Source organism: Mesocricetus auratus, unplaced genomic scaffold (assembly GCF_017639785.1).
Source record: "Mesocricetus auratus isolate SY011 unplaced genomic scaffold, BCM_Maur_2.0 Super-Scaffold_100007, whole genome shotgun sequence".
NCBI classification, from domain to species: Eukaryota; Metazoa; Chordata; class Mammalia; order Rodentia; family Cricetidae; genus Mesocricetus; species Mesocricetus auratus.
In genome coordinates this window covers 11,441,381-11,585,559 of record NW_024429191.1, presented here as the reverse complement: position 1 = coordinate 11,585,559, position 144,179 = coordinate 11,441,381, and the positions used below count along the sequence as shown (strand labels likewise).

Here is a 144,179-nt window from a genome sequence, read left to right as displayed (position 1 = left end):
GTACTCCATGCTCTTTGTGAATGTATTCCCCTTTTTATCCCACAGTCGTTTCTATGGGATTTAGGAAAGAAGCAGGTTTTAAATAGAAGTTCCCTACTGCCTTTGGAACAAGATTCTGTTTCTTACATCTTCAGACTCCCCTCTTTTATTTTCTGTATAAAGAGTAGGATCCATCTTCAAGCACGGTGGAACACTTCACAATGAGTGAGACCTTTGAGTTCATGTGTGTCCTGGGCTCCATTTCTCAGGATACAAAGGGCTGGGGCCCTGCAAGTTTTGTAGTCAAGAAAAATGCTTAAGCAAAATTTAGGAAAATTGAAATCAATTTTAAACATTTACATTTGCCAAACTCCTGCTTTCAATACTGAAAACAAAACACAAAGCAATATAATTGTGTGCTTTTCACAAGATAATTACAGGATTTATTAAATATATTAATTCATAATACATAGGCAGAGTGGTACAGTAATGAGATGCAAGCCTGAACCAATGTGAACCTATGTGATGGATGTGTTCTTCAAATTTCAACTCATTTAGACTCAGCACCAGCCTTCAGAGTCACGATTTCCATAGTGATGGTAGCCGTGCACATGTTCCATTTATGCTCATGTGCCTTGCCTCAGCCAGCACGCGCACCCTGTGATGAGCCAGCTCGACAGACAACAATAGCCCAGCTTCCCACAGGCAGCAAGAACTCAGTGCCTAGATGTGAGCAAATCACTGCAGTGTGCAAAGGGCCTGGTCTGCATCGTGCTTGCTCATAGCAGCTGCTTCCTGCAACACAGGCAAGCTTTGGAACTGTATGTCCTCTCTTGGCCCTGATAAGAAGACAGAAAGGGGATTAAATGACCAAAATGACTTATCTCCCTTTAAGACAGGCAGGGCTACTGGGAATCTCAGAAAGTCTTGAAGCCTAGCAGGATACCACTCTTTGCAGCATACTTTAACTTAGAAAAATACAAAAGAGAGGAATTTGCCCATTCACTCAAGAGAAAAGTATCAAGTTTTGTTTTGCCATATTTTCTCCTTCTCAGTCACAGGTGCACGCACGCACATGTACACACACATGGGGGGGCAGACAGATAGACAGATAGACAGGCAGACAGACAGATAAACAGAGGAGAGAGAGACAAAAAGAGCTTGAAATAAAGCAAATGAGATCCCATGGCCTCACTTCCCTTTAACAAGTGCATGAACTTAAATAACTTGGACCTTTGACAAATCCTCTGTGCTCCAGTTTTCATGTTTATGGGCAGAATAACAATAGTATCAATTGCATATATCACTTAAGAATAAAATAATGCTAGTCACACCCTGAATTCCTGCCATTGACACTTAAATTTAGCAAGTCTTTATTAAGTGCCAGGCAGCAGGGAACAGGCAGAGCCAGGTGTAGACATATCCACTACTGAGTTCTGTGTACTGAGGACTCCATCTCATGGGACCAGCAGCAGTGAGGCCTGAATGGGCCTGGACCACAAAGACAGGGAGGGAGGAGCAGATAGATGGGATCTGGCTGATGAAAGTCTAGAGGGTTTTCAAGAACTTGCAGAAAGTTAGGTTGGTACTCTCTGCCTTTTTAACTGAGCACCACATTCCAAGCATCTCTGATGCTTGCTACTCCCTAATTTTCTCATCACTTCTAATGATAGTATGACATCACCCAGCTTCCAGATGTTGCGTTCTCCTTTGCCCTTCCCTGTCATTTGACTTCTCGATTGCCAGTGTGGAGCTATTACAGGTATTGCTACAATAAACATGTACCTGACAGTTCTTCCTCTAGGGAATTATTTCCATATCATATACCCTGGATCAAGGACTATGGGCACTCTTTGCAACTCTTGTGACTCGGTACCAGGTTTTTGTCAGTGGTTTCAGACACCAGATGTTATAACTTTATGTAGTTTGTCAGAATAGGTAAAAGCTGAGCTTCACTGCTGTTTAACAACAACTTATTGTAATGTGTTATTTAATGGGGATAGCACCCAATCACTAGGCAGGAAAGGGTGGGAGTCTGGGGAGAAGGAACTTTACCTCCTGAGAAACAGTTACAGGGTGGCTTGAAGCAGAAATAGACATACAAGCTAATACTCAGTGTGGCTGTGATGTTGAGTTTGTCATCCATAGCTAGCTGGGCAGACATAACAGTCATCACCTACCATATGTGCAGGGAGAAATCATTGTTGTTTCCAGCTCTGACTGCTATGTTTGTTTGTTTGTTTTTAGGAAGATGGCAACTTCAAGCAGAGATCCTTTATTCTGCCCCAGGCACTGTAGAGGGCGACTGATGCCATACTATTTGTTGGTTTTCCATTTCAGAGTGGCCCCTGTTGGGTTTGTTGATTTGTTGTTGTTATTTGGCTATAATCTATTGTACTAGCACATTTCTCATTGGTGTGAGAAAATACCTGAGATTGGATCGTTTATAAAAAGAAAAACTTGTTCGTCTCATGCTTCTGTGGGTTACAGGTCTAGGAACCTGGCACCAGCACCCCTGTAACGTCTGGGAAGCCCTCCTAATGACGCAACATTGTGAGTCAGATAGGCGTGCCAACCCAGTGCCTTCCTGCACTTTGCCCTCAAGGGTCCACCCTCATGACTTCACCCAATCCTAGTTATCTCACACGGGTGACATCTTCACACACCATCTGTGTTGGGCATCACATTTCCAGCACACGAGTTTGTGGGAAAACACACATTCAGACCACAGCACTTGTTAAGCTCACCTGAGAAATTCAACCTGGAGGAAGTTCTGAGCTAGTGGAGGTGAGGGAGGAGACCCGATCCTCTGTGTGCCCCCACCCCTCACCTCATGTCTGCTCTGCAGAGAGGATGGCAACAGGAAGACAAGACCAACCGGCCACACAGGATCTGGCTTTTCCAGCTCTGGGGGTGGGGACCCTGGAAGGGGACAAGGCAGAAACATCAGGAAGGGGCGAAGATCATGGCACTGGGCAGGGCACAAAGGGAAGCTGGTGCCCAGCTTCCCAAGATCATGGTGCAGGGTCCACAATGCAGCCTTTACAGAAGGAAGCAGCCAGGCAAATAAGGGCTGTGGCACACACGGTGAGTGGTATCTGCAGTTTCCCTGGGTCCCAGGGTGGGACGTCAAGTGTTTTAGTAAGGCTAGTGTGGGCAGATTTACAAACTGTGGATTTCAGTGATGGGTAGTCACACTGCACCAAGCCAGATGAGACCAACCACCCTTGAGCAGACCCATTCTGGGCACCAGACTAGACCAGGCATTTCACACAGGAAGAATGTAGGAAGACCATGACCTCAGCTGCCATCCGTCTTGAACACCAGCTGCTACTGTATGCTTCCCAGGTCCATTTGCCATTACAATGCGGAAATCCCTGAATCTGGGTGGTTTATAAAGAAAAGAGGCTCATGTGGCTCACAGTTCAGGAGGCTGGAAGTCTGAATGGCATGGCTCTGTCATATCATTTCGACTACTATGAAACTCACATGACAGACAGAAAGACAGCACAGGGAGGGACAAGTTGTTCTCACAAGAACTATAAAAATAACACAAAACTACCCTGCTCCTTCCTGACAGTCCCCTCTTAATGTCTTCATTCTGGAGGCCAGGCGTCTAATGCAAGAACCCTTGGGGTACACTCTGATCACACCCAAACCATAGCAATGTTTGCTTCCCAGAATGGAAAGAATCTGAAGTCCCTGGGGAATTGGGAAGAAGGGAGGGAGCAGCGGAGATCGGAAAGAGATGACTTAAGAGGAAGGGAGATGGTGGAAGGGTGTATACAGGGAAGTGGTTCCTCCCCCTCTCTCCCCACCCCCACATAGTCAGTGATGAACTTGTTTTGTGGAAAATGAGGCTCAGATGGAGTCCTGAATGGCTGTGGAGTAGACAGGGGCAACCACACAGCAGCTGGGGATAGAGCCCTGTAGAAGCCACCAAGGGCTGTGCCACACAGTAACTTTTTCCTGGACATGCCCATCCCTCTGTGTTAGAAGCAGGAGTGGCAGGGCTTCATCAACATACAGCCTCTATCCACATCCCCTTTTTCCTACTTTGGAGCTAGTGTTATAGGTCATTTGACATCACAACCTCCTTCCTATGGTCTGAACAGCACAAGACAGCTAGAGTATTGAATATCTAGGACCATTCTGCTATGTAGACAAGGAACCACCATCGCAGTGTCCTGTGCCGGTGTGGGCTAGCTTGTGACAAAAATGGAGGGGGTGCTGGTGATTGTAATGCCCAGGGTTAGCTTCCAGCTGTTGTAACAGCTCCTGTTCCCTAGCAACAACAGAATCTGTGAGTTGGAGGTAACTGCCACCGACATTTCCTCCAGCATCTCTTAAGACAGTGTTTCTCAAGCTTGCTAATGCTGTGACCCTTTAGTACAGTTCCTCATGTTGTGCTGACCCCCAACCACAACATTATTTTTGTTGCTACTTCACGACTGTAATCTTGCTACTATTATAATCCATCATGTAAATATCTGTGTTCTCTGATGGTCTTAGAAAACCCCCATGATAGGAGGGTCATTCACCCCCAAGGAGCTCTTAATCCACAGGTTGAGAAACACTGCCTTAAGATGATGGGATACAGATTTGACTGACAGCACTTAAGAGAAGGTGTGCTGTGATGGTTTCTGGGAAAGCTTTTGTTTGCCCCATTAAAAAAAAATACCTGGCTCTGCTCTGGTAATACCTACCCCCTCACCCTGCCTGGAACAGGTACTATGAGGGCACTAAAGGATTCCTTGTTTGCCACAACCTTACAAACTCAGGCAAGTACTCTATCTCAGAGGGTCATGCCCAGCCCAGCACTTCTTACTTTTTATTTGCAGATAGGGTCTCACAAAACTGTTTGGGCTAGTCTTGCCCTCTGTAGCCCAGGCTGACCTTGAACACGCTATTCTCCAGGCTCACCCTTCTGAGTAGCAATGGTTACAGACCTGTGCCACCAGGCAGCCCTGGCTGGCATCATGTGACTCTGAGACATAAACATGAGGAAAGAGGCCAAGGTAATCTGAGTCACGGGCCTGGCATTTGGAAATCTCTGGACCTAGCCTACCAGCTGACTGCTCTGGGCTCTTATTATAAATGAGGAGACTAAGCTGCTAGGCGTATGCTTCAGTTACCTGCAGCCAAAGACAGTCCTAACAGGTTCAACACTGAGCTGCTCCAGAAAGCAAGAAGCCCAAGCAGATATTCTGGTTCCATGAGGGTAGGCCCTGCAAATTCCTGTGTCATCCATCTCTGTTCCCCCAAGCATCCTAATATCCTCATCCCTAAAAAATGACTCTGGGAATCACCCTACTGTGCCTATCAGAGCTCAACTGATAACAGAAAGAAAAAGAAACAGAGAGACCATGGTAGTATTCAAAAAAAGCGAAAGTGCAGCTTTCAGAGAAACCAACAATGAAGGAACAGCAAGGAAGGAAAGGGGGCAGTCGAACCACAATTGTTGCCGCTCTGGAAATCCCAACACTCCTGTAACCATTCACACTCACCTAGCTCCCCAGGATTTCAAGGTCCCCTGCTTACCAATCTAGTCTGTTCCTGTCTTGCTGCACCATTCCCTGAGGCCCAAGCTGACTATTCTGTGAGCTTCCTGCGAGTGACAATCAATTTTTAGTTATCTTTTTAGCTCCAGTGTCCAGCTAGGGGCTGGCATGGCTTAGGAGCTCAATCCGGAATGGGTAGGGATGCAGGAATCCTCCTGGAATCAGGAGTGGATCTGTGGGCTTTAAAGACAGAGCTGTCGACCTGTGGGAGAGCTGAAGATGAGACAGGACTGCGTGGGTGAGCAGTTGCCACCTGGGTTAGGAATCATACGATGGCCTTGGGTGTTTTTGAGGCAGTTCCCCAGATTTGTGGCTGGTCCCACATGGGTTTCTCTTCCAATGTGGGGTTAGCTGTGATGCTTTCACAGGGCCCGCTGTCATTATGGGGGCTGCTTCACATAAAGCATGAGGAATGGGAGTTGAGGTAGTCCTGTCTTTGTGCCTGGACACCACAGTATTCTCCCCTTCCACAAAGGCTTGTCACACTCACACTGCAGTCCTACCCCCAAGTGTTTGACTCAGTTAGTCTGGGATGGAGCCTGAGAACACTCATTCCTAGCAGGAGCACGAGCCACTTGGAACAGACTATACTTGGAAGAAGGTATTGAAGAGGAAAGAGAAAAGTCGCAAAACCTCTTGGGTCTTATGCCATAGATGGAGACACAAGTCCAGAATTGCCCCTTGTTCTTCAGCCTGAAAAGAGCCACCATCTAAAGCCGACCCCTGAAGGCCACTATCAAGCAGCTATCCTGCTTTAACTTCAGAAAATGAGACCAAACTTTTCCCCAAAATTGCCTTGATGAGGTTTCTGAACACCCAGTCCTTAGGGAAGTTTGGGGGAAGGATGGGAAATTGGGGTACCTATTCTTGATGAGGTTTCTGAACATCCAGTCCTTAGGGAAGTTTGGGGAAGGATGGGAAACTGGGGTACCTATTCTTGATGAGGTTTCTGAACATCCAGTCCTTAGGGAAGTTTGCCCTGCCTTCTACCACAGCTTGTGCGGCCACCCGGATTTGGAAAGGGTGTCCTGGGAGTCAGTCTCAGCCCAGCCCTAGCCCAGCCCTCAGAGAGGTGCCAACAATAGTTAGCTGGCTCTCTGTGCTGGGCGTGGCTCCCTATGCTGGGCGTGGCTTGGAGTCTGCTGAGCAAGCAGGCAGCATTTTCCTAGGAGGCCATCTGATCTCCTGAAGCTGGAGTTTTGTAACAGGCCAAATTCCAGGCTGGGGCAGAATAAACAGGAGTCTGTGGCTAATGATTGGTGAGTTAGCCTGGAAAGCAACTGACTGCACATTTCATCAGAGACTTTGAGACCCCACCTGACCCCATGCCAACTGTTTACAGCAAGTCCATGGAACAGCCGAGGAGCTTCCAGGTCCTCATGGTGTCTGATGGTAGCTTCCCTCCATCCTTTAAATAATAACAGAGACATACCTTTTATCAACTGGGAGCTCTCTGCCCTAACTGCTTAACAAATAAACAGTATCTTTCTGTTTAAAACCTTACACCCATCTAACATTTGCAGTCTCTGAAAACATTCCCAGTTCTACTCTGGTCTCAGTTTTGGGAGAGGAGGGTTGACAGTCAGAGCTCAGAGAGGACAATGACTTTCCTAAGGACACACAGCCCAAAGATGTCTGGGCCAGAAGTTGACATTTTTTCTACAGGTGTGTCAGGCAAAGACAGTGGTTATACTTGGTTCCAGCCGAGGAGATAACCCCTTGGATAGAGCTGCATGGCCTATGACTGGAGAAGACGGGAGGGTCCCAATTTCCACATTGGTGGTAGCTCAGAATATTGTCTCTGCCCTGTATTTATGTGTAGCCACAGCCCTCCCAATTACAGCATCTATTTCCCCTCTTTTAGGGGTTACCGGGACCAGACAAGGACCTTATGCTTCTTGAGCATATACTCACTACTGAGCTCCATGCCCAGTCCACTGGAAGATAGATGTCAGTGAGCAGTCAGCAGGTAGAGTTCAGTTTCTGGCCTGCCACCTAGATCCCAGCTTTTAAAGCCTTTTCCACTTGTGACTTCTTTGTACTTGAGAAACTTTAAAAAAAAATAATATGTATTTGTTTTATTTTATATGTGGTGTTCAGTACACATGTATGTATGTATACTGTGTGTGCACCTGATGCCCTCAGAAGCCAGAAGAAGGTTTCAGATCTGATGTAACTGGAGTTTTGAATACGTATGAGTCATCATGTGGATTCTGGGAATTGAACCTGGGTCCTCTGAAAGAGCAGCAAATGATCTTAACCATTGAGCCATCTCTTTAGCCCCTATACTTGGGAAATTTTTATATAACCCTAGGTATATAAATTAGGTTAAAAATCAATCATTTGCCTATAGCAAATCATAAATTTATTTAAAATAACTCTTACTATTTATACACAAATAATTTTCCATTTCTTGAAGATGTTCTTGTTTATTCTTACACAGAGCATCACTTCTCGGCTGGAGAGATGATACCAGGATGCATAGAACAGCTTTGGTATTTTTCAGAGTTGGCCAATATTTTGATTTTATAATCGTTAGTGCTAAGGATATCAGTCCACACAAGTAGGTAGTAAAACATGGCAGCAGAATGTTAGGGCCGTTCCAGAGCCTTTTGGGAATTCTGTCCTAACCCCAAAATTTACTGAATGATTTTTTTTATTATTTATTTATTTATTATAAAACTCAAGTCAGTAATTCAAACAGCAAATTTTATAATCACACTTTCTAACACATCATAAGTCAAAGCTTATGATTGACTACGTACATGCCGAGATATGACAGGTGGGAAGTTTCCAAAGCCTTTGTTTTATGTAATTAAACCATTCTGTTTCTGCAAGAGAAGAAAGCTTTGTCTGTACAGTAGAAACACTGCAGTTCAGAACACAGGGCAGTCTCAGATCTGAGCTGAGGTGTCTCAGGCACTGGGCAGTGGCATTGTGTGGAGTGAAAACATGCACGGTACAAAGTGCTCAGAACAAAGTGGGCAGTGAGATCACCAAAGCAGCACAGACTCATTACTCACTCGCTTTAATTCTGGTCCTTGTGTGCTTAGAAATCTTCTACCACAGACAGACTTTATTGTGACCCCACATTCAGCTGCCAGACTCTAAGTGGGGGTCCCGTCCTGTTTTTTTGAAGTGGTGGCTAGATGACAATGACCATCACTAGCCACTGTAGCTGGGCTGGATTAGTTTTCTAATCTGACAAGAGGGTGGAAAGCCCCAGTTAGTCCACAGAGCCCAGCCATGCTCTTGAAACTGCTATTGAGTGTAAACTTCCAGTTACCTGAATGCTACTTAGTTACTGAGGACCCAGGGACCAGCACCATACCCTTCCCGACACCCACTGCCTTGCCCTGCTGCCCCATCATGGGTCTCTCCAGGCCTCTGATGGGTGCCCCTGCTATCCTGTGTAGTACAATCAGGTACCTCATTAACCCCGCTCCCTGCAGGCTGCTGGCAAGACTCCAGTAGGCAGGCTCCCTTGGCTGCTTCTCTACACCTTTCTGGTTGCTTATTGTTTCTCCTGATTAATTCCCAGTTAGCACTGGGAAACCCAGTTTAGGTTGGATTCTGCCAGTTCTCCACTGGCAATTCCTAACTGCTTTTAACTCGATTAATTCTCAGGCCTTCCTACTACACAATGGTTGTCGCACATGCCTGCCTGTGTGCTGGTGTGCGTGCTTGCGTGCGTGCATGCATGTGTGTGTGTGTGTTTTGGGGGAAATGTCTTCCAGTCACCCATACATTACTACCTCCTGGCAACCAGGCAACATCATGTGACACTAGCCATGGGCTATGGTTTAGTTTTCCACGTGTAGAAACTGAGGTTGGATGAGGCATGTCCAGCTAGGAGAGGAGGGTGACAATGAAAGCCACCTCTCAGATGTGTGGCAGTCAGTGGCCTCCATTTTCTCCTCTATTGACCCCTACCTACTCACAGCCATGCCACTGCAGAACTGGAGTCACTTAGGAACAACAAGGCCACAAAAAACACTCCAGGACTTGCCTTCCCCGTTGGAAATCCAGATTCTATGGCATTTGAGCAATTTCTAAGCCAGGCCGGTAATCTCCTGGTCATGTCAGGAAAGCACAAAGCCATCTGGGCTTGAATAACTCGGTGAGCAAACAGAGTGACTTTAGAGACTCAGCTGCCCTGGAATGCATTTCCCAGCAGGAATTAGCTGACACAGGCAGTGTCCGCTGGAAAAACAAGGTCTGGGTTAGGTGGAACAGAGGTTCCCACTGACTCCGGGGTTTGGGTACACAGGCCAGCAGTCATTGCCCTCTTGGTAGCTGTACCATTAGAAACCATATAGCTGGTAGGGGGTTAACAGCTTGCTTAGCCCTTAGAGCTCCTGTTTTCATTTTTAGGAAGAAAATGACTGGTTTATCACTCTCTTTTAACTTGGGCAGTAATAATTAGCCAGGCCCCAGAGAGAGGCTGGTTACCCATGACCTTGGTTGCTCCAGTGAAGTGACCCATCTGAACCTATGCAATCCTTTAACCATGACCAGCAGGGGGGCTAATGTGGGAGGTATTTAACAGAAAAGGGTTACAGCACACATTAGTTCATTTCACAATTTTCCAAGCTTCAGGTGACCTTGAGGTCAAGCGCAAAGAACTCTCAGGTAAGGATCAACAAATCAGGGCCCACGAACAAAATCTGGCCTACCCATATTTTTATAAATAAAATTTTACTACAGCACAGCCAGGCCACCGGCTCATCTACACATTGTCCAAGGCTGTTTGCCTGTAATAAATAGTTTTAGGTTCAAACTCTAAAATATTCACTCCCAGACCCTTTACAGACAGAGGTCAATGGCTTCTGCCCTACTTCACAAAGTTTCAATTACTTAGTCATCATTTTTTGACCTTTGAACTTGGATTGGTGTGGCTCCATGACTTGCCTCGGTCTAGGAACTGCACAGGGAATGGTGTGCATCACTTCCAGACAGTACCTGTGGAAGTTGTTCCCTGATGTATGCTGTAGTTTAGATCTCAAGTGTCCCCAAAGGCCCATGCATCAAGCCTTTGCCCCCAGCTTGGCAACACTGGGGGCTATGAGGGCATGATAGGAGTCCTTAGGTCACTGGGCATGTGGTCAAAGGCTGTTGTGAACCCTAGTCTCTCCCTCCATTCCCAGCCAGAGGGTGGATGGGCTTCTTCTGACACATACTCCCACCATGATGCACTGCCTTGCTACAGCCCCAACGCAACTGTCCTGAATGTTGATGCAGCGTGAGATGGACCTTTGTGGCTGGGTCCAAACCACGGTGGGTGAGGGACAAATAAACCATGCAGACAGAGCTGTCATGTGAAATTGTATTGGGGGAAGGGAAGGGAGTGGGAGAAGGAAAGGGAGAGAGAGGAGAGAGAAAAAAAAGAGAGAGACAGAGAGAGATGGGCGAAGACCTGACTGCCTTTTCAGAGAAGCAGTAGGAAAGAGAGAGAGGGAGTGGGAGGAGCTTGTCTCTTAAAGGGGCCTGTTGTGCCTGCATACAGAGCCAGGGTACTGCCCGCTATGCTCACAGGGGCGACACACTCTGCCAGGTCCCCAAGGGAAGGGGCCAGGTGTGCCTGGATGCTAACACTGAGTACTCCAAAACTGTGAGACAAAATAAACCTTCTCTCTTTGTAAACTGATTAGCCCAGGGACTTTGTTACAGTCGTGGAAAGTTAACGGACACAGCACAGGCCTTGCATACTAGGAACCACCAGACGGTCAGCTTGGTTTACAGAGACTAGAGATCCCTTCAGATCACACAGGACATCGAGCATGAATTAAGCATGTTTAATTCCCTGAAATTTGATCACTGTTATGTCTGAAAACAGGTTTTGCTAAGTAATTGGCTTATTCATAAATTTTGTTTTGTTTTCTAGAGTTCAATACACGGTATGTAAGATGTTTAGAACAGTGGCTGGCATGGAGGAAGTACACAATAAATGGTAGTTAAAATGGTTCTTGTCAATTATTATAAGAAGATGCATTATTTTTAATCCATTATCTCATTTCCAACTTCCCAGTGACTATTGTGTCAATTTATTTAATGAAAGCACACGATGCCTACTCTGAGTGATCAAATACTAGACTCTAGGACCCAGATGGAAGTAGCAGGCACTTTCAGTCTATCAAGGGGAGCTGCATTTACTGGACACTTGGGAGCAAAGGTGACAGGGAGCTAAGTGACAGAAGCCAAATAGGGTTTGCCAGATGAAGAAGGGAAAGAGACCCTGCATGCAGAGGACCGGGTGTGGGGAACAGCCCAGAAGCCAGAAGTGATATTCTCCTTGGGAGGCATACTGAACACACTTAGGTGATAGAGAAAAGCACCCTAGACCTCCAAGGGGAAGAACTATCAGAGCTGGAAGTGGGGGAGTGCTATGAAATGCTGTCTGCTAGATACAACATGGTGGCTGCAGTTGTGAACTCACAATGGTTATGGCCCTGTACACATGAACTCATGAACTCTCTCTCTCTCTCTCTCTCTCTCTCTCTCTCTCTCTCTCTCTCTCTCTCTCTCTCTCTCTACACACACACACACACACACACACACACACATGCATGCATATGCACACACAGGAAGAAGGAGTCTGACCGAGGAGGAGGGAGATAAGAGAGAGCAATGGGTGTGCATTATCACAATAAAGAGGGCAAGTCACAATCCAGGATCTCACTGCTCGTGGTTGAGCTACATGTGCACAGTCTCTCTCCACTAGTGTACAGGGCCTCGGGAATCTTCAACAGAACTTCCCCCGTGGCTTATTTGGATCAAGTCACAATTTAGTGCTATTGGAAGATGGGAGAATCTTTAAGCAATGGGACCTGGTAGGAGATCTTCCGGACACTGAGGTACACCCGTCAAATGGTATTGTGGGACCGACCTGGGTATCCTCTGCTTTTATTTTCTTCAGTTTTCTCTGCCATGTTTTCCTGCCGTGCTTCACTATAACCCCAAATAGTGGGGCAATTGGCCATGGCCTGAAAGCTCTAAACCCATGAGCTGAAGTGAACCTTTTACATAATTAGCTGAAGCATCTATTACAGTAGCGAAAGGCTGGCTCCCGGGGGTCACTTCTAACCACATGCTAGAGAAATGAAGACTTGGATAAAGCTCTTTCCTGGTTTGCTGAGACCAACTCTATGAGTATTCTCACAAAGTAGATCTGAGGAGGCATGTGGAGAAGTGGGGGCAGGTGAAGCACTGTAGGGCTGAACTGCGCTCAGGAGAAGGGTTCCCAAGGACCTGGGCCACACAAGAAATCAGAGACAGCAAGGATGGGGCCAACCCCTCACCACGTCAATTTCAGAGTCATAGAAGGTGGCCTCCTCTCCTGTCCCTCGGTGGTGTGCACCTGTCACCCCCTTGGTCTCACAGGTAACTCTGAGACCCTAAACTCAGTCCTTGTCATCCATATCCTCCAGAAAGTTGCTCACAGTGTGACACAGAAAGGGTCACAGATTTACCCATTCTTCATTCTGAATTTCAAAAATCTGTGTGTATGATGTATGCATATGCATGTATTTGCATGTATGTTGCAATGTGAATTTAATGTTTTTGCCACAGCACACCTGGTAAAGTCAGACGATTACCTAGACTAGGTCTTCACTTTCTTAGCTGGAAAGTGTCTTGTTCTTTGCTGCTTAGGCCAGGCTAGTTGGCCTGTGAACTTCCTGATAGTCTTCTATAGCTCTGCCTCCCCTCTCACTGTAGGAGTGCTTGGACTTCAGATGCATGCTACCATGTCCAGCTTCACAAGGCTCTGGTGATATGAACTCGAGTCCTCATGTTTGTTCAGCAAGCACATTACCTACCAAGCCATACCCCCAGGCCCAAGTTATAGCATTCTTTTCTCATCCAGACATTTTAAGACAAACAGGTCCAGTCAGACATCAGTTCCCCTCTATAAAGAGCATTGATGACAAGCTGATCATGAGTCTAACTGAATAGTTCTGAGCACTAGATACCAGAACCACATTATCTAGCTCTGCTGGTAAGGCGATGCTGGGCAAATATTGTTAACACCTCCATTATTTTAGTTTTTTCACCTGGGGGAGAGTACCAGTTTCATATACTGTGAGAATGAAGTAAGGCAATGGGTGGAGGAGCCGCCTGATGCTGAGTGAAGTAGCTCAAAAGCCCAGAAGGCTGAGGCAGGTGCGTGGCAAATTCGAGGTACAGAGAGACTCTGTTTCTAAAACTAAAACAAAGAAGAGGAGGAGGCAGCACTCTCAGACTGTTGCGATTTGAAGAGTTTGGCTGGGGGATGTAATTTAAAGATTCATATGTGGAAACAGATCCTGAGAATGGTAAATCCGGAAAGTGAGGCCTAATGGGAAGTTATTGTCCTTGAGGGAGTTAGTGTAGTTCTCAAGAGACTCTTGTTAGTTCTCTCTCCCAGTGTGGTGCCACCCACCATGAACCCATGGGCCATGATGTTACTAAGGGCATCCTCTCCACAGACAGAACAAACGGGGCCACTCCACTGAACTCCTAGACCATAAATTTAAAAAATCAATTATAAAATATCTGACCTCTGGTATTTCATTATAGCAAGGAAAATGGACAAAGATATAACCGAGCATTTGATAAATGCTATTATTTTAATTCAGGACTCTGAACAGCACTCTGATGCCACTCTAGCACATGATGTCTGTAACACCCTTAGCTCAGAGACCTTACCAGCCATTTTACTGGTAACTGGTAACATCTATACCACCATCTCACCATCCTCCCACTTAGAAACTACATGCTTGCCCCCGGAGCTTGGACCTAGCATTCAGTCTCTTATAAGTCCTGACTGGTCATCCTTGCAGTCCCAAGGTCTCTACTGATCCAGGAGGAATCAGCTCCAATTTCCACATTGCCCAGTACCCTGTGGACCCAGGGCACTTAAGCAGCTTTCTTAGGCAGAGGTAGAGATGGGAGAGGGAGTGCATCCTAGTCAGACTGAGCCTGTGTATTTTCACCTTCAGGCTTCAGCTGATGTTGCCCCTGACTCATGGGTTAGTTGAGATACAAGACCACCACCCTTCCTTGTGACACCTCCTTACACAGCTTGTAAGTGGCCAGAGCATGGGTTTCATGAGGAGGTTCCATGGGAGGAGCTGAAGTCTATTTCTTCTGTGCTTCTGTTCTCCCTTTCTTATTCTTGTCTGAGCTACTCAAGGGCCAAAGCCCTATTCTTTCTTCCACTGTGTGTGTGTGTGTGTGAGAGCATGCATACATGTGTATATGTGCATGAGTATGAATGTGAGTGTGTGTTATTACTCACATGGGGAACTGTGAACTATCTGGCTGGCCAATCAGGAAGGTTATTATTTCCAAAAATATGGTGGAGTTCACACTACTGAGCACTACTGGAAAGCCATGCGTGCTGCTAAGCTCTTTATGGGCACTGATTTGCACTATGTTGGCAATCATCCTGGACATCAAATGCCTTGTTTTTTTTTTTGTTTGTTTTGTTTTGTTTTGGTTTTACGAGACAGGGTTTCTCTGTATTGTTTTGGAGGCTGTCGGTCCAGCCTGGCCTCGAACTCACAGAGATCCGCCTGCCTCTGCCTCCCGAGTGCTGGGATTAAAGGCGTACGCCACCACCACCCAGCTCATCAAATGCCTTTTAAAAATCATTATTTGACAGAAAAAGAGACCAGCTCACAGAATAACAATTTGCAGGCATCAAAGGCAAGATGTAACCCCTGCCCCCTTGACGCCCACACTGTGCTTTCTGGTGCTTTCCAACTACCCTGAGCAAAAAAGGCCTTCATAAGTGCACCCGCTGATTCAGGTTTGGGCTGAGGCCGAAACTTAACATTTCTAAACGAAACAAAACAAAAATCCTCCCAGGCTTTAAGTCATGTTTATCTAAATTATACTATGGCACCTCCTGACCTATTAAGATATTCAGGACAACTCTTTCCTTGAAGAATTTCCTGAAACATAATCAGGAAAAGATTTGAGGCTAAAGGCCTGGGTCTGAATCTTAGCAGGTACCTCGTTATCATGCCTGCAGTGAACTTTTACTCTCAGAGTTGGTTTCCTCATCTGCAGTGCGAGGATAATGGTGCTGCCAGTGAATGGCTGCCAAGGACCAGACATGATGATGCCTTGGGAAAGGGCTCTCTGCATGCACTAAAGTTGCTAGCATAACACAACATAGGGGCTAGAAATGGCTTCCAGTGGGATGGGGCATTGATGGAGTTCTGTGTTACTATCATCCTGCTTTCCATTCATTTTCTTGACTTTTTAACAAACCATTTCTCTAAGGAGAAAGTTTGTGAGGTGTGGTGGGGGGAACACCACAATTTGTCTTGCCCTTATTAGAGACCCTTAATATCTCAGAACTGGAGCCTCACAGAAAAACTCCAGATATTTTATGCTCACAGAGTGATTCTCCTAAGTCCCTTCCGGAGCAAACAGGTGATCTCAGACAGAAGCTTGGCTCACCTGCAAAAGGACAGGGATGCTGAGCAGAGCCAGTGCCTACCACTAAATCCTCAGCCATGATGGTCCTGAACAGGAAGTGACAGATGGCTTCAGTAGAGATTACTACCCTGGCCAAGTTGACATATTTTCCATCAGTCCCCTTGATTTGCCCTCTGTAACACACTAAACATGTGGGCTATAAACTATTTCTTCCTCTTACCAGTGGGTAGCAAATACTGCCCTCACCTAGTCTAAGCTTCCCTGAAAATTGGTTTTGACCAACAGAATGTGTCAAAGTGACATATTTAAAAAATATGGACAGTCCCTGCTTTCTACCACTTGAAAGGCAGCTTTGGGGGAGGACCTTGAAGGCCTGAGGCCATCTTGACCACTGCAGCTTCAGTTAGTTCCAGGATAAGACATTAACATGAGCACTCTCAGCTCTACCAAGTGGAGTCACAACCATCCCTCTGAGCCAGGCAGCCTACCCAAGAGTGAGAAGTCAAACATATATAGGGGTTGTTATTTTAGAGCCCTAAGGCCTAAAATATAGAATGCCTTCTTCCCAGACACTGAGAAACAAACCAGAAAACATTTCATGTATCCACAATTTTCTAATCTCCCCTTCCATTGTATACCCACTAAGTAGCTCCTGTGTCAGCTGATTTCTCCCAGAGGGATTCCTATCAACAGCACAAACATCACAGGGAAACTCAACAGAATACAAATTCTCAGCCCTGCTGCAGCTTAACTGAAGCAGAACTTCAGGGGTTGGGCCAGCAGTAAATCTGAACAAGCCAGGGCAAGCCTAATAAAGAGCTCAAGTCTAAGACCAACACAGTTTGACCAACAGTTGTCCTCACTGCTCTGCCTGTTAAATCACCTGTCATCTTTGAAGACACACATTGCTCTGGGCTTACCCCATCCTGACTGGATCTCATCAGGTCCTGGCACCCTTGTGATATCCAAAGCACCCAGTGCTAATTTTGCTGAGCAGTCATATGGCATGGAAGAACTGAAGATGGTCTCCACAATGTCGGGGTCAACTCAGAAAGTGCTTAGATCACAGAGAAAGGGCTCATCTGGGGATCCGGTCAGAGTGCAGGTTGATTCAGTGGATCTGGGGTAAGCCTAGCAGTAGGCTAGACTTACTTTATTAAAAAGTCGTCTATGATTACCCCAGGAGACTCACAGATTCCCGGATCTGAAGATACTCCAGTCATCCCTGTCAAACGATGTCGCATGGGCATATAACATACACATCCTCTTGCGTACTCTTTATCATCTCTAGATTACTTACAACACCCAAGACGGCATAAATGCCATATAATGGCTGTTGTGCTGCAATGTTTAGAGGATAATGACAAAAACTGCAAAGTCTGCACATGCTCAGGATAAACACACTTTTTTTTCTGAATAATTTCAATGCGTAGTTGGTTGAGTCAGCAAAACTGGAAATATGGAAGGTTGACTGTGTGCTCCCTGGGTGGTACTAAGTCTTGTAAACCTCTAGGGCGTCACAATCCTATCTGGAATGCTTTAAAAAGCAGTTGTAACTGACACATCAGCACTATAAATGCTTCGGCTAAGGGCCGCTACATAAGCTCTGCTAAAGTGACCTCAATGTCCCTCCTGCAGTCTTCAAGGGAGACTCTGTGTGGCAGATGCCATCTGAGATTTGCCCTAAAAGATGGAAAGAATTTTGCTCAATAGACACAGAGAATGGTGTTCTAAAGCAAAGGGATGGGCTTTTGTTAAGGAAGCCACCAAAACCCGCTCTGGGGGCCTGGGGCCTAGCTGCGGTGGAATAAAGAAAGGGAAAGTGGGTCAGAAATGTTTGTGGCTAGAGTGGGAACAGGTTTGAACATCAGACTAAAACATCCAGGTTTTCTCCATGGGTCAAAAGAGACATGGACACCTCTTTAGGATGCCTCGATGCAGACATAGCCTGGGTCCCACATGAGCATGATGGTTGCCACAACTACCCTCCTATTGTGACAAGATTTATATTACAAGACAGAGGGACCAGAGGTCAACTTGGGGACCTAGAATTAAACACAACACGCCAGTCTGTTGAAACTGGCCACTCCTCTTCCTTGCAAGAGGGTGTTTTCTGGTCTTTGGGGAGAATTGTCCCAAAGAGTAGGAATGACAAGATTTCTACTTCTAGAGAATACTGCTCAGCTCACGTGTCCCAGTCAGTAATGTTCCCTGTGCCACACTGAACACAGAAATATGTGTGATGGAATTAAAAGCTCTACTGCCTGGCTACCCGTGGGCAGCCTAGGTTACTATGGAAAATTCCTGATTAAAGTCAGCAGAAGAATTTCCTACCGAGAGACTGTTATCAGTAGGAGCCTCTGCCTCGTGCTAACTTTCAGTATTTGGTCCTTTAATATATCACTGCATAAGCAGGTGAATACCACCCCTTAAAAGTCAAAGAGAATACACCCACCTTTGCCAGGCTGTCTTTAATAACCCACAAAGTTCTGATCAGTTAGCATGAGAACAAAACAGCAAACATGAAATTATTTTAATAGGACCATAAAAAAATTGCTTGAGTCATGGGGGGAAGCACAACACTCTCACTAAACTAATTAAAGTCTATGATATGTCCCTGTGTCCTTCCTGGCATTTTTCTGGTTCACTCTGCTTGAATGGCTGCAGGAGGATTGGTGACAAGCTCTCAAAGGAATAACTCAAAACAAAAGCAGGGTTCCAGAGAATTCCTGACTGACTATCAAACTGAGAGCAAGTGACTTTCTTTGGGTTGGTCAGCACACATCACTTGTTGATGACACTCTGCCTCCAGGAGACAACGAAAACAGGGAGCCACTGTTTGAATTCCAACTTGAGCCAAATTGGGGTGAGCTAGGAAGTGGCATTGTCCTCACTATGACTACACACACACACACACACACACACACACACACACACACACACACACATACACACACACACAATCACACTGTTTCGATAAAGGCACCGACAGTGGCTTCCCATTTTCTATGCCTCTTCTGCTCCATCTCACGATAATTTATGTCTTTCCCGCTCACACTAGCTATTCCCGGAAGCCCCTGGCAGCTTCCTGAGACATCTTTACAGGCAAATGGTTTATTTTGGGCCTGGTAGGGACTAGACAATGATTAATGGATGGGAACTTAGATTTTCTGGCGAGAGAAGCTTCTTTAGGCTGAAGAGACCTTTGGGTATTGATCAGGCTCTCATCAAAGTCGAAATGGGAAACTGTGTGTATGTGTGTGTGTGTAAGCTCACAAGAGAGCATGCACATGGACATAGGCATGCCTTGTGTCTGAGCATGGCCTTATACTCTTTCAAACTAATGTTTCTGTTCCTTTGGATTTTCAAGGAAACCCTCCACTTTGCAGCTCTTTAACATTGATGAGGCCATCCTTTACATTTCAAAGAACTGTGGAGCACAGATAAAAACATACAATCCCACTCATTTCCATTTAAAGCACCTTGCAGAAGCACCTGCCATGTGTGAGATAGTGATGTCTTCACAAGCTTTGGGTGAGCAAGATGAAACTGATAGAGGTGCCTCCTGACTTCAAGGAAATTAGACTGTCCTAATTTAAGAGGGGAATCGGTGTGATGAATGGCAGCCTGCTCAAGGTGATAAGCCCTGACATTTCCATTACCAGCTACGATATGCAAAGTGCATGCATATGTGCCTGTGTGTACACGGTTAGAAGGCTATTCTTATCTCCTGCCAGTGGATGCTGGTGGTCTCAGATTGCTTTCCCACTGGTTCCTTCGTCCCACTCAGTGGAGAGGAAGGTAATCAGCTGGAGTCACAGTAAAGGAATAGTGAGCTGGGAGACTGACCAAGAAAGCCTGGGCTTTTGTAATAACATAGATCATGTCAAATGGAAAACAAAATGCCCATTTCTCAGAGTCACTGAGGGTAATCTCCAAGGTTTCTTTCTCCAGTGTCTTCATGGCCAGTTTACAATGCCTGTCACATCCCTTCCCATTTGTCTGATGCTTTATTTCTCAAACCCACGTGCCTTGGGCAAAGGTGGCAAGTCATGCTGTCATGTGCCTTTCGCCCCTGCCTAGAGCCCCTGCCCAAAATGTCTCCTGTCCTAGGGCTCTTTGCAGAACAGTTGACTTATCTGTGTGAAGGAGGGGTAGCAGGGAAGGGAGGTTACCAGGAAGAATAGCAATCCAAGTTGGTACTTCCTGTTTCGAAACCCAAGGACTAATTTGCAATCAAGGATGGGTGATAGAGGTTGGCAAGACAGTTTCCAGTGTGCCCTAGGGACTGTCTGTGGCACACAGTAAGCATGCCTGGCAGGGAATGCTTGAATTTGTTAATCAAATAACAGTATGCCCTCCGTCTATGGGGTTACATTGTCCTATATGCATGGCAACAATGGCAGCATGTGGCTGTCTGACCTGGTGTAGGAAAGGGGTCCTGCTGGTAGATGCTGCTTGACCTATGATCTTCCTTCCTCATCTCATGGAGAAGGAGCCATTAGAACTGAGAACTTTCTGCTTCCTGCAGCTCACCTGATGCAAGATTCTCAAACCTGAAACCACAATCACCACTTTCTCTTAAGGATGCCTATGGATTGGATGCCTACACGGGCACCTAATCTCTGCCTTCCCCGTTTACATCCAGGTCTTTCTGCAATGTCTAGTCCCACTGCAATCAGTTCAGAATGTAACTTTATGACCCAGGCCTGGTTGGCCAGACTATGACATCACCTGACCAATGTGACTGGTTCAGGGATGGGCTGTAAGCTAAGCTAGGGGATAATTATAACTCTATCCATTAAGCACTTACTGTGTGCCAGACACGTAACATTCAGCATTTCAGTTGACTCTCCCAGCGGCCTTGTGGGGTCAGCATTCTTATTGCTGGAGGGGCTAAATAGCTTGTCCAAGGAATTTGATAAGGTCACTGTCCGAACCTGACTCCGGGACTCCAAGTTGATCCTTAAGTGTGAGAGCAGACATAAATATTCTGTGTTTACTTCAAGGAGATTTTCAGTTTTCAGTATGTATCTCCCGTGAAGTAAGCATTATGGCAACAGAGGCCAACCAGGGCAAGGAGGAAACTGCTAGGCAGATGGTCAAATAGAACTTGGGGAGGCCCTTCTCTCCTGCTCTCCCCAGCAACATCAGGGCAGCTTACCTGCTCTTGATGCCCACATCCTTCCTTCTCTCCTCTCCTCTCCTCTCCTCTCCTCTCCTCTCCTCTATTCCCTCCCTCCCTTTCTTTCTCACTCTCCTCCACAGATGACCACCATGTTATACATCTTGATGTATTTGTCAGTTTTCCCTGCCAAAACTGATGTGGACTCTTCATTATTGTGCATTCATTATAGCATGAAACCTGCAAGCTTTGCTCCTTTGCATTCAGGGTGAATCATGACGAAGGGTCTCATCATTACTCATGCATGTGATGGTCTGACCTGAGTGAGGAAGAACCTGTTGTACCTGGGATCTGGGTCACAAGGGTCAATGGTAAGAGCTGCATAAGCTCTACAGGGCATAGAACTGGCTAAACCCACCCCGATGGGCCTGTTGGGCTTTGAACACGATTATCCCAAATGAAGCCTCAGAGCTTGTTTGGCCTTCTTTGCTCTTTGGCCTTCTGTCCCTCTTTGGCGCCCACCCTGTGCTGAAGAAGCCTTACATACCAGAACTTCTTCCACAAGGTCAGAACCTCTTCCCCCCAAAGTCAGTCAAGAAGTCTAAAACCACTACTCCAACTTTTCCCTTCCTTTTTATGTGACAGCAGGGTAGCAAACCAATCAAGACTCTCTTTGCAGAGGAGTCCTGCCCTCTACCAGAGAGGAAGAGATGGTACAACTGGGGGGCCCAGAAGGCTCTGAACAGACAGGGTTTCCCACTTGATCTGTTAGCAATAACTCAGATCCATTCACTTTGGTATCTTGCTGTCCTTACTTTATTGGGTCTAAGCATAAAAATGGACAGTTCACTCTCAAGCTTGGAGTCCTAGCACAACCCCTGTGCCTGCAAAACTTTGATCAGTGTGTTGGCCTTTCACTTATTAAACTGTAGTCTGTTGCAGGAGTGTCTACAGAGACTGATTGGCATCAAGTAACTGCCCACCCATCCCCTGCTGGGAGGATAATGCCAGTTCTCAGGTCTGTGATGGTGCACTTCTTGTAGTCCTGTGCTCAGTAAATTGTAGCTCATTTCCTTAAATTTCCTACTGAGATGAGTTGATATTAACACTCAGGACTATTGAATTCATTTGTCCTTCTAAATATGAGCATACACTGTTGTTACATCCACAGTACTGCCTGCCTTCCTCCACATGCTCCCTTTATCAATGGAGCAGTGCTATTCTAATAAAATGGACTGATTTCTGGTTTCTTTAAAAACTTGAACACACACACTGTGTGGTGTTTGATATGAAATCAGAAAAGCCCATAGCAAGTACTTAGAAGAAATCAGAATCATGAAGGCAGGAATATAGCTGAAGGCTGTGGTGATGGGAGCTACAGTTTAGGACATATAGCTTCAGCGCGTTACACAAAATGAGTCATGAAGATGGATGGTGGTGATGTTTCAGCACGTTATGAATGTATTTAATGTCACTTGAAATACATATTGGACAATATTGACTATGAATTTTCAAATTGCTTGAATCAATTTGGATTTCAGCAAATGAAAATAAGTGGGACAAAAAAATATAAAAACTTCCAGTGTAGAAGTGTCTATATACTAGCATATAATAGGAATTCAAGAAAAGTTCCTGACAATTAAGAAAAATACACAGTTTAAAACACTGAAAAATATTAATGATTTTTTAAAAAAGTAAAAGTCTTCATGCTGGTTATACTGGCTTGTGCCTGATGTCCCAGTGCCTGGGAGCTGAAAAAGGATTCAAGCTGGAGCTGCCCAGAAGGAATCTGCTGAAACCCAGATGATTTAAATTTGGTCTTCTGCTCTGACCGATGAGGAAGTGAACAGAAACCCTAACCCTTGCCTCTTCGCTCCCTGTTTCCCAGGGTTGGATTGATAATGACAAGCTTCTTACCCTTTCCTACTTGGCTGACAAAATTCACACAACCCTTTAATATTATTTCTATATCTAAGTACACTCAGTGTCCAGTGCTGGGCCTTCATCCTGTATTTTAGAATGTGATTAATGTCTCTTAAGAATCATTAAAATGATAAATTATATCATATTTGTACAAATATTTTATTATAATAAAATATTTTTAAAACAACCTGCTGGATTTTTCTGATCACAACTGTTCTCTGGATATAAATTTTACATCCATCCACTCTGGAGAACTTAGGTGAGCATTAGAAGCTCAAGTCACTAATGTTGCCATTTTGCCACACAGAGAATTATGATCAAAGATCTGGTTTATTTCCATTAAATTTTTTTTCAAAACAGAGTCTCATTTTGTAGGCCAGGCTGACCTTGAAGTCCCAATATTCTCCTGTCTCAGCCCCTCTATTCCTTCACAATTTATGTACATGTATATTTGTTTCCTTAAATAAATAGTATTATTTCATGTTAAATACATGGGACCTTTATTCATCTTTTGTTCCAATTTCTCCTGAGAAATTAGTGTTTCCTTATGTGATATGTAAAAATAATATACATACATATATGTTACAGTATCATACTCTTTTACATCTCAAGCACTATCATGTTCTGGCTACTAGGAGGCTCAGAAACCGTGTGTACAGTTTTGATAAGCACTGGATTCAGCAGATGGCTTGTTTACGTCCTAACTATCCTCTTGGTCTTAGCATATTCAATCTGTCTTTCCCTAACCCTACTTTGTTCTCTGCAATTCTCTAGCTTATTATAGTATTATCGTGTATATTGTTCTGAGAGTGCAATTTTGTATCTATTATTATTATTGTAAGTGATACATGGATATAAGTTAATTATATACAACAAGGATGATTGACCAAAATATGAAAACTTTTTAAAGTGTCCTGTCTAATCTAGTGCAGATGACAGCGGAGTAGAAGGGGATCAGTGTCAGAGACAGACAGAGACACAGACTGAGAGGAAGTTGCTCCAACCATCACACCTAGGGCTCTGTCTGTCACTGAGAGTGTGGAAGTTTATCTGCTGTCTTCTGATAAGTCTGGATGACTCATTTCTCTTTAGCCTCCAGACCACTCCCTGGACTCCAGAGTTGGGTCTTTTACAGGGGCTTTCTTTTTGTTTACAGTGCAAATACCCGCATATGACTCTGTTGCCTTTACTCTCCAGGGTTCTTTCTCCCAGAGGACACCTGGTCACTTTCTAAGTTGGTGCCACCCCTCAGTGTGGAAAGAGAACGATCTCCAGAGATGGGGACTAAGGCTGTGACACCATCCAGAGCAGAGCTGAGGTCCCCTCCTCTGTCCATTTGTTCTCAACAACTGTTTCTGAGGGTTGACAGGTGTCAGACACACTGGAGGCTCTGGAGACACAGCAGTGACAAGGCTGACACGGGGCCCCATGACTTCAGACTCACATTCTATAGGGACAGGATGCAAAGAAACCGATCAACACAGAGATGGATGAGGTGACTTTAGATTATGCCAAGTGTTGTACAGACTAAACAGGGACATCATGCTGGGGAGGGAATGAGTCGGGATAGAGAGGTGGCAGGCAGGTCTCTGAGGGTGTGGTCTGAAGGGTCTTGCTGATGAGTATGCACAAGACACTGCTCTAGAGGAGAGTGCCTGCTTGGCTCCTTCTGGAGTGGGAAGAGATCTGGGGAGAGGTGTGGACAATGAGGTTAGAAAGAGGAGCAAGATTTCCTACTCTGTCACCTGAACTCTGGTTCCAGAAGCTTGTCCCACGGATGCAGATGTGTTTCCACACCAAAGACCTCAACGGGAAGGTCAAGGAGTCAGCAAGCTAGCCCGTTCCTCCTCTGCTCATCCCAAGCCTGTACTCTTTCTTGCAGGATCACATTTATACCTGGCCTTAATTTAGTTTCCAGCTAGCTTTCCATTGTTTTCAACACTCCCTTCATGAAAGAAGAGACACATTTATCTTTGTAGGGAAGACAGTGGCCAGTGAGAGACAGCATAGCAACAGGAAAGAGTAGGAAGTCAGTTGGAGCCTTAGCCAAGTCCTAAACTAGACTCCAAGTTCAGTCAGGAACAGCTGGCCATGGGATTAAAGGCAGCAATGGTACCTTTAATCCCAGCACTCAGGAGGCAACGGCAGGTGGGCTCTCTGTGAGTTCGAGGCCAGCCTGGTCTACAGAGTGAGTTCCAGGACAGCCACAGCTACACAGAGAAACCTGTTTTGTAAAAGCCAATGCAACAGCAACAACAACAACAACAAAACCCCACATCTTCCAGTTAGTTTTATGTTCCTTCCACCATTGTCTCACACCCTTAAAATCCATTCCCACACATATTCCCCAGACTTATGCTTAAATGAACCAAAAATTAAAAAATGTTAAGTGTGTAACATGCTACAAAAGTTTGTGTCTTAATATGTGACCCAGATCTGATCCACAGCCCTAAGCCTAGCCTCTGCCCACATCTTGGTCTGTTCTGGGATGACATGGGCCTTGTATGGGTTAGAACACCTGTGGGCATCCAGCCTCATTGTCCACGCCCCTCCCTACCAGTAAGCACTGCCTCATTCTACTTATAGACATACCAGACATTCAGACGCAGTAAAGCAGACACTTGATTTTGTGGATATAAGCAGTAGTAAATATTTAGTATGCACTAAAATTTGAAATGCAGGATATCAGCTGGTGATCTCTCTTCGGGGGTCATTTTTCCTGTTTTGTTTGGCAAGAGATTTTAAAAGCCTTTTTAAAATATTCATGTTCAATATTTAATAACAGAAGATTTGCCCAAAATTCCAACTTTTAAGTCCATTTGGGGAAAAGTAAGAAAGAGTTCCTGGCCACCCTGAACTGGAGTCTGTGGGTCCTGAGGGTGGCTATTTCCTTTTGCTTCTAATTTTCTCAAGCCCTGCCATTCTCCACAGTCTCACACAGGCCCAGTTCGTGGACTTTATCACCTGCTTCTCTCCAGCCTGCTCTGTGATAACAGTGGAGTCCAGCAGTGTTTACGCCTCCATCTGATCTTGGTCCCTTGGGTGGTGGCATTATTACTAGAAGTGGGACTGTTAGGAGTGGAAGATACTTTGGTTATGTGGGGGTAGGGCACCGTGTCCTTGAATGGCTTCTTCCCATCTTGTTTTCTGCCCATGCAGTAAACAGCCAATGCCAGGTGTATCCCAGCAGAGTCTCCTATCATCTCATCATGGACTGAGCCCTCAAAAACCATGAGCCAAAATGAGCCCTTTCTCTTTCTAAGTTGATTATCACAGGTATTTCATTATACTGATGGGAAGCTAACTGATACAATCTCTGAAAGTTGCCATCACCTTGCTCCTCCTCAAAGACACTTCTTGTAGGCTTAGGAGATGAACTCAACCCCACTATATTCCTGCCTCAGTCCCTCCAGCACTGGGGTCCTAGGCATGTGTCTCTAGGTCCAGCTTTTGAGGTTTTGAAAAGGCACAAGGCAGTCACTAAGCTTCCTTCCTAGTGTCTCCCCCTGGATCCGAGGGACGCATTGACATTTGTTTATTTGGCGCCTGCATCATGTGATAGTTGGACACAGAAGTTCCTTGCACTTTCACAGCCTCCGGGCCACATACCTCAGTGGTCCTACTTCTGTTTCCATTCAGTTAGTACCTAAAATCTATTCATTCTTTAGAAAGATTATATGATATCATGATATGGTACATACCAGGAGCCAATCAAGGAGAGGAGGAAAAGCTGGGGGGAAGAGTGGGTGAAAGGATGGAGGGAGGGGGAGAGGTAGGTAAAGGAAGACATGTTAATGCTTGTTGCTCTGTAGAATACCTTCAAAGCTTTTCTTTAGAGCCCTTCTCTGCTTGTCTCAAGATCTTCTGTTTCCCCTACCCCTGTACTCTCCTATTCTTGTACAGGGTACAGGCTGGTGCAGATCAATAAATGCCACTAAGAAAGACAAGAATGGGTGGGGCTTAAAAGTATCCCTGTGCACTCACAGGCCCTGAGTCCTATGAGAATGGTGATGTATCCAGACATCCATTTCTCTAAGTCTCTATCACCACCATTCCCATCACTCCTGACAGGGTCAACCTGCACAGGCATTGCTTTGCTCTGAAAACAATTTGTTGTGGTCTTCACAATAAATTAAAAAAGAGGATCCTGCCCTCAAATGTTTATTATAGCTCTAGATCCCCTTTTCTTAAACAATGTTCAGGGAAGTCAGATTCCCCTGACAGATGATTATCAGAATTTAGCAGTCACTCTTTTATAGGCTAAAATGTGTTTCCCAGAAACATCTGTTGAGGTCCTGGCCTTCAGCACCTCCAAGTATGACTTATTTGGTCATGGAACATAATTTGTTAAGATGAAGTCACACTGGAATAGGAGGACCCTTAATCCAATATGATTGGTGTGTTATAAGCCAAGAAGAGCCCTAGATAGTGGACACAAGGGGAGACTGCACTGTGACAACAGAAGCAGTGGGTAGATGGAGTTGCAGGCCCAGAAATCACAAAGGTTGGCTACCACCAGAAGCCAGCAAGAGGCAAGAATACACTTGACTGAGGTTTGGAGGGAGTGTGGTTCAGCTGACACCTTGACTGGAAACTTCTGGCTTCCAAAAGTGGAAGGGAATGTTTCTGTTGTCTTCAGGCACCTGTTTTGTGGTCCTTTGTCACAGCTACCTAATACAGCTTCACCTTTGGATCTACAGGGTACAAAAGTTTTTCAAAGGGAACCGAATAAACCAAATAACTGATTTCAACTGGTAGAGTCTGAATGGAGTATTAGAAGCAAATACACACTCTCAGTAGAGTCTAGAAAAGGTCTGATTTCTTCTAAGTTATCATTTTCTTATCTAAAACTAAACCAATACTAGTAGAGTCTCTGGGTGACAGGATGGGAGGGCAGATTGAATGGGCTATGGGCAGATAGGTCATGTGGCCCAGGCCCACCACATGATCAGTCTCATGGCCTCTCACAAGACTCCAGAGGAAGAAGTCCTACTGCACATGGTTTAGAGAAAGAAAACACGTCAGGAGCACAGTGAGGGTGAGGGGCAAACCAAGGATGGTAAGCTGGCAGTGAGTCTCTGAGCCACTGAGCCACTGAGGGACACACTGAGGGGCACACATGTGACACCAACCAGGCAGGAGGGAGGACAAACTTCAACCTCTGTCTTCTTGTGCCAGGGCCTCCCATTGGCCGAACTGGCAGGGAGCCCAGAGGACACAGAAGCCTGGAACAAAGAGAGAGCAAAGGGTGGGGAGAGGATCCAGGGACCAAATGGAGAATTTCCAGGGCAGCCAGGGATTCTTCATTCTCAGCTTAGCATTCTCATCCTCTCTCTGCTAATGGATGATGAGAATAGCAACCTGAGACAGGCTAGGGGGAGGGAAGGGACTAGCTTGGTAATGAGTTGTAACATCCAGAGGTGACCTCTTACAAACAAAGAGCAAATAAACAATTGACTGACTGAGCCAGCTTTCATAAGGCCACACGTTATTTTGTTTTCTCTTAAAGTCTCCAATGATAGACTTGGATAAATTATGCCTCTGCTCCATGTCATAAAAGGCACAGAGGGAATTGAACAGCATATTAGAGATAATTAACTCCAAGCCAAATCAGGGCTGCCAGAATTCAGGAAGGATTCGAGTCAATCTTATACTAAACAGGTACCAAGGCCCACATACAGGAAGGAAAATAGAAGGCAATTCTGTACAGGAAGGAAAATAGAAGGCAATTGATTCGAAACATTCTGTACCTTGCGGCCTCAGGAGGTTTGGATGGAGGCATTAGTGCCTGCAACTAAAATAGCAGGTTCATCTGGATCTGGTGGCATGTGACAGATGGGGGTTGGGAGGGTGTTCTCAACCCCTGTGTAGTCATCCAAAGTGGTGTCCATTATCTATGAACTGTTAACACAGAGGCAGCAAGATGGAGCTGGGTTCTGAAGGAGAGTTGGGACAAGACTGGCTTTTAGCATCTTGGGAGAGCTACATCTCAGTTTTCTTCTATCTGCAAGAGCTAAAGCATGGGATGATGGCACATCTGCCATGGTGGGCTGATAGTCGGAGGCCCCTGTGCTCCACTGTATTGCATCCTCAGCAGCAGCAGAGGCAGGAGAGGAAACAGATTCCAAGAGCTTTGCATGCTTTCTTGAATAGGAGCCAGAAATTCAAACTTAGACTGCAGCATCCCACCAAATGCATCAAACACACCTGCCAGGCTCGCAAGGCTTGGTCTTGATAAGCCTTAAAGAAATGGTGTTGTCATACTAGTACAAAGATGAACACCTTTGTAGTGGTTGGGGGCTGGGCTAGTGAGGGTGAGGAGCACTGCAGAAATCCACCCAGAAAAGGCACCAGAGACTTTCTTCTTTCCCTTTGACACAGGTCTCCATGTGCCTAACACCACAGGTACCAAGAGGGGACTCAGGCTTGTGATACTGCTAGAGTCAGGACAGCGGCACAGGAGGATCCTAGAGACTTGATGACAGGCCTGAACTGAGCTGTATCCTCCCGCTGTCCACCTTTCTACAGGAGCACTCCTAGCTTGGTAAGATAAAGGTGATCTTCTTATGGAAGCCATCTTGAGTTTGGCATTCTGCTCCTTTCAGTGGGGTGTCCCAGCTGGTACTCCATTTCAGAACTGCCTCACACTTTTCCTGCATGACTCCTACCAATCCCCTGGCATCCTTCAAGTCCAGCTCAGAATTCACTCCTCCCTGTTAACTATGCCCCTCCCTCTATCCCATCTTATCTGTTTCCTGCAGAGCCCCTGGGTCTTATTTCTGTCTCTTATTTGGAAACATCAACTCTTTCCCATACTACAGCATGGGCCTGGGGGCAGGGTTATGTCTGTCTTCTTCACTTCAGTACCTAGCATATAGTTGGCACTAAATAAGTCATTTACAAACCTTAGGGAGACAGCTGGGGTTCTAATCCAAGCTAGATGCATTTCAGATCTCTTTGTCTGACTCTGTTGGGATTCAGATTCCCTGGCTCATGGATGCAGCTTTCCTGGCATGGGCCCCCATCCATCAGCAAGCTTACTTTGCAGATGAACTCCTAAGAAATAGGCAAGCAGCACTTCTGCAGCTGCCTGTTCTTCATCTCATTTCTTGGCTCAGGATTGGTAACTATGTTCTCTAGGCTAAGATCTTGGACACAGACCTTGAAGGGCCTCATCATCTCCCTTGGTCATCTACCCTTCCCCACACATGTCCCTACCAAATCTGATGCTACAGGAGTAAATTGGTGTGGCAATGCCATCATAGTAGCCAAGAATTACCCAGAAAATAGAAACTGAGGCTCAGATGGAGAAGTGACCTTGCTATAGGCAGTAAGTGGACGATGGAAGAGAAACTGAGTTTCCTTTGTCTCCATATTCCAAGCTTTTTCCAGTATCCTATGAGGTGGGGACAGAGAACAATGCTAAACCAAATTTGTAAGTTTTCATTACTTCCGGGGAGATCCAGAGTCTATCAGGTTAGTTCTGTTGTCTCAGTTTTCCCATTAGCAGATTGGGGTGCTCAGCCAATTTCTATAGTGGGTTTATGTGTGTGTGTGTGTGTGTGTGTGTGTGTGTGTGTGTCTGCACATGTGTGCCAATGTGTATACAGGTTCACACTCCTTAGAAGACTGTGTGGAGGAAGCTGATGTAAGGGTAATAAAAGCACCTAAGAAGCTTTTCCTTGACATCCAGGTTCAAAGATCCACCTAAATTGGAAAGTTTGTAATTTGATCACTGTAAATACACAGATGTGCCCTTCACAAGATGCCTAGTGTGAAACACCCACTGTCCATTTGCTTCTCCACTGGGCCATCTATCTGTCCCAGCTCCAGGACATCTGGTGCCTGTGGCTGATCCATTAGCAGCCTTGACTGCCCCCAGAGAAGAGCAATCCAGGACACCATGAAATATTAAGCAGTCTTGACAGTAGATAGCGTCCTTTAACTGGATTCTGTTAGGGTCGAGGGTTAGGTTACAGATGTGAGGTCTGACCAACTAAGGCCTAGTGCAGGGTTGACCACAACCAGGGGATGTATACAGAGAAGCAAGCATCAGCTTAAGGTTATTGAAAAAGATGCAGAGTTGGGGAGCTCATACATCCTACAGACCCCTAATAGAGGGGCCAGGACTTGTGAATCCACTTCAGATCATAGAAAATCTCAGCCTCACCAATTTCTAACTCCTACAATGAATTACTACAGTATGCCAAGACTCAGTTTCTCAGTCTGTGAGTTGGGGAGAACTCACCCTACCTTCCAAGAACACCCTGAGATTTAACTGCTGTAAGGTGTTTGGAAGCATGTGGCAGGCACAAATGTTTATTATGTGTGTTCCCTCCTTCCTTGTGATCAGGGACTTCTTACCTAGCTCTGTGTTAGGCAGTCAGCCAGGCATGGCCTGGGAGATGGAAGATGACTGTGTTCAAGATCACCTGCACAGGAACCAAATCCATGCCACTGAGCATCAGATCATACTAAGTGTGCTATACGAAGAAAGAGCCAGAATAATAGTTAATGCTTACAGCTGTGGGTTGGGTACTGTGTTAAGTGCTTCATCCACATTACTTTTGTCAAGGACGAAACACCACACAGCATTCTGGCAACCAGACAGAAGCATATCTGCTAAGCGCTGATGGCTCTAGCTGGTTTTATAGGAGGCAGAGCAACCCTGACTTTAAGTTCACAGCTATAAAATAATTGTTTCAATGGGACTGGGGAAAACTTGTCGGGGAGTAAATGAGAGTGTTTTAAAGTCACAATAATGAAAATGATTTTTCCTGTAGGAATGCCAGCACTGAAAGTGTTTTTATAGCTGGGCGTTCACGGCCATAAAAATCCAAATTCTCCCAGCTCTTCCAGGGATCCATCACATCGCAGCATCCTCATCACCAGCAGCTCTGACACTGGAGAAGCATGTTGTGTGTCCTCTTTTCCTCTTGTCACCTTTCCTAGCATGCTATGATAAAGTCTCTGCAACGAGGCATATGTTCACAGTGGCAAAGTCTTTCAATCTGTAGCCCTTGTGGTTTGGTGACAGGGAGGGGGCCCTGTAAAGCCAATTGTATGGCATTTGTATAATGGCCATCAGAATGTAGAAGAAAGGCTTATAGTTAAGTGGCAATGATCTCTCTCTGAGCAACCTGACAGCCACTGACTACCCAAAGGAAAACTCTGAAGTCAGCAAACCCTCTGGGCATTAGTTTCATGTTAGTGCAAAGTAGGATGTTGACTGACCATGTTTGACTTAATGGTATACTTTTAACTCCCATGGGTGCACAAGGGGTCTTTTAGCCTCAGTGTGAAAAGCCAATGTATTTGGAGGCTCCTCCCCACAAGGGTGCCAGATCCACCTATTTATGGACTTTATCTCATGGAATCTGGATGACTCCTGTCTCCATTTAACAACCTAGGTAAAGGAGGTGAGAGCCTTCCCAAACTCGCACAGCAGGAAGCAGTGGGGTTTAGATATCCCTCAGAGATCTCAGAGCAGGACTGAAACCCAGTACACACCCTACTCTACCACAAAACCTGCTGGCTCCTGCCACATACAGGGAATTAGTGGGGATGCTGGGATATGGCTGTAAGTAAGAGCCCCTGTTCTCTTTGCAACAGAGAACTAGGGAGCAAGCAGGCAGGTTCTGCTTGAGATGAGTCTTAGGGTAAAAATATCCAGGTCTCCATCAGGCAGATGAGATGAAAGCATGCAGTAACTGTAGTGGAGGGGGATGGAGTTTCTCTGAAGTGATATTACCTGAAACAGTGTGATAAACAGGAGTCAGGCATGGCAAAGCCCAAAGGGACAGAGGCAGAAACAGGAGCAGCATGGCCAGAAGGTCACGAATGACTACCAGAAGAGCTTAGAATAATGGTGAACAGAGGTTAACCACAGGCCTTGAGGATAGAGTAGTGAGACTGAACATTTGAGAACAGGACAGACATCAAAGGATTCTGGCATTGAGGTGACAAATCAACTTTGCCTTTTAATTGATTCTTTGATGCCAATGTATACATATCTGCATGCATGTGCATCTGTGCATCTGTGTGGGTGTATGTGTTGTGTGTGTTGAAATGGAATATGCAAGAAGGTTACATGAAGATCAGGGAAGCAAAGTGATACTGCTTTAGCCACCAAGGCAAGTCTGGATGAGATCTGTTGTGATGAGATGGGGGAAGGTGTGGGATCCATTGAAAAACAAAGTCATCTGGATTTGAAGACTTGAGAATAAGCAGCAGGGGAGGCACTCAGAATACGGCCACACCAGTGACTCCAGGCTCATGCCTTGAGCACAACAGGTTAGGTACAGGACTGTCTATCTGCAGCTGCTGTAACAAGATGTGGGAGCACGGAAGAGCCCTGTTTCAAGGCAGGCATACCCCGCCTCTGCCCACATAGTAGGCAAGACACACTCAGATAACACTTCTCTCTGTCCAGTGTCTTCCCGGAACACCAGTCAGCCAGGCCTTGCAGAAGCCAGGACACTGCACTCTCTAGATTGGGTTCCTGGAAAAACTGTTACAATATTGATAAGGAGCCCTCCTGACATCATGACAAGATGAAGAGGCTTTTCCTTGCTGCCCTGCAGATCTGGGTTCTTTGGCTCAATAGCTGGAGTGTGGGTGAGACTGGGGAAAGAACATGCAACCATGACATATAGCCAGAAGAAAACATCACAGAGAGACATGGCATTGGAACAACTCACATTTGCTCAACACTTGTTCCACATCAGGCCCCTCCTTCCAAGGGACCACAGTCTTCCTAAGAACCCTAAGACAAAGGTCCAAGTTCTCCCCACCTCACAGAGGAGAACACTGAGGCAAAGGGAGGTAGATTGCTCCAGGTTACTCAGGATGCAATGGCAAGAGCCAGGTTTAAGCTCCCTATCCATCTGGCTCCAGTTTGTAGCACCCCACACTGCTGAATAGCCCCAGGTACTACACAGCTCAAGTCAGAAGGTGGGTCAGGAGCAGAAGGCATTCTTGCCCTTCCCAACTTAAAATGAATTAGTTAGAGCTGGGGTGTTACTCAGTGGAAGAGACTTCACATAGCATGTGCAAGGGCCAGGTTCCATTCCAACACCACATAAATGTGAACTAGTCAGATGAAATGATATGGGGAAAGACTAAGGCTGTCGGGCATCAATATTAAGTGCTTGCCTGTTTGCTCCATTCCTCTGAGTAACGATCTGGCAGCTAAGAAGCATTGGTGCTAAGATGTAGTCACAAGTAAATATAACCCAAGGGCAAACACTTCCCAACTCCACTGCACATACTCATGTATGCATATTGCATATAAAATGTACAAGTTCAGTGCACAGAATATTAGTGTCTCAGTGAAGAGCATGCGCTGCTTCTACACCTCATAACACCCAGCAGAAGAATCACTCTGTGACTAAGTGTCTCATCCTCTGACCTTGGGTGAGTGACTTTCTTCTTGTAACCTCAGAAGAGAGGAAATGAGACCCTAGATTCATTCCTTTAACCTTCTACCGGTTTGCTGCTTGGAAATGTTTGCTTGCTTCTTTTTAGTTTGCTGGATTCCACACTTACCAATCCTTTCTTCTCTGCATGGCTTCCCCTTTCTGTCTACTGACTTTGGCTGAGCATTTGCTGACCTGTGTGAGGCTGCAGAAAGATCATTAGAGAAGAGAGGGAGGCCCATGCTCAAGCCAGTATCCTCTCCTCTTGGGTCTACACCATCTAAACTGTCCCAGAGAGGAAGTAGTCACAGCTTTGAACATATGTGATATGCTAATTCCTCCCCAGCTAGCTCAGTAAATGTGTGGTGGACTTTGAGAATTTGGGCTTGGAAGGGAACAAAGAGGAATCAGATATAGACCTGCCATTAACTAGCTTCCTGCCTAGAAAAGAAGATAAGGGGTAGCCTGGGACAAGGGTCACACAAAAGGGCAGGGAGAGTGTCCTGAGGACTAATAATAAGAAGAAACACGTGTCATGGAAACGCTTTAAGTTATACAGACTAGCCTAGAAGTAGATTCTCCTCTCCCTGCCTCCTACTCCCAATCCTGCACCACCTACCAGAGGTCAGAAAAAATGTTTTTCTAGATCAGATCCAAACCTTCCCCAAATCCTCAGTAAAACAAGGCATAAGATGATGAACCTAGGTTTGTCCCACCTGAGGACAAGAGCCAGACATGCAGGTATGCCCTGTGGACCACTGCTATAATAACCCAAAGCCTCTGGCCCATTGTCTCCCAAATACAACTAACAATACTTCCCACCTTCAGAGCTTTTATGGAGGTTGAAGAAAGTATATGCAAATATAGGACATGTGAACTGTACACAATAAGGACCAGCTTTTAATATTTATTCTTTTAAAATTTTATATTATTAGTAGGGAGAGGCAATACAGGTATGTGCATGCCACCACTCCTGTGTAGAAGTCAAAGAACAATTGTTGGACTTGGTTCTTCCACTAAGGATCCAACTAAGATAATCAGGCTTACACAACAAACACTTTTACCTGCTCAACCATTTTACCTACCCTGTTCCCTCTCTCCTCTCCTCCCACCTCCATAGGTGTGTATGAGTGCATGTGTGTGTGTATGTGTGTGTGATTCTTCTAAGACAGGCAGATGCTATTGACCAGTATTCTGGCTGCTCCATTTCAGAACACTTAAATGGGAGGCACTTGACAATTATATTTCAACCATTCCACAGATGAAACTGCCAGCAATGTGTGTGTTCTGAATAAATGGGAGAAAGCCAGCTATGACAGAGCCATGCTCCTTGCATCTAATGTAGAGCCAGAATCCACCTTACTTGATCTCAAGCTCATGCTGAATAATGGGTTCCAGTTAGGCAGACACTATGAATGCTTGTGGGCAGTACACAACAGAGGAGATGAGAAGTTTGGGCATCAAAGACATTGAGACAGAAGGAATAAGTGCTAGCGTTGTGTAGCACAGGGGATGACTGTGCCTCACAATGATCCATTATCTATTTTATGAATAACTAGTGGAGAGGAGTTCAAAGGCTCCAAACAAAATAATGATGGAAAGGGAAACAGTAACTCCTTGATTTGATCAGTCTACATTGTATATTTGTTTTGAAATATCACGGCACAGCCCACAATCAAGTACAACTATGTCAACTGAAATTATTTTAACTGGTCTTTAGAAAGTAGGACTACAACTGCCAGCAGGCCAGCACACTGACAATAGGCTCGGAGATGCACAAAGCATACAAGCACAGAGGCTCTGGGGGGCTCATTCATGCTGTCAGCCCATGCATATGCATGAAGTAACTGTTCAGTGACCAATCCAGAGGCAGCTTCCTAGCAGAAAAGGACCAAACATTCGATCAGGGAAGCAACCAGAAACCTTATTAAAAACTACATCCTACCTCTTTCATCTCTTTGAAGCTTGGTTTCTTTATTTGTAAAAGTGAGGGTAATATAACTAGGGTGGTTGGAAATATTAAATTACAATATTGAAATGAGAATGGCCTGAGACAAAGGGGCTTAATAAATGTCACAAATTTAACAAATATGTATTGGTGCTCTACAATGTGTCAGCCTTGTATCAGGTTCTGGACATATGGAGACAAATATGTGGGGGGTTCTATAGTTTAACTGGACACAGACATCCCTCTCTATCTATGATTCCTAAATCTATGAACTCAACCCAATGCCAAGAATGTATGAAAAAAATAACAGCATCATTACCTAACATGTATAGAGACTTTCCTATTTCCTATTTTTACTTCCTAAATAATACAGTAAAATCACTATGTATGCAATATTTACACTGCACTAGGTACTGTTGGTAATCTAGAAGTGACTTAACATTCATGTGAAAATATATGAGGTTATATATAGGTACTACATCACTTTATGAAAGGGACTAGAACATGTACAGATCTTGGTATGGTGATGCTCAGTATATGCCATCAGCTCTCCCAAAGATACCAAAGAGGGATACATGTTCTACTTGTGCATATGAAATGAAAACAAACAAATCAATGAAGACAAGCCAGTTGTGAGGACATAAAGGAGTTGGCAATCCTCTTAGGCTATCTTAGGCATTGAAGAGCATGGCCATAGAGACAGCTTAAGTTCAAGACTCAATTCACCTTGAATGGGTTAATATGGAGAGGTACAGAAGACAATGTCAGGCATCCAAGTTTGCCAGAAAAATACAGGCATACCTTGGCTACCTTTCTACATAATCCAAAATCAGATAATTAGGCTTTGCCTGAAAATAAAAAGTAACAATAGCTTTCCTGAGTACCAATGTTCCTGAGACCTCCCTTTGCTTGTCCAGACACTTACAGCTTCTACTCTCTGTCTTCTTGCTCTATGCCTTGGGGAAACTGTTCCTTCTTCCCTCAGTCCTGATGAGGAAACAGGATTGGGAAGTCTGAGATGGGGATGGTGGCTGAGGTATTTACACACCATCTTCTCTCTTAGAAGGCCACACTGTGTTGTGTGAGACCCTCTGCAAAAAGCTATACTTCTTGCCAGGTGGCTGCCTCCAGGGTGCTCTCTATCTATATACCCAAAGTCCCAGGGGAGGTGACAACACAAGGCTGTCACCAGCCCCAGGGAATTGTACTCTGTCTCATGGGTCCCCCTCACCTTTGTAAATAGCTCCTTTATTAAGCTCTCTTCACATCTTGCTTAATTTAAACAGTGCCATCTGTTTCCTCTGGGCCACTGGCTGACACCTCTGGGTACCTAGCCTGGAGGCTGCTGTGCTTTGTGCATGCTTTTCTGGACCAGTGGGAAACAAGGCTGGACATTTGGCCATAACAAGATTGTGCTTTCAAATCTTCTTCACACATCCCGCTTGCTATTCAGCCAGGGGCAACCATGGGAGTTGCTTTTCTTTCCAATTCTTAGGAAAAGCTCTCCCTGGTTATTCTGGGACCGAGACCCTAAGAGGTATGTGTGGGGACAGAATTCACATGGGCCATAGAAACTATACACCTATCACACATGGTGTTTTTCAGGTCTCCATAGAACCCTCTGTGCTAAAGCTCCCAGTGGAACACCCAGCACACAGAAACGAGTTTGGGCCCTTTCTGGTTCCATGATTGGCTTGACTTCAGTTCTCAGGGACTCCCTAGATATAGTTCTACATGCCTGCTCTGCTCTGTAGTCACACTGTTGTTTCTACATCTGCAGTGTGTAGACATGTAATTCACAATTTTTAATCTCTCACTAGTGCCAAGTACCTCAGACCATAGAGAAGACAGTGGTCATTGGCACAGTAAGCGTCTGATTAGCCACCTACTAACTTAAAGTTTGAACCAGTTTCTTAACAGTTAGCGCCTCAGTTTCCTAGTGTGGAAAATGCATATTATCTATCCTGAGGTTTGCCCAGAAGAATCAATGAGTAAAGCACGTGAAACACCCATGAGAATGCATTATGATTATACCCACTATCCTCGTTAATCCTTACCACTGTCCTAGAAGCCTATGAGATTGTCACGACTTTGCAAGTCTTTCTGACTGTGAAGCTTGGTCTGTTACTATGGCCATAAGGATATGTTGTGTGACAAAATTCAAGCACCAGAGTGCAATACATACATAATCAATGGCTGCTGTGCATTGGGTCATTACTATGCTCCAGGAACCATGATAAGCTCTTCAAATGTGATATCCTGACTTCAGGTCAAACAATAAAGCCTATTTTCAACCCTATTTTCCATGAGAACCTGAGAACCCAAGGCTTAAGTTACATGGATAAGGCTTAAGTTACATGGATAAGGCCTTACATAGAAAGGGCCTCCAAAGCAGGACAGTGGTGGCACACACCTTTAATCCCAGCACTCAGGAAGCAGAGGCAAATGGATCTCCGTGAGTTCAAGGCCAGCCTGGTCTACAGAGTGAGTTCCAGGACAGGCTCTAAAGCTATAGAGAAGCCCTGTCTCAAAGAAAGAAAGAGGGAGGGAGGGAGGGAGGGAGGGAGGGAGGGAGGGAGGGAGGGAGGGAAGGAGGGAGGAAGGGAGGGAGGGAAGGAGGCAGGGGGGGAGGGAGGGAGGAAGAACCTCCAGTGGGATTGAAGGCTAACTCAGTCTTCCATGCTATTGACCACCAAGAAAAGACAGAAGCCACCAGGCTTCTCCACTAGGGATCCCCTGAAATCCTGTCTGCAGTGTAAACAGTATCCTACCATAAACCAGGCTGGCTTTCTGCTGCAGCAGTGAGAAGCAAAGCTTAGTGCTGAGGCTGACAAATGCAGCATCTGACATAATCTACTCCATTATGGAATGTGCAATGGCTCACATTAAAACAAAGACAGAGAAATAGTAGGAAGATGGGGGTGCCTAGAGCTTTGCCAGCTGAAAGGTGTCACTTAACATCACCAAAGCTGATCACAGCAGTCACCAAATGCTCCAGGACATTATGATCCCAGCCTGCAGAGCAAGAAAGGGCACTCCAACAAGGTCCCAGTCAGCCCATCTGTACAAAGCAGTGTCTCTGCCTCAGAGGAGCCCATCTAGGAGACAACAGCTATGGTGTAGTCACCATTTTCTAGGTGTTCTGTTCTTCCTGCCTCTGTCTTGAGATTGTAGCATGCAGCAGAACTGGGAGATTCCCTATTTCCCCCACAAAAAGGTTTGCTCACTATCCTAGTTTTCTTTCTGAGGCTGAGATAAGCCATTCTGACTAGAAGCAACTCAACAGGAGGACGGAGTTATGACACTTCCAGGTCACAGTCCATCAATCACTGGAGAAAGTCAAGGCAGAAAACATGGAGGAACACTGCTTGCTGGCTCACTCACCAGCTCATGTTTAGCTAGACTTCTAAGACAGCCAAGGGCCACTTTTCCCAGGAAATGGCACCTTCCACAGTGATCTGGGTCCAATGACAACCACTACCTATTAAGACAATCTCTTACAGACATGCCCAAAGACCAACTTGATAAAGAAAACTGCTTGATTGAAAGCCCTTTCTCAGGTGATTCTAGGCTGTGTAAAGTTGACATTTAATGCTAAGCAGGATACTCAGATGGAGAGGATGAAAAGTAATGGGGAAAATATGATGTGGTTTAATTAGTTACAATAAGGAACAATGATGGGTCAAACCTAGTATAGAAGATACTGAGATGAGGCTAATAAAGTAGGGCAGAACACCAATAGGACCTTGAAGCAAGCAGCTATCATGATGGAGGGGCTAACGCTTTGCTAGAACCAGCTCAACTATGCATTGAAACCTCCTGGTCCAGGGGACTTCCAGGACAAGCAGTCTGGATCCCACATCAGGCTCATTCCTAGGAACTGGCCTTGAGGCAGCTTCACGTGACTCCCCCACTCCCCACATGATGATGGGATCAGGAAAAGAGATCAGCTGACTCAAGATGGACCAATCATAATCTCACTGGAAGTTACCGTCCAAAACAACAGGATTTCTCCCCATTTTTTCCTTTAAATTTTTACAAATTCTTTGTATATTACTATAGTCCAAGAACTCAAAATAAAGCCTGGCACTAGCAGGTGCTCAGTGTTTGTTTTGGGTTGAAGTTTAGTCAATTAGTCTCCCTAGAGAGAGCCAAAGTTCCTTTAACCCAGGAGCTAGGGCACCCATGCTGTGTAAAATGGATGGGGCCTGGCAGAGGGACACGGAGGAGGATGAATAAGGAGAGGGATGGAGGACATAACAAGCTTCCAAAACTTCTTAAGCTAGCTTGCATGGACCTCCATATTTAAAGACAAGTCATTGCAATCACAATAGCAATGTTTTCCTGAAAACCTTCCTCAAAGAGACTAAAGAGAATCCTGTGAACACTTGAAGTATTTTTAGCTGAGTGTACTTGGAGGCTCTGGGGACAACTTTAGTGTTTCCTCAGATACCTTGTCTGACCTGCCACCAGAGGCAGGCAGGGTAATACACTGCCAGCTCCAGAGCCTGACAGCCTATTTCCAATCCTGGTCCATCTCAGTCACCCTGCAGCTAGAGGCAGCTGGTGGTAACTGCTCCTTCCTAACCAAGATGGGCTGTAGCTGCACCCCCTACCTCCATGAGTGATTTTGAAAATATAAAGCACTTTGTACATGTCGATACTGGATAATGTGAAGACAAGCAGAACTTATTTTGGCTCCACTTTGAAGGTACACATGGTGTACCTTGTATCTCTTGCTCCTGATTGAGAATACAGACAGATCCATGTATTCTCTGATTTCAGTTAGGCAATAGCAACAATAGAAGGTCTGTGGTCACTTTAAGTCAGAGACACCGCCTCAGCCTCAGCTCATTGTGTAACTCTTCCTTCTTCTTCCTGCTTGGGCTGCTGCCAGCAAGAACCTGTGGATCTGGCATTTCTGCTCTTCCACTAGCTTGGGGACTTAGTTTCTGGTCCCTCCAGGAATCGTGTGGGGGTAAGGAAGGAAGTTAAGGGGTGGGAAAGCTCTTAATTGGTTGGTACTGTCAAAGGGCTGGTGCTTTCAGCTGACATGCCCCTGTCTGGGTGATCAGGGTTTCTGGAGGCAGCCTCACCTGGCCACCCATGACACTAGTTATGTTCATGCAGGCAAGCTTCTCATTTGACCAACATGGCTTCTCCATTCAGGTACTTCCTCCTAGACAAAGTACCTTCCTCCTAGATCTAAGGCTGGTATTTCTATTGCTGTTCTAAATACGACATTCTGTTCCATCCTTGCTTTCTTTGCCTCTGACCTAATAATGTGGGTCATGCCCCTCCTTCTATGCTGCTACCAGTCACTGTGGCTTCTATAAGCAGAAAAAAACCTCAACCCCACATCATGCCCCAAATGCAGACCACAAAGCTATCTGAGACCTCCATGGACCAGGGCTGAGTACAAAATAATGCACTCCTTCCCATAGTAGTCTTCACATGCTCATCCCTAATCATCAACACTCCAATTCTTATACTCAAGCAAGAACAAGTTTTGAGAAGTGTGTTTCTGGTTTCTATACTACACTTTTGAAAATTCTGTACTTGACTGGCCTTCCTCATCTGGCCTATGGAGTGTAGTAGCAGCTGTTAGAACCTGGTGCCTCTGTGTAAGCTTTGATTGAAAACTGTTACATTCATTTTTTTTAAAAAAATGTGTGGCAGGCATGAAGCCCCAGGTTTGATCCCCAGCTTTAAAAATAAGAAAAATATCAGCATGCACAGCCAAGCTGGAGAAGCTGAGGCAGGAGAATCACCTTATAATAGTGTTGAAGGCTGATCTGGGCAACAGAGTAAAACCTTACGGCAACATATATAAAAGAAAAGTTCACAATACGTGAGGCTGAGCATATGTCCTCTCAGCCACTCTGCTGAGGTCCAGCTCATCTGCAAACATACAGTTGCGAACTTGGGTCACATTTGCACCCACATCTGCCTGGCTACTTTCCATTGTTGCATATGGTCCCAAATGAGGACAGACAGGCCCCCATAGCCTTGCTTTGTGGGGTCTGGCATGTGGCCCCAGGCCTCCTATGGGTTCAGGGGCGCTATTGAGTCAGAGGGTGTCCCAAGAGGTCTGTCTGGAAAGGCAACAGCAAGTGAGATGCAGAGGAGAACATCCCTGAAGTGTATGGAGGCAATCTGCACCAGACTGGAACTGGATCCAGACAACTGGCAAAGGAAAGCAGTTCTTCCTTTGCTACACATTCTTCTCAGCCACCCACACCGGCACACGCTTGCAGGCTAGGGCTGCAAAGGCTCAATAATAAAACTAACATGGGGAAAGAGCAAGAGTTTGCACCCCTTTTTCTGAACCTTAACTCCACACAACACAGACTATTTATTCACAATGTTCTTGTGTTTTAGCATTTTCATAGAGAAAGCTGAGACTCTTGGGGCAAAATTTGAAGAGCAGATGGCAAGGGAATGTATGTATAAAGATAGCCTGATAGCCTATGACCACTTCCACAGTGGGTGAAAACACACCAGCCTCTCCCTTCTCCTCCCTGTCATGCCACCAATACCTTCTAGTATCCATTCCTGGGCTAGCTAACTACAGCACCATGTGGTAATCAACCTCCTCCCACTTCCAGAGGTTCCAGTTCCAGTAAGAAAAGCTAACATGCAAATTCAAGATAATAGAGCAAGGATGAATACAGTCTAGAACCACACAATCATCCAAGGGACCACAGTGATTTTGTTAGGATAATGGAGTGCTTGAAAGGATTCTTGTTGTCTAGTGATATGGTTCAAATGTAGTGGACATAGTGTGTGTGTCTGTGGTGCTGTGGGCATAAGCAGCTGCACTTTCAGGAACACCAGTGGGCAGTGCATTTGATTATGGACAGTCCACAATTCTTGGTTGCATACTGTTTTATGTATTTACTGTACTACTCACTTGTCATTGTTTTAGAGTGTGCTCTGCTGCTTATAAAACAAGTCTTTGCTATAAAAGTGGGCTGCTTCCTAGTAGCAGCCCCCACATGCTTCATTTGTCTCAAGGCATCAAAAGACCACACCAAGAACATTGACCTAGACCTACAGATACAGTTCCCAGAACATCTGCATCTCTGCTGTGGGGACAGAGTTGGGAGGAGCCACATGAGCTCTGAGGTGATCTTCCAGATCTTTCCAGATGACTGGTACTGATTGACCAGGCTAAAGACTGCCTGCCCATCTAGATGGATTCCAGCTCAGTGCTGACAGAAGCAGTTTCATGGAAGACTGATGCTTGTGTTCAGTCACGACGCATATACTCATTTGGCAGACATACTGAATGGGAGCTGCCCTTGCTAGGGAATCTGCAAAGGCAGAGAAGGAGAGGGTTTCTACTAGGGGAATGCTCAGGGTCTCTTTGTTTTCAATCTCTTACAGCTGAATGCAGCCAGGAGATGTCAGTTGGACTCACAAAAGAACATAAGACAAGCAGCTGAAAGAAGTGGAGGAGTGTGATACAGCCACAGAGGAGAAGGGCGAACAGCAACAGTCAGGCATGGCGTAGCTTCAGCCTGCTGCACTGCAGTGTGCCAAGAACTTCCACAGGCTGGTTATTCCATCCCGCTTGCCATGGCAAGAACAATGGCCAAGATTAGAGAGATGAAGGACAGGAATGCCTAGAATAGTCCCTGCCACACATTCTTCCATAGGAATTTGTCTCACCCAGAGAAAATAATAATCAGCTTGTACAGCCAGGCCTGTGTGACCCTAAATATCTTCTCAGCCCATATTCCCAGAGTGTAGCAGGTGAATTGGGCACAGAAAGAAAGCCATAAGAGAGTATTTTGGTTTATGAGTGTTTAATTTGCATATAGCATCCGAGATGCAAATCTACTTGTTCACTTGGGGTTCAAAGAAACAATAATGAATTTGGGTCAGTTGTGGAAATCAAACAAGCCTTACTATACTGTGCAAATCCAATACAAAACATAGGGCCCTTTGAGAGGTGTAGCAAGCTTTTTCGTCAGACTTTCTTGGACCATCAGCCCACAAATAATGACACTTATTGTTAGTTGTGAAAGTCTGGCCTTTGGCTTAGGCTTGTTTCCAACTAGCTCTTATAACTTAATTTACTTATATTTTTAAATCTACATTCTGCCATGTGGCTTGTTACCTCATCTCTGTACTGCGCATCTGCTTCCCATGCCTCGCTGGTGAATCTGCCTTTCTTTGTCCCAAAGTCCTCTCTGCCTGGAAGTCCCACTATTCTCTCCTGCCTAGCTATTGACCATTCAGCTGTTTACTACACCAATCTTCACACAGTGTAAACCAATATTCCACAACAGAGAGGCAAATGTGATAATATATAAAGCAGTCCAAGCTATCTATGGAAGGTCACAGACCCAGTAAGGTGCAATCCTGTAGTGTGTAGCCAGTTTGTCTGTGGGTCAAAGGGTCTTGGCAGCAATCTTGGAGCATTGGTGCCATGGGGTCTTACAATTCTCAGTGGCCCAAAAACATCCAAACTTTATCTAAAATCTATTATTTTTATTTCCAGCCCTGAGAACACAGGAAAACTTCATAAACTGTGCCCTAGTTTTGTAGATGCCCCTAAAGGTTCTCCACCATCCTGGTATTTCTGTAATTAGCCTTCAGAGCCCATGAATGAAGGCTGTACAACAGCCTAGGATGGGAGCTCTGAGGGTGGGACCTTCACCCTGACAATCTGTACCTCACAGCTCAGTCAAACAGAATGGCCAGTGCTGGCGCATCTCTCCCAAGTGCACCAGCCCCACATGGCACCAAAATAACATTCAAACTGACCTGTACAGAGAACAAGGAAAGAGAACAAACTGGGTTGCTAGCTACTTCACAGGTTTTTCTCCAACACATTTGATTGATCTTTTCCTTCAAATGACCTATCTGCTGAGGACTTGTAGAAAACCAGATTTCTTGCATTCATTACGCCTCTAACTTGGAAGCATATTCCCCTTCTAATTATTTTTTAACTAACTAATCAGCATGCTTCATTCATAAATCAGGATTTATCAGTATAGTACATGAAAGGAGAGAACATATTATTTTAATTTTGTTAATATGAAAAAATTGTACTGTATATATATAATGGCCTGATTTTGCTAAGTAGCAGCAGCTGGAAAGAGCAGCAGCTACTAGTGAAGGCACTGGCTTCCAGTCCCAGCAGCTCAGCACACTGAGTTTACACCCTGACCTTTCAGTGTACATGCATTCCCTCAAAAGCTAAAGCCTCCTGTTAGTTCTCTCTCCTTCCCATCCCTTACATTCAGCTACTGGCAAGAACAAAGCCCAAGGGAATGTAGCTCAATAGCAGAGCACATGCTTAGCTGCACTTAAGAGACCATTCTCCAGAAAGGGGCTGGAGAATTTATTTAAGAGTACACACTCCTCTTGCAGAAGACACAAGTTCCATTCCCAACACCCACATCTGGTGCCCACCTACTCTCATCTGAAACTCCAGCCACAGGGATATATGACACCTCTGCCTTCATGGGCAGCTGCACTCACGTGTCCATACCTACCCGCAGACACACACACACACACACACACACACACACACACACACACACAATTAAAAATAAAATAAATCTTGAGCAGGTTGTGGTAGCCCAAGGCTTTAATCCCAACTCTTGGGAGACAGAGGCAGGCAGATCTGAGTTCGAGGACAGTCAGGGCTACATAGAGAAATCTTGTCTTGGAAAAAAAATATGTATATACACACACACACACACACACACACATTTCAATTACATTAATAAGGGATTCTACATTAATCTACTAATTCTTCCTACCCTGTTGTGCCTGGTCATCACCACAGTCCATCTGCTACGCAAATAATTTCCCTGTTCTAAAGTCCTCCCGTAGGATTTCTTTCAAATATGTCTACTCTGACATAGTCTGGTTGAAGACCAAGCTAGAACTCAGGGTTATCCAGTCTATAAGGAGCCTGAATTATCTTTCTAGACCCTCTACACACAATGTCTAGTTTAGAACTGGAGTCTGTGTGGCTCCCTAGCCAAGTCATGAGAACTACTTTGGCCTCACCTAGAAATGCATCATAGGGTGTGGTGGCTAGTATGGATCATTGGTGGCCTTTCTGTGACACACTGGAACCAGGCCCAGTCACTTTCTGTCCAGTCCTGGAGCTAGACTGCTGAAGTCTCCACCCTGGGGACATCCTGATGTGGCACATCCTTGAGAGGGCTTGCTTTTGTGTTTTAAAAGAGGATATCTCCTCTTTTAAATTTTTTCACTGAGAAGCTCTTTTTAAATTACGGAATGCATGCTCATTAGAGAGGTTCAGAAAGGACAGAAACCTATCTTCTTAAAGTCTAGGAAAAAAACAAGGCTGGGAATGGTTGTGCACACCCTTAATTCCAGCACTGGGGAGGCAGAGGCAGACAGGTCTCTCAAAGTCCAAGGCCAGCCTGATTTACATAGTGAGTTTTAGTACAGTCAGAGCTATGTAGAGAGAACCTGTCTCAGAAAAACCCAATATTTAAAAAAGTAAGTTAGTCTGTTATTCCACTACCAGGAGCAAGTTGGCAAGAACACTCACCTTCAGAGTAGCTGCTTCCTGTCCCCTGTGTAGTGGCAGAACAGGTCTGCTCAGCAGGAGGGGAAGCCTGGACTTCCTCCATCTCTGAAGCTAAGAGGGATTTAGATGTGTAAGTATCACAGTCAGAGTCACAAGATAAACTGCAAGACTATGTCTGTGACTGTGATAGAATCCAGACTACCCCTCTGCATTGTATAGCTGCACTTAAGAGACCATGTCAAAGTCTAAATAAATACAGGACCTGGTCAAATGATTCTGCTGGCACCCCCACCCCCACCTCCCACCTGTATATGAGCTGTTGTATTTATCTCATATCTAAGAGCATACTATCTTCATGTTTTACATGTTTTAATTTTATTTTGTGAACCAACTCACAAGTTAGTAGAAATTCTTCTAAAGCAAGAGTTTAATGGCTACCCAACATTCCACCATAACAACTTACCATTTAAATCTCATCCATTATTAGACAATTTAGATTATTCTGTACCCGTTTGTCACTGTAAATACTGCATTGAACATCTTCTTGTGAATATCACTGTAAATAAATAGGGCTATCTTGTTTGGAATGACTCCAAAAAGGAAAATTACTGGGTCATGGAGTAGGAACATTTTCTGAGTATCATGTTTCATACTGTTATATTTGTTTCCAAAGAGATGGCACTGAGCTACCACGGAAATTAGGGTATTTTCATTATTTTAACTAATCTTTAATTACACAACTGATTCATGGAACACAATCTCTTTGCAAAAATATTTTAAAAGACTTAAATCTCTTTTAATGGCCTCTTCCAATGTCTGAAGCCTGTAGGGCTTAACAGTTTGCAGTTACAAAAGACCGCCAGCAATGTACTGGTTCCATTATTTGCATTTCTTGCAAACTGCGTGTCTGTGAACTAATCAAACATATGCCTCTGTAACTACAGACATTCAGCATTTCTGTATAGGGACAACCTCCACAAGGGTGGCCTCCACAAGGGGATAATGCACAACATGTGTCTTGGTTCACACCTTTAGCTGTGGGTCTTGGAGGTTTTTGCAGGGATATAGACATCACTCACTCCTATCTTTCCATACTTTTCCATGGGACAGAAATTAATCTCCTTAGCTATTCCCTTCATGTATAGATTTTAAGCATCCTAGCCTGGTTTTCACAGACTGTGCTGCCAACAATACCCTTTTACATTAACTGTTTTTATTCCATTTTCTCTGTTTGAAACTGAGCAGTAGAATTTTCAAGCCATTCATGGGATGTACACACTTTCAATTTTAATAGATTCTGTCAAATTGTACAGGGTATTTAAAACTAGTTTATTGACCATTTAGGTATAATTATCAAGGCTGTAACTGAAGTGTCCTGTCCTTTAGGTTGACACCGAAAGGTCTCTTCACATTTTATTCATCAGCTCTCTATCCCTATCTGTGCAGTCCCACTCTGGTCCCTAACCTGCAATGTGCAGTGAATGAATATGGGTTAGTTGCTCTCCATCCTCTCAGGGCCCCACTGGACACCTGAATCCTTTCAGCATCTGCCAAACCCCTGCTCATCTTTCCAGAGAGCACTCAAATGTCCATTCTTGGAAGCCTTCCTTGGAGACAAGGCTGAGTAAGATAGCTAAGCTCCAGTGTCCCCATGGCACCCTTATTCATGGGCTCTTCTTCCTTATTGCAACTTGGAATGTGGCTAACTCTATCTTAATAGTTATCTGGATAGTTTGGGCTTTATTGGTGTGTCACAATTTGAGTCACCTTAAAAAATGTAGACAACTAAAAAGGACAAGAATGTGTGTGTGTGTGTGTGTGTGTGTGTGTGTGTTGAAAGGAAGGAATCAAGCACATACTGCTGTCTTCATAAACAACACAAAAGGACTATAAAAATTAAATAGCCAATAGTTGACTCTCAACAGCGATCATAAGTTCAAGAAAAATGATGAAAAATCAGCAAGTAAGTCAGGATCTCCAACCTGCACACAAAATTTGAGCAACATTCATCCCTTTGGAGAGCATTTATAACATTCTTAGTTCACCATTTCTTCAGGAACTCTGTAAGATTTTAATATGATTTATCTTTTAAAATACACCACAAAGAATGAGACAGAAATCTGCCTAAGTAGTTGGAATACAGAGAATTCATTGTCCTAAATTTCTAGCGAGGATGTCAACCCTGAAAAGAAATGGATAAGGAAAAGGAACTGGGAATAAATAGAGCAAACATCAATAGAAGCTGCTGCTGTGGAGCTGGGGTGGTGTGTGACCTGCTTATATTTATATTTCTAAGCTCCCAGTTTATTCTGCCATGTGCATACTTTTAAATCAGAGAAATAGAAATGGTCAAAACATTTTTTCAGACATCAAGTTTCTAAGGAGAAAAAGTTAGATACTGTTACATGTATATTACAGGAGAAGATAATTCCTAAATATCTTACTCCCCAAGTCATATTAGATAGTCACTCATTTAGTATGGGGCAGAGGGTATGGTTGTAAACAAGTCAGGTACAATTCCTACTCTCACACGCTTCCAGTGCAGTAAGAACCCGCCATTTAAACACCAGACAGGGTGGAGAGCAAGGGGAGAGGAGGGAAACCCACCAGCAAGGCAACTCACTAGCTGCTAACATCTGAACACTTGGGGAAAGACACTAAATGAAAGCCCGTCTCTCGCATGTTCCAACAGTTACCCCACTATGCAAAAAATACTGCTTCCAAAAAGACTTCAAACATTAAAATCCATGGGTGTTCAAGTTCTTTATGTAAAATGGCATGGTATTTGCATACAAACTACACAATCGTCTATGATGTGCTTCATCAACTATAAAGTATTACAAAATATAAATTTTGTGTAGTCTGACAAAATATAATCCAGACAGTACTGCATGAAAATCTACCCATTCTCAATGAAGTTGCAGTTTTTTCCAAGTATTTTTCACCAGCACTGATTGAACCCACAGATAAGGATGGCAGCCAGCTTCCATGTACCACGTGGGAGATCTCTATAGAAGGAAATTTTGTATTTTTATTCATATGCTGCTTGACCGCTGTCTAATTTTGAAAATGGTATTCTTCAACTCTTTAATAGTATGTGAGCCTGTAAGTAAACAATAGCAGGGCTCCATGTCTGAACATATGCTCAAACTTCATGCAACCTTTGCTGACCATAGGGATTCCATGTACTTGGAATCTGATGTGTCCCCAGGAGCCAGAAAGGAGAGGCCTGGCCTATGGATCTGCATACTTGCTTCTCTGATGCTAACTTTGACCATGTTCTCCTTCCTCCTTCCCTGACTTGCCATCTTAGCCTAGGTACATGGCTCTCATTGCATTACACACACACTACTGTCATTATCTCTAGCACACAGCTGTCACTTCAAGAATTATCAGCATGTCTTCAGGACCTACTAAAGAGCCTGTCAGATGTAGACACCCAATAGATTTTTGTTTGTCTCCAGGCATAGTCATTGGTGTTTGGCATTCTGTAATGACACATATGTCCCCAATCAAAAAGTTAATAGTAATCATAGTTGGTACACTGTTACAGCCTACAAACTACCCCAAGAGCTTGGCATGTCTCACCTCATTTAACCCTCTAGAAAACTTCCTGGGCATTCATGTCATCATTTTCCAGGTGCAGAACTGGGGTCAGAGAGACAAAAAGACAGTCACAGAAATCACTCAGCTGGTGACAAAGATGGGACTTGAACTATTACCCAATTAAAACATCTGTTTTCTTACCCAGTAACCTAGTGCTTCCTGAAATGCCCTAGTTAGACAGTTCACAAAGGGCAGTTTCTTGCTTTGATTACATCTGTTGGACTCAATATGCATTTATTTCAGCATGTATTAGAAATAAGTTAATGACTGCATAATATATATGGTATGTCATATCATCCTGATCTTTTAAAATTAGTATCAGTGACATAAAAGTTTTTAGCTTATTTACTTAAGTTCTAAAACTTACATCCATTTGAAAATAATGTTGGATAAGAGGCAGCAGAATGAAATAATGTAAATTATGAATCTGCCTATTTTAAAGGGGTATAAATAAATAATAAAATAAATAAATTTCCTCAAAACAACCATATATAGATTTAAAAGAAACACACACACATGCATTTACATACACACATACATACAAACATGAAAACCAGGAAATTTTTAAATTCTCACCATGCACTTATAGGTTATAGAACGTCACCTAAGATTTAAACTGTAACTCAGCTATTGTCAAATAAGACTCCATATAGTCCCTAAATTTCTGCATTTGAAGCATGTTTCTTCCTTTGTATTTTTGGAGCTTAAGAAGCTGAATAGATTAAAAATTGCCTTTAAATAAAAAATAAGCTAGGGTCTCCGAGCTCTCCTCTGCCTCATTTTAACTCTCAGCAAATGGTGAATTACTACACCTCTGGACATGGTGGTTTTTAACCACCAAGCTGCCAGCAGTATTTCCCTCTCTAAAATATTTATGGACTTATTAGACTTTACACAGGCCACTGGATGTGAAGGTACTCCAGTGGGGGCTGGGTCATTTGAAGAAGCCCATTATTAAGATTCAACTCAACTACATTAGAGACTGCAGCATCCTCTTATGGGTGATAGTGCTCATTAACATTAGACAATTTCTATCTCTGCTCTTGTTCTGAGGTGGTGATAACATTACGTGTACATAGACATGTGAGTAGACACACATTGGCTGGTGGCTTCTAAGCAACCCACTTCATCAAGAAGCAGTTTAACATGGAGGGCGTGTCGATGGAGCTTAATGCAGCTGCAGCAATGCGCCTAAAGTGATTCGGCCAAGTGAAGCAATTATTATGTATAATGCGTTTTACACAAGGTTGAGATGGCTTACTGTTTATAAAGTAACTCTCTGGGATTTATAAAGACTGATCTGCTATGAAGTTTTATGTTAACAGGAACTTCACATATACTCCTAGGGCACTGCTGTATCTCCCTTCCCCACAAAACCCACTAAACAATGAAGTGAGGAGTACTATTTGTAAAATACTTTGTTTTTTCCGTTTGCTTTTTTCCTAAATTCAACCTAATATGTATTAATTTGGATTTACTTGTGATTTGTATAAAAGAAAGGGGGAGAAAACACCTTAATTCCAAAAACACTCTTCAAAAGGCCTGCATGGGTTGGTACAAAGAGGAGAGAGTCCCTGAGCTTGAGAGGCAGCTATTGCTGGTGGGAGTTAAGCAGCTGATTACACAACGGTAGACTACGTACTAAATGTGAATGCTGACCTAGAGTAGGTATCACGTCTGCTGGTGGCCAAAAAAGGGAAGGAAGGACCCTTACTGAGAAGACCCTGGACAAACAAAGCAGATGCTCCTGCCAAATGGGCACAGATGCAAGGCTGGACAGTGAGGGGGAGGGCACGGGACACACTGCTCTCACAGGACTTCTCCTTTCCCTGTCTGCAGACGCTTACTGTTTCAGCTTGAGGTTGGACCCTCTAGTTGATGGGAAAGTAGGTCCAGAACCAGGTAAATGACTCAGCTCTCAAGAAAAAGCCTAACAGTAGGTGTTAAGGGTATGGTGGGTCCCTGAAAAAGACCCTCCAGTGTGAGGAGAAATTAGATTCTCTGCAGCCCTATTTCCTATTTCTGAAACACGCTGCATGACACCTGGGCCTGGGGACAGGGATCAACATTTTAAAACCTCAAGGAAAGCCAAGAACATCCAGAGATATCAACTGGAACCCTGACATCACTGGCTGGCCAGCATCAGCAAACACACATAGACTTTAGTAAAGTCTCTTCAAATGATGTTGAATGCTATTATCCATGTGTTTTGTTCCTTGAATCAAATGGCACTTATGGCTGAGAGTTCAGTTTGTGGATACTAGTCTTGCAGGGTGCTGGGCAGGCGAGGGTCCCAAGTTGATGGGCCCTTTTGCCATGTCCTAAGAGTTTGACACTGACGTTCAAACAATGGAAGACTTCCTACTGGGGTATGTGAGGTGACTGTGGCAGAACAGACAAGGCAAGACACTGAATCACACAGTGAGAAACTTAGTTCTTCACCATTCTTTTCCATACTTCCCATTTAAGAAAGAGTATTTTTCATAGTTCAAACTAGAAAGTCTTCAAGACCCTTTCCCACCTTATTAATTCTTGCTTCAAACAGAAGATCTCAAACCCAAGACCTTTGACATACATACAGGACCTAAGAGAAAGTCAGTACTGTTCTTTTGTTTCCATTTTTACACTTCTGAGAATCACCCTTTAGTTATAATAAGTGACACTAAGTGTTTATATCTTCATGTTTCCTTGAACATATACTTAAGTTTTTTGAAATAAGCCAAGAAACAAAAAATATCAAGTAAGGTAAATGGTGATTCCAGGACAAAAACCACCAAGGTTTGATCAGAGTTGAGCACATTAGATACTTCTGAAAACAGATAAAAAATGAAGTAATATAATTAGACTCCCCATAAAGATTCTATGAGCAAAGCTAGGCATTAAGCAGAGCTTTTATAAATTAACCCTATTTTCAACAGATAGATAGATAGATAGATGAATGAATAAGGTGAGGCATGATCAGACTTGAACCAAAGGAAGAGAGAAGAAAATGAATGGCAAGAAAAGAAAAAGGAGAAAAACTCAAGGATAGAGAAGACAGAGCTTGAGGTGACTTCTAAGGTTGACTTAGGTGACTAAAGAATGAATCATAAGTGAGCTAGGGTAGGAGTGAAGAAGGGTGATGGGTGTAATTGGCTACATGAGTCTATTCCCCTGTTAAGCCCAGAAAGGAACATCTCTGAGACTCCAGTTCTCAAAGTGAATTCATCAAATCAGCAATGTCAACATCACCTGGAAACTTACTGCTGCAGCTTGACTCTCCCTTATCTTCCAGCAGTTCATGGACTGAAACTTGGAACTGCAAGCCCAAATAAACCTTTTCTCCTAATAACACATGATTTGGCAAGTATTTTGTTACATTAATGGGAAACTAACAATACATATTGAATCAATGTCTAGTCTAGCAGTTCTCTAGGTGGTTCCAATACATGATAAAACCTGAGGGTCACAGGGCCTGGGAGAGAGTGTATAATCAATATAATTGGGCAAAACCAACTGTATTATTTTACACAAGGCCTTTTGTTGGGCCTCAGTTTCCTCAATTATGAAATGAGTGACTATAGGACTTCTAGCAAGTAACTAAACCTTGTTGCTTCTGAGAGCCCAACCCTTAACTACTCACCTTGCTTGAGTAACAGTCTGACTTCGTTTTTTTTTAAGATTTGTTTAATTATGCATTTTATGTATATGGGTACTTTGTCAGCATGTACATCCACACACTAGAAGAAGGCATCAGGCAGTTGCTGTGAGTTGCCTTATGGGTGTTGGAAATTGAACTCAGGACCTTCAGAAGAGCAGTGAGAGCTCATAACCACTGAGCCATCTCCCCAAACCCCGGAGTCTGACTTTTAACAGAGTATCCAGGAACACCAACAAAGGCCATGATATCTGACTCCTTTTACAGTAGGTGTGGTCATGTGGCCTATTGTGGTCAATGGGAGAACGGACATGATGCCCACGTGTTCTGAAAAGTCTCCTCAAAGAGAAGGCTAGGTCTCTCTTCATTCCCTTTCTCTGTCCTCGAGTCTGAAATACAGATCACACATCTTGGCTTTAAGGAGGAAGGCACACTTTGAGGCGAAGAGAGCAATGAAAGGGGAAACCTGGGCTCCTGATGAGTTCTGAAAACCACTCCCTGCGCCAACTCTGTTTCAGTCCCCCAAACTGTTTTATGTAAGAAAGGGGAAGTATTGTTTTAGCAATTCTTAGTTTGATATCTCTGTGCTCTTACCACAAAGAAGCCTCTTCTACATTGCAATGTTATAAGAAGATGGTATGAGGAAAATGCAAGATAAGTCTGTCTTTAAGCCCAACACTCGGGAGGCAGAGGCAGGCAGATCTCTGTGAATCTGAGGCCAGCCTGGTCTACAGAGTGAGTTCCAAAGCAGTGGGGCTATACAGAGGAACCCTGACTCAAAAACAAACAATAAAAAGAAAGACTCCCTGTATCTTGGGGCCCAGCTTGGGAATCTGTATTTGATGAGTTCCCATGGGCTAACGTTCGTTAGTAACATACGTTCAAAGAACAAGAGAGCAAGAAATTTGGACATGAAAGAAAGGATCATTTTAGTCACCCTTTCCCATAGATAGCACTTTTTTGTTAAAGAAAACAAAATTTAGAATTGACATTCTCTTTTCGATATAAATTCTGTTCATGAGGAAAACATTATACCAGTTATACTAGTATTTATAATCTCTGACTCCCAGCTCTCTGTCCTCTGGCTCTTGCCAGCATGCTCTGCGAAGCTGTTGTTTTTCCTGGCAGTGCAGGTAAAATTCTACAGTCCATCTATGGAGTTTGAGATGGCAGCTACTTGGCAGGACAGTCATGATTTTGATGCAAGAAGCAAAGTGTATCTATTCAAAACAGTAAGGGGTGCTCTAGATATCTCTGCTGACTGTCCACATAGGGAGCTGGAGCCCTGAGAGGATCCACGGGTGGTGGCTTGAATGGAATTGGCCCCCATAATCTTATAGGAATAGCACTTTGGTGTGGCTTTGTTGGAGTGGGCATGGCCTTGTTGGGGGAAGTGTGTCACTTTGGGGGTAGGCTTTGAGGTTTGCTATGCTCAGGATACTACTGTCCAATATCTCGGTCAACTTCCTGTTGCCTGTAAGATATAGGACTCTTAGCTACTACCCAGCACCACATCTGCCTGCACACTGCCATGCTCCCTGCTCCATGATAACAGACTGAACCTCTGAAACTGTAAGCAAGGCACCCCAATTAAATGTTTTCATTTACAAGCGTTGCCATTGTCATGGTGTGTCTTCACAGCAATAAAAACCCGAAGACACCAAGTTATCCTGTGTGACGCAGGTCAGTTTGTAAAGGGCAACCCCAGCTCTTGCTCACCTATGTCTTTTGCAGGATGAGGTATTTCAAGAGAAACATGTCCACATGCTGGGCCTCATCTTTTCAAACCAGTTGTTTAGGAAGGATGCATTGGAGGAGCTGGTTGTTCCCTCCCAAACACTTTGTTAACTAGCACTCTGTGCTAGCATGCTATGGGAAGGTGGGAGGAAAATTCAGAGACTTGCATACATTGCTGAACACCAAGCAAGAGAAGAAAAAGACAACTGAGCAATTAGTCATTAGAAATAATGTGTTCTCAGTAAACACACCATTTTCCAACACTGGGTCTTAGTGAAGAACAGAAGTGGAATTTGAGAAAGATCTGTTCTGGAAATTGGTTCCATCTCTGTCCAGCTCGCCTTATTTATGGTAGCAAGTTTCAGGCACTCCTGGAAATGAGGCTATTTCAAGAGTTACCCCACCCTCCTTTCTCTTTTTGCTTTCACAGAAGTTGCCTTTAACTTTGTAATTTTTGCATTCATTAAAAAGTACATTTTGGCATTTTATTAGAAAGCTCATTAACGTTGCTAGCCAAGTAGCTGTTGAGTATTAATTTCCTGTGTGGTCAGACTGTATACCTGTCTAGACTTACCTTCTTACTAAAACCAATAATAAGGACACCGAGTCCTTCAATTCAATTAGAAAGCTCCTGGACTGCCGACTCTAACAAGATCAACTGCTTTCACTATTTCCGAATGTGTGAATATGAGCTTATGTCATTTATGGTGGCTTTTTCTGTAGGGGTGCCTTATTTTATAATGTGTCCCAGTGTTTTATAGAAAGGAAAGGTAGTAGAGCCCATGTACAGTACAACTCTTGTGGGTCTCATTCACATACTAGGCTATGGTACCTTATGGATCGCATAGTACAATATAAGCAGTCTTGGATGGAGGCTGAGATTGCTAAAGTCATTAGATAGGCCTCTAGATAGCTTGTGTGTGGGCTATTTGGAAATGGCTGGTAATGTATGTTTCAAAGCATTGGTGAGGACATTAGAGCTCTAGTGGGCCAGTGTTCACCCTGTGTGATTATGGGGTGAGATTTATGTCATCTGCCAAGATTCAGAAGAGGCAGGTGAAGCAGACATTAACACTGCTTCCTGGAAAGCCCTCCTAGAGCGGCTGGGCAGCAGCTAGAAGGGCACAGACATTCTCTAGCCTTTAGCTTCTGTGAGGGTGTGTCTGTATTCTAGACAGGAAGGGAGCTTTGTAAAATTTATTTTTGAACCTGGTAGCACCTTAATGTATGGGCAAAGTATGCTTTCCCTGTAACCTGCAAACTTCCTGGTGAGCACAGTCCATGGAAGGAACTCCTACCACCAGCAGCGTGTTCCAGTTAGCTCTTATCTGCAACTGTAGGAGGAAGTCTATGCCGCCATGAAACATGTGACTTACTAGAGGCGCATACAGATGAGGTAATAAAAGGGCGGTTTACCACACCGCTAACCACACCCACTTTAGGCAGGACTAAAGACGTATACGGCTGGACATAAAGACGTATACGTATGTAGGCAGAACTACGTCACTAGCCAAGCCCACTTTTGGGCATGGCTAGGGGCGTTACTGGGGAAGGCATAAAAGACAGCGCACAGGAAGTCTCGCTCTCTTTTCCTGGAGTTCGGCTTCCGGTCCAGTCGCTAGCTGAGATCTGCTGGGCTTCTCGGGGTTTGGTATCGTGTGAGTAATTTTCAACATAAAATACTTAGCTTCACTTTCCGTAATTGTGTGTCGCGTATCGTTACAGCGTCCGTAAAGCCAACAGTTTGGTGTCGGAGCGGGATTGGAATCGGGACCCAGGGCTTCTCTCGGCCCGACCAGGCACGCGTGGACTCTCCTTTCGCTAAGTTCCTCACTACTTCGCTCGGCAAGGCACGATTCCTGCCGCCAGGAACCAGCACCTTCTACCTGCCGGTAAGGTTAGGCGGAATTCCAAGGTTTCTCTCGCGGCCACGTGCTGTTTTACTGGCGGCCAGCTGACTCCGGCCACGTGCTCTTTCGCTGGCAGCCTGTTGATTTCGGCCTGAATTACTCCATTGGTAACAAACGTAACTGCTTTATACAATGTCAACAGCTAACACTATGATGCAGGATGTTAAGAATTTTCTTGTTTTTTGTATGGATGGGATTTTAGAAAGGGTTGAGGACCTACCTGAAAGGTGCTTCCTACCCATGATGGTGATTATTAGCTTCATAATCAATATAATTTTGTTAATGAAATGGCTCAAAAATAGGAATAAACTTATACAGGTCATACAGTCATCGCAGGATAGTTTTGAAATCTTAATACAAAGGATTCAGGAAATGCAAAATTCATTGCAGGAGAGTAAGAAAGGGTTGGTAGAAAATATTCAGGATATTAAAAATGATAATGTAGGTCTGACGAACAGGTTTAAAGAGACGGAACACAAAATTGAATTATTTTCAGGAAAAATGTGTTCCATAGATAAAATTGAAAAATTGGAACATAATGTGGAAACATTTAACGACAAACACGGTTCCATGTTTGATGATTTCGCTAGCAAATTACAAAGACTGGAACATAAAATTGAAATGCTAGCAGAAAAGAATTGTTCCATGTCTGAGAGCAATGGTAAACTAACTGATAGAATATCATTTGTAGAAGGCAGTTTACATGCTATTGAGGTACTTGCTAAGGATGAGACTATTAGAAATTTGGAATCACATGTAAACGATGAATGTAAAAAAATGAAAGATTCCATGACATCCTTAGAAAATCATTTGTCCCAAGAACTTCAAGAGCTCAGAGAAACAATGATGAATAGACTGCAGGATTTAGAAGACGCTCAATCTGATACTTCAGAATCAGAAATACAGGCAACAGGTCAGGACAGGAGTTTCCCAAAGCTTCTCAAATGCCGGAATGATTTCCCTAAGGTTGCTATGCGTTCCCCTATGGTTTTTCCGGTATCTGTAACAGAAAAACCAGCAACGAAAAAACAATCAAATGGTCCCATTGCTTATCACTGGGAGCCTATACAGATGAAGGATCTAAAAAATATTAAGGAGGCCATTGTCATGTATGGTCTTCATTCTCCCTTTGTCAGAGAGCTCCTAACCTCATGGGCTACTGTAAATAAAGTAACCCCAAAAGACTGGGCCCAATTAGCCTCTGCAGTACTCGAAAATTCTTGCCAAATTCAATGGAGAGCTTTGTGGAGGCAAGAAGCAAAAGCAATTGAGATTCAGGAATTGCAGAACGGTCATGAAGTACCCCAAGACAAGATTCTTGGGGAGGGTCCTTACGCTGACACGCAGGTTCAATCTGCATATGATGAGCACATGTTGTCTTTGTGCCGTACAGCTGCGTTAAATGCCTTGGATAAGGTTTGTGAAACAGGAGAGATAATGCAACCCTACACCAAGGTATTACAGGGCCCAAGGGAAAGGTTCACTGAATTTTTAGAGAGATTATCCAGAGCAGTAGAGGTACAGGTAGCGAACCCAGAATCCAGGCGTCTCCTTATAGAATCTTTGGCGTATGAGAACGCGAATCCTCAATGCAGGCAGGTAATTTGGCCATTAAAAATAAGATCAGCGCCATTGGAGGAATGGGTTCTGCATACAGCGAACCTGGAATGTAAAAGTCAGGATACAGGAGCTTGGGTAGGTGAAGCTATTTCTACAGGTTTGAGGAGGCACCAGGATGCCAAATACCCTACCTGTGATGATATAGAGGCATGGGTAGGGAAGGCAATCTCAAAGAATTTAAATAGGCGTAAAGATGCAAAATGCTTTAACTGTGGTAGAATAGGACATCTTAGTAGGAACTGTAGACAACGCATTCCTAGAAATAATGCTTTTACCAGGAATGTATCAAACAGAAGGCCTAAGCCTCCTGGTCTATGCAGGAGGTGTGGGAAGGGGCGCCATTGGACTGATGAATGCTTTTCCACACTAGACAGACAAGGTAGATCTTTACAGCAGGGAAACGGGCTTCCGGGGCTCCATGGAGCCCCGAAGAGGAAGATTATCCGGTCATTCCCAGTGACAATGGAGGACAGCCTCTCCCAGGACAATTAGAAGATCCACTGCCCATTGTAAATAATACGGCACTGGATAATACATTAGCTCCAGAGGATGAATTAATTACATCAGGAGGAGATACAAAACATATATTTTGGCAAACTTCTATACAATATCATAGACCCAAACTTCCGGTTAAGGTAAATAATAGGGTGATTTACGGATTACTGGACACCGGAAGTGACGTCACTATCCTTAATCAGCAGTCCTGGCCACAAAACTGGGCTTTAAAAGAGGTTAATGTTCAATTCTTAGGGATCGGAACCCTATCTGAAGTTAAACAGAGCGTTAGATGGATTGACTTTATTGGGCCAGAAGGACAGAGAGGAAGGTTAAAGCCATACGTTGCAGATATTGCTATAAACCTCTGGGGTCGTGATCTACTCCAGCAATGGAATACGCAGATTAAAATTCCTCCTGTATCAGCTAGGAATTATAGACAAGCTCTTAGTGGTAGTAAGAATATAGTAAGACAGTACAGAAAACAGATGCCAAATGTACAGGCTGTGCAGAAGCAAGATGCTAGTGCCAAACCTACAGAGCAACCAAAAGCTCTACCATTAAAATGGCTGACAGATGAACCCGTCTGGGTGGGTCAATGGCCTATGACATCTGAGAAGTTAGAGGCTTTGGAGAAGTTAGTTCAGGAACAGCTAGATGCTGGACATATTGAGGAATCAACTAGTGCATGGAATTCGCCTGTTTTTGTTGTCAAGAAGAAGTCTGGTAAGTGGAGAATGGTTACTGATCTTAGAGCCATCAACAAGGTAATTCAGCCTATGGGGTCTCTACAACCTGGGATGCCGTTACCTTCTCTAATTCCTAAGGATTGGCCAATTATAGTTATAGACTTAAAAGATTGTTTCTTCACCATACCGTTACAAGAAAATGACAGAGAAAAGTTCGCCTTCACAGTACCTACCTATAATAATTCCCGTCCGGTACAGAGATTCCAGTGGAAGGTACTACCTCAAGGTATGTTAAACAGTCCAACTTTGTGTCAATATTTTGTGAATAAACCTCTAGAAATAATTCGTAAAAAATTTCCACATTCATTAATATATCATTATATGGATGACATATTATTGTCTGATTCAAATAAGGATAATTTGGAAAAGATGTTTGAGGCAGTAAAGGAAATTTTGCCTCGCTGGGGATTACAAATTGCCCCAGAAAAAATACAAAGAGGAGATTCTATTAACTATTTAGGTTATAAAATAGATGCTCAGAAAATTAGACCACAGAAAGTACAGATCAGAAGAGATCGTTACCGGACTCTTAATGATCTTCAAAAACTATTAGGAGAAATCTCTCAATTACAGACGATTATTGGTGTAGAAGGGCATGATTTAAAACACCTGAAAATGGCTTTAAAAGGAGATAAAGACCTAAACAGCCCACGAGTACTATCAGCTGAGGCTGAAAAAGAATTAGAATGGGTAGAAAAGAGAATATTAGAAGCACATGTGGACCGTGTGGATCCAAATCTGGACTGTATTCTGGTTATTTTACCATCTAGAGAATACCCCTCAGGAATATTAATGCAGAGGGACGACATCATTCTAGAATGGGTATTTCTGCCACATAAACAAAATAAAAAATTGAAAACATATATAGAAAAGATATCTGATTTGATATTAAAAGGTAAATTAAGGCTTCGTCAACTGACTGGGAAAGACCCAGCTGAAATTATTGTACCGTTAACGAATGAGGAAATTTCCTCCTTATGGAAGGATAATGAGTATTGGCAAATAGCTTGCAGTGACTTTTTGGGAAGTATTAGTAATAACTATCCCAAAACAGAGAGAATCAAATTCATAAAGAAAACAATTTGGATTCTTCCACGTATCGTGAGGCAAACACCTATTTCTGGAGTTCTTACCTTCTACACGGATGCAAACAAATCAGGTAAGGCAGGGTATAAATCAGGAAATATAAGTAAAGTAGTTCAAAGCCCTTACAACTCCGTACAAAAGGCAGAGTTATATGCCATTCTCATGGTACTTAAAGACTTTACAGAGCCTCTCAATATAGTCACGGATTCTCAGTATGCAGAAAGAGTTGTCCTGCACATTGAGACTGCAGAATTTGTTCCTGATAATACAGAATTAACCTCATTGTTTTTACAATTGCAGGAAATCATCAGAAACAGGACTCATCCTATATATATAACACACATCAGATCCCATACAGGTCTGCCAGGTCCTCTGGCACAAGGCAATGATGAAATTGATCGTTTATTAGTAGGTAATGTGTTGGAAGCTTCAGAATTTCATAAGAAACACCATGTTAACAGCAAAGGTTTAAAGAAGGATTTTTCTATCACCTGGCAACAAGCCAAAGAAATAGTAAGAAATTGTCCCAGTTGCTCATTGTACACTCAAACTCCATTACCAGCAGGTTGTAATCCTAAAGGTGTTCACAGAAATGAACTTTTGCAAATGGATGTATTTCACTTCCCAGAATTTGGCAGTTTGAAATATGTACACCATACTATAGACACGTTCTCAGGCTTCCAATGGGCTACTGCCCTCAGCTCTGAAAAAGCTGACTCTGTTATTACACACCTCTTAGAGGTAATGGCTGTTATGGGTATACCTAAAACAATAAAAACTGACAATGGTCCAGCATATGTCTCCAGTAAATTGGAACAATTCTTCAAATATTATAATATAAAACATGTAACTGGTATACCTTACAATCCCACAGGACAAGCAATAATTGAAAGGTCTAACCGAACCTTAAAGGAGATGCTTCATAAACAGCCAGGGAAAACAAAGACACCTAGACACAGGTTACACAATGCTTTACTAACGTTGAATTTTCTTAATGCTGATGAAAAAGGACAAACTGCAGCAGAAAGACACTGGACTACAGAGAAGACTTCTGAACTGAACCAACCGGTGTATTTTAAGGATGTTATGACCTCAGTCTGGAAACCAGGATATGTGTTACGTTGGGGAAGGGGTTATGCTTTTGTTTCCACAGGAGAAGAAAAGGTTTGGGTTCCATCAAAATTAATTAAAATTCGATCAGAACAGAAAACATCTCAGGAGGAGGAAGATAACAGCCCATCTACAAATTCATAGTCCACAATGGGTAAAGTGACCTCCTAAAAGGAAAGAGAAGTGCTTTGTTTTTGTCCTCACAGGTAAACTCAGCAAAGAATACTGGACACATGGATTCCTGTAGAAGAATGAATAGCTACCCTGAGGACCATCAAACAAACAGTATCTCACTGTGTGGTATCAAAGTCTAAATCTCTCTATATTGTTTTTTCATAGTATCCTTTTATCTTTATTTCTTCACATACCTCAGTTCCCATTCATTTAACTGAAGCTGGCTTTGGAGTTGGATTGGCTCTCCTACTCTAAACCCAAGCATATTATTTAAATACAATTCAGAATTTCTGTATTATATCAAAGAGCCATTGATATAAGACAGAAGAAATAAAATGAGGGACTGTTATCTATGGATTTCTTTTTCTGAACAGTCTAATTTCCTCCAGGTTTTCCATCTTCCCTATTGTCACCTCTTTTGTATGCATACATATGAAAGTTAAAATATTTCTTCGTTAACATTAATGTTTGAGTTTTCCAGAGAACAAGGGATTTCCTGACAGCAATCTTCAACTGCTTCCGAAAGAGAATGAGGATCCACTTCCTTGACTTCACCTGATTCGACTGGAGGCATCTGAATTGCCCCACATCATTGACTCCACCTGACAAGCACTATCCTGAAACTGGCTTGAAACTACATCACTCGACACAACTCCAGACCAAGGAACAGAAATAGCACATCTTCTACAATCTGACCAGAGCTTCAAGATAAGAGCTTCAATCAACACTAGAACCTCAGTCAGGAACTTCAATCAAGCAGCTCCTGCCATACTGAGACTGTCTGATCTACTCAGATTTTGTTATACTAACATTTTCTTTTCACAGGTCCCCATGAGATTATCATCGTCCCATCTCAGCAGGAAGTAGTTTTGAGAATTCCACGCCCCCTCTCCCTACTATTGATATTATAAGTTTACACCTGTTAGTGTTAGTTTTCCATTATTTTAGAGTTGGGATTGGAAGGAGGTGTTCATATTTGGGTGTTTCTTTAAGATAAGTTTAGGTTTAGATAGAATAGATGTTTGATACATTTTGTTCATGGACACAAGTTAGTTGTCCTTTTTTAGACTAAAAGGGGAATTGTAGGAGGAAGTCTATGCCGCCATGAAACATGTGACTTACTAGAGGCGCATACAGATGAGGTAATAAAAGGGCGGTTTACCACACCGCTAACCACACCCACTTTAGGCAGGACTAAAGACGTATACGGCTGGACATAAAGACGTATACGTATGTAGGCAGAACTACGTCACTAGCCAAGCCCACTTTTGGGCATGGCTGGGGGCGTTACTGGGGAAGGCATAAAAGACAGCGCACAGGAAGTCTCGCTCTCTTTTCCTGGAGTTCGGCTTCCGGTCCAGTCGCTAGCTGAGATCTGCTGGGCTTCTCGGGGTTTGGTATCGTGTGAGTAATTTTCAACATAAAATACTTAGCTTCACTTTCCGTAATTGTGTGTCGCGTATCGTTACAGCGTCCGTAAAGCCAACAGCAACTATATATCCCTTTAAAGATCCTAAATGGAGCTGCTGAATTGTTGCCATGGTTACCAGAGGACAGTTTCTGAGGCCACAATGTTTTCAAGAAGGGTAGGTAGTCCTGGGTTGAATATCCCAAGTTTCTGAGTATGCAACACATTTAAGAGAATGGTTTCTTCTTCCGTCTCGCTTCCTCACAGTGCCTAACCACAAACTGACCCTTGATGACTCAGATGTCCCCAGTGATCATCCTAATCATCCCAGACCAAACCTTAAATGATCAGACTGATCTAGGGGTGGAAGCACTGACTGTGGATCTCAGCCCGAGCCTGTCTGCAAAACAAGAGAGGTTCCTAGACACTTGGTTCATGCAACTTCTTCTAGGTAAAATATTCAGCTTAAGTAACTCTCTGGACTCAATATGCTAACAAGTAACCAACACCTTGAGCACTGCATATGGGCACAGCACTTATACAGACCCCAGACTTCATGTAATTCACTAACCTGGCAAGAGGTTGGAGAATACTGTCCACATTTTATCTGTGGGTAAGGAAGACCCTGTAGTGGTGATGCCTAAGGCTACACAAGGAAAAAGCAGCAGAGCTGGGATTCAAACTCAGGTCCTAAGGGCAGACAAGTTTCCTAATGAGCAACAACTGCCATTTTAGATACTGAGAAGAACGGAGCGCTCCAAGAGACCCATAACCATCTCCTAGACACAGAACATCCATGTATTCATTAAGTAAATATGTGCTGAGTGTGTTCTGAGACAGATCCTCTACTGATGACTGGCAACATATAAAGACAAATCACACATGGTGGATCTCTGTGAGTTCAAGGCCAGCCTGGTCTACAGAGTGATTTCGGGACAGGTTCCAAAGCAACACAGAGAAATCCTGTCTTGAAAAACAAAACAAACAACAACAACAAAGTGTTGGGAGAATTGAGAGACTGGTTGCAGAAGGTAGGTCAGGAAGAGCTAAAGAACAGTGGACTAAGAGATGACGGTTGAGATAGGGTCTCACTATATAACCCTGGCTGGCCCAGAACTCACACAAATTCACTGCCTTTGCCTCCCATGTGATGGGATTAAAAACATGTGCCACCACACTGGGTCAATACTACTTTAATTTTTTCTTATTTTTGTTAGACTTATTTAGGGTTCTACCTTCAGTTTTCATTTCCCAATAAAAGAAAAACATTTATCCAATGCATATCTAAAGCTTATGCTGAGGGCAACTGTTACTTCAGGCCCCAGTGGAGTGCACGAGAGTAGGACTATACAAAGACTACACAAGGCCCTTGACTAGACAGCAACCAGCCAATATGGTAAACATTGAGAAGGGTGTTCCAAACCAAATGGCATAAGGAACTAAATTATGAATTTAGATTTGAAAAGAGAACCTGCCAGCAAAGATTTCATTATTGCTGGTTTATCCATTTATGTTTCCATTCAAGATTCATTCCCTGGTGCTTCCCATCTTCTCTTCCTAATGTTGGAACCCTTTAATACAGTTCCTCATGTTGTGGTGATCCCCCACCATAAAATTATTTTCGTTGCTACTTCATAACTGTAATTTTACTACTGTTATGAATTGTAAATATCTGTGTTTTCTGATAGTCTTAGGCGACCCCTGTGAAAAGGTCATTCGGAAATCCCCAAAGAAATCTGTCTCACGGATTAAGAACCGCTGTGCAGGGCAGTGGTGGCACATGCCTTTAATCCCAGCACACGGGAGGCAGAGACAGGCGGGTGTTTTTGAGTTTGAGACCAGCCTGGTCTACAAGAGCTAGTTCCAGGGCAGCCTCCAAAGACACAGAAAAACTCTGTCTCGAAAAACCAAAAAGAAGAAGAAGAAAAAAAACCACACTGTTTTAGAGCAAGCACCAGTCTAGAGACATAAACCACCAATGTATTATACAAGCACAAGCTTGTATCCATGTACAGGTGCAAGGTCATGTAAAAAAAAGAATTCAGAAGGCAGTTTAGGGACTGACTCCTCCGAAGAAATAGTTTGCCAAGTGGAGACCATAAGGGCATCGAAGAAGGCAGAAATCACTGCCCACAAGACGAGAAGACTTGAATTACGGAGTTTAGCCTTTATTCCCCAGATAACACCCGGCCATTTAAAAAGATCTAAGCAGAGCAGGACCGTGACAGGATCTTCGTTTTTAGAAACAACCTTCTTTTACTCTTGGAAGGTGGGATAGAAAGCCTAGAGGTGATGGCTCAACCAAGGACGCCTGCAGCATCTGCATCTCAAAGGAAGGATGGGAGAGTAGACGGTGGGGGTTGGAGGAATGGAGGCTGAAGGGAATCCCTTCTGAGAAGCACATTCTGGATAAGGACTACGCAGTTCCAGGCACAGCACAGCTGCCTGGAAAACCCGCCTCCCTTTCCATCCCTCTGGGGAGGAGCTCGGGACAGAGCACGTGATTCTGGGGCACCAACCTTTACTCAGGGCAGGCCTCTCGTTTATTCTCGGTTTCATGAGTTGCCACTTCGACCCCAACAATTCAGCTCAGTATTTCAGTGTGCAAGGCGCCCATTCTCTTTCGAACGTCTCCCTATGGGCTTCCTGAGAAGCATACTTTGGGACCATAAACCTCGAAGGAGTCTTTGCCCACAAAAAATATGGCGGCACACTGCTTTCACTGAGTGCGCTGACCCAGCTCCGGCCCGGCCCGGCTGGGCGAGGCGCAGGCGGAAGGGGCGGCTCTGAGATGACCGGAGACCTTCCTGGGAGGGGCTCTAAGGATGGTAGGCGTGGCCTAATCGGAATCGTAGCGTCGGATTGGTCTTCGCATGCTGGGCGGGGCCTCCGCAACACCCTGCCCCTCCCTCGTAGAACCGGAAGTGTCTCTCGGTCTTTCCAGCTGGTTGTCATTTCACTCGGCTCGGTCCTGAGGAGAAGGACTCAGCCGCGGCTGCGGGACCCGGGTACCGGAGGCAGTGACGGCGGCGGCGGCGGCGGCGGCAGCGGCGACAGCAGAGGAAGACGAGGTGGAAGAAGCAAAGAAAAAGAAGAGCCAGGCGGAGTCCACAACGACGACAGCTGGGACTGTGGGACCGGGGGAAAGCGGAGGCGGCGGCGGCGGCCCAGCAACCGTGAGGAGAAACAAAAGCCTTCTAAATTATAGTTTCCAAGCAGTCTAGGGGAAAAGAGAGCGCGAGCCCAGGGGGGGAGGCCTTTCTCCTTTAGAGTAACTACGGTAGCGGGGTTTTCCTTTTTGTCCATCCCCCCTTCCCCCTCACCACCCCCTCCCCCCCGGCGGAGAATCGAACTGAGAGAACTGAACAAACCGCCCCTGGGTCCCATGAGGGAAAAAAATCCCGGAGCCGCAGAGAGGGGAAGAGGCAGAAACCGCAGGACCTTCCAGGTCGCCCCCTTGCTCCCCGCACCCCCGGGCAGCCAGCTCGCCCTTGTCCAGTCTCGCTAATCCCTCCTGATCGCGACACCCCCCAGAGGGAGAAACGGGTGTTTTCAACCCCTTTCATGGGGGAAAGGAGGCTGAGGGGGAGCCCAAGAACAGCAAACGCAGCAAGATCTGCACTCGGAGCCCCAGGAACAGCCCCAGAGGCCCACACTGCACCCTACAAAAGAACAGAAACAGGACCAGGAACAGCAGAAACCTCCCTGCAATCATCTGTCCTTTAGTCAAGGCTGATTTCCTCTTTGGCAACCAGAAATTCACCTCCCGCCCCAGAAAACCTAATATAATCTATCTATATATAAATATATAATATATAATGTTCTTAAATTATTCCTGATTTTTTTAACCAAGCTGCCAAGAAAAGAACGTATTCTCCCCTTAATCCTATTCTAATTTTTATGTGAATCTAAACTGCTGAGGAAGACCATATGTGATTGTTAAATTTTATATATATATATTTTTACTCTGCACAATGCTTATTCTTCTATATCCATAGATGCTTGAGAAGCTGTGTTTTTGTCATTCATGTACATTTTCCTTTGGAAAAAGAAAGCGCCTATTTTACTAACCAAAGACTTGATTTTTACCTTTTTCCTTTTTTATTCTCACCTAGAAATAAACCCAATTGGATTGATATCAATATTTTAAGAGATTTTTTTTAGTTGTTTTTTCCTTCCAGAGAGACCAGAATTCAATCAGAGATACTTAAGGTGATAAGCTGTGATCTTTGAGTTAGCTATAAATAAGATACTTCAAGCAAACAAACAAATTTGAGATAGGGGGGAAAAGACTCCAGACATTAGATTGTCTTTTTTTATTGTGAGATTCTGATCCTAAAAATAATAAATGGGGGATTACGGGTTTGGAGTGCTAGTGCAAAGCAATACTGGGAATAAATCTGCTTTTCCAGTCCGATTCCATCCACATCTGCAGCCTCCACACCATCACCAAAATGCCACCCCCAACCCTGCTGCTTTTATAAATAATAACACAGCTGCCAATGGCAGCAGTGCTGGGTCAGCTTGGCTCTTTCCTGCTCCAGCTACCCATAACATTCAGGATGAGATCTTGGGGTCAGAAAAAGGAAAAAGTCAACAGCAAGAACAACAAGACCCTTTAGAAAAGCCACAGCTCTCCCCGAGTCCAGGTCAGGAAGCTGGAATACTGCCTGAAACTGAAAAGGCAAAGGCTGAAGAAAATCCAGGGGACAATTCTTCAGAAAACAGCAATGGAAAAGAAAAAATACGCATTGAATCACCAGTGTTGACAGGGTTTGATTATCAAGAAGCCACGGGCCTCGGTACTTCCACCCAACCCTTGACATCTAGTGCATCGTCCCTTACTGGTTTCAGTAACTGGTCAGCAGCGATAGCACCTTCTTCCTCCACGATAATCAATGAAGATGCAAGTTTCTTTCACCAGGGTGGGGTCCCTGGCGCTTCAGCTAATAATGGTGCTCTGTTGTTTCAAAATTTCCCCCATCATGTCAGCCCTGGCTTCGGTGGTAGCTTCTCCCCCCAGATCGGGCCTCTCTCCCAGCACCATCCACATCACCCCCATTTCCAGCATCATCACAGCCAGCATCAGCAGCAAAGGAGGTCTCCTGCCAGTCCCCACCCCCCACCCTTCACACATAGAAATGCTGCTTTTAACCAGCTGCCTCATTTGGCGAATAATCTTAACAAACCTCCTTCTCCATGGAGCAGCTACCAGAGTCCCTCTCCAACCCCCTCTTCTTCCTGGAGCCCAGGAGGTGGCGGCTATGGTGGCTGGGGAGCTTCTCAAGGCCGAGATCATCGCAGAGGGCTGAATGGTGGTATAACACCCCTGAACTCCATCTCACCTTTGAAGAAAAATTTTGCAAGCAATCATATTCAGCTCCAGAAGTATGCTCGCCCTAGCTCAGCCTTTGCTCCCAAATCCTGGATGGAAGATAGCTTGAACAGGGCTGACACCATTTTTCCTTTTCCGGTAAGATGTTGTTCCTTTAATAGATTAAGATGAATAAGGAAGTTGTGTGGTGGGGTATCTGTGGAATGAAAGAACTGGAATGGTGTGTGTGTGTTCACATTAGAGATCTTAGAAAATGAATTGATTGCCAGTTTTTATTTTAGCAAATGAGTGTAACTGGAACAAAATATTCACTTGTTTCTTGGGCCTTAATTTTTCCATTTATAATTACAGATAGCAGGTAGTTTGTAATTAATTATAATACCTTTTTTGTTTAACAAGAATTTTCTTTACTTGCTTGAAGAACAGTAATATGTAGTAGGTAATGTGTTTTGCTGTGGAAACTAATGAATGTTTTCTGCCTATCTAAAGGAACTAACTAAAAATGACCTTTTCTGACATTGTAAGATAGGGATTCACTGAGACTGTCTAACTACTAGGTTGCAGTTTTCCTCCTGGTTATATTTAGACGTGGACCTTGTAGTCTGAGCAGTCTGAACTGATCGATTCAGCAATTCCTCTTAAATCTCTCTGCAAATTCTGACCTTTCTTGTGCCAGTAAGGACTGCTACTTAGGGAGAAAACGGTAGGTGAATTTTTTTTTGTAAAGTTTAAAATTGGTATTATTATTTACAGTGCTGGGTGTAGAACCCATGGCCTTTTAAATGCTAACCATTTCTTTTTGAAAACCATGAAGGTGTTTATTTCAGAGTGCCATGCCCTTTTTTTTGTTTGTTTTGTTTTTTTGTATGTGATGCCCTTCACCCAGTTGTTTATTTTCCAGTGTTAACACTAGGGGTGTAGATAACTAAACCATTCCTAAAAATAGATGAAAGCAAAGATCACTTATCTTTGTTGCTACTAGTATATCCTTTATCTGGTAGGAGTCATATTGTTTGATGTTTTTGAACTAATGAACAGCCAGTTTATATCATAGAAACAAGGTAAAGGGAATTTCAAATTAGCTGAACCTCACTTGCCATACCCAGTTTATATGCTATAGAGTATGATCATTTCTGTGTCCTTAGAAAATTTATGTAAAGTGCTAAGGTGCACTGGGCCTGTCCTCACAACCACCCCACAAGGTAAGTTCTATCATTATCTCATTTTCAGATAAGGAAATTACACATGGGATTAAAATTATTTACACATGAATGTGTCCACAGCAAAAAACTTTAGACACAGTTCGGCAGTGACTAAAGCATATTATAAAATAGTTGTAGTGTTCCTGTTTAAGGGAGTGAAAGTTTGGTAAGAGAACTCCGTGTCAGTCCAATGAATTAAGTAAGTATCTCTTCATTCCTTAAGGATACAGGTACAAGGCATCTTAAAATATCTGGTCAAATTTAGTGTTGGATTTTTTTATTTTTAAGTTTTTTTTTCCTGTCAAAAAGTTGTTGGCATTTTGCTGTTAGAAAGCATTATTTTTTGCAGTTGTCATGTAGCAACAGATAAATAGTGGTTCAAGACATTGACAATTGCTTAAAGTTGTTTTTAGTAATGCTTAGAACATAAAATTTAAAACAATCTAATACAAAGGTGACTTATGAACTATTTGTGTATTTCTAATTAAAAAAAAACCAACACCTTGGGCTGGAGAGAAGGCTCAGCTTGAAGAGCACTGACTGTTCTTCCGGAGGACCTAGGTTCAATTCCCTGCACCCACATGGGAGCTCACACCTGTCTGTAATTCCAGTTCCAGGGGACCTGACACCCATAGCAAAACACCAAAGGACATAAAGTAAAAATATTTTTAAAAACATACCTTTTAGCTAGATTATTATTAGTGTGGGAATTGAATACACTTTTCTCTCCTATTTGCTACTCCTTACGCTAATAGTAAATTTATGTAGCCTCATGGTTGTTCTTTCATTCTAAGCTTACTAACCTATAATAAAGAATTGTTTGGGGAAAATGAGAAGTTCAGGAAATAAAATATTTATGTATGTGGGTCAGGTTTTTTCTCTCTATAGGGCTGATAGGATGTGTGGAACATGTGGAATCCTTTGGATCAGTTTCTTTAGTGATTAAACTTACTTATTAAATAACAGACTAAGATTGACACTCAAAGCTGTTGTTAGAAACTAACCCTTTCAGAGGGCTGGGAATGTAAGTAATAGAGCACTTGTCTGGCCTGCATAAGGCTTTGGATTGATTGATCTCCAGTACTGATTTTTTTTTTTTGGCTGTTATGCTGAGGATAGAAAAAGGGTGGTCAATAAACCCAATTCAAATACAGAAAGGCTGGGCATGGTGGTTCACACCTTTGATCTTTGGGAGGCAGGTAGATCTCTGTGGATTCAAGACTAGCCAGAGCTACATAGTGAAACCTTGTCTCAAATTTTTTTTCAAATATAAAAAGATTAGAAAGTGGATTATTTTCTGCTCTCTTTCTCCATCATTTTGGATAGTGGATTTAGTGTGAAGTTATAATATTGATATACTATTGGGATAACATGGTATTGTTTTTTTTCTTTTTTCCCCCTCAATATATGTTTTTATTTGTATTAAAAACATGAATGCTTCACATGTCAATCCCAGCTCCCTCTCCCACCCCTCCCCCCTTGTCACTCTACCAGCCCCACATGGTATTGAAGAAATTATCTGAAACTTGCTTAATATTGGGCAATATTTATTTAGTTTGAAATGAACCAGACTGTTTTTTACATTTATTTACTGTAGGTTTGTTTCTGTTCTGGCCATATCTAGGGTTTTAAAATTAATAATGTTTAAAAATTAAAATTTTTCACTTTTATTTGTTTTGTATGTGTGCACATATGTACATGTGGGGGTCAGAAGATAACTTACAGGGGCCAGTTTTGTCTGTACACATAGTGGATCCAGGGATCAAACTCAGGTAGTAGCTTTTACCCAGTATGCCATTTTGCCTGAATTCCTCCCCAATTATTTTTTGTCCATTTTCAACATTCTATTTTGTCCACATTTATGAAGCCTGATTATACATCCCAATAGCCCCCTAACGGACCCACCAAGGACCTATATTTTGAGAAAAAATTAATTAAAAGTTGCTTCTGAGTTTTTACTAGTCTAAAGCTTCATGGTATGAATTGAGAAGGCATAATTTGAATCCTGTTTTCAGACACATTAAATTAATATGCATTTAATAATATATAAATTGCCTTTCATGTTGTGCTTTGTATTAATTCATTCATAACCCTATGAGGTAGAAATAATTATTCATATGCAAGATTTGGCTCTTAACCATTATACTATGGTATGTATCTCTTTACAAAATCTAATACAAAGTCAGATTTAAATTGTGAGTGAGAGGGACTTCTCCCAGAAGCATGTAAGATGAAAGGAAAAAAGATAACTATATGTAATGACCAAAAACTGATTGTAAGCCCAATATAGATCCTGCTACTCTAGAGGTTGAGGCAGGCTGGAGAGTCTAGAAGTCATGGCCAGCCTGAGCAACATAATGAGGTTATCCATTAAAAAACAAAAGTTGGCTCATAGAGTTTTAAAAGTAAAAAGTAATATACCATATTTGTTTATCAATTTTAAATGTTAAGCTTCATGATGTTAAGGTCAATAATTAAATTTTTATTACATTTGTTTATTTATGTGCATGTCAGCACCACTGTTTATTGTATTTATATGCTTGCCAACACCACTGTATATGCATGGATGTCAGAGGACAACTTGCAGAAGTTGTTTCTCTCTTTCCACTATGTGGGGTCTGGAGATTGAGCTCAGGTCATCAAGGTTGGCAGCAAGTGCCTTTACCCAATCTCACTGGCCCCAGATCCTTTCATTTTTATTTTTGAGTAGTCACTATATATCAGGAATGGGTTAGGCACTTTTGGATAGGCTCTATTACTTCCTTTAATAGGATTTCTCAACCCAGTGACTTTTGGTTTTATTGTCCTGACTTCAAAATAAAGAGACAAGTCTCATATTCATGTGACTAAAGTATGATTTGACCCTTACATTAAAGGGAAAATAAGTCCTGTCTATTCTGCCAAACACATCCTGGAGCTCCAATTTCCAAACCAAATAATAGATTGGGATACCCGCCAATAATTATATTTGAATATAGTACCTTATTGGAGTGATGCCTAGATTTGTCCTTACAGGAAACAGTAAAACAAAATTCCTTAGTCTATATACTATTATCTAAAGTTCCACTTATGTTCCCATCTCCATTAGCTGAGAACCAGGAAATTGGCCACAAAGATGTGATTCAGGACTTAGGACTCCATTTGCTCTTTCCTTAGACATAACGTCACAGGTTTGTTAATTACACAAGTAATTCTTGCCACCATAATAACATACTTGGTGGTGTCAACTTAATGTCCTTAAAATTATACATCACACAGTGTGCTTATAAACAGAAAGTTACTATAGTGCTTCAGGTGACAAGTTTTGATGAATTATTAAACATCATCATAACATGCAACCTCATTCCATTTTATCTTTTCTTAATTTGATTCCAAGTGAAATTTTTACATAGGAAATCTTTTGTTTGACTTAGAGAGAAACCAATTTTGTAATTATGAACTATGTGTTTGATGTCTTTAGCTCTGTTAGAATTGAAATAACTGGAAAACATGATGGGAAAGAGGTACAACTTCTTCCTCTTTGTAGAGGACTTCTAAGTCTATTATTTCTTGATAAAGTGAAACCAACTGAGGTATGTGGTGATATCTTGCTTGTACAAATAAAGCCTGTCTGAGTATCAGAGAATGGAGTTTGCCACTAACCATAGACATCTGGAGGTCTTTACAGATAGACAGGAAGTGAGGTAGCTGAGCAGAAACAGGATATAAGCAGGGATAAACAGGAAATTGCTCTCTTGCCTACTGAGTTGCCATGTAGCCACATAGAAGGTAAGATGCTTGGACATTCTCCAGTAAGCTAAGACCACAAGGAGATACATACATTAATAGAAGTGGGTTAATAATTTAGAGAGAGCTAGCCAATAAGAAGCCTGAGCTATTTACCAACCAGTTTATAATTAATATAAGCCTCTGTGTGTTTATTTGGGACCCAACAGCTGCAGAACCAGGTGGGACAGAAACTCCATATTCAGAGGTAGACTTTTTTTTTTAGACCCCCTTTCCAGTGTTTCCCTCATTTTAAAAAAGGTTCATTAATTTCTATTTTATGTGTCTGGGTTATCTGCTTGTATGCATGTCTATACACTTCATGAGGCCTAGTGCCTGCAGACCTGAAGAGGGCATTGGATCCCCTGGAACTGGAGTTACAGTTGCTTGTGAGCTGCCATATAGGTGCTGGAAACTGAACCCAGGTTCTCTGCAAGAGCCTTCCGGGTACAATTTTTAACCATATTTTGTGTTGTTTTCAGGGAAGCCTTGAAATATAATTACAAATTACTCTAAAACCTATCAGGAAAAGCTTAGTTATTAGAAGCCTAGTAAATATGGTTATTGCTAATTGAAACTAGGAAGGTGATATTTAGTTCACTAGGGTAAGCTTGTAAGAATAATCTTGGTGGTGCCCCGAGAAAGACATAGTGAAAGTACTATTAAAATTAACTTAGGCTTATATTTGAATTTTGTGGTCTAAATTCGTTATTCTTAGGACTCTTCTGTCTTGATAGAGTGAAAATAATCTTAAAAGTCCTGCACTATGATGTTGTTTCCAACAATGTGTTATACCTAGGTTTTTGGTCCCATCACAGATAAAATAGTGTGGACAATGTTCTTTGCTTTAAGGGCACAAGTCCACAGCATGACTATTCTCTTTTAACTTTTGTGACAAATATTCATTTTATTTCATTTGAATTATTCAAAGGTGTCTTACAGAAATTAAAAGTAAACTATTGCCCTTATCTATTTAGGACAACATACATATTTTTAAATTTGGTTTTAGTGTAGTTTTTCAGCACATATTATTGAAAAGAGTTACATTTTCAAGTTTCAGAAAATAACTGGTAGGTAGAAAAATAAGGTTGCATATCTTATTATTTACGCCAGCTTCTGAATGTGAAATTTAAATAATTCCTGAGAAAGACTATTATGTGAGGCCAAAATGCAGTAGGGGGAAGCATGGACTTTAGACTGAGGCATACTTAAATTTGATTCTGAACCCAACTGAATAGCCTTTAATAAGTTCCTTACATTTTGGAAGATGATCCCTTATCAAGATAAAAATGAAGGATTATTGTAAGGCACTTTAATATGTGGCCATACTGAAATTGAAAATGTGGCTTTCAAATGTTGAGTAAAATTGTGAAGATACTTACAAATGTAGCTAGGGTTCCTCTGTACAATCCTGAACAATTTTAGTCTTGTGTATCTTATTGTTTATGCTGTTTTTCAGAGTATACCTTTACAATCAGTTATAGATGCAACCTGTGAGAGAGACATTATTTAACAGAATTACAGATTTTCTGGGAAAATAAAGTTTTATAACTATATATGTTTAAACTTTGATTAGCATTTAGCAGCCTGTATCTTTCAGTATTTTGAAAGATTTTTGCATTGGGTTGTTGTTTAAAGCTTTAGGCATCAGGTACAGTGGTATGTGTTTGTAATCCAGGGGCTCCTGAGAAAGAAACAGTAAAAGTACTTAAAATTAATTTAGGCTTATGTGTTAGTTTTATAATTTAAATTCATTTTTCTTGTGAATTTTCTGTCTTGATAGAGTGAAAGTCTTGAAAGCCCTGAAGTGTCACCTTATTTCCAATAATGTGTTCTACCTAGGCTTTTGGAAGATTGAGGCAGGAGATCACAGATTCAAGGCTAGCCTGGGCTTATAGCAAGTCACAGGTTACCCTGAACTATAGAGTGATACCCTATTTAAAATAAGGGAAAAAAAAGGACTTTAGAACATGTTTACTTTTTATACACTATAGTGTATATATTAAAGAATATGTATAGTAAATTTATATATCAAAAGAACAAATTTATATATTAAAAGGTAAAACATCAATCATCAATATACATAAAATAAAAGTAATTATTTTTTAAAACAAATTGGATATTGTGTGACTTTCTAATATTATATTAACATACATGATAAAATTAGTATGAATTCTAATTTATTTTATATTTTATTATAATTTACTTTTATTTTTTATTTTAATTTTAGCATAAATTTATTGAGCAATCATGTTATGAAATAGGTATGAGACTCTCACAAAAATGGCTTGATAATGTATTTTATAATTTCTTCCTAACCTTTGCTAATATCTGAATGATATTTAACATGTATTTTTTTCTTAACATTATAAACAAATCATAAACTAACCTAATAATTTAACTCCATTTTAATTCAGGATCTAATTGATTAAACTTTAAGGCAGACCAACAGATTCAGCTGTAGGCATAACAGAAGTGGGGCCATTGATAAAATAGAAATTCCCAAATTGGAAATTTGTAAATAAATTTTTGTATAAACTACTTTGTACACCTGTTTACATTACTTGTTTACACTCTGTGACAAAATGGTATCACCAAAGACAAAATTTAAACCTTTGCATAGCAGAATTCTGGTCCTCATGTTTATGGGCTGAATTATTAAACTTCAGCCTTAAGTTATGCAAATACTTCCCATATTGTACTGTATTGGGCCTGGACATTTGAATTTGCAGAGTAATTTTTTTATATACACCTATCATTTTTATATACCTAAAGTAATACCTTACTTTAAAATAGTTAATACTTTGGTATTATATATTTCAAAGCCATACTTGTATTTAAAATGTGATGTAACATTTTAAATAATAGTTCTTTCAGGAAGTCTAGAGGGGTGCATCTAGTTAGTAGGTTCATGGTACTAACTAATAAAACATCTGCTGTCACTTTATTGTTCATGTGACCATAAGAATATTTCTACCCCTAAAACAATCTTAATTATGACAAGTCAGATCTGTACTGTAAATATGGCTTTACTGTTTAGTAGTCATAAAACCCAGTACAAGCATGCTACCTTCCTGGTTCTTCCTCTTTTTTTCCATTTCTTTTCTCTGGCCCTTTTGAGAGTAAAATGAGATTATGTCTAATATTTGTCCTCCAGAAGATTCTATTATTAAAAGAAAACAAGATTTCAATTAGCAATATTAGTCAGGCTGGCAAGTTGTCTTAGCAGGTGAGATCACATGGGCCTAATGATGATAAGAGTTCAATTCCTGAAAACTCCTGCAAGTTGTCTTCTGATCTTCATTTGTGCATGCACACACAACACACACACACACACACACACACACACTAAGATGAATGTCATTTAAATGTGGAAACCATTGTATGACTGGTATATGACAGTTGAACTTAATTTTTAAAAATAATTTTACAAGTGAAGTACAATTCTAAAAATAAAATTGTTGCACATAAATAATAGTGGGTCTCAGACAACATAATAATCTTTATTTTCCTGAACACCAATAAATACACTGTCTGACTGGTGATCCCCCCTTTTTAAATAAGGCTTTCACCCCAATGTGTTTTTTAATTTTTTATTATGGAAAATTTTAAACATTGTCTAGACAAAATAGTCACCTGGCTTTGGCAGTCACTGACTCCTGGACAATCTTCTCACCTATACCCCAGAAGTCTTCTCTGACTAATATCTTGAAGCAGTTCCTAGACATGGTAGGATTTAATTGTAAAAGTGTACACTTCTCAGCCGGGAGTTGGTGGCACACGCCTTTAATCCCAGCACTCGGGAGGCAGAGGCAGGTGGATCTCTGTGAGTTCAAGGCCAGCCTGGTCTACAAAGTGAGTTCCAGGACAGCCTCCAAGACAATACAGAGAAACCCTGTCTCGAAAAAACAAAACAAAAAGCAAAAACAAAAAAAAGGCGTACACTTCTCAAAGGTACAGAATCTTTAAAGGGTATGCAAAGAGTCTTCCAAGTGTCTTTTGAAGATACTGATGACTCACATTTCTGTTGCCCCTGCTCAGCCTGTTTTCCCTGCTCGGCCTGGTGTTACTCCCACATACACCAGTGGCCTCATCTATTTCTAGGCCATCAAAAAAAGCAAATAAGCCCAGCTAAAGCACCAAATCAGCTGCTAGTGACTAGAAAGTCTACTAGCAGAGTATAATTTTTAATCTTGGCTTTCTTCTAAGTCTAGGCTTCTGTGGATTGTGATCTCTGGAAAGAATTAAAAAGAGTGGGACAGGGTTGTACTTTGGGGATTATTTTTCTTTTCATATTTTGTTTTTAAAAGGAATTAAGAGATTGGGGTTTTTGGAAGCCTGTGGAGTGTATCAAACCTTATTCATTTATCACTCTTTCAATATGTAGGTATTTTCTGGTTTTGATGGATTGTAGGCTAGAAATATTTGACTATGGCAAGAGAGGGCTTTCTCTTGGAGAGTAATCTGGTAACTTCCTATTTCCTACTTGAAAGTTGAGGAGTGTTTTCTGCCTAGAGACTGTACAGCGATAAAGATGGGGGTGGCCTTGTTAGGTAGAGACTGAGCACTAACTGCTTTTTGTCATCATTGTCAAGTGTCACAAAGAAGAGATGTTAAGAATTACAAAATGTTAAGTCTCAGCTTAGGCATAAAAAGTGTTCCTCTGCAAACTGGGTCCTGAGCTGGCCAGGCAGACATGAAGAAGAGGAACTCTGTCAACTATTTAGGATCTTCATGTATTTATGACCTGTCTCAGTCTCTCAGGGCAGCATTTTAGTTTTGTTTACTTCCTTAAATCAATGCCCTTTTTGTTGAATAGCTTGTTAGATAGGAGAACATCTCCTGTGATATTTTTGGATCCAGGAGTTTAGACTTATGATTACCATAGTAAAGCACAGAACAGCTAGATGATTCAGTATACCAATAGCCTGCTATTTAAATGTGACTTTCATACTCCTTTTTCATATACCACAGAGGGAAGGCAGGCAGGGATGTTCACTGAATGTGCCTTCTAACTGTCAGCCATTGTGTTGCACTGTCACATACCATGCCTCTAAGTTTTTTGTTTGGGTGTGTGCATGCATATGACTGTGCAGGTGCAGTTGTCCTTGTGTGCACATGCAGAGGCCAGGGGAGGACATTGGGAATCTTCAAAACATGATCCCTCACTGTACAGGAAACCTCACCATTTTGGCCAAGCTTCCTGACCAGCAAATTCCTGGTATCTGACTGTCTCCACCTCACAATGTTGAAGTTACAGGCACATGAAGTTGTGCCCAGATTTTTATTATCTTCATTTATTTTTTATAGATCCTAGATTTTATTTTTACATTTCCCTCTTGTATCGAAAATAGTCTTTTCTCGTAAAATATATCCTGATATAGTTTCCCTCTACTTCTCTCAGTTCCTCCCCACTTCCCCTCCCCTTTGAATCCACTCACTTTCTGTCTCTTATTAAAAAAGAACTGGCTTCTAAGAGATAGCAACCAAACATGACAAAATAAAATACAATAAGATGAATGAAAAGCCATCATACCAAGCTGGACCAGGCAACCCAACAGAAGAAAGAGTCCTAAGAGAAGTATGCCTGGTTTTTTTTATGTGGGTACTTTGAACTTGGGTCCCCATGCTTGCAGAGCAAACTCTCTCACTCCAAAGGCATCTTCTTGGCCCCTCATCACAATTTTACAGAGATATATTTCTTTTTGTGTGTATGAAATCAAGATTCAGTGACATTGCAGTGTCAAGATCACTTATCCAGTAAGTAGAGATTTGGAATCAAATTTTAAATGGATTTTAACTGTTTCTTCCAAACAAGGTTGGAATGGCTAAATAGCCAAGGAGAAGAGAGTCCATTGAACTAATGGAGTCTAAATTGTCAGTTTGGTTTTTAATTCAAATAAGTAGAAACAAGTTTTCTTTAAAAAAAAACAACTTTGAAGATTTTATATATTGAAAATGTATAAGTACACTTGGCACTTAGTGAAGGGGAAATATAAGGCAATTTCCTCAAAGGCTTTCTGAAGAGATTTTCTGATTTATCAGTTCATGTGGGAACCAAATGGAGTTATGAACTGATGAGAGTGATTTAGCTGTAGTTTAGAACTCTGTTAGGAATATTTAGTAGCCTAAGTAAGAACTCTTTTAACATCATTAAAGGTGTTATGATGGGAAAGCACTGACTCAGAGGAGAAATGGTGAAGAAATATGAGGTGCTATTAAATGTATTTGCCTTGCCCCTTCTTCACATTCACATAATTACCTCTTTGATGTCACCTCCTGATACCTGCATCCAGGCAGGCCATGCACACATGACAAAGAACTTTATACCTTGGGCATGTCAGTGATGACACAACTTACTTTAAATAGATTTTTAAACTTCACCTCTGAAGCTAGACTCTACCACTTACAGTGTTACTTCAAGCTTCATTTCCCTAAAATGGGATAACAACAGTTAGTGACTTCACGTGGTACTTGTAAGAAACTAATGCAGATTAATTTGTGTCAGAAATGTAGTTCTGAGCCAGGAGGAATGAGGTGACTTGTTTACTGGTGAAGGTGATTTTCCAACATGCTGTACCAGTGCTACTGGAAGTGTACAGACCTATCCAATGAGATTATCACAGCATGTCTGTCTGGTACAGCTTGGGAGTTCTTAGGGACTCAAGGCAAAGAAGCTTACTTTGTGCTGGAGTGTTAGACTTTTGGGAAGTAGAGTCCTGAAGGTTAACTATACAGTCACCTCTTTGTGATTTGTGGACATAAATATCATTTCATCCAAGAAGAATATTTATATTTTGGAAAATGTTGGATTAAAACTCCCATAGTTAGCTTTGATTAAATATGAGTTCTCCCAGACCTTTCAAGCTTCCTATTTGTTTTGGCAGCTGAGACACTGGCATTGACTTTCCTTTTGAGCCAAAATATTTTCCTTTCCCTTCTTCACCAGAGAAAATTTAAGCCAGAAAGAGAAACTTCCACAGCCTGATATGGATTAAGAGCAGACCAAAAGTGGCTACAGAAAGGGAATGAAGAAAGTAGGCAGCTGAATTTTGCCTTGAACTCTTAATGATCTGATTATATTCAATTAATTACATTGTGTGTACCATACCAGCCTGGTAGCACCCAAACACAGGGACACAGGTTTATAAAAAGAGCCAATAAAGAGTAGTACTAATAGTGATTAGCATGGGATCTATTTAAATGAGAAAAGTTAGTCTGAAGACAGAATCTCTGAGCACAAAACAACATCCAGTGCAAACTGTATAACCTGATGGTTTCTGTTGTTCTTATCCAATGACTGTGGATATCCCTTTAAATAATAATGAAACGAGACAATTTTGTCTTGAGGGTCTCCTGTCCTAGGGAATTGATAGAGGTAATGATGTCCCTCTATAAATGATTTTTAAGAAAATTCAGAATGTTTAACAAATGGTAGGTACTGATTTTTTTGTTTTTTTGAGACAGGGTTTCTCTGTATTGTCTTGGAGGCTGTCCTGGAACTCGCTTTGTAGACCAGGCTGGCCTCGAATTCACAGAGATCCACCTGCCTCTGCCTCCCAAGTGCTGGGATTAAAGGCATGTGCCACCAACGTCCGGCAGGTACTGATTTTTTACACCAAGATTCAAATACAAATCTGAGATCATACTATTATACTTTTTATACAGGTAAATTAATGCGGACTAGGATATGCCATATAGCTGTTTAATGATAGGACTTGATTCTTTTTTTTATTTTTTAATTTTTTTAATGAGACAGGGTTTCTCTGTATTGTTTTGGAGGCTGTCGGTCCAGCCTGGCCTCGAACTCACAGCGATCCGCCTGCCCCTGCCTCTCGAGTGCTGGGATTAAAGGCGTGCGCCACCACCGCCCAGCTTAGGACTTGATTCTTAACTCAGGAGGAATCTAAGAATCATAACTAAAAAGGAATGACTATGTGCTTCACCTGTCTTTTTAAATAGAGATGACTTATAGAGCATGTGATCAACAGTTTTAAGAGGAGACACATTATTAATAAAAAATATCTGAAGGCAGTTATTCTATGTTGTTGGATGAAAAAAGAATGGTATGCCTAAAATAACAGATAATAGATGCCAGAGATGATAGTGACAGTTTAGGTGCCAGATTTGTATTTTGTTTGCTTTTAACCACTTGTTTTCTTCAAGAACAGCTCCCCATTTGTTGAAATTGAACTTGGTTTATATTTTCTTAAGGTGTATGCTGTGGAGTTTGGAAATTTTCAGTCTAGAGAGCAAAACCCCTCTCTAAAGAAACTTAAACTGTTTCTTGTAGCTTACTTAAGAGATAGTATGTACCTAATTAATCAGAATAATAAGATGTAAACAACACCCCCCAAATAGCTAATGAAACTAACATGTTGATTGGGATTGTTTACCTTAGTTTTTGTGTGTAGTCTCTGGCCTCACATTGAGACTTATCAGAAATGTGAATTCTTAGGCTCTTCTTGGACATACTGAATCTGGGGTGACTTAGTAATCTGTTCTTAACACCCCCAACCCCCAATGATTCTGAGGCATCCTGAAGTATAAAGAACATGGGCAGCTGGACATAGTGGCATGCACATTTAACCCTAGCACTCAGGAGACAGAGACAAGTGGATCTCTATGAGTTTGAAACCACCTGGTCTGCATAGAGAGCTCTACATAGTGAGACCCTGTCTCAAAAAACAAACAACAACAGCAACAACATTTTGGCTTAGATCATCATCAGAATGTTTAAAAAATGTAACTTATAATTCTAGCTATATGATAGGCTGAGGCAGGATGATGGTGAGTTTAAGACTCTTGACACCAACCAGTGACTTACATGCAACTTAATGTTAAGTGTAACAAGTAAGATCTAGTGGTACTAGCCGGGTGGTGGTGGCGCACGCCTTTAATCCCAGCACTCAGGAGGCAGAGGCAGGTGGATCGCTGTGAGTTCGAGGCCAGGCTGGATCGACGGCCTCCAAAACAATACAGAGAAATCCTGTCTTGTAAAACCAAAAAAAAAAAAATATCTAGTGGTACTGTGCCTGAAATCCTAGCACTTGATAAGCTGAGGCAGGAAGATCAAAAGTTGGAGGCCATGGTCAGGCAAGACCACTCAGTAGGCAAGAGCACCTCTGCCAAGCCTGATCATCTGAGTTTAAGGAAAGAACCAAGTTTTGCATGTCATCTCTGATCTCAAAAGGTCTATCAGGGCACACATTCACCCTCCTCCAGTATGCACATAAAGAAAAAGAAGGAAAATGTAAGTGTATGTAACAAAACAGGGCTAGAGGTCAGCCCAAGCTACACAGGGAAAGCCTATCTTTAAAAAAAAAAACACATTCAACAAAACCTATACAATTACAAAATAAAGTGAAGTCAGAATATTGTAGTAAAGATGCTGTGGAGCCTTGAAAATGATTGGTGTTCTTTTATATTTATGGGTAGGTATTAAGTTCACAGGTTCAAATTTTGTTATACTGTATATCTGACATGAATAAAGTCATTCTGTTGCTGTAAGCTTGTTTTTTCTCACCCATGAAAGAAGATAATTGAATATGCCGATTATATAAGGTTTTTGTGTGGGATAAGTGACAGTATACATTTAATATTTGAAATTAGCTGCCAGCATTATGACTCTTAGAACCAGTTCTGCTCCTTTGGTTTGCAGTTGATAGCCTGCTAGTGTGTTTGTCATAAGTGTGGTGTGTGTGCCTTACTTAAATGTCATCCCAGTGAGGAAAACAGGACCAAGACTTTATTTTCTCCTGTGTTTTTCAGATTTCTGTTTCTATCCTTGTCACCCTTACACATTTTGTTCATTCTTTTGTTGAGTAATATTTAGTGATACTGTTTTCCAGTCATTTGCTGTATGCTTATGCTCTCAGAGTCCTTTCAACAAAGTCCCCCTCCCCTACTTTGTACAAATACAGTTGTAGTGATCCTGTGGTGATTACCTTGTCTAATGGAATGAGGCTTGAGTCACAGCTGTGTTGTTGAACTCAACAGGAACCTGCCTGTGCAGTAAATTGTATGAATTTTTCTTAGTCTTAGATTTTTTAAATTATCAAATGGTAATAACAATTCTAACTTAGGAAGTTTGAGGCTTATAATTAAGATAGTGCGAATAAAGTACACAGACTGATAGTGGGTACTTATTTGGTGTTCCATACAGAGATGTTCATCTCTCCCAAGAGACTGGCAAAGGTAGTTTGAAACAAATACAGTTGTTAGTTGGGGAGAGGGTGTTGTTTAATTTTTGCAAGGCATTATTTAATCTTTTCCCTAACAAATTGTAGGTAAATTTTTTAAAAAACTTGTTATTTTGCTTTATGTTTGCATAATGGGCTATTAACCCTGTAAAGAGGGCTGGGGCTATAGTTCTGTGATAAAACATTTGCTTACCACATGGAAAACCTTGGGTTCAACTTCCAGCACTAAGAAAAAAAAAAAAGGGTTCAATTTCTTACTATTGGTGACCTCTGCCTTTTTGTAGACTAAAAAGTGAATTTTAAGTAGTGGTTTTGATCTATATCTTTGGCTTTTGACGTAGTTGTCAAAATTGATAAAATATACAAGAGCCTAGACAGTTAGGATATTGGCAAACCAAAAGAATAAAATTGGCTGTCGATATAGCTCCTTGTCAGAACACTTGCCTAGTACATGGAAAGCCCTCAATTCCATTGCCAGCTCTGCAAATACAAGCAAATGAAAAGCGTTTTGTGCTAGGAAAGAGACTGTGGGCATCCACTGAAATTCCTTCCTTTTCCGGACCAGAAAAGCATTCTGGAGGACAGCAATGCCCTGAAGAGTTGAGGCTTTTTAAGTGTCCAATACTCATTGCTCTGACTTAGGCTGATGCTCAAGTTTTAGTCATTGGCTCAAGGATAATTAAGAAGAGCCATCACTTGACAAATATTCTAGTTTACACTTACTTTCTGGGAAATGAATCCTAGAAACAAATCAGCAATTATATGTGGTCCATTTTGTAGTCGAAAGAGGAAAAAGAATGGAAATCAAGTTCTCCCTAATAAACTCAACTCTTTGGTCTTTGGATAGAAAAACTGGCAGTTTCTTCTGTTCTTGTATGTTGGCCTTACATTGTATCTCTACCCTTCTACCTACTTCCTATTGGCAAAAGAGCATATTGTTAAAAAAATCAAATGTTAAAAATAGAAAAGATCACCAAAGGAGAAAATTAAGAATGATAAACTTTGAATCTTCATGATAAGAAGCTAACTTGACAAAATATGTGACTTTTGAACCCCTTGAATTAGCAGAGCATTGAGGAAACATGTTATATAAATGCAGTTTATAGTAAGTCTAATTGCTAGTGTGTTTGGTTGTGGGCAAGAATACCTATTTCAGTGGGGTTGTAAAGAAGATAGTGCTTATGCCACCGAGCCCTCAGACTTTGCATTGTATTACCAGCAATCTCTTGAGGCTCTTTCCTTCTAAAAGCATATAGAACCTGGGAATCTGTCTCAACATACCTCACTAGAGTGTCAGAACCAATTGATCCAAGTTTATGTATTATAATTTACTTGTAAGCTTATAATGAATTAAAAGAAAAAATGGTATGGGTATAAAAAGTATTGAAGGGATTTTAATCCAAAAATCACTGGTTTACATTTTTCATTTAGGATTCTAGTTTGATATACTTTTTCAGTTAAAGTAGTGGTTATTAAATTTAGTAGCAGTCTATGTTTCAGGTTGTATACTTGGGGCCCAGATAGCCATAGGGTCTTTTACTAAATCCTAGGGTCCCATTAGCAAACAGAAGCATTCTTGACTTACTAGAAGTAGCTTTTATAAAAGAAGCCACACAGAACCATTGTCATATTTTTGTATCAGCTGCTTCTCTTTTCTCTTTGTGAGTGGCAAAATACAAATTCTGGAAATTTACAAGACTACTACTGCTTTAGTTCGGTGAAAAAAGAATAATAGAGTAAGTTGTTCTTCTATCCCTCTTGTTTATTTTGGCAAATGAAAATGAACAGCTCTAATGGGAAATGGGAAGTATATAAACAAACCTTAAGACAAGGAAGTAGAGAAGAAATATTTCACATGCTTAAAAATCACTCAAAGGCATTCACATGTTAGTTTAGCAATCATTTTGAGCACCTCCATCCCGTAGATGTGCTTGACATACAACAATATGGAAGGGTGGGCAGCTCTCCTTAACCCAGTTCACAGCATGGACGCAAAGAAAGTGATATTTCAAAACAGATTTCACCAACTTTCTGCCATCTCAGGTCCCGTGGGGCACAGTGGTAGGACTGTCTTGGCTCATCATTACCCATTTGAGGTCAATGTCATACTGGAGACATTTGATGTAAAACAAGTCCTGCTCATGGGGCATTGCCAGAGGACATAGCCGGTAAACGTTTTATACTGACTATGGTTTTGGTAGATGACCCAGGGACAAGTATAGTTCATAGTCTGCTGAAAAGAAGAAAATCCAACTGCTATGGATTGAGGTAGTGTGACTTGATGTTGACTTCCAAACCTTGAGTTGGCCTCAGATTCACTTCAATTCCAAGAGTAATTGCAGTAAGGGTTTTGATGTTATATTGCACTTGAAGCCTTAAAAGTAGAGCAGCTTCCCCCTTTACACTTTCTGTACCTTAGAAAAGTCTAATTCTGTCTGTGTGTCCTTCTATGGGGGACCCATTTGTTTGTTTTAAACAAGCTGAAATTCTGAGTTAAAAGTAATTAGGAGCTATGTGGATCCTAAGCATTCATAGGGTCTGAGTTTACTATCAAGAACAAAACAACAGAAACTAAGTGTGAGTATCTGTAGAGAAGGTTACAGAACTCTGCTTGTGGAAGTCCTCTGGAATGCTGTGACTGTAGTCTTTGGGTGAGGGTGAAGGGCTCAGATGTATGTATTATCACTTCCTTTCTGAGTTTAAAATGTTTCCATGACACTTTTAACTTCTCAGTGTAAGCTTCAATTTTAGTTGCTGCTAGATAATTCCCTTCATCTGAGGGGAGAGCAGTTGAGAGGTTGTAACTTTTTTATTTCTCTCTGAAAGTGGACTTGATTAAGCCAGGAGCCCCATGCTCTTTTTCTGTTAAACTTTGATGGCACCAAAGTCAAGCCCAGCTTGGCAAGTAAATAACTATTAAAGGGGGATTTGGATTTTCTTGTCCAGGTACCCACTCTGATTTTTGTCCTTTGTTATCCATCAAAAGTAAAGCTGGGTTCTTTAAGGAGCTAATATCTTGTTATTTGGAGAGAGTCGGGGGACAAGCAAGCTCTGTCAAAGAGAGGAAAACAGTGTCTAGTGTCATTATTCCATTATTCTTGGAGAGAGTAGATAATATCAAAATTACTATTTTTTGTGGAGGGGGTATGTGCATATATTTGTGGTGTAGTGTATGTCCTGGCTATTGTAGGTGTGTGTGTGTGTGTGTATATGTCCATCAAGTTTCTTTCCTCCATCTCTCTTCAACTTTGTTTTTTGAGATTTGGTCTCTCACTAAATATGAGGCTTATTGATTCAACTGGCTCTGTCTGAGACTTACCAATTCAGTTAGCTAGCATTGCAGGAATCTGCCAAACTGATAGCTATTGGAACAGTATGGAAAGTCTAGTCTTAAATGATGGAGAAGATTAGCTTTCTTTTACATTCAATACTGTACTTAATGTGAAGACTTGTTGTAATGGTTTATGCTTTATTAATAAAAGGGAGGGATATTTTTGTTGAATTCTTGTCAGAAATAAAAGCAGTCTTTAATGAACTCTGTGTACTTTTGTGGGTTTTGATGTTTTGGCGGTGCCAGAGTAAATGCACTTTTTGACTTGTATCCTACTAAATGCAACTTATTTCCTCTTTGTAGGTAAATGCTGTCGGGAGTGGGGTTATTGGGAAATGAGCCTTATGCATGCTAGTGCTCTGCTACTGTGTTATCTCCAAACCTTCAAGAGCTATGTTAAAAGTGGTCTGTGGCTGTTTGTGTTTACAGGATCGCCCCAGGACATTTGACATGCACTCATTGGAGAGCTCACTCATTGACATAATGAGAGCCGAAAATGATTCTATTAAAGGTAAGTTGAAAAATGGAACTATTCTGCTTTAGTAAGTAGTTAATAGTGTATTGCCTACTTATTCTGGTGAACAATGTCATTATTATGAAGTAATTTTGTCTAGTAAGTTGTAATTCTACACATAAATATTTTTTGCTAAAAAGTCAAATTTATAGCCTGGTGGTGGTGGCACACGCCTTTCATCCCAGCACTCGAGAGGCAGAGGCAGGCGGATCTCTGTGAGTTTGAGACCAGCCTGGTCCACAAGAGATAGTTTCAGGACAGCCTCCAAAGCCACAGTGAAACCCTGTCTCGAAAAACAAAGACAAACAAACAAAAAAAAAAACATTTGATGGACAGCTGCATTTAGAACCCAACATGATATCAACTAAGAGTACGGAACAAGTCCTTATTGCTAAGAGTGGACAGTTAACTCAAAGGCCATACACTTCTCTGAGTGTCTCAGACAAAAACTTTCTAAGAACCCTAAGATTTTTAATGTGATAGTAACTACTAGCATGTTGGCAACTTTTGGTCTAGTTTTACAATTTACAAAATGGTTCACAGTTTCTGATTAAAATGTTTTATAGTTATTTTTTCTATATATGAATATTTTAAAAAAACATGCTATTCCTGCTTGACTTCTGGCCTCAAGTCTATTAGTGACTAGCAGTGTTAAAATCTTGAACAAGGCACCCAGTTTCACTAGGCCTCTTTCTTCACCTCAGTAAGAGACTCACAGACACTTGGAGCCTTAAAAGTTAAACACAGATGCATGGACTCCCACCACATACATGGAATATGGATTTGTTATATTCTTCTTAAATGTCAGAATAGGCGTTTTCAGTGCTTGTGAAAACTACTACACAAAATGAAACCCTTTTCCTTGTAAGAATCTCAGATTACTAGGAAGCAGGTTTCTTTGTTTTAAAGAAATTTAGAATGTTTAGTATATTGTGAGTCCATCCCAGTTTGAATACATTTGCTCATTTATTTAGTTGGAATTTATGAGACTGCTTTGTGCTAGACATAGAGCTTTGTACTGAAGTCTGAGTGGCAAGGTAGCTTGCTGTGGTGCTGACTAAACTAGCCCCGTTTTCCCAGAGGTTAGCTTGTCCTATCATTGACACAGCAAAACCTTTAAGGATAACCTTTTTTTTTTTTTCTTCAGAACTATTTGGGTTTGTTGTTTCTTTTTTGTTTTGTTTTGTTTTTTTAATTTTTCCTTTATACTTGAAATATGGTCATATCTACCCCTTCCCATTTTCCCCCTCCAACTGCTTCCATATTCCCCATGAGGAATCTTGGTGTGTCCTGGAAATATGCAAAATAATGTGTGGAAATGTATGTATTCATCATTTGAAAATAAGGATATTTGAAATTGTTTAGGAATAATTTGAAGGTCCTTACTGAATGCTTCAAGGGATTCTGGGCACCAGTCCCAAATGTGAAGAGAGGAGGATCATTCTGAGTTTCATAGTGTTTCCTATGTTTAAATATGACTATAATTCAGCCTATTCCACTTTTCCTTCTCGTCATTAAAGTGAAGAGAGTCTAAGGCTCCTTTTAGCACCAGGAAATTGTCCTTTTTCAAAGTAGCTCAAAGAGAATCTAGGTCCATTTCCTGGTTTTATAGAGATTACAAGTTTGGGGACATGGAATTAAAGGTACATGACGGTTTCTCTATGCTACTTTTTATAACTTGCTTGTGAGTCTTCAATTATTGCATAAGTTAATTACAGAAGTTTGTAAAGGACATTTTTAATTGTTTACTAGATTCTTACAGCAGTTTTTTTGGGAATCTCCCTTGTACTTGATCAGTGGTTCTCAACATGTGGGTCATGAACATGACCCCTTTGGGAGTCCAACAACCCTCTCATAGGGATTACCTCAGATCATCAGAAAACACAGATATTTACATTACAATTCATAACAATAGCAAAGTTATAGTTATGAAGTAGCAATGAAAATAATTTTATGATTGGGGGTTCACCACAACATGAGGGACTGTATTAAAGGGTCATATCATTAGGAGGGTACATTAGATCCTCTGTACTGGATGCTGGGAAGGTGGGGAAAATAGCAATAGATACAGTTTGTCATGTTACATTTCTAGGAAGCAAGACTAGTACTTAAATATAAAGAGTTCTGCACACATTGTATAATTAACTGAATGGTTTCTTTGTTTTATCAGTTTTAGCCAAGATATTTAAGGTTAATTTTTCTTTTTAGTTTAATAAGTTATATTGCTAAGCTCTTCTTTTATTCCGCATTCCATATAAAATTTATTCTCACCAATATGGTTCTGTATGGGAAATCAAAAGTGACAGAAATAATTATGTATAGATGGTCTAATCTGGGAGCATAAGGAATTCATGGGAATTGTGATTTATAAGAGGCAGCATGGCAGAATGGAAAAACACACTCTAAATTCAAACTGTCCTCACAGCTGTGCTGATGGTTGTAAGGTTTAAATGACAGCATGTGTCTGTCAAAGTCAGCATATTGCCTGGCTCTAGAAGACACTCAAGAATTGATATGGATTTTACTGGAATTCACTAAGTCTTTCCATCTTGCTCATCATGTGAGGAAGCCTGGTTCAGTTTAAGTTTCAGTATTAAATGAATGTCACAATTTTTTCTTCAAAAATGTAAGGAAGAATCCATAGATGAAGATATGGCCAGTTTATATTTCTGCTTGGCTTTAAAAAGTCCTGAACATGGTGTCAATGTCATCTTCACTGGCAGAGTGGCAGCTCCATTCAGGGAAATATTTCATTTCTCTGAGTCAGAGTTTCACACTGCTGTGCTTGATTTAAATAGTGAGTCTATCTTCAGATATTGTTTATAAGTGATCATTACCTTTTAATGCCTTGAAAACAATTTATTGTCCTCTAAATCAGGCACTACGTGTACAGTAAGTGATTCTCCTAGTGCTCCTTCTTCAGAAACAGAGCAGAAAATCACCATTTGTTCTGTGAGAGCATCATACCACTTAGAAAATGTAAATTTTAACTTGAGATTAGTACTAAAGATTTCATCGTACAAAGACAAATTTTGTATTTGGGCTAATTTTTTATTGAAATAATTTCATAAAACATGAATGACCTCATTTATTTTATCTCTTATCTGTAGTTCATTGTAGAAATGTCTGTTTAAATCATAAAGCCTAAAATTAACTCAGGAACAACAGCATGAGTCGCTGTTGCAGCATATATTAGTTTAAGTGAGAAAAAAGTTATGAAGGAGAATTTGCATTTTCCATTTGGGAAAATATCTCCTTGATAGGTGGCTTAAAGTTTTTATTTTTGCCATCAACAAATAAGATACTTGATATGAAGGTCTAGAGACCTTCAAAGATAGTTTTTAAATTTTCTTATGAATGTATTGTTGCTTCTAGCTGGTTTCTTTAAAACTTTTAACAAATGTATAAGAGAAGTACTTAGCTTTCATTTGATCATGAGTATCAGAGCTTTTTGTGGTTTTCAAAATACTTTTTAAAATACTGTTTTAAAAGAATTTTTAAGTTACTGTCATTTGCTCCATGGCAAAGGCTCAGCTGTCGGGAGGAGAAAAAGGGTCCTCCCTGTGCTTTATCTTTGTGTCATCGCTGAGGTCAGCTGGCAAGTCCTGATGTTATTTTTATCCTGGAAACTGTGTATTGCCTTCTACATAACCAGGGCCAGTGACAATCCACAGAAGCTTGTCCCCAGAGACCAACTTTGTTGTCTTTGCTCCACACCCAGGCTCATATGCCAAGAGCCTGCGTCTGAGTTTTGATCTCCCCACGTGACACATTGAGCATGGCTGTAATGCTATTAGAGTATCAGAACCAATGAATGCTCACCTATTTAGATGTTCAGGTGATTATTTGGGGAATACTGATGTTCACTGTCCTCTTTTTTTTTTCTTTCCTGTGACATTGGCACTTATTTAGAAATGGAGCAGCAGATAGAAGCCAAACCTAAGCACAACTTTTTTCAGTCTTCTGAAGCATAGGTTGGACACATGAAGTAGTCATGAAATGTCTTCTCAGATGTACATAGTAGCAAAGACCTCTGATAATCATGGAGCTTTTACCCCCTCAGTGTGTGTAAGGAATAAAGGGAAGCAGGAATAAAGTAGGAAGTAGTTTATGGAATGGAGTCAAATGTGTTGGCTAAAGACACAAAATTAGTACTTAAAATGTGTAGGACAATTCCACTTCATGTTAGTGGTTGAATATTTTAAAACTGATATATAAAAGCAATTTAATATCCAATTAATTTCACTAGAAAGTCAAATTAAACAGCAAGATTACTGCAAGAACAAATGCAGTCCATAAGTCATTGCAACACTGCAGATGTTCTTCAAATAGTACTAAACTATGAGTCAGTGTCATATTTTTCCTTTAAATGTAATGAAGTTATTTTTATTGTTTTAAAATAAATCTTGCTTTCAATTTTTGGAAAGAATGTGACTTACCATACTTATCAGCAACAATTCCTGTGTGTGTCAGGCATGAAATGCTAAATCTTCATGTAAGCAATAATCATTGTAGTGCCTGTTTACACAATCCCTTCATGCCTAAGGAGCCTGTTAGATATGTATGTGATGGGCTCATACACTGTTAAGCATGTTTCTGCCTGGCTTGATTCATACATTCATCTCATAAGGATTTATTTTAAGAATGTGGATTTAATACAAGAATCATCTATATTTAATTCCTGATTGCCAAAGGTGTTGTGACCTTCTACTTTAAACATGCTTAATGTTTTCTCCTTTTTATATTAAATTTCAGGGTCTTTCCCCTACTGTTTTCATCACTGCATCTTTAAAAAAAAAAAAAACTTAAATGTGTGGGCAAGTGGTGATTCCATCTGTGCCTCTTTGTTGCTGAGCAAAAGAATTTATAATAATCTCTTTAGGAGACAATCATGAAATTCAGTTAAATTTAGTGCACAAAACTTGTTTCATTAGTTTCATGAGTTTTTTTAATGTCTTTATGAAAGAGTAATAGTTAGGAGAATTATGTAAATTCTTTGTCATTGGGAGAAAATGAATTTAGTGGTATTTGGGGAAAGATTAAATAATGGCTGGCAAATCATTTTATATACAGTTCTCTTAATATTCTTATAATCCAAATTATAGCCCCTTAGTCCTCTATTTTAGAGAATAGATGTTATATACTGATATGCTGAGGCCTTAGACTTGATTTCATATAGGTACTGACTCTGCAGCCTTGAGAATTCTAGATTACCCGAGCTATTGAACGAGGACTACAGTTGGTCATTTATTTGTGTGATGTGTTATGAACCTGAAATAATTTGGCCATAAATAAAAATTTCAAAAATTCAAGGAGTTCCCATGAAAACAGACTGTGGATGTAACATTTTAATGCTTAATTTCTAGTTAGAAGTGTGCGTGCATGCATGCATTCCTGTGTGGTATTTTCCCCTTTTCTATTTACATATGTGGCCTCTGTCTATATGAAGAGGTGTCACTGCACCTTACCAGCCATTTAAAGGGTTAGATACTTGCCTTAAGGAGCATATAACAGACAAGATACAACCTGCATGAAGAACCAAAAATAACAGTGCAAAACACAACTAACACTAATTTATCTTGGATTCAAAACCAAATTTCTCCTCTCAATTAAATTACTAGCTATGCTATCAAGTGTCTTCTGGAAAATTGGGGAAATCTTAAATAGTACATGTTTTTAGAATTCAGACTCAGTCAAACAGTTTATGGGATCCAGCCTTCCTGAGAACAGTGGTTTCTTCTTGTCCTCTTTGGATGATACTAAGTAACTCAAAGCAGCTGAGCAGGGGAGTGGTTGAGGTTTCCAAAGTAGAAAGTTGCCTGACTTTTAAAAGTCTCTTGAGTAATGGAGTGAGAGACACAGTAAAGAGTATAATTTCAACTGGACTACAATTAACTTTGTGTGTGGCTGTTTTGAAATGAAGGGTGTTTCCTCTCCTGCACTCTCCCTTTCCTAGTTGGGGACGTGGAACATCCTGAATAGCCTTCTCCTTGGCTTATGGTGCCTAAGGACAGGACTTCTGCAGTGTTGGGGGGCAACATCGCCATGAGAAAGAGGAGGTGGTGGGTTTCCTTGTCTCACTGCTAGGGAAGGGCCTGCTGAACTCTGAGCAGCTGCTTGTTTTCAGGGTTACTTCTGATCAGGAGTTATTGGATACCTCAAACCCTGTGTCAGCAGAGGTAGACTTTGAACATACTGGTACAGTCTTTCAGATGTTGCTACTGTTGTTTTTGTCTTTAAAAAAAAAGTAAGGGAGGAGAGAATCGTGAATTGCCTAGGGGAAAGGAAAAAGTGATGTTGAATGTTGATTTTTCTGGTAGAACTGGATTGACATCATGGCCACTGTGCTTCTGGACTGAACCACAGTTGCACAGAGCACACACATTCTGTTCACCCCTCAAATCCACTTGTATTCTACTTGCATACATAGATTGAGAGCAGTGATCTCACCTCTGCCCCATACATCTGTGATAGAATATTTGACACTTATTTTTACTCTGAAAATTAGATAAGCAGATGTCACAAAGCAAGAATTTATCTTGTGTCCCATGATGTGAGATCATAATTGCTTGTCCCATTATTTTCTTGTTGAACATTGAGCACAGAGAATCCTATTTTGAGTCTGTGAAAACTGAGTGGTCACAATCACCTTAAAACATTGCCACAACTCTGATTCTACCTGGGTGGCAGGTGAGGGTAAAGAGGGTTGGAGGCAGGGAAGTAATACTAACCCTTTTATGTTATTAGAAGGTTAATGATCCTAATCATTTTCAAAAATATTCCTTTACCTCATAATATTATTCTTTTCAGTTTCTCAAAGGCTCCCATACCCTGTGGCTGCTGTGACTTACTTTTGTTAGACATGCAGTGGGGCAGTGGAGAGAGAAGGGTTGCTAAAAGCATAACCAAATTTGGCAAATACTTTCAAAATAACAAGCACTAGTAAGGTAGCACACTGGCAAATAAATACTTTCAAGATAACAAGCACTAGTAAGGTAGCACACTGGCAAATAAATAGTTTCCTTTACAGTTTTCCACTGTCACCTTAAGTACAGCTTAAGTAAGCATGGTTTATACCAACTGGTTGTCAAAATTAGTAATATTCTTCATTTATAAGTGAAAGCCGAGTGACATTTTGTTTTCAGATATTGTCTGCAGTTTACCAGTGACAACTATTAGAGATTCCCACTGTGTAAAAGAGAAAGGGGGTCCAGAATTACAGAGCTCCATGCTGCTTCCTATCTATGTTAATATGTATGTTGTACATCTTTTGATGCATCACTTATTTTTCTATTTTTTTCCTTCTCAAAAATTTATATGAAACTTTCATATAGAGATATTCTTGCTAGCTCATTTCCTGACAGCTTCTAAAATAATCACATGAAGGCAGAGTTTCTTTCCAGCCTGGTCCCACAGCTTCAGTCCCAAATGAACACACAAAGGTTTATGTTAATTATAAACTGTTTTGCCGATGGCTCAGGCTATCTCTTTCTTAATTATTAACTCATCCCTATTAAACTATATATTGCCAGGAGGCAGTGGCTTACCCATAATGCTCCGGCATGTTACTCCTTTGGCATCTACATGGTGTCTCTCTCTCTGACGACTGCTCTCTGCCTTTCCTCTTCCTAGAATTCTCCTAGTCTGGTAGTCCTGCTTATACTTACTGCCTGGCTACTGGCAAATCCACATTTATTCATCAACCAATAAGAGAAACATATTTACAGCATACAGAAGGACATCCCCCATCAATCACATTTGCAAATACCTTTTAATAAGTGCTTTGCCATCTTTAATGGTCCTCAGGCAGGCCTTGATCATGTTGTGTAGTCCTGGCCTATGTTATTGGAGGACTTTTTCTAAGGGAACCAAGTTGCCTGGTTCATACCTGTCATTAAAAACATCCAGATTCCTTTTGCAGTTGACTTAGTTACAGCAAGGAAAGAACAGTGGAGACAGGGATTGCTGGGTCTGGTTGGCCATCCATTTAGCTTCAGGTTCAGCAAGAGACCTGTTTCAGAGGGAATAAGGTAGGAGAATGAGTGAACAGGACACCTGATGTCCTCCTCTGGCCTGTGTTTAAGCACCACCTGCATTCATAGTACACTAACATGCACACGATGCACTCATACACAGTCATGAAATTTTTTAAAAATTGCTCATCTGCATGGAATATTTACCTGACTAGTGTTTGCAGTTAATTATTTATCAGCTGTTTATGCCTGATTTATGTTTCCTTTTTATTTCATGGTGCCCATGTACTCAGTATCAGAATTTAGAAGGAAAACAAACAAACAACAACAAAAACCAGTGAATTTGTTGTTGTTCAGCAGTACAATTTGAATAAACTTAACTAGTTTTAAACTGGTTACCACTCTGAAAAAGTAAAATACACTAGAATGTCAATACTCTTGAGTGTCATTATCCTAATTGGCTGGTTCTAGATTCACTCCCACAGTAGTGTGCCTGATTCTAAAAGCAGAACTTTGTTTCATTCTGAGTTATACCTGAGTTATAGCCCATTAAGAACATTAGTCAGACTCTGAAGAATCTCCTTGAGCCCAGAGGAGTGGATGCCAGTTGCTATCCATCAGAAAAGAGGAGGAGTCAGCCAATTAGAAGACCCCTATTTGGTACCTGAGAAACTAGCAGTATAGTGCAAATCTTTGTTCTGAAGAACACTCATGACTAATAGAAGTTTAACTTGAAACAAATCTAACAGTGTCTACTGACTATAGAACTCCAAATAATAAGTATCTGTCATGATTGAGTAAATTGAAGTGTTTAAGCCAACTGAACCCACCCCAATGATCAGAAGCTATAATAGACTATATACTATGAAAATGATAAACATATTTGAGATTGTGTTCAGACATGGCTTTCTGGTTACCAGTGGTGCGACCTTGGGTTGGTTGGTGGCTTTCCTCTAGACCTCAGTTTCCCCACCTATAAGTGAAAGGGTAGAATTTACCAATGTTTAAATTGCTATCAGCAGTTTTGTACATTAAATTAGAAGATTTGACAGTGTTTAATATAATCAGAAACTAGTCAAGGTGAAATCAGTTATGTGAAGGTTTTGCCTTAAGCAGTTGTTTAAATGTGATCTCATAAAAGGTTTCTGTTGGCACTTAATTTACCTTGGATCTCTTCAGCCATTTGATAGAGTCTGAATTCATTAGTGACTAAGTATACTAGTTAGATGATAAATATAGTTGTGATAAAACACCATGACCCAAGCAACTGATAGGACGGAGGTTTTCAATCTGTGGCTCATAACTATCAGAAAACATATATTTCTGATGGTCTTAGAAACTGGGACATTTCTCAATAGCAAAATTACAGCTAGGAAGTAACAATGAAAATTATTTTATGGTTGGGGGTCACCACAACATGAGGAACTATTAAAGGCTTGAAGCATTAGGAAGGTTGAGAACCACTGAGCTAGAAGGAAAGGTTAATTTGGACTTTTGCTTCCAGAGGGTTAGAGTCCATGATGGTAACAGGAAGATCTTACATCTGAAACCACCAGCAGGAAACAGGAAGCACACTGGGAATGGCATGAGGCTGTTAAATCCTGAAGCCCATTCCCAGTGACTGACACAGCTCCTCCAACTTTCTCAGCCTCCCTAAACAGCTCTACCAACTGGAAACCAAACATTCCAATGTGGATATTCTCATTCAAGCCACCACACTTGCATATGCATAATTACATTTAAAGGTGTTGCTGAGTTCTTACTGTTACTAAGATTTTAGTTGTTGTTTTGTTTGTATTTTCTGGGTTGAAGTAGAGCTAGGGTCTGTTATGTAGTGAAGCTACTATGAAATAGAATATGAGATAGTTCTAAAGAGCTTATCTAATTGTACTGCTCTGTGCTCCTGCTGTTAGGATGTTCCCCAGTATCCAAAAGTACATAATACTATAAAGGAAGAATAACTAGAGGAAGAGATAAGGAGAATGGAAATGTATAGGCACTTACCTTATATTATCATCTCCAGCAAATAGTATTTTGGAGCTTCATTTCTATACTTGAAGCTATATTTGTCATTTGAGACAGGACTGGGTGAATAGGGACACCCTGACATGATGAGACATAGCCATATTGTTAGGAGGTACCCTACATTTGGCTTCTGCCTCCATTCTAGCTCCCCAAGGATTATATATGTTCATATTCTGTAAGGTCCCTTTCACTGCATGTTTCTTCTTTGAAGTAAGCTGGACAGCAGTGTTGACGTGCACATCCAAGCAGAAGAGCACTACTGGCACTTCTTTTTCATTCTCTGCTCTTTGGAGAATTGGCTGCAACCTAAATCCTTACAGTAACTTTTTCTTTGCATTTTGTGATCTCTATTTTATAGTCAAAAATAGGTAAAACCCAGAGAGGTTAAACAACTTCTGTAAAGTTACTGTACTTCCCAGTAAGGAAGAAAGGGTCAACATAGGAAACATGGAAGCCTCTTACCTTGAATCCAGTGGATCGGGCATCTGTTGTGTAACCACAAAGAAGGACGCAAACATAAGAAGATGTAAGCAGTTATGACTTTGCATGCATGGAGTAGACATTAGTATTTCCTAGCTTCAGTTTAGGAATTCAATTTAAAATTTGTATTTTATCATAATTCATGATAAATTTCTATAGAAGGCATGTGGTCCTCCCACTGTATGACTTCCTGCTGGTGTTCTGTCACTGACCCAGGACTCTGATTCCTCAGGCTGTCCTGGGGCTTATGCAGCCTGTTCCCCAGGTGACCCAGGTCCATTGCTTTCCCTTCCTACCCATTTGTCGGTCTGTTTTTCTACTTTTCTGCCCATTAGATTACCCCTTCCCCTCCTTTTTAACCAACTATAGTTGGTTAAATGTGTACAAAAACATTGCCCTCCCCTTTTACTTAAATTTTTGTCATTAATCACTGATATCATAACATCCTCTTAAGGCAAGTTATCCTGTTGCTATGTCTTCTCATTGCAGCAGCCAGAGCAAAAGGCTTCTGGTGAGGGTAAAAATAGCCTTCCTGCTTGCTGGTTTGTTATTAGCTTTCCTGGCAGTCGGAAATCTTTTGAATTCCTTAATTAGGTCAGCTCCTTGGTAGCTTCTCTGCAGACATTCCCTTCTGCCTGGAACTCTTAGTTGCTTTTAGGCCTTGCAACTTTACAGCTGCCTTGAATTACAGTCAGGTAATCTTTCATTCTGTAGAAATCTATTCCTTTGGCTTTTACAATCTGTTTTCCACCATCCTATCAGAATTTAAAATTCGAATTTGAGGTTTTGGTACAAAAAAAAAAAAAAAAAGGTGTTCCTTGTTTTCATTAACACTGGAAACTTAAGGCGAGTTTTGACATTTCCCTCGCCTAAAATTCTTCTGCTAGTGTACTGGTTATAATTAAAGTCAGGCATCTCAGTTTTGTCTTCTCTCTTCTCACAGATAAGTATTACTTCCTTGTTTGTAACCAAAAATATAGCAAACTTCCATTTTCTTGAAGCCAAAGATTCCCTGAATTACTACTGCCTTTTCTAAAATTCCAGATTAGTACTTGTTAGCCAGCAGAAACTGCCCAGCTCCCTTTGTTTTACAGGTGGAAATGACTGCTTGTCTTTGACCATTGTTGGAGAGAGGAAAGGAATTGCTGTTAATTGCTTACCTACTATTACACCGTAGGGGCAGAAGGGTCTTAGCACTCTACAGAGGTTATTTTAGGACTAGCTGGCAATGCTATACATGGAAATAAGGACCTCTGTGTCACTAATATTCAGCAATATGAAGCAAATTTCAATGTGAGACTGATTTTTACCCTTTTTCCTGTATCCTCTAAGGTGGAGACATCACCACTTGCTGACTTTGTTTCTTTTGTTCATCCAGCAGCTGATTATTGAGTACTTTTCTATGCTCAGGCTCTTGAATACAAGACTCAAAGTCTGTTTTCCAAGAGTTTGCTTCCATACAGGAAGAGATAGCCTCCAAAGGAGTATGATGATTTATTTTAATTGTCAACTTGACACATTCAGAATCGTCTATGAAGGGAGGCCCAGAGAGAAATTCCCCAGTTTGGCTTGTGAGGGAATGTTTTAACTTGGGTTAACAGAAGTGGGAAGACCCATCCTGAATGTGGATGATACTGTTTTAATGGGCTGGGCCCTAGACTGCGTGACTAGGAGAGAGCTAGCTGAGCACTAGGAAGCATGGGTGCTTTCATTTCTGGCTGCTCTTGACTGCGGATGTACTTCAACTTCCTGCTACCTGGATTTCTCCACAACGATGGATTGTAACCTAGAATTAAGAGTTAAGATAAAAAACCTTTCTTCCCTGAGCTCCTGTCTGGAGTTTTTTTTTTTTTTTAATCACAGTATCAGGAAATGAAACTCAGTAGCATGGTATGAGAGGTGCTATGAAACTCAGTAACATGGTATGAGAGGTGCTATGGACTGCACAGGGCTATGTGAACCAGAGTGTGGGTGTCATAGAAGTGGGACGACTTCCAGAGGAAATAAGGCCAGTAGGGAACTGCTTATAGCAGGGCAGGGAAGATAGAGGATGGAGGTAAAAACCTGAGTGGTGAGAAATTAGGGGCTGGGAGGTGGGGCATTCCACAGAGAAGGTAACCCAGAAGTAGAGGGTGTGAGTTAGCATGTCTGAATACCTGGTAGATCTAGCAAGACTAGGAAAATGGCTTTGTGGACAGATAGGAAAGAGTACAAGTGTAAGGATTGTTTTTTTTCTGGCTTTCGCTCTGACAGCCACATTCATCTCATAGAGGGCTTTTGTTTAGCTTGAACTCTGTGTGTATATAATGGGTTTTAAATGGGTCTTCAGAAAAGAGCAAGAGTCTGCAGCTGGCATCAGTGCCAGTTCTTCCTTTGTGTTTTTACATAGAAATGCTATGAACAGTTGGTTACAGGGCAGATAGATCAGGAGACCAAGTAAGGCTATGGACTTTCATTTCTAAGCAGTCTTTTTATCATAAGGCACAGAGCATAGTGAGTACATTACATTAGGTCATACTGACATTGGTTCTAAACTTATGTAAATACAAAGTTGGTATCATAATCAGGGAATTTATAATGGGCCTTTAGCCTTTGCTGTATGTTCACTAGGTATCCATAGCACCATCTTGCTACAAATAGCTGGCAGTATTGATTTTTTAAAAAAGTATGTAAAGGCCATGTGTTACCTTTAATAAGTATTTTGACAGTATGACTTTGAGTTAGACATGAACTAAGTAAAATTATCACTCTCAGAGTTGTGAGGAGTGTTCTTAATCAAGCAACAACTACAATATATGTGTCCATATGCAAATTTATATGCATATGTATGTATGAAAGTTAGAAAATTTAATGAGGGTCACTGAAAACCTACCTTTTCTTTTGGAGTATCTATGTTATTCTAGCTTGAACTAGCTTAAAATAATAACTTAGAATTTCATGCTACTTGGGATTGTATAGGACAACATTGGCTATGTTTTAGACAGCAAAGCCATTATTTCTTATGTGACTTGACTTGTACCATGTTACAAATGATGCTAGCTTGACTCTGAAGAAGAGAAGGTCATATCATGATATCCAACATTACTGTAGAGCATTTTATAATTTTCATTGCTTGTGTTTGAAGTAGGTGCTTTTCTTATATCATTCCTGATGAATTATCTGTAGCAATAATATCTGGGTTTCTCCTTGGAAAATACGTTTTAATTATGAAAATAACCTGTATGTTTATTAATAATAAAATAGAGCATTGACTTTTATCTTCTTGACAAACTTGTTTAGACCTAAAAGAGCATGATAGTACACACTGTTCTTTAAAACAATCTCTTTATTTATTCTAAGTTCATTGTTTGCTAAAGTAGTGGTTCTGTCCAAATTTTAGAGGTTCGGCATGGACCTGTGGAGCTGATGCATGAACCTTTTCTAGCTGTAGAATTTGGCAGTGTGGTTCCCCAGAGTCACACTTTATTGGTTGCCTATATTTGGCTAGGTTGAATAGTGTCTACAAATATAGCCTCTGCCTTCTGTATGATATGTGCTAGGCTCTGGCTCCAAATGCCATAGTTGCCTCCAGAGACACATTGAATTTCTGGTGATGGTATCCCTTAGGATTGCTGATCAGTTAGTGTTTTTTTATATTTATAACAATCAACAGCAAAAGCCTTCAAGGATTAAATTTTAGCCATAAAATAGATTCACTTGCCTGAAATCCTAATACCATCTTTTTTCTTTCAGGAATTAAATTATAAATGTACCAAAACATGTTATAGATGAGTTATCAAAAAACCAACCCAACAAAACCACAGGCACTGGGTTATATCTCAACTATTTCTATTTATCTTTCTTTCATTCATTTGTGAAGTACTGGTGTTTTAAGTTCAGTAGAATATATTTATTGGGTGTTTTCTGATGTCTAAACAGAAAACTTACACAGGCTTAAATTAAAAAGTTTTAGTCCCAAAGGGCATTTATTACATAAAAAAGATAAGAGAATTATCCAGTAGCTGAAATGATTACATAAGACTATTTCTGTATGGCTAGAAGTAAAATTTGATGAGCTAATTTAAAAAGATGTTTCCATTTTGGGAAAAGTGTCTTGAAAAAAGGTGACACTGAAAATATTTGAAAAAGCTCCTTAGAAAGCTTGTATCCTTAACAAAAACCAACATACAGATGTTTCTAACAGGTTAACTAATAATTGCGGTACTTATAAGAAACCAAAATATCCCTTAGTAGTCCCATAAAAACAATGTAATATTATTTGATACTAAAAGAAATGAGCTGTCAAGCTCCAGAAAAGATACAAAAGAACCTTAAGTCCCCAGTAAGCAAAAGAAGCCTGTCTGATAAGGCTTAGTTCTGTGACTTCAGCCATATGTTATTCTAAAAAAGTGAGGGATCCACAAAGATGACCCTAACTAAGAATCTAAGCAGTAGTGAAGAGGCTACCTTAAATGTCCTTCCCCTACAATGAGACTGATAACTACCTTAAATGCCATCACAGAGACTTCATCCAGTAGCTGACGGAAGCAGAAGCAGAGATTCACAGCTGAGCACTGAGCCGAATTCCTGGAATCCACTTGTAGAGAGGGAGGAGTGATGAGCAAAGGGGTCAAGACCAGGCTGGTAAAACCCATAGAAACAGCTAACCTGAGCAAGTGGGAGCTCACGAACCCCAGTCTGACAGCTGGAGAACCAAGACCAAACCAGGCCCCCTGAATATGTGTCAGTTGGGGGGCCTGGGCAGTCTATGGGGCCTCTGACAGTGAAACCACTATTTATCCCTAGTGTACGAATGGGATTTGGGAGCCCATTCCCCATGGAGGGATACTGTCTCAGCCTAGGTCTTGTGACAGACTTTGATGATCCCCCATGGGAGGCTTCACCCTCCCTGAGGAGTGAATGAGGGGTGGGATGGAGGGTTGGTAGGGGAAATGGGAGGATGGAAGGGAGAGGAAACTGGGATTGGTATGTAAAATAAGATAGTTTTAATTTAAATAAAATTAATTAAAAAATTTTTTTAAATATTTAAAAAATGAAAGCTATAAAATTAGCAGAAAGATTCAAGGTTGGGGTAAAAGGATAGAATGAATAGGTGGAGTACAGAGAAATCTTAGGATAATGAAACTACTCTGTGATTCTGTATCATTAGGTGCATGTGGTAGATACATGTTGTTATACATTTGTCTGAACACTAAGAATGAGAGTTATAGGACCTGTGAAGTTTGGTGTTAATGAAATGCTTATTTAGATCTATAACTTAAAACAAGTATACCAGGTTGGTGCTAACTTTTGTTGTGAATTTAAAAAAGAACTCTGTTGGTAGGTAGGTAGGTACCTAGACAGATATACACAATATCCAATCCTTTGCTGAGAATAGGCAATGAGACCCACTGTGGATCTGTAGGAAGGGATAGTCAGGACCTTAGCCATGGAATAGGAAAGGGAAGATAATGACCAATATTGGCAGCCTCAGAGCAAAGAAGACTGAAGGCACAGAAGTGTAGTGGGTATAGCTTGCAGAAGATTCAGTTCCTATATAGTATGAAGGGTGCTTTGGGAGGATTTCCAGAAAGGGAGAGATAGTTGTTATCTATAATTATGAATGACTTTTTAGATTCATTAGTTGTCGAAAGAATTTACAGAATTGAGCAAAGCACTGGGGAAACATTGTGAAACTTAAAAAGAAAAACAAAAGCTCTTAATGTTACTGCTGATATTTTTGATTGTTTGGGGAGGGAGTGCTTGCCTGACAGCAAGCCTACCTATCACGAGGCCAAGCTAAAGCTGTCAGAATAAGGCTCACTCTCAGTGTTCCAGCTGGGGACTCTGCCAGGGGCTCCCAGGGTGGTGTTGGGTCTTGAGTGCAGAGTAACTGCTCAGAAAGCTAAGGAGCAGACCAACTGTGAAAGGTCATTCACCTTAAAGTGGGACACATGCCTGAGCAGAGTCAAGTTTTGGGGTCTGTAAAGTTCCTTTTGAACACATAAGGTTTTAACATCGAAGCTCCCTCCTGAAGAGTTGTCTGTTCCCAAAGACTCTGTGAACTTGGTAGAGTTGCTGGCATTCAGAGAAGGCCTTACTCCAGCCTGAATGCTTGCAGACTCTGCTTGGTCTCTGCTTCTCTATAGCCTATGAGACTCATAGCTCTGTATGGCCAGAATTCAGTGCTGGCACCTAAAAGACTGTGCTTCAGAGTTAGTTAGATAATATTATGCTACTCCTGACTGTAGCAGAAAGTTAACAACCAAGTTTTTCTGCCAGTTCTTTAGATGAACAGCAGAACTTGATGAGGGCTCTCCACCATATTCCTGAAGGTTGGTAAAGATGAGCTTCTGGGGTATGCGGACTTAAGAAATGTTGCCTCAATGATACTTATTTTATAACTTAGAGTGTACACCACATGTATTCAATAAGAATTTGTGGTCTAGATAACTCACTTTACATGTAGAAGCTCTTCAAAAAACAGTAAGACAGTTCATCCAATAATTTCCGTGCTTTCACAAGTTCTTTTTTGGGAATAGCTCTTAAATAGTGATTTTAGCCTCAAAATTTATGAACCATTTCAAACTTGGAAGCCAAGTGGCATGCATTTATTGAGTGCTTAGTGTGCTTGTGGTCTGTGTCAGGGCTTTGAGCTCTTTCTAGAACATAAAAGTCAAACAGACTTTCCTCTCTACCTTCACTGTGTACCGCCCAAAACCTAAATTCAAACCTGCCATCATGCCTTTTCCTGGGAAAGTCTGGCTTTTTTCTTAGGAAAAAAAATCACATTGAGAAAATGCTATGGCAGAGGCAGGTAGATCTCTGTGAGTTTGAGGCCAACCTGGTCAACAGAGCAAGTTCCAGGGTAGCCAAAACTACACAGAGAAACCCTGTCTAGAAAAACAAAAAGGAAAGAAAGAAGAAAATACTGAGATTAATTGCATCCTTTCAAAAAGCAATAACCACCACAAATGAAAAATATTTCATATTTGTAGAACAAAAGATTTCAAGATTGTTATTATAGATTGTCAGAACACAGTGCTATAAAGAAAAGTATGTTGGGTGGTGACTTGGAAATGAGAATGACTTAATAGTTGAATAGTTAATATATTATGAATAGTTAAATATGAGGGAGGCTTTATCACCTTCAGACTTTCCTCTTTGGTGCATCAATGCTTGACACATCCTCTGATTCATTATGTTCCTTAGAACAACAAACCTGTGTCCTAAAATGCATATTTTGCATATTAGAAGCCATCAACTCAGCTCTGTTATTGAATAAGTTTCAACCATCTATGAAAAAAAATTAGTAACGGCCTTCTTTTACCTTCAGGTCGTCTAAACTATTCATATCCAGGATCCGATAGTTCTCTGCTTATTAATGGTAAGTGAAAATTGATTTACACTAGTGAAGTGCACAAAACTGAAGTTAGTGTTAGGTGAGAAAATATAGTATTTGTGCTTCAGCAAGTGCAGAAGTTAACATTTATTTGTTCTGCAATGACAGTTGTAGACTGCTATTAATCACTTAACAATAATTCTTGTCCCTCAAAATTGTCAAAACCTTTTCTTTAAAAAATACTGAGGCCACTTGATTCTCCTTTCTGAAATTAATGAGGAGAGTGAATGTGAATCACATAATGACAGATCACCTTCATCAAATGCTAGTTAGTTTCTGTAGGTTAAATGCCGGGAGAAAAGAGGATAACCAGAGACTTAGAACCAGGAAGAGGCAGTCCAAGACTGCAGTGCTTTACATACCAAAGAGAAGATCACTCAGTATTTACCACCAATGAGAGCATGAAGAATGAAGATAGATTGGCCTTTACAGTTCCTTACATAGAGCCTCCTTACCTGACCCAAGCACTATTCATGTGCCCACAAATCCTCCTTTTATGTGTGCATGCCAGAAGTAAGTCAAAGGTCACACACAGGGAAACAAAGGCAAAGGAATCTACTCACAGAATTAAAGAAGTCTTTTTTTCTTTTTATTTGTGTGTGTGTGTGTGTGTATTTTATTGTGTCTGTGTGAATATATGTCACATCTGATATTTTTCCAGATTTCTATTAATTTCCAATCTCTTTTAAGATTTTCCATCCTCCAAGAATTATTCTTGCTTCATTCTCATCATTCCTTAGGCAAAAACAAACAAACAAACAAACAAAACCACCTTGTCTGTGGCAAATAGTAAACGAAGAATTGAAAATGATTATTGGTTGTGGAAATCAGTGTACTTGACCAGTACGATGAAGTGGAGTTTATTAGGAGAAAATAACTTACATAGGAAATGAGTGACAGTCGTGGGCTCCCTCTCCAAGCATGCAGACCCTGCCACACGGATGCTCTCTCCAAGCCCTAATTCAATCCTTTTAACCCGGCATGGTCAGCGCTGTGGAGGGGGTTGGGGGGTGAGTATCTCACTGCAAATGATTGTTATAACCAGGTTTCCTTTTAGTTAGTACTTGAAAATGTTGTCCTATGGAATATAGGTTTGTTTGCCCCCCTCACCAAAGGCAACAAGAGAGTAGATGTATGAGAGGTGCTAGATCCACCAGCTCTTCCAGAAGCTTTTTAGTACACCAGAACCTCACTCTTTGATCACACTCTGGTCTCTTCTTGCTGCAGTGCCAGAAATAATAATAAGACAACATCTATAAAATAATGCCACCATACTATTCTAGAAGAAACCATTATAATATGCTCATTATATAATATAGTGTATAGTGACACAAAAGTATCCAAGCTAAATAAAACCTACCACCTAATGGTGATGGCATAAGGATGAGGAGGGCATCCCTTCCATGGAGCAAGGTTTACTTTTTTCTGTAAACTAGATCCAGGCTCAGATCCAGATACCGGAAATTACAGTGAGCCAAGATTTGGGATGTGTCAGAATGAGCCCAGGTAAAGTGGTTGACTTTATCTATGTTAATTTTCTCATGAAGTTGTTCGGTTGTTTCAACTGGGACTCATCTTTGTGAAGTGAGAAAAACTCTCTAGTAACTTTCCTTTAAAGATCAACACATATAAATTTTAAGATTCTTTTGTTATGTCTTTCATTTTCCTCCATTAATATTTATTTTTATGAATAGTTTATTTTCAGTGACTAGTACTTGGCAAAGGAAAAAAATAATAATAAAGGTGCCCTTTCTTTCCAAGTATTTATGTTTTGAGGTTTAATTGGTCCATAAACTGTAGAGAGAAACCAGATGCTTCATTTCTACCACTGCTTATATTGAAGTTTCATTTATTATGAAAATATAATGACTGGGGTTAATATCATCTCAAACTGAGCGATGTGATGATAAAGAAAACTAAAAGGATATTTTAAAAGGAGAAACTCTGGCTTCTTAAGGCAGACCCAAGATTGTGAAGTCATGATTGCCATGGTCTCAGGTTTACTAACCAGCTTCACAAGGGCCCAAACTAGGCTTTTCTCAGATGTGACCTAGCGTTAGTTTTTAGTAAGAAACCAGTAGAACCAGATGCCAATTTATTCATTTGTAGTGAAGAATGAAACTTGTGGGTAGACCAGATGCCAGAACTCATTCATTCTCCAGTATTAAAGGCAAATATACTAGAAGATTGTTTAGTGGGAGCAGGAGAGATGGTCCAGTGGATAAGAGCAGATTGCCCTTACAGATGACCCAAGGCTCAGAACCACTTGTTACTTCATCTCCAGGGAGATCCAACACCTCTGGCATCCTCAGGCACCTGCACTCATGTGTACAGACCAACACACATAATTAAAATATGAAGTAAAACAATTTTTTAAAATTACTTAAAAGTAATGAAATCAGAGTTGGTTAAGAAAGGACAATGAGACCTTCAGCATCTTGATTTAGGCTTGGATGTTGGCTATTCCTTCAGCCATTTGTATAAAACATCCTTGCAAATGGACCACTTCTGTAATAAATTGATCTTATTGCACTAATTCTTAGTAGCTTTGCTCTTAGGTTAGGTTAGATTTGGGATGTACTTATCTTGGAAGTCTAATATATAGGAGTAATTATGCTTAATGAAGACAAGCTCAAGAATTACTGAAACCTCCCATCTTGCAGAGTTGAAGACTAAATATATCTAAATCATTTATCATCACAAAAACATAGTAAGTCAAACTAAAACCATCCTTTTGTTATTGTTGTTGTTGTTAAGAATATGTACACCAAGGATTTGCGAAAAGGAACAATAACAACAAGGGATTATTAAAGTGAATGTGTAAAAGATGTCTAGGGTGAACAAGTTTTTTCTTTGTTAATGAGATTAAGTAACCCAAACCACCACTTTTAAGAGTAGCTCCCTCAACTTTTCGCTGTTTTAGAAAATGGATAATAAAAGCTTGATACCATGTCACTTTACCACCAAGTAAAGGGGGCTGCAGGGAGCTGTTCTTCCTGGTCATCATAGTTTATTCAGACTTTTAAAACCATGGCAAGTGATTCTGTCTATGAAGCAGTATGGTTCTACATCTTCTAGAGCTTTACCTCACTAGTGTCAACAGTCAGAACCCTTCCCTCCCCACTTTGGATTAAAAATAAGAACTACTTTCCCCTCCTTTTGAACATTTTAATGCAAAAATTTTAATTTTGATTGGTTTTCATTATGTAACTTGTTTTGATATTTTTAAGCAATCTCAGAACTTTGGGTGAGGAAATTGGGTTTAAGTCCTAACTAATAAAAAGAAAAGGGGCAGGATCCTTTCCCAGTTTGGGGTAGTTTATATTGGAATTTGCTTGCACAATGATAAAAAGGCTTACTCATCCACAGATCACATGACTTCTTGTTTTGCCATGTTTTAGTCAAACATTTTCATGTTATCCAATAACCTTCATGGATGAGTAGCTTTTCAAATCTTTGCAATATTGCTGTAGTGTTCCTTCTAGGGAATTACAAACCTCACTTCTGTGTTAGTTATAAAAGTTTTGTTTTTATTTTTTCTTGGGAAAGATTCTTGGGCTTAAATGTATTTAAAATCCAAACTTTCTAGCTACTTATTGAATGCCATATTACTGTATTAGTTTGCTGAGGGGGCAGTAGCAAGCGCACAGACTGTGACTTAAATAAGTTATTCCCCCACAGTCATGGAGGCCTAGAAGTCACTTTGTGGGGCTAGCAGTCACTTTGTGAAGTCTAGAAGCCACTTTGTGAGCTTAGAAGTCCAAGATGAAGGCATGCCCATGGGTCATTGCTCTGAGACTTCTCATTTGTATAAAGATGGCTTCTTACTGAGTCTTTCCCTCTTTAGACATCTGCATCCTAACTTTCAGAAGGACAGGTCCTGTGGGATTAGAACCCACCAAAGGTCCTCATTTAACTTTACCTCTTTAAAGACTGTATCTCTAAAAGCCATCATATTCTGAAGTCCTTAAAAGTAAGGGTGTGGGGGAAAATCAACCCATAATGAATGTCTTTTACTAGTAAATTTTATGTAATATGCATTTATGTTTTATAGTTCTGAAATATAAGCTTGAAACTTAGTTTCTTAGTTCAGTAAAAATGCTAAATATGAGCCGGGCGTTGGTGGCGCACGCCTTTAATCCCAGCACTCGGGAGGCAGAGGCAGGCGGATCTCTGTGAGTTCGAGACCAGCCTGGACTACCAAGTGAGTTCCAGGACAGCCTCCAAAGCCACAGAGAAACCCTGTCTCGAAAAACCAAAAAAAAAAAATGCTAAATATGAGCTAGACTTACCTTTTAAGTTTTTTTTCTGGTGTGACTTAGTTAAGCACTATGTTAAGTGTTGACAAGAAGATTAATTAATTGTATTCATCCCTATGTTGAAGCTCAATTTTATCTAAGGAAACCAACAGTCACCACTACCTCTATTAAAAAGAGAAGTCTGTACTTTTTTCTATCATTTTTCCTTTAATTTTTATTTTTGACTCTTCATTCTCTACTATTTTATCCCTTAGGATTAACGGTTTCAGAGATAAACTTTGGGCACTAGAAAGATCCCAGAACAACAACAGAATGTTAGTGTTTGGAACTCATTCATGTAACTCTTTTCCTCTGTTGATGTCTGTTCATTTAAAAGCATCAAGTGTTTTCTTGTTCCAGAGAAGGAGTGTTAAGACCTATCTTTTAAAGGCTATCAAAGATACTGTCTCTTAATTACAGAGTTTAGAATGAAGGAGGGAAATGGTTTGCCTGCATGTGTGCAGAAATCTGTCAAAAAGGAGAGTGTAATTTACCTAGGAAAAATGTTGGTTATAGTCACATTCTTTGAAAGCTACTGTATCAGAAAATTGTTGTGACATAAGAAATTTTAATTACCAACCTGTGTGTGTAAATTAATTTTCACAATGAATTTATTAGAGGTTGATTATAAAATCACCTAAAATTATTATTTGCATCTTTGTTGAACTTTATGGCTTGATCGTGGATGTAGGCATCCTGTCTGCTTTGGGTTCTACACTCTTGTTCAAAGATTAACAACTCTAAGCTTTGGGTCTTTGAATTTTGCCTCTGCGTGCATGTGTGTGTGTGTGTGTGTGTGTGTGCGCGCGCGCGCGCGCGTGCACGCGCGCGCGCACAGGCACGCATGGATGTGTGCGCACATGCGCTGCTACACAATATAATAATATTTGCACATATTAAAAAGGGTCACATAATAGTTGTTTTCTCTTTATGAATATACCCTGATGTGGATATTTTGAAATGAGGAAAAAAGGATGCTTTTTAAGAAACAAAGAAACTCACCTTTATAATGAAATATATTCAAAGAGAAAGAAAACAATTTTTCTGTACCTTCTTCGGGAATTCTAGCCCAAAACTAATGGAATATTTTACTAGAGGGAATTTGACTGTGAATATAAGGCTTATAAGAAAACCATTTGTAAGCAGTCCTGTAGAGGTGTTTTAGAAATGAAGCACTTATCAATAGAACTAATAACATGGATCCAGAAGTTAGAGACATTTATGATCACAATGTTTCAAGCACACTTCCACTATTCTTAATTCTTGTTAGTTCTGAGCATTAAATCATTGGAGATTCTATAAGCCCAAAATGAGCAATAAAAATAAAGGTGGGACCATACAAATAATATTCATTATAACTCTAATGGAGACTGGGGAGGTTTTAACTTAGCAATACAAGCATAATAAGTCATAACTATTGACACTTTAGTAACTTTGGGGAATTCTTAACATAGTGTACTTCAGCTGATTTAACTAGAACTTTTCCAAAACATGTATGTCTATGTGAATATTCTCCCTTGTCACTTCCTTAGTGTTTGCAAAACACAAAAATGACAGACTATACTTTCTACTTAAGAGATTAAAAATCTGTATGACATTTTCCCCTGGAAACTCTGTGTGGCAAGTATTTCATCACAATGTATATTCTAAATATAACTTGGAGTCATTGGGGAAAGGGTATTAGCATATCTTTATATAAGATAGAAAGGCAGCATTTAGCATTTAATTACTACACAAATTCTGACTGTATTGGCATGTTCATCAAAGCTACAGTTCATTTACTTTTCCATATATGCCACATGTCAAAATTCACATGCACACATGTGCAAAATATAAGTGAAAATAAAAAATACATTATCATTTTTAAGTTTCACAAATCATTATTTTTCACTACTAGTTTACACTAATTTTTCTGTTTGATTTTTAAAGTTTTTATAGTTGTAAACACTGCACCTACCGCCTATTTTCCCTTAATATGGAGAAAGGTATCTGATTAGTTTTCAAGCGTTAATCTTGGGAATTTAATCATAAATAACCTCTACATTAACCACTTAATTTTGTGGTGCACAAATAAAAACTGAGACTTCACATTTGAAGATTTTTTTCAGGTAGTTTATTTTAGCTATTTATCTATAGCTCTTACTGTTCTTGAAGGCTTTGGGGCTTTGTTAATTTTTTTTTTTATTGGAAGCCATGTGAGTTTCCATTTGGCTTTGTAGTTTTTAAAAGCTACTCTTTCGAATATGTTTTCTCAGAAACTGAAGTAGCATCAATTTACTTAAGATATAACTTAGATCTCCAAGTCATTCTTTTTTTTTTTTTAAGATGTATTTATTTATTTATTTATTATGTATATAGTGTTCTGTTTGCATGTATCCCTGCGGGCCAGAAGAAGGCAGCAGATCTCATTACAGATGGTAGTGAATCACCATGTAGTTTCTGGGAATTCCTCTGGAAGACCAGCTAGTGTTCTTAACCAGAGAGCCATCTCTCCAGCCCCCTCAAAGTCATTCTTTTCCCCAAACTCCTTTGTCTTTGAAGTGGTCGTCTAAATAGAATGTTCTATTTACAAAAGCAGACACCCACTTTTGTGATGTCATTTGTCTTTCTAACCTCTGTCTGGTAAGTTGGAAAGTAGCTCTTTACCTGCTAACCCTGAAATCACTGGAATGAAAACCTACCAGGCTTTTCTTGAGGAAAGTCTTAGCATTGTTTTATTCCATTTACTCCAGCAGTTCTGTGGAATCCAATGCTATGTAGTAACGGTAGAAATGTATTTTGGTATGAAAACTAATTTTGTTTTTGCAAAATACTCACCTGTTAGTTCTGAGTTAAACTGATTTGTGTTGGGTCTAGAACACAGAGAGTGAAAGTCATGGCAGTTTTTAGAGTGATATCTAACTCAAGAGCCTACCCCAATGTCCTGTTTAAACCCAGGTCCCAGACAAATCCTACTTGTGCTACATTCTTTGCCTGAACATTGCAGCGCTCTATGGCATGGCAATCCTGATACTCCTCCGGTTTTTCCTTTAAGATCTCACCTATATTCCATTCTCACCACCCCTTTACATACAGGGTATTCCCCTCTGTCCCTGTTGCATGTGCTACATAACCAGCAGAACTGTGTTCCCCAAGGACACCCAAGACTAATGATGGTGTTATGTTTTCTTCTATACACACATATATACATACATACCTGTAATAAAGCTTAATTATAGGTAAGGTATGTAAGAAATTAACAATAATTATTTTGTTGATTTTAATTTAATTACATTAAACTGTAATAAAAGTTACATGAATATAGTCTTTCTCAAAATAGCTCAGAAGTGACTATAAGCAGTTAGCATATGCAGCATAAACACATTGGACAGAGAGATGATCCGCATCTTGGGCATGATAGAAAAGAGAGGTAGCAGGTTCCATAATGCTACTCAGAAATTACAAGTTGTATTTCCAGAATTTTCCATTTGATAATTTCAAATTGAGATGTACCATTGGTAACTGAAATCATGGAAAATGAAAGTGAGTAAAGAAAGGTCACTATAGCCATAGGCATGACTCATTATCATTACAAATAGCTGTGTGACCCTGTGGCCTATATGAACACTGGTTCTCTGAGGTCAAAGCCTCAGGTTGTTTTATTCACTATGCTTAGCAAGACCATGGGGTCAGGAAATGTCGAATTGAGTCAAGGCCCTTGAACAGGGTGAGCCTCAGTGCCGTTTATTTCAGAGAGAGCATTTTCTCAGGATTCTCAAAGTTTATGCTGTTTCTTGTGGATTCAGAAATTACTTTTTCTCTTCCTTTGAACTGCAAATACTTGGTAACAAAATGCCAAATCTTCAGTTTTGAATATTTGGGACTGGGTAGAAGGGTTTTTTTGTTGTTGTTGTTGTTGTTTTTGGTGGTGGTGGATTGTTTGTTTGAGGATACAAAACTGTTGACTAGAGCCCATATATATATATATTGCCTAAAATTTTCATTTGTTATGATTATTTTCTATTTTAAATGAACAGAAAATTACTATAAAATGTGTATTCTGTAATGATGAAAAGTCATGAATTCAATATCGATATGTTTACTAAATTGTTAGCTTGGAAATCTGAGAGAAAATATAATTAACACAGTGGTAATTGGTGCAGATCATGTTGCACACAGCTTTAGCTTCATAATGTCTTGGCCCTTGGATGATGACTACAGCCAAAGGTTTCCTGTAAAATAAGTGAAGTTCAGTAAAGATTTATGGTGTCTTTGAAGTTCTTTTTAAAAATGCATGAAACTGATCACAACTGTCCATTTCCTGGGTTTTTTATGCATAGACCAGGAAATGAGGAATGTGGCCTTCTTTTTCCATTTCAAAAGCTCATAGATGAAATCTCAGTGGATTCTTTGACAATGTTTGAAAGGTTGTTTTTGTTTGTTTTTTTGTTTTTTCTTCTCATTTGACATGCAGCAAGGACTTATGGGCGAAGGAGAGGTAACACCATTGTTTCTCACTTTTGAATGTATCAGTTCAATATGGAGAGGACTCGGGCTTACCTAGTTTATAATCTCTGTGGGGAAGGAGTGAAGGAAAGTGGATGGGTCTGACCTTTCTGGACTCTCTGTGTTTTAGTTGGAGTTGTAGATATTCTAACTAAGGAGACTTAAAGAGATGGATAAATTACCAGAATGGTGGGACTTGAATTATCTGTATTATTTAGCTTACTTATAGCTAAAACTTTATCCTTTTTAACTCCTTAGAAGAATTTAAGAATTTTTTTAAAGATTTGATTCATTAAAAGGTAGACTTGTATAAAAAATTCTCATTAATTGGAGAGTCATTTATACTCCGGGAACTTAATCAGCCTCTTTTACTAAGTAAACATAATACATTTATTTAGCTTAAAATACAGTGAACTGAATAAATGAGTAATTCTACAACTGTTCTAAAAATAGGGAATTTTAGAGACTCATTTTCTAGAAGTTCCCAACTAAACTTAATTTTCTTATCCATAATACTTTGCTATTTTATAAGAAAATAAGATTATTAAATCATTTAGATTTAAAATGTGATCAAAAATATTCAGAAAATAATCTCTAATTTACAAATGGCATATAAGATTAATCTGTGACAAAGATACTGTTGTCTTATGCTCAGGAGTGGGAGTTACAGTAACTGTGGCAACCAAAGGTATGTGAGAGTGCCAATAAAGAAAGAGAAGAGATCATTTCTAGAGTACAGTTGACAGTTCCTCAGAATGCACCTAAAATAAATGGCAGCCTGAGCAGGGAAAAGCCTGAGAGACTGCAGCTTTCTGCACCTCTGTGCTTTGCTTATATTCTAGACCTTTGTGTTTCCCTGCCAGGTAAGTATGGGAAGACTTATGCACATTGTATTTCTAGTCTTTTCTCCTTTCCTTTGTATTCCAGAGGATAGGAGTTTCAGTTTTTAGAATAGTCCTTCAAAACAGATGACATACTTGGTAAGCTGATAATCACTCAGCTAATATGTCTTTAGCATTTCTCCAGATCTTAAATGCTGTAAGACTAGAAACTGAATTTGGTACCACCATTAAGTGGGCTTTGATATACCATATTAGTTAATGGAATAACTAATGAGTACTCACTTAAAATTGACTTGCTCATTTTAAGTACATTCTTAGAAAAGTATGCAGAGGCTATACAATTTGGTCTATTAAAGAAATTTATGTGACCAGCATTTTATAGCCAAATTTAATAATCTCTGTCCTTGTGTAGGTTGCCATGAGGCACTGCCAAGGTAGTGCAGTCTGTTACCAGCAGCTTTCAAAAAGAGTACTCCCCTCTGTTGTGCTTCCATTTCACGTGCTGAAAATTCTGGACTTCTGTGGGATACTTGAGTAGCCCAATGTTAACCAAATACAGTCTCTCTGATTCGGTAGACTTTAAGGTGATAACAGTTCCAGAGCATAAGTGATCCTGTAGCGAGCAAATAAAAGCAGCAGTTTTATCAATTCATGTTTTTCCTTGGTGTGTATGGTAATTCATGACAAGGAGCCCTTTCTATTAGCTCTCTATTCTGCTTTCTGTTCAGGTCAGTCTTCACTGTTTCCGATGGAAGATGGATTCCTGGATGATGGCCGTGGGGATCAACCTCTTCATAGTGGCCTGGGTTCACCTCACTGCTTTACTCACCAGAATGGGGAGAGAGTGGAACGATATTCCCGCAAGGTGTTCGTGGGTGGATTGCCTCCTGACATCGATGAAGGTATATTCAGGAAGGACTGTTTGGAGCAGCATGCCACATGGGCTATTATAGTCCCTGTCTTACCTGGCTCCGACTCTGCAGTCTTGCTTACCTTATTCTCTTGTCCTGTCATCCTATCATACCATAGGCTTAGTTGCAGAAGGAAGAGAAGCAGGATTGTGGGGATGAGCTGAAGCAATGACCAAATTCAGTGGAACAAGGGAAGACCCCAGAGCAGATTTCCCAAGGAGTCTATTGTGGATAGCATGGGCTTAAGTGCCCTATTCTGTTTTGTCCAGTTTAATTGGGTTTGAGGTTTTTTTTTTCCTTTTGCTACCTTTCATTGTTTCAAATTTTCAAATTTTAGATTAAGCATGAACTTTTAAAAAATGTAGTCTATACTTGTACTATAAGACATATTTTTTCATTCAGCAATCATTAAATGTTCTCTAAACAGCTGTACTATTCTTGGGCTTGTTTGCAGAAGTAAACAAGACAGAAGGGCCCATTTACAGAATCTACATTCTAATGGGGGAAGGTGCATGAAAATTATGTAAGCATAAGAGAAAGAAGTATCAGTGAGCAGTGTTGGAATGCAAACAGTATTATGGGATCCAGCATGCAAGCAATCTTCTTAGATTGGGTAGCTAAGGACACCCACTTTAAGGAAGTAATATTTGAGCTAAGACTTGAGTCATTATTGAGTCATAGAAGGATCTTTAGGGATTAGTTACCCAGTAATATTGAGTTCATTTCTTGGTTTCAGTGACTGCAATAAAAAATCATGGTGGCAGACCATCCAGCAATCATACAGCTTTGGATACTTTCTGTTTCTTTTGTCTTGATTTCCCGAAAATGGAAATAGACTAATTCATATTCTATAGAATAGATTTCTGTAACAGTCTGGAAGATCTAATATTTATTCATGTGTCACTTAGACTGAGATCAAGTGTATCAAGCTTCTAGAAGGTTGAAGATTATAACAAACACACTTGTTAAGTCTCTTGATAAAACTGCTGAAATTTCAATTCCATTCACACTCATTCTCCAAATCACCCTCAGAATGCAGAAAGATCTTGAAAGATACTCTGGAGAATTGTGAAGTAAAAATTTCAGAATTTCTATGGGACATGGAATGAGAGGCAGATCATTTGAAATTGAATAAACTTTATACCTGAAACAGAAACAAAACCAGAATTAGTACTTGGACATAACTTGAACAGTCCCAGTGTCCTGTGACAATGCCCCTAAAGCAACAAAGTTGAAATGCTAGCTTGTAGTCATGGAAATATGGTAAATAAAGATGGACTGCTGGACACTTGAGAGGGTGCCAGGAGCCCTCGAGGCTAGAGTCCTCCTCTCTGGCAAGACAGCCTTGCTTGTTACATTTGGACTTGATTTTCTTAAGCTGGAACTGAGAGGGTTCCAGCTTTGCATCACTCAAGCCAAGGTTTTTCCTTTCACAGTGAGAGTTATGGTTCTTTTCTTACCATCTAGCTTACCTTGCTCAGGAAAAAAAAATCTTATGAACCATACAACTTCCAATTTAGCTTAGCAGCATTCTCCTGCAAATCAGTCTCATTTGAGCTAAATTGTACAGAAACAGATATAGCAGAATAGACTGCAGTTTTACAGTTGGAGAAGCTTAAAGCAAGGGAAGGAACAAGGCTAGGAAAACCCACGAGATGTTGGAATTGCATCAAAAATATGTGTGTTGGGTTTTGTAATACACAAAAGTTATAAATATGTTTGTTTACATGTGTATTCATTTATTTCCTACATTTGTCTACTGAAGAAGACTTGGAAATAATGAATATCTCTATGAGTATATGGGGTTTTCTTTTTGTTGCTAAAAAGAACCAAGACTTCTTTATATAAAAAGCATTTCATATGTTGACATGATTTAGAGGAAAGTCAGGAAAACAAGATATGATGGAATATCTTCCTGAGCCACAAAATTTGTAAATGCTTTTTAAAATGACAGGGAAAGGTCAGAGCTCCCCCTGGCCCTCTCAGGGAAAGGTAGGTAGGTAGGTAGGTAGACAGACAGACAGATAATCAAAACATTTAGAGAACTGGAATATTATACCTTGTTGAGTGAAGTAGGTATGTATGGATATAATAAATAACTAGAAGAGAAAGCAGAGTTCTTCCATATTGTGTAATACTAATGAGCAAATGTAGATGGAACAGTGGAAACAGGTCACCAACATTTGACAGCTACCATGGTGATTACATCTATCAGTGAGCGCTTTCTTATAGAAAGCACAACAAATGCAGCAGAATGCTGGTAGGTAACACAGCATTTCTTGAAAAGTGCTAATCAAATACAGAGGAAAATGACTTCTCCTTGATAGAAAAATCAAATGACCAAGATCAATTATGTCTAATTAAAAGATGAAGTGACATAGCATCATTTGGTAGTATTTGTATCTAGGATATACAGCATGAAACTAGTCATGAGGAAGCAGAAGACAAGCCCAAACAAGGGCAGTGCTAGACTGAAATACCATAGACCAGGTTGTTCATCAACACAAGGAACTTCTCATCATTCTGGAGGTTAGAAAGCTCAAGGCATTAGGAGGTTCCTTGCCTGTGCAAGTGCCTGCTTCCCAAATAAGCCTTTTGATAATAGCCATCATTGTTGGTCCACATGATAGAAGACAAAGGACCTCTCAGGGCCCTCTTATATGAATAAAAGTGTTAAACTGATACTATTGATGAGGCTTCTACCCCATAACCCAGCCACCTACCTTAGGTTCCTCCTCTAAGTTCTTTTCACACTGGGGATTTGATTTCAGCATAGAGATTTGCAAGATGCAATGTACAAACATTCACTCCATCTCAGCATACTATAGAACAGCGATTCTCAACCTTCTAATGCTGCAACCCCTTAATACAGTTCCACATAAAGTGGTGACCCCAACCATAAATTATTTTTGTTGCTACTTCACAACTGTAATTTGCTACTGTTATGAATATTAATATAAATATTTGATATGCAGATGGTCTTAAGTGACACCTGTGAAAGGGTTGTTTGACTCAGGGATCTTATCCCACAGGTTGAGAACCACTGACATAGAAAGATTGTGGAGAACTGGAAAAGTCTAAAGCTTCCAGAGATGTGACAATAAATGAGCATGTGCTCTGGATGGGATTCTTGATCAGAAATAAAAGGAAAGACTTTGTTGGGTTATTGAATTGAGTCTGAACACTGAAGAGTAATTGTATCGGTATTGATTTCCTGACTGTGTAAGCTACATATAGAGATGTAAAAGAAAGCAACCTTGCTTTGAGTTGAGACAGTGATAGTGTTCAGGAATCATAAAGCATAATGTCAGTAAAAGATGATGGGTAGATAAATTGATTCATATATGTATCTAACTAGAGGGGGAAAGAGGAAAAGGAAGTTGGAGGTAGATGTACCGAGCCCTGAATGTGATGAGTACATGAAGTAATAACAGGAGCTCTTCGCACCATTGTTGGAGATAGACTTTTTTTTATTTAAAGGGAGAGTCAGAAAGAGTGATATCAGGAAATGAGGAAAGATGAGATGTAGGTAATGGATACATGAGTCTTAAAAGAAGATAGCTAATTGTTTTCTAGTTTTACCTCTGTCGTATTTTCTTCTTTTTTCTTTTTTTCCCTTATGTGCTGGTTAGATACCTAAAAATATAATTGATACTGAAATTTTCTGAGCCTAGCCTTCCACAACTGAGCCATTGAAACCCCAAGTGAAGTTCTACAGCTTCAATATGTGTATTCTGACTGTTTAGAAGTTCAGAGATGTGTAGACTTTAGAACTGGGCACTTACTTGTTTGAGTGGCCACATTCTAGCTTTGGAGAGGTTTTATTTATGACTTCATTGCAATAAAGTGATTTTATATTTAAAAAACTACCAAAACTGATACATTTAAATCTACTTTTGTCATTTTTCATTAGATGAGATCACAGCTAGTTTCCGTCGCTTTGGCCCTTTGATTGTGGATTGGCCTCATAAGGCAGAGAGCAAATCTTATTTTCCACCAAAAGGTAATTCTTGAGGTTTTAATCATTGAAGTACATTTTATTCTCAGATTGTCTAATATTGAGCATTTTCATAAATATTTACTTTGCAAAAGTTTTTATTGTTAAATTGATATTTTTCTAAATGTGTTTTAAAATTTTCTACCTAATAAGCTTTTAATTCAATTTTAATTACACATTGCAAGATGTTTCTAGATACTACCAAATGGAGCTGGTGAGAAGACTCAGTACTTATGCCACACTTGACAACCAGAGTTCTGTCCCTCTGGGCCCACATGATGAATAAGGAGAACCAGCTCCTGCAAGTTGACCTTTGACCTTCATGCATGATCTACACACACACACAGAGAGAGAGAGAGAGAGAGAGAGAGAGAGAGAGAGAGGGTGGGGGAATTAAAAAAAGATACTACTAAAATGAACTCAATCTTTTAGTAGGAATATTGTTTTAATTTTTTTATGTTTTCCATTATTTTCCCTTCCTTAATTTTATTTTTAAGCTTTATATCTTATGTATGACAAAGACAGGAAAGCCTGTAAGTCTTACTTTCTGTTGTCCTCCCTTGGCCCAGGCTATGCATTCCTGCTGTTTCAAGATGAAAGTTCTGTCCAGGCTCTCATTGATGCATGCATTGAAGAAGATGGAAAACTCTACCTGTGTGTATCAAGTCCAACCATCAAGGATAAACCAGTAAGTTTAGTTTAGCATAAAATTTCCTTTTGTTTATGTTTCCACTCATCTGCTTAAATTAAATGTTTTCTACTTAAATCTCCTAACTACATCTCTTCCTCCTCCTCTCCCCACCCCCCCTCTTCATCCTCTTCCTCCTCCTTCTAATAACTTACTGAGTCCAATTATGTATATGTGCATGGGTGCAGAGCCATCCTCTAGAGCATGGTCAACCAACTATGAGCCACATTACTGAAGAAAACTGACTGTCCCTCCCTAAGTAGCCACCACTTGCCAAAAGCACTGGGACCTGATGAGTATCTCCCCTATAAATATTGGAGTTGTGACTGTCTTGATCTTGTGCAGGTAACCACAGGTGCTGTGAATTGATGGAGATACTGTTTTTCAGCATCCTCCAAAACCTCAGCTCTTACAGTCTTTCCATTCCCTCTTCCTCAATGTTCCTGAGCATTTTGGATGAGGGAGTATGAAACAGATAGATATTCCTTAAGTGAACATTCCACAGTCACATGTTCTCTGTACTTTGACCAGTTGTGAATCTCTATTAACCATCATCCACTACATGAAGAAACTCTCTGACAAGCAGTGAGATATGCTTAGTCTATGGGTAGAAGGATAAATATATAGAAGGCAGTTTGATACTATGTCCCTTTAGCAAAGTAATAGTAGGTTCTCCTCTAGCATCAATGACCTACCCAACCACAGTTTCTTGCCCAGATAATGGTATCAGACATGAATTCTATTTTCTGAAGTAGGTTATAAGTCCAATAGAAAGCTGTTGGTTACTCCCATAACACTCATGCCACTATTGCATCAATGAGCAAATTTGCCACATAGAGTTCACAGCTGGGTAAGACCGTTGATGACTTTTCTTCCCCAGCAGCCTACAAAGCACCTTCTAGGCTATAAGTGGGAAGGTTTAAGTGAAGAAGAGGATTAGAGGGTAGGGCAGTGGAGGGGTTGGGGGAGGTCTAACTAACACTGCAAGTATTTGAAAAAACATGTGGAAACCTACTATTTTGTAAGTTTGTGTGTGTGTGTGTATACATATACATACATACATACATACATACATACATACATACATACAGAGAGACATGGAGAAGGAGGAAATTAGAGTTACATTATATAGAGGTTATCAGACAAAAAGCGCAATGCCAGGTGCAAGATATATCCTAGGCTATTGCCATTGCTCTTAGCTACCAAAAAAACTTGATGGTAAGACTTTATGGCTAAATACATCACATACTCACATGACATGGAGAAATCAAACTGATACATAGGATGTACAAGACTGCCCAAGCAGACCTGGCTTAGGTACATTATTCTTGATTGGGCTAATGGGCACTAAAGTGTTTATCAAAATATTACTGCTCAGTGATTAAAAACACTTCCTGCCTTTGCAGAGGACCTGGGTTCAGTTCCCAGCCCCCAAATAAATAAAAATAAATAAATCTTAAAAAATTTGCAAATATTAGCAATATTTTTACTTCAAAATAATTTTTGGAACAATATAACAGATTCATTAGTATCAATAGTAAGTTTGTATTTACTGGAAACATGCTTTGTCCTATTTTATTTACATTTAAATTATGTAGACCTTGTAAGGATGGGTAAAACTGTGGTTCCATTAAACTGAAAAACAGATAGTTAACTTGTAGGTAATTAAGTATGTATGGGTGTGTTAAGGGATTTGGCTTATAGTAAACAATTCATGGAATGTTCTTACTCTGGAATGAAGGTAGGGAAGGCAGTTTTAAAGCCTTTTACTTTTACAGCTTTATTGATTTATAATGAAATGGGTTATTGTAAAATTCTCTGCAATAATTTTAACTTTTTTGACATGAGCATTTTGGTTTACACATTGTTTAGGTGCAGATTCGGCCCTGGAATCTCAGTGACAGTGACTTTGTGATGGATGGTTCACAGCCTCTTGACCCACGAAAAACAATATTTGTTGGTGGTGTTCCTCGACCATTACGAGCTGGTATGGTTAAACAGAAATTCCTGTATCATTAGCATATGAAATATGAAGATCTTCATCTGAAATACTCCATGAACTTTGAGTTAATGTGCAAGAGAGAGTTCTAGAATTCAAGTTTTTGGGTTAGAATGAATGTGTTCTGTTTCCTATTAATAGTTGAGCAACCTTGGACAAATTATGTAAATTTCCTAATCAATTTTCCCATCTGTAAAATGAAATCAAAAGTGCATATAGAGTTGAGGACTAAGTGAAATAACTGACGCAGAGTGTTTAGGTATAGTACTGTAAGATGCTAATCACTGTTATTTATCTTGAAATCCAAAACCTTTGTATGTTGAGATATACAGTGTTTATTTCCCATGTCCTCAGTTTCTCAGCAGTTGTTTACTGAGTTCCAAAATACAACTTAAATCCAGCATGTTTTTAGACTAATTAACTACAATGAAATTACATCTGCAACTGACATAAATAACTTGTAAATAAGATTGAAATGAATAAAAATGTAGTTTTATGTTTTTAACATTTCATGGAGAAGATGCCTTCACTATCTCGTTTTTTAAAATAGAATATATTTTATTTATTCTCTGTAGTTTCACATACGTGAACAATGTATCTTGATCATATCCACACCAGCTTCCCCCAGGCACCTCCATCAAATTCTCCTCCTCCCTCCATGTCCTTTCCTTTTTTTCTTTTTTTCAATTTTTGTAACCCAAAGTCTATTTGGAGCTGGCTGTTCTTGGCATGATCTTGTGAAAGTGACCACACTGCAATGAGTTCACAAGTGCAATGGCTATGTCCTGTCAGGGAGACAGCACTTCACAGTGCTCTTCCCTCCTCCTGCTGTTACATTCTTTCTACCCCTCTTCTGTGATGTTCTCTGAGCCTTGTGGCAACAGTTGGTTAGATGTCTCATTTAGGACTGAGCACTCAACTGTCAAGTATTCTCCTCACTTTGATCAGCTACAAGTCTCTGCATTGACTGCTGCTCCTCACCAAAGAATTAGATTTCTCTGGTTGAGAGCAACACTAGTCTATATGAATAAACAAACTTTTGGGAGATAGTTTGACAACACTTGGCAAGACTATAGTGGCTTTCGCCCAGGTTTACACTACCAAGCATGAATTCCCTTCTGTGGAAAAGGCCTCAAATCCAATCCAAAATCAGTTTGTTACCCCCTTACCCTTGTGCTACTACTGAGCTCTGGTGAGCACATAGTACCTGTCAGGTTACAGTATAGTAGCATCTAGAGCTCATTGCTGTGTGATACTGTTGATGGCTTTTTCTTTCATTGGCGTTCATAGCTCCTTCTTGCACTATAAAAACTAGCCAGTATGTTATCTGTTCACCCTAGAGCAGTGACAATAGTCTGTGATGTTTAGTGGGCCTCTGTGTGTCACTGATCAGTAATGCACAGGGAGGTTTCACAAGCCTGCACTGAGATTTTCATTCCCTAGTCACTGTCTTCTGGCAGAAGCATTGTCCACCCTATGTTCAAACTCTTTTTTTAATTTTATTTATTTGTATCTTAATGTGTATGGGTGTTTTGCCTGTATGTATGTCTGTGCACCATGTGTGTACAGTGCCCCCAGAGGCAAGACGAGGGCATTGGATCCCCTTAAACTTGAGGTATACAGACAACTGTAAGTTGCCATGTGAGTGCTGGGAATCAAACAGGGGTCCTATGAAAAAGCAGCCAATGCAGCAAAGGTACCAGATAGTAAGAGGGGTCAGAGGGGCTCCCAAAGAATCTACCAGTTACTTTTCTAATGCTCAATTTATAGTAACTAATGCTTTGCTAACCAGTACAGATGTGACATCAATGCATCCCAGAGCAGACAAACATGGGTGCCAGGTCTGATCTTGGGCCTCAGTTTTCTCAGAAAATGACTGCCTATTTCATAAGTTGTGAAAATTAAGAGCACATATTGTAAACCAACCAGCCTGCTGGGTGAATAAACACTCACCCAGCAGAAAAGTTATTGTTATAATGACTTTGATTTTAATAATGATGCAAACTCAGAGGTCACATGAACTTTGTTTTGTTGAAACTGTAGGTGTGAGATAAGTCTTCCCGACTATAAGTGTCTCTGCTCCTTTCTTTTTAGTGGAGCTTGCGATGATAATGGATCGGCTGTATGGAGGTGTCTGCTATGCTGGGATCGATACTGACCCTGAGCTCAAATACCCAAAAGGAGCTGGACGGGTCGCATTTTCTAATCAACAGAGTTACATAGCTGCTATCAGTGCCCGCTTTGTTCAGCTACAGCATGGAGAGATAGATAAACGGGTAAGTGCTGGACTGTGTTTGGAAAGTTCTACAAGTGGTGCACCTGTGTTTGATATACACTGACACTTTCCTTAGGACTGACACTGGGATCCAGCACTCTGTGATACTATACTTAGAAGTCTTCATTGGTTATTTTATTGTGTTATTCTCATTCTGAGCTATAAAAACAAGTCAGTGGTGGGTTATGCTCACTGTCTCAGGACATGGATGTTCTGTGTCAGTGGTCATTGTAGCATAAATAAAGAGAAAGCTTGGACTGTAGCTACAGGGACAGGGGCGGGATTTGTTGTAACTCTTCACTCACACTTCCCTGTCAATGTGGGTCTCAGAGCTGGGGTGTATCATTAGAAATGCTTAGGTTTGATCCTCTGTAGTGAAGTCCCTGGGCCAGGGTTCAGTCCTTCTCTAGGTCCTCTACAGAGTCTTGGGCTTAAAGTCTAACTGCCCTTCCTCATCGTCTACAAGTGCTGCTAGAGAGTTTCATCCAAGAATCTGCCATTGGTTATTGACATGCTTGAGAGGCCCAGATGATGGTGGGCCTGTTGCATGCTAGAACAGTCCAGTTCTATAAAGTCACCTTTGACTTTTAGATTCAGGTAAACCACTCACTCTCATTGACAAAGAACAAAGTGAGGTTTCAGGCTATGAGGAACACAGCCACATCATGTTTTACCAGAGTCCCAGCTGTGGACACTTAAACCGTCAGCCAGGCTTAGCAACCTCTCAGAAGTTCATGAAGCAGAAAGCAGCCATCTTCTTGCCCACTGACCCTTGCAGTATGCTTAGACGCTTTTGTTTAAATTATAATTCCAGTAATGACAAAAAAAACCTAGATTCACTAATTAAAACAAGGGTTTCTAAGGAAAAACTCCTGAGAGTTTAATCTCATAATGCTCTAAACAATTGGCTTTACTTTATGATTTCTGATAAATTTCTTCTTTTGATTTTGTGTTTGAAAGTTTATTTTAATATGACAAGGATGTAAGAAGATAGATATAAGCATCTTATGGTAAAATTGATGATCTTCATTTCAGTAAGTGCATCACTGTCCCTTCCTTTGTGACACCTTGACACAAGTAGGTTGAGGCACAGGATAAAAGTATACTTGCACATGGTTCTGAAACGTTGACTCCCTTTTTATCTCTCCATTGCAGGTGGAGGTTAAGCCATATGTCCTGGATGACCAGCTGTGTGATGAATGTCAAGGGGCCCGTTGCGGGGGGAAATTTGCTCCATTTTTCTGTGCTAACGTTACCTGTCTGCAGTATTACTGTGAATATTGCTGGGCTGCTATTCACTCTCGTGCTGGCAGGGAATTCCACAAGCCCCTGGTGAAGGAAGGTGGTGACCGCCCGCGGCATATTTCATTCCGCTGGAACTGAAGGATGAATGACTCCAGAGCTCATTTGTAGGCCTCAGAAGTGCCCTCTTCTGTTAATTCCAACCCTTCCTCAGCCTCTTGACGCTGGCATGTCCTGTGTAGCAGTGTGTAACTAACAGTAGTAGAATGAAAAGAACAACCTACAACATAGGTATTTTGTAGACTCTCGTGTCACTACAAACAGTATGTTCAAACTCCTTCTTCACATCGCCATCGTGTTGCATGTAAGTTTTCATTCTCTTGTTTTGCTGGAGGCCAAGAGAATTCAAACTTGCTGCAGCATTTTCTTAGAGGAGAGAAATATTAACAGAGAAATGAGACAATATTTTGGGTTTTTAATTGCTGATAATGATATAACATATAGGAATATTTATCGAGATAACCACCAACAGTAACACTATTGTCTGTTCTGACACAGTCTCCCCCAGGGAAGTGCTCTTGCCGTTTCCTTTCTTTTCTTTGATTCCTTATCTTTTCTATTCCTTTTGTTCTAACAGCAATGGAGGAAGCTAACAGTTACTAACAGGAAAGAGTATGTCAGAACGAGCAAATGATGAGCAAGAGTGAGCAGAGTAACCAGAAGGGCTTTGAGGCTGAGTGTGGTTTGATCATGCCTCAAATGTACCATACATCAGAAAAAAATAAGCAGGCAGAGCTGAGTTTTTTTTTAATAATTCTTAAAATTCCGAATGTAAGAATTGGGTGGCTTTACTACTGAGGGGAGTGCATTTATTTACTTAACTGACTTCCCAGTCACAGCCCCAGGAAACCTACCAAAGCTAGAATTAATTATATCTGGTGGGAAACAGAAAAACAAATGCATAAATTTTATTTTTCTTGTTATATAGATATTCTATATCCTAATTTACTAAGTCATCAGCTGTCAGCCTTTGCTCTCCATTTTGACATTGAAAAAACAACATACAACATATCTAGACATACCTCAAGGATATTGTTTTTGACTTTGTGTTACAATACACTTGTAGCCAAAACTGGAAGAAAAAAAAAGGATACAAATTGGCTGCCCATTGGCTTTGTTTTCCATTTGAAGTTACTTTGGAATCCTGTAATTTAGTTGTAACATAGAAAATGTGGGGGGGAAGGTTAAAAAAAAAAGTCAAGTAGTTGCAAAGTGTTTTGCACTGTTGAACTAAGTAATTGTGTAAATCTGTGCAAAGTCCGTATGTTTATCTTACTCTTCCTATAAAGTACAATAACATACACTTTCCGAACTTAGCATGGGACATAGTGTTTGAAGTGCCAACTTCATCAAGTAATGCATGCTTTATTATAAATACACCCTAGTTTTGAAAGGTGTTCTTATGTTTTGAACAGTATGCTTCAGAGGTAAATTTAAACTAGTCTCTTGAAGCCCTGGTCATGGAAGTAACTTTTCATTTAATTGACTTTTTCTTATTAAATGCCCTACCGTAGTTCAAAGGATTACTATCAGTGTGCAAAGCATTAACAGCAGCAGCCTCAGTGCGGGCTTGCTATCTGTGCTGCCTAACAGTACCATCTTGGATCCTTCAGAACCAAAGACTTGCCCCGCAGTGCTGGGTCACCGCCTGGCTGGTGACCTCTCTGATGTCTGTAGGAAAAGCAGCCCTTTGTTTTTAACACAGGCTTTAATGAACTACACCTGTTAAATTCCAAAGGTCAAAATGGAGGCACTTGCTGTCTAGAGTTCAACAGGAAGAGGGAGTCGCTGTCCAAGACTCCCCTGCTAACAGAACAGCAAAGCAGTCATGCAAATGGAGGGTGCTCTCGTGTAGCTGGTCAGGGACGGATTTTCTTTTCTCCTGAACTACATGATTCTAATTGGAATGTTCATTTGCCTTTTTCTTTTTTACTGCTTGTAGGTGGCTTGGGGTGTGCTGTTGTGCTGTTCCTACCCAGTAAACAGGCGTGATGAGTTAAGAAATAACACTGCTTGAGAACTAGCTTTGAATAATTTTCCCTTTGTACATGACCTGCTGAATTTCGGTACAGTGTTTTGTAGCTAACTTATTTTGTCATGCACATGATGTATATTTGTTATGCACTACTTTTGTATATCTTGTTTTTCCAACAGTGAACATTTTTAGGCACACTTTTCACTGACGGGATATCTCTTTATGCAATACCTCAATTTTTCATATTGCAAAGAGTAGCTTTTTGTACTTTTATTACTGAGAGATCTTCATATACTTCATTTTTTAATATAAATAATTTTAATAAATTTTATTTTCTTATATTCTGCTTTTTATACATTTCAGTGCTCTGCATACATTTTAAATTATGAATGTTGTGCACTGGCAATGCTATTTTAGAGTCTGCAGAGAAGAGAAAGCATGTTGCTTAAACAGCCTTCCCCAGCACCAGCTATTGGTGTACCTATAATTTAAGAAATAGTCTATGTAAAGTCACAAATTAATGAAAAAATTCGCATGAAAATGACAAGATAACACTGTAGTTCCTAAAAAAAGTTAAATGCATAAGCATAGGGTAGAAATTTAAAATAACAAAATTGTCTACAGCTTCTTACTAAGTTTTTAAAATTATTCATAAAATGCAGACATTTTGGGTGAATGTTTAACCATTTTTAATCTTAATTAATTGATGTTACGTGTTTGATTCAGAGATGTCTGCTCTTTTAAATTCTATATAATAAAACAAAATCTCCTGCCACAGGACAGGTTTGTAATGTTAGTATGCATGACTAATGTAAGAAATTGTTATTCTGCTAATATTTACTTGTGATTGTGTGACAAGCGTGTTTACAGATGATTTGGTTCCACTTATTTCCAGGGCATAAACAATGATTATCTATTACTCTGAACTTTATGATTACATGTCCTTCAGATTACATGGGATTGTAGTTGGGAGTTACCATGTAACTCAAACATAATTAACATGTAATTAGTTTACAGGTTTTAGGGTATCACTTCAATTTACCAAGCATGTAGTTCTAGCGCACTAGCATGGCACCAGCCATGTATTTACAATGTAGTTACAGAGTAATTACATGGTTATTTTTGCAATGTAAAATAAAGTGTTTCTGATTATTTTCTATGTAAAGGAAAAACCCCTCCCCTCACCCCCCCCATCCCCTGGCTTTGGTATTATATATACTTCTCCATACACAGACCTCTGCAGAATGCAAAATAAAACTTGCAGTGAATGAACTTAGCATTTTATGAGAGTGCTGTTGGAAAGACTTGATAATTCACCCCTTTTGTTTTGAAGAGTTGAATCTTCTGTTAAAAGGTGATTTAAAACTTGAATGTGATGAATTGTGGCAAGCTCACTCCAGTTATGTGCAATACTTATCTCACACTTTGGAAGATCTTTGCAGTGTAATTCTTTGTTTTTAATTGCAGACATTTAAAAATGTCATTTTCTACTGTTAAGAGTAATCCTCTTTCTTGCTGGTGTTTCTAAAGAAAAGAATCAGAAATCAATCTTTCTACTAATGTAAATTTGAGATTATTTTTAAAAATGGAATAAAAGAGGTTTTGGTCATTTGCTTTATTTTATTATCTTATTTTAAAGCTACTGTGATTGATAGCATTGTAAGAATTGGGACAATATTGTATTCAACTGTTTTATTTTTTATATTTTTAAATTTTAAAGTATAATTAGTTTTTATAATTTCATCAGATTTTTGTTATATTTTTTGGAAGTGAAACTTTTAGCAAGTGGGTGTCTAGTTTTTACTAATCCCTGATTTCCCAGTGATTGCTCATATTATCAGAAGGAAGCGTTATTTAAGTGCGTCAGTTAATTGTACTACTTGGCTGAATTTCCATATAGTTTTTACTGTGTATGGGGAGGTTGTAGTATTTATTCTAGCATTTTAAATAAGGGTAATTCATTTTTTTATTAAAGTCATTTTCACGTTAAGTTCCTATTTTTGTATGTTCTACTCTTAAGTTATATAACACAGTTCCTTTTTTTAAAAGAGTTCATTTGTTGAAGTGCTAGTGGAAAATTAATGTTATTAAATAGTTTGCAAATGACTATTTATACCAGTATGCATATAATTTTTAAATATTTGTAATGTGAGATGTTGAATGAATAAAACTTTTAACTCAGACTTCTTTTACTCTACTTATTTCTTTTTAACGCAAGTGGGTTCCCAGGTTGGGATATAATATTTGAAAAATATTAGGAATGTCCTGTTGGGCCCCAGCCGAACAAACCGGTTATGAGATAGTGTTTAGTCATCTGAGCACTTGTGTGTTCCTGACTTATGACTATAGTTGGCAGCTATAGTGTCTTTGGCTTTGCAGTTGTTAATTCTTGTGCTGCCCTATAAGGGTGTGTGTGTCTGGGGGTGGGGGCATCAGTCTACAGTCTAAGTGTTCTCCTCCTCCTCTTCTCTCCCTTGTGTGCACTAAGCACATGCTCCACCACTGAGCGTCATCTCTAGTCTCAAAACAGGTCTCCTTTGTCTTTGAACTCCCAGTTCTTTTGAAGACTGCCATCACAGGCTATGGCCTCTGAAACTGTATGCACTGTCTTTTATTTCGTTTAGGTCTCACGTAGACTACCAAGTATTGTAATGTGTCAATATTTATATTTTAAGATACATTTAAACTTTCAATGATATATTACAACAAATATACCCAAGGATGTCCTATTTATGCAGTAAGGTATCTGCACTTTGATCCTGTGATACACTGTTCTCAAGAGTAGGAAGGCAAGTCTTACTGGGGACAAATGCACTGTGAGATGCTTTACTTCTTATATTTTTGGTTGAGCCTAGCCTTTAACGGCTGAGCCACATCTTCAGCCCAAGATGCTTTACTTCTTACTTATCTTTCCCAACATGGAACTCTTTCAGCCTCTAGAAATTGTGGGGAATCGGGCCAGACAGTGAACTATGCCCACAAATTCTAGGTTCCAGGAGCTTTGGCAACATGGTTTCTACCTTCTCTTGACTGGGAGTTTCCAAGACTGACCTGCACAGTATGTTGAAACTCCCCTCGGAAGCTCATGCTCCTTGTTAGTCACACACAGAGCTGTTTCCATTGTCTACCCATATATTCCAGGGCTCCAGGTGTGCTTCAAACCCTTCCCCATGCCCATTCAGTCTCCTTAATCCCACCTTCAGTCCCTACTCTAGAGGACTAGAAATGAGAAGCTACTCTGTAGCTGTTGGGACCAGCACTTACCACAGCTGGCCACAGACACAAACATATCTCCACATAAGCTGTCAGCTTTGACTCTGCGGTCCTGGATATGTTCTCTGACTTTCTGATAATACTGCCTCCTTAAAAATTGAGAATTTCCCTCAGTATTCCCCCCTCCCTCATATTCTGAGGATAGGAACCACTGGATTTGAAAAACCAAAAATTGGGCGTTTATCTTGCCATTCTGGTCTCTCTTATTAGAGAACATCCTGTTTTGACATGCCTGGAATCTTCTCTGGATATTTCTTAAGTTCTAATCTTTCTCTAGTCCAGTTGGTTGTCACCACTGGCCATCTGGGAACATGTCTTACTGTGATTGTGCACAGTGACAGAATTGGAAAAGTACAACTTGTCTCAAGGAAGTTAAAAGTGAGTATTAGCATCAAGTCCAGGATGCAGTCAAGGCAAACATCCATGTTTTGTGTTGCACAGCCTCTAATTAGGTGTCAGTTGAAATGGCTGGAGGCAGATAGAGCCCGAGGGTGGTGAATTGGGGAACACAGATGCTGGAATCTAAGCTTGAGCCTGCTTTAGCCTTTGCCTTCTATTTCAGGAAGTAGAGCTTTGATGCCATACAGATATCTGTATGATCAAGCAAATGTCACCATTTTAAAGAGATTATTTTCAGCTCTTCTCCCACACCTCTGTGACACTGAACAGTGAAAAAAAAAAAAAAAAAAGAACCAGGCAGACCTAGAAATGATTCCCCAGAATCCACCAAAGGCAACAAGGCATCTGAATTTGTTCTGAAATAAATTACCTATAAAAGTAGTCAAGAAGTGGGAGGGGCATGGGGGTCAGTCATTTAAGTATATAAAGTGGCATACATGATTTTCATGATTTTAGGTAGGACCTAGCAAAGACTTGATGCCTACATATTTGGTGGAATGGGGGCATACTTCAGGGAGAGGGTCACCTGATGCAACACCTTTGGTCATCAGCTGTTAGAAAATGTGATGACAGTGACACATGGGACAGGAAGGGAGTCGGGGAGGAAAGTGGAGTGGTTGTAATTATCAGTTGTCTCTCAACAGCCCTGACTCTACAATGGGGAGGGGATTAGTCACAGCCAAGCACCTGGACCCGTGGGCAAGACTCCACCCTCAGACTGCTGCAGGGTATCTAGTGTGGAAAGACAGGCAATGCACTGCTAGGGTACAGCGAAGCCTAGGTTCCCATTCTCATCTGCTAGGCCAGACCGGCCCTCCTACCTGGATATAACTGGAGTACAGCTGAACAGAAGCTGCTGGATAGTTGTTGGGAGAGAAGGGACAGGACAGCTAGGTTGAGGGTGGAGAGCTGTACAGCTCAATGCCAGTCCTGGCTGTGTGGTCGCTGGGTGTATTGCTTGGAGAGGGGTGTGTGTGCATAGTCCATGCAGATGAGGGTCCAGGCTTCCAACAGCATTATTAGAAGAGGGTTGTGTGTGCAGCTCAAACCAAGCAGAGTCCCATGTGGCTAAGCTATTCCCTATGCTTGCCTGCCTTGGCTTGAACCTGGGAGTGAGAGTGATACCTGGTAGTGTTGAGGTAGTGCTTCCCAAGCCCCAGGCCCTGTGCTGTAGGTAGCCCCTTTCAACCTTCCTACAACCTAAGGAGCCAGGTTCTGTTATTATGCCCAGTTTAAGGTAAGCAAGAGTCCGGAATGGTCAGCCAGTCTGGAAAGCAGGCTTTCAATCAGACACACAGATTGCAGGTCCTATTTCACCTTTTTCTAAATTACTAACTTAAGAAGTTTTACTAAAAGTTAGTTCATCCCCATGGGAATTAAAGTCACCAGGAAGTTATGCTGGGACAGTGCACACCATCTTCTCAAACTTCATTTGGTTTGGCCAGTGTACCTTTATAACAGGACAGTGACTATGTGGGAGTCAGGTTCCCCTAGATAGTTAAGACATGGCTCATTTTACCAGCATTACATAGGTGCCAAGAAAGAATAGCCACCTAGCTGAGTCCATGTTTGGGTGTTGGTACTTAGGTGAAGAAATGGGGGGAGGGTAGAGGGAAGGGGTGTGGGAAAAGATATATAAGTCAATTTTCTTTTAGTTCAAACAACATTCCACTGAGGAGAAAGGTTTTGATTTTCTTCTGTAAGACTTAACAACCAAGCATCTTACACATGTGTCATGTTTTTTAATACTCTGCATAGTCTCTTGTGATATCACAAAAATAATTCTGAAATCCACACAGCTAGGGGAGACTTTTCTACTGTGTCCTTGTGAATTTTTCAAATCAGTTTTTGCTTCTGCACTGGAATGTCAGCAGTGCCAAAATAAATTCCTTTTGGAAACTTCTATTCTTGATTTGTATATATTCATGAAAGAAAGTTCTTACCATTTTTAGAGTTCTGGGACTTTAGAACAGGCACAGGGTTTCAATTTGTGCAGCGCCCTGAACAGCTGCTCTTAGACAGATGTAACTCAGTACAGCCCGGAAGAAGCAACTAGGGTGTTTGAACCTGGATTACAGCAAAATACCTTAGAGGGTAGCAGGCCATGCATGCCCTGCACCCCATGAGCAAGTCCCTCAAAGTTTCAATCATAATGTTCTAAAAGAGCAAAGGACCCACATGGGTTCCAACTTAGTCTCATAGGAGGTCTTAGTAAGTCAGAACCAGCACCGGAAGTGTGATAAGGGATTGGGGGGGGGCTCTGGGGTGGAGATCAGGAACACTGCGGAGCATGGGAAGACGAGAGTGGAGCATTAATGCACATGCACTCAATTAGGAACAGGCCGCCTCCACATCCATCACAGCCTTGCCTGGCCCAGTGTGATGTCATTTCACAGGTGCAGTCACCATGCATAAAGGGGGACCAGAATCCTCCTTGGCTTTCCTCATGCCCACATTGTGCATCAATACCCTTCCCTCTGAGGTCCAGATGGAGCATAAGGAGTCCTGACTTCAGGGCGATTGAGCCTATCATTTGTGGTGAAACAACAGCAAGAGACATGCCTTGCTACAGGCTGCGAGTCCGGCCTGTTAACCCTTGTTACACAGCAGCATTGCTGTCATTCCTGTTGTCATCCCTCCACCAATAGAGTCCCTGCCCTGGTGCTGGGTGAGAGCATGGCTCAGTGGCAGAGCTACTGCTGCAGGCCAGCAGGTGGGAGCCCTCAGATGTCCCCTGCCCAGGTTGGTTTTCTGTGGATTATCTGGTCCCCTATCCCTGTGAGCCCACCACAGTTGCCATGGTGACAGAGCATTGAGACTCCAGGCTGCCATGAAGGGCCAGCTAGTTCCTCTCTCTCTCTTTCTCTGTCTCTGTCTCTCTCTGTCTCTCTCTCTCTCTCCCTCTCCCTCTCTCCACATCTCCTTCCCCCATTTCTCCACACACCCCTCTATCCAGAACAGGAGTATTCATTTCATTCCACCACTTGGAGATGCACAGGGCAGTGGAGGGTGTGAGTCTGTGTTGGCAAACTGCACACAAAACCCCAGAAGGGCTGTGTTCCGAGGTTTTAGTTTCCTGAATGTTTTAGAGTGAGTCCAAAATCTCTTTGGAGGAAAAAATTAAAAAGAGGTAGGAGGTGCCAGAATGCAGGCTTGTGGCCCTGGGGTGGCAGATCAATGATACGGCCTTCAAGGAAACACAGACTCTTGTTATTTCTTCTCTGCCCTCTAAGTGCAAGATTCAGATGAAGGTGGACCCAGGCATAGTGAGATCAAAGTATCGAGTTTGGTTTGGGAGCTGGACAAACCTGGGCAAAATCCCAAAGCCTGGGGTCATTGTGGCTATGGCTCTGGGTGGCCCTGGGTTTCTGTCCCTAACCTGCCTGCCTATGACTGAGCAAGTGACATGACCCAATTAGGGGGCCGCTGACAACCATTTTGCATCTCTGGGTTGCTGTGATGATGAACTGAAGTATTCACAAAAGCACCTGAGGCAGGAGCACGGCAGCCCCCACTTTCACCAGCACTTCTTAGTCCAGGTCTGGCTGCTGTTGACAGCAGCTGCCTGGAAAAGGAAAGTCCCTCCCTATCTCTGAGATCACTGCCTATGCCACCAGCTTCCTGCAGCCAGAGTGAATCAGGGCTCTGGCTTGCCATTGAGCAGCGGGAGCAGATGCCCACTGCCTTGAGATAAAATCTCCATGCCTTCCTGCCTTTCAAAGTAGCCTTGGCCTCCACCATAAACTCCCTTATTGCTTCTTGATCACAGCTCCAACCACTCTCCGTGGGCTTCTCTCCATTCCTCTCAGTCAAGTTCCCTTGGTGGTACAGGGCCTTCCCCCATCCTGTCTCCACCTACCCATTCCTGACTTCAACTCCACACAGCTGACTTTGCATCCTCCAGGGCTTAGGAGATGACCCCTCATGAGACACAACTTTCTGGAGACCCCTAAGTTCATCTTCTGCTGCTATCACAAGATACCACAGACTTCACAAATTATAAACAACAAATTCATTTGGCTTACTGTCTGGAATTCTAAGAACATGGTGTCTACATTTGATAAACACGTCAAGGGCCTGAGCACTCTATTACAACGTGGTGGTAAGACAAGAGCACTGTCTTAGTTTCCACTTCTGTGATAAAATGCAGTGACCAAAAGCGGCTTGCAGACCCGAGACAGACTGCCATTTCTTACCCGAGACTGCCATTTCTTACCCGAGACTGCCATTTCTTACCAGAGACTGCCATTTCTTACCAGAGACTGCCATTTCTTACCCGAGACAGACTGCCATTTCTTACCAGAGACTGCCATTTCTTACCAGAGACTGCCATTTCTTACCAGATGACTGGGCTCTGCCCCTTCTCTCAGACAAGTGGGCTCCAGAAAGCCTTGGCTGTTCTGAGCTTAGAGGCTAAGGTAAACTGGGAACCTGGACAGCTAGTGAAGCCTGGTGGACTATGGCAGGCCTCCCTAGCTGGAAGCTGCTCCTGACCCTGGCTTTGGGGTAGGAGGGGTACTCATACAACAATAACTGGTTCCTTCCGCCATGAGCAGACCAGCCACTCCAGGCTGGAATCTGCTTTGGTTTAGAGTTGGTCTTAGTCCCAGAGAAGGGAGTTTGTTCAATATCATCCATCTCTCTGTCTCGATAAAAACACCACCAACAAAACGCACACATTTGCCCCTAACTAGGAGCTGAAGGTACTGAAGGGGGCTATATTGACAAAGAAAGCTTCTGTTCTCTTGGCCTCTCTATTCTTGAGATAAGGCCTGGGTTTGAACTTGTGCCTCTGTACACTCACATGTGCCTATGTCTTTGCGTCTGTGGGTTTGCTGCTGTGAATGTGATCTGGTGAGTCTCTGAGCCTTCATCTATTCTAACTAACCACACTCAATGTGAAGAGCTGTTGGGAGGATTGAAAATTAAGCCTTGTCTGCTTCAGATCACAGTGCACATACTGGGTAAGGAGGTGTGCTTAGCGGGTGCTGGCCAGGGGAAGGTCTGCACATGCTCAGTACAGACAAGGGTGCTGTCTGAATATTTTTGGTGCAATGTTGGTTGAATCTGTAGTTGGACAGATCTGCAGATATGTCCCAGGACTGTGGAATGCCCTCTATACACGGCTGCACTTGGTGACTATTAGCTACAGCTATTAATCTGCAAAAGGAAATGTCATCAGGGAATTCTCTCTTAGTCTCTCCTTCATCTATCAAGAATTTGCACTGCCCCCAGGCTCTGACCACACATACCACAGGAACAGACCCAGCTAAGTTCCCACCTTCCTGGGATTCATATTGAAAGGAGAAATCTGGTATAGCAAGGGTGCATATCCATAAACTAGAAACAAACAAGTGATGTAGCAGAGACTAGTGTTGGGGACAGGAATCAGGGCCACTTTCCTTGCCTTTGGTACAGGAGTGTCGTCAAGGGCATCTATGGACCTGCAGATCTCAACTCCACACTCCTTGGCACTCTCCTTCAACCCCCAGGATGTTACTACCATCAAGGAGTAGTTTGTCATCGTCACAACATTTCTTGTCTTGGCCTTTGCACAGGATTGCTTGGTTGGCATGGCATTTGTTTGGGTCCCTCTCTGTATTGTTGGGAAATCTTCAGTCCTGAATTTCTTTATCAACCCAGGGCATACCAAAACCCCAGCCTTAGGGACCATTGCAATGAGCCTGTGACCACTGAAATGAGGCTGTGGGAGAGTGTCACTTGGAAGGGGATTCTGTTACCCTCAGTGGGCTAAAGGTCCTGAATGAGCCCCTAGATTGTTGGAGGAAGGACTGGGGTTGCAGATCAGGATGCCACTACTCAAACTAAACCCTAACTAGGTCATTTTACTCCCACTCAGGAAGGTGCTTAGCCATCCCAAAGCAGAAGAGCAAGCCTCCCAGGTGAAACGGCTTTTACTCCTAAACCAAGAGGGAGCAAGGCTGCTCCTGGTTTACTGGGCTTTCACCTTAGGATCTATACTCAGCTGGCACATAAGAGGAAGGGGAGGCCCTGAGAAAGGCTGTTGTCTGGAGGTGGCTCTGCGCAGGGATTCATGAGGAAGGGAAGAATGCCTGGGGAATGGGGAGCAAACATACACACCTGCCTGCTGGACTCATTCACGGGGGAAGCGGGGCCTCTCTGGCTGGGAGGTGTATGGGTGCAGGGTTACCCACAGAAGCAGGGGCAACTGGAAGGGAGGTGCCTCACTGAAAACTGTACCCCAGCATGGGCCAGCACCACCAACACTGCAACCCTGGAGCCCTCTGGATGGTTTGCAAGCAGCTGGACAGGTTTGGGAGTCTCCTCTGGAGTTCTGGTCAGAGTCTCCCGTAGGTTCGGCCTCCTCCTTCCCAGGTCATTATTTGCTGCTTCTGTAACAGGGGGCAGGGCGGGGAGACTTTGTGAGTCCTGCTTGTTTCAGCTTTTCCAGAGCTTGTGAGGGTCACTCACTTCCTTATTGCAAAAAAACTTCCCTCCTCTGGCCAGGAGAGAGGGTCTCAACTGGGAAGGAACCACCACCGTGTGCCCATATATAACAGCCATTCTGTCTGGAGTAAAGCACTGTCGATGATGCTATGGTTTGGTTTTGCTTCCCTGATGACTACTGTTTGCCTGGCTTCCTTTGAAAGTTGTCTATTCAGATCTCTTGCCCATGTTTGAAGTTGTTTTCTAGCTTTTGGGTTGTTTTAGCTCCTTATATTAACAATTAGTTTATATTATTGCAAATACTCTCCCATACTACAGGTGGCCTCATTTTGCTCAGCGTTCCTTTGCAGAAGCTTCCAGTTTGATTTTTTTCCTATTTGTTTGCTTTGCTTTTGTTTTGGGAGTTTTTGAAGTCTTCGATATTTAATCCTGGCTCTCATTACCTAGGCCAGGCTGACCTCGAACTCATAAAGATCCTCCTGTCTTTGCAACTCAGCTCTAAGATCAAAAGGGTGCACCACCATGCCTGGCCTCTTCATCTGTCTTTGCTTTAGAGGTCTTGCTCAAAACATCCTTTCCTGGTCCAAGCTATGCATGAAGTATCCATTTTCTTCCAGTGGTTTTGTAGTTTGGGGCCTTACATTTAAGTCCTCAAAATACTTTATTTTCAGATATGTGTATGGAGAACCACTAAAAAGAGAGCACCAGGGTGGGACCTGAGCTGACTTCTCATTACTCTGCAGTCACAAGACACTAGGTTTCCGGGGTGGGGTGAATAGGCTGTGTGGGAGGGAGTGGCAGCGGTCTGGGTGAGTGACCCTGGTGGATGTTAGTGACTGATGGTGGCTTGCGCCAGGATACCAGCAGCTGGCTGGAAGGCACTTGAAGGAAGTGTGGGCATTGGGGAAGACACATTTGAACCAGTTGGTTGTTGGCAAAATCCTGCATACTCTATTTTGGAAGGAAACACAGGTTATAATGCATTTCTAATCCCTTTTCCATGGAACCCATCAGCAAAGGCAATCTATTCCAGAAGCAACCAGAGCCTGCTCCAGGTATGCCTGAGATAGCAGGACCCTCCAAAGAGAATGTTGCTTACAATGGGCGGTATCCCTTCCTACAGCTATGTGGCTTACCTGTTGATTCAGCTACTGGAGGGATTTGAACAGACAGCCTGTCAGCCCTGGATGACACTGTTTGTCTACTGCCCTCGGTTCCGAAGTCACATCAAAATTCTTGCTTCTTTGCTTGTTTGATCAGGCACGGAGATTCTGCTCAAACAGCAGCATATGGTACTTAGATGCTCTGAAAGGTTCTAATTCTAATTAAGTATTACTCTAATTCAGAGGAGGGCTGTGGGAGGGAAGAGAGATCAAAGTGATGGTGTGGATTGTCTGACTAGGAGACTGAGCTTACAAACCAGGAACTCTCATGCTATGAGGCAGTTTTCCAGATTCTGGGTCTAAGGGAACTGTCTCTCACTCCCCAGAAGGGAGTTCAGTTTCCAAAGCAGAGCCTTAAGCTGGGTTTGGGGCCCACAGCCCTTTTATTCACAGGGGTAAGATTGAGTGACAGCGTGAAGAGCCACTCAGTGACCTTCCAGGACACTTGAGCCATCTGACACCTTTAAACCGGTGTGCTGTACCCTCTGCCCGTCACACGTAAAGAATCCGGGCTTTAAAAGGAAATAATTTCTCAAAAAAAAGTACAATTCCTTCCACTGAGGGTTGACAAAAATCACTTGTTTAAAGTAAGCATTGTAAATCTGTCACGATTTCTTCAAACCAGCAGGTACACAAAACCTTCAGTCTTACCCACCTATGGAATTGGACTTCTTGCCAAGGGAAGTCTTGGGGGTAGCTTTTGGAAGGTTGGGGAGATTGGTAGTGGAGAACATCGCAGCCCCCCACCATGGCCACTGCACACTCCTGATCAGACTCTAGCCATCCTCAGGAACAGGATGGTGATGTCTGGAAATGTGTAGAAGATTCAATGCAGGGTGAAAGGGACAGGTGAGGTGAGAAGGCCCTTTCCTGACAGTCACGATGAGGTCGCCTTGGGGACAGCATATGTTCCTATACCCACGGCTGGCTAATAGAATGCCTGACAAGGAATGTGTATCTTTAAAAATTGTTTTGGCAAAAAAAAAAAACATCAGGATAGCTAAAATAATCCTGGTACAATAAAAGAACTTCCGGAGGTATCATCGCCCCTGATTTCAAGCTGTATTACAGAGCTATAGTAATTTTAAAAAAGCTCATGGAATTGGCATAAAAACAGATAGGTGGATCAATGTAATCAAATCAAAGACCCCCACATAAATCCACACACCTGAGGACACCTGATTTCTTATAAAAGAAGGCAGAAATACACAATGGAAAAAAGAAAGCAACTTCAACAAATGGTGCTGGTCTAACTGGATGTCTGCATGGAGAAGAATGCAAATAGATCCAAATCTATACACAAAACTCAAGTCCAAGTGGATCAAAGACCTCAACATAAATCCAGATACACTGAACCTGATAGGCGAGAAAGTGGGAGAACATCCTTGAACACCTTGGCTTAGGAGATAACATCCCGAATAGAACACCAACAGCACAGACACTCAGATCAACAATTAATAAATGGGACCTCCTGAAACTGAAAAGCTTCTGTAAGACAAAGGACAAAATCAATAGGACAAAACAGCAGCTTACAGAATGGGAACATATCTTCACCAACCCCACATCTAACAAAGGGCTAATTTCCAAAATACATAAAGAACTCAAGAAACTAGACACCAAAATACCAAATAATCCAGTCAGAAAAACGGGGTACAGAGCTAAACAGAGGAATCTGAAATGGCCAAGAAACACTTAAAGAAATGTTCAATATCCTTAGCCACCAGGGAAATGCAAATCAAAACTACTTTGAGATTCCATCTTACACCTGTCAGAATGTCTAAAATTAAAAAGTGACAGCTCACGCTGGAGGGGATGTGGAACAAGGAGAACACCTCCATTGCTGGTGGGAGGGCAAACTCTACAACCACTATGAAAAACAACATGGTGGTTCCCCCAAAATTGGGACTCCATCTACCTCAAGACTCAGCTATACCACTCTTAGGCATATACCCAAAGGATGCCCTACCACAAAGATACTTGCCCAACTATGTTCATAGCATCTTTATTCATAATAGCCAGGAAATGGAAATAATCTAGATGTCCCTCAATTGAAGAATGGAGAAAGAAAATGTGTTGCATTTACACAATGGAGTACTACTCAGCTGTTTAAAAAAATGGCACCATAAATTCACAGACAAATGGATGGAACTAGAATGTAATCATCCTGAATGAAGTAATCCAGACCAAGAAAAACAAACATGGCACATATTCACTTGTAAGTGGGCATTCGCTGTTAAGTAAAGGATAACCATGCTACAATCCACAGACCCAGAGAAGCAAAGTAACAAGGAGGGCTCGAGGGGAGATGCATGGATCTCCCTGGGCAGGGGAAGCAGACTAGATTTTGCAGGTAGACTGGGGGAGGGTGGAGATAGGAACAGGAGGGATCAGGCTGGGGGTCGGGGTGGAAGGAGAGAGCACAGGGAGGGATGGCTGGAATTGGGGGGGCAGCTGGGAGCACTGTGGAAATCTAGTGAGGTGTAAACTCCCTGGAATCTATCAAAGTGACCCTAGCAAAGTCTCCTAGTACTGGGGATGCAGGGCCTGAACTGGCCATCTCCTGTAACCAGGCAAGGCTTCCAGGAGTGGGGCTAGGACACCAGCCCAGCCACTAAACCTCCTACCTGTAGTCTGCCCTGTCTGCAAGAAGTAACAGTAGCACAGAACTGGTAACCAACCAACGACTGGTCCAGCTTGAGGGGCACAAGAGGGAGCCCAGACCTGACGCTCCCTAGTTGGCCAGGAATCAGAGACTGGACAGCCCAGAGACATAGGACAAACACAACTGGAAAAAAAAAGAGTCACTGAAGTGATTCCTGGCGATGCTCTGCTATACTCATAGATCAGAGTCTAGCCCAATCATCAGAGAGGCTTCCTCCAGTAGCTGATGGTACCAGCTGCAGAGACCCACACTAGGTGGAGCTCAGGGAAGCCCAAGGAAGAATTGTAGGAGCCAGAGGGGTTGAGGACATCAGGAGAACATGGTCCACAAAATCAACTAAGCAGGGAGCACAGAGGATCACAGAGACTGAAGTGACCATCTCAGATCCTGCATGGGTCTGTGCTAGGTTCTCTGCAAACATGCTGTGGTTGTGTAGTTTGGTGTTCTTGTGGGACTCCCAACAGGGAGAGCCGGTGGCGGTGGGGGTGGGGAGGGTGGTGGTGGTGGCGGCTGACTCTTTCATCTCCCCTTGGAACCCCTTTCCTCCTGCTGGCTTGCCTCGTCTAGCCTGGATGAGAGGGGATCTGTGCCTGGTCTTACTGTAATTTACTATGCCGTGTTCAGTCCTGGGACCTGCTCTTTTCTGAAAGGAAACAGAGGAAGAGTGTATCTGGGGGAAGGCGGCAGTATGTGATAGGGGGGTGGGGGGCCGGGGTAAGCTGGGAGAAGTAAAGGGAGGCAAAGCTGCTTGGGATGTAAAGTATGAGAGAATAACAAAAATAAATTTAATTTTTTTGTTTTGTTAGACTATATTGACTCCACACGATAATGGGTT

General features: G+C 41.3%; 1 protein-coding gene across 4 annotated transcripts; it reads left to right on the top strand.

Annotated features, from left to right (window-relative positions):
• Nucleotides 1-67,735: 67,735 nt before the first annotated feature.
• On the top strand, nt 67,736-131,601 carry Cpeb4 (cytoplasmic polyadenylation element binding protein 4). 4 transcript variants are annotated; one of them, XM_005081539.4, is made up of 10 exons: nt 67,736-69,911; nt 88,703-88,784; nt 106,581-106,631; nt 115,398-115,421; nt 117,000-117,173; nt 121,096-121,185; nt 121,749-121,867; nt 123,740-123,854; nt 125,961-126,142; nt 127,297-131,601. In XM_005081539.4, the coding sequence occupies exons 1-10, from the start codon at nt 68,787-68,789 to the stop codon at nt 127,522-127,524; spliced, it is 2,190 nt and encodes a 729-aa protein (XP_005081596.1). In that variant the 5' UTR covers nt 67,736-68,786; the 3' UTR covers nt 127,525-131,601. The 4 variants fall into 4 exon arrangements, with proteins under 4 accessions (XP_005081596.1, XP_005081598.1, XP_005081597.1 ...); XM_005081541.4 differs by lacking the exon at nt 106,581-106,631; XM_005081540.4 differs by lacking the exon at nt 115,398-115,421.
• Nucleotides 131,602-144,179: the final 12,578 nt, after the last annotated feature.

Coding starts and splice junctions, on each gene's coding strand:
- Cpeb4 (XM_005081539.4), top strand. CDS start 68,787: ATGGGGGATTACGGGTTTGGAGTGCTAGTGCAAAGCAATACTGGGAAT. Junction 117,174..121,095: donor GCCTCCTGACATCGATGAAG/GTATATTCAGGA, acceptor ATTTTTCATTAG/ATGAGATCACAGCTAGTTTC. Junction 126,143..127,296: donor ATGGAGAGATAGATAAACGG/GTAAGTGCTGGA, acceptor TCTCCATTGCAG/GTGGAGGTTAAGCCATATGT.